Source organism: Condylostylus longicornis, unplaced genomic scaffold, assembly GCF_029603195.1.
Source record: "Condylostylus longicornis isolate FDR11 unplaced genomic scaffold, ASM2960319v2 ptg000004l, whole genome shotgun sequence".
In the NCBI taxonomy this organism is placed as follows: domain Eukaryota; kingdom Metazoa; phylum Arthropoda; class Insecta; order Diptera; family Dolichopodidae; genus Condylostylus; species Condylostylus longicornis.
In genome coordinates, this window is record NW_026577973.1 from 9,381,471 (window position 1) to 9,525,649 (window position 144,179).

Here is a 144,179-nt window from a genome sequence, read left to right on the forward strand (position 1 = left end):
TTGTTATACGCGGAAAAAAAAACCAAATATTTCAAAAGCAATGGACCGAATATTGCTAAAATTCCGACCATTCATCACTTTATTCTTGTTTCGTTCATTTTTTCATTTTATTTTAAACATTGTTTTTTATTTTTATTAAACTTTTAAATTAACAAAATTTATAAACATTATATTCTTTTTATCAACTACAATTCATCACTTTTCCATTCATATACATATTATGTATTTATATATAGAGGGCATAAATTTGAAGCAGCCTTACACGGGTCACTATATTTATACTTGAACACGCAATAACTAACACAATATTATTATATTGAGAGAAGCAATATTCGTTTTTAATATATGTATTTCAATTGGTTACACAAAATATTATAAAAAAAATATAATAAATAAAATTACCTATATAGGTGTGTAACTTATATAATTGTATATAATATGATGTATAACAGAATTTTTAGTTATAAAATTTATTTATTAATCAACTGAACAACACGTCTTGTATACTATACTGGAATATTGAAGTCATAAAATTGACTATAACTCAAGAATTTTTATCAGGATTTTTACATTTTTTTTACTGTTATACAAGGACAAAATTTCGTAAAATCAAATTACAATTCTGTAAACAAAATAAGTTATTGAATTTTCAACAAAAACTTTTTAATATTACTGATTAATTGCTATGAGACATCGTTGGAAGCATTCCTTTTAAAGAAATATGACACTTCAAATGAAATACAGCCTTTTACTCCAGAATAATTGAGAATAGTTTATAAATGAATCGTTATTTTATATCGAAAATTCACTTCTAAGAGAATAAAATCTTACTAACCGATTAATATACGTTAAGTAATTGACTCTTATTTTCCATATTAAAATTTTAAGCTACAGCTGTTGGAATTGATATTCATAACTAATCCTTTCAGATATTCCAAAGCATAAGCTGTAGTATTTAGAAGTATTAAACGTAGTATAACATTTTTAAACGAAAAATTATGAGTTATACATCGAATTTTATAGAAATTATTAAAAAGTTGAATCAGTTTCAATTTAATCAATCGCCTTTACTACATAGATGTGTAACAGTGGTTAAACTGCAATGTACATACACTAATTGTAATCACAAATTATAATTATTCAAAATCACCTAGAATTATACAGAACAACTATAAATATTATTTAAAAAAAAAATATTTTAATCGCTCTTCTGTAATTTTAGATTGATGTTATTTCTATTTGTAATTTTTTTTCTACCTATATAGATAATAAAATATTCTCAAACTATGTGTAAGATTTGTTAAGTATAATTAATTTTTTCAATGAACTGTAAAATAATTTACCTTTCCGCATTTTCTTAACAAAATATTAGAATATTTTTAAAGAAATGACACAAAAATTAATTAAGAATCAAAGAAAAATTTAACAAAAAATTTCAATTTGTACTCGTTTAAAATGAATTGGAGACCTTAATAATTATTACCGGCAACATTACTAAATTTAAGAGATGTGATTTTATTTTTTTCCTAACAAAAAAACAGCAACACACTCAAAATTTAAACTAAAAGTTGAAGATTCATAAAAATTTTAAGGTCAACAACAATATTCTTTTGCTGTTGTAAAATAAAATATGGCTAACAGGGATTTTATTTATAAAATAGAAACTGAGAATGATTTTTTATATTTTCCGGAGTTTTTTTGGAAGGAACCTGATATATTACTACTCTCTTAAGCGTAATAATGTCAACGTCAACAACCACTTGATTTGTGAAACTATAAAGGTCCAAAATTGCCTGTGTAAAATTACTTTTATTGCGTTAAATTTTAAAAGCACTGTTTAAAATTACAAATTTTTTTTTGAAATACAAGAATCCTTTCAGAATATTTTTTATTTAAAACAAGAAACAAAAAACACAAAGTTCAATCAAAATTCAACAACCAAAAGGCAAAAATTTTAACAATTTGAGCAAAAAAAAAAAATAGGCACTCTGTTATAATTTGAATTGTGTTTTTGTTTTTTTTTTTGTTGATTTTAAATATAAATTAAAATATACAATTAAAAAATTAAAAGCTTTTCAAAAGGATTTTTTTATTAAAAATTCAAAAAGTTCAAATAAATTTCGATTTCATTTCTGATTTGAATATTCATGGATATTTTATTTAAATTTTATTTTTTTTTTTTTTTTTATTGCAATAACTTTAAATATTTTTGTAACAATATTTTAATTCTGAATTTATTTGGAAAAAAAATTTTAAAAAATTGCATTCATTCCTCCAAAAAAAAAAAATTTTAATATAAATAAGAAAATTTGAAGTATTTTTAAATTGGCATAATTAAAATGTCAGATAGATTATGTAAAATTCACAAACCACTATAGATTGGATAGTAAAATTAGTTATTCATTAATCATTATGAATACATATGCATATGCAAGTTGATTACAAGTAAAGTTGCTACGCGGTCTGATGCGATTTTATAAGCTTTATTATATTATGGCCTTAATTTTCTATCGCTAATTAATTTACTTAAAATTTATGTTGGCAAGAGATGAGCTGAAGTGAAAACTAACACAAAATTTATAAGAAATTGCACAGGTACATTGTGTTCTAAAAATAACAGACATTTATTTTAATTTTACTACTATTTTTGGCTTTATATCACGAAATGAGCTAAATTAAAGTAAGAGTAGAATAGCAAGCATACCCTTCCAAAGCAGTAGCTCAGTAAATCTGTATTGCCTAGTTAACTTAGTGTATTGCAACATTTATTTTATTGTATTTGCATTTTAAGTTGCAGCATGAAAAAACAAAATTACAAAAGCAAAAGCTTTTTAAAAACTACTCTTTTTTTAACAACTCCTCCTTCTCGTTCTCTTTTGCTCTTTTGCTGTTTCCGTTTTTTTGTTTTGTCTAATGTAGTACACACATATACAACAATAATTTTAAAAGAACTTTTCAAAGCAGCTACATTTTCTCATTATAAAAACTGAGAACATAAAATTTTTTCTTAGATTGTATTCCTAAATCAACGATCGACTACATTAAATGTGTGTTATGAAGTTTTACAAATGAGAATTAATTAAGATCAAATTTATTTTCAAATGTATAGCGCTTGCTTCTTTACTGTGCGAATTAACTTAATTTTTAAATAATTGACTTAATTTTATTCCTTCTATTTTATAACAGAAAACACTGTCGTACGAAACTTTCAAATTACTTTGGAATTATAATTGAAAATGTGGAATTTATTTTTGCTTTCGGTATGCATTATAAGTATTTTGAAATGCACGTTTTCGACCTGAGATTCGTAGTGTTCTGTTTATTTCCTTTGCAGCTATAAAAATTCTTAAATTTAAGTCTACTATCTGACATTGATTTCAGCATTCAAAAACATAATTTAATGTTAATTGACGATATTTCGGGAAAAATGTGCGGAAAATTGTTCGAAATCTTAAGCGTGGAAATTGTGACCTTTAAACAAGCAAACATGAAAATTATATTTAAAATGTAGATGACAACGGTTGATTTATATCTTTTAAAAAATATTAAGCTACTTAACAATTTCGAATTTTCCTAATTTTTTTTGTTATTCTAAATAAAATGTTAATATTTACACGAATGTTTTAATGGATAAGTGCCCCTATAAGCATGCAATATTTTTTAATGATTATCTATACTTTCTTTTTAATGATTACCCCGAATGATATGCAATTTATACTTATTAGTGCAAAAAAAATTATGTTCGACCATTATGATTCTATTCATTCTAAAACCACTGCAATTAATTATCTATTTACTGTACTAGAAATAAGAGAAAATTTTTGGCTTTGGTTTTTTCGAAGATTTTGATTGAAAAATAGCTACAATAAAAATAACTACGAAACCAATATTAGACAATACGAAACAGTACTCCAACATGAACATCTAAAGTCTTCTAAGAGAATCCAATTAAAAATCCCATATCGATTTGAGCAGTCAAATATGTTGCAACCCAACTAAGAATACAAATAAAAATCCTGTAATTTACAAATTTACCTAGCTCCAATTTCACTCCAGTACTCTCAATACTCATTTCCATACACATTGGGCCAATTACATATATTCTCAATAAACTAAAATTTTCCCAATATTTTTTAATTTTAATAACAATTAATTATATAGTTAGAATTAAGAACAATAGCGATTTGTTTTAACGAAATCCTAATATTGAATTTTGTGAAGAGTATTAATTCATTTAGGATTGTAAGTATGGGTAATAAATTAAAATTAGTACAAGATGTTAAAAAGTTGTGAGCTCAATATAAGTTTATCTCAAGATTTACATTATGTATCATTCCGACAATTGTTACTCGTATTTTGTAAACGTGCGATGTTTCATAAAAATATTGCCATTAAATCGGTTTTACAACGCATATCTTTCTGTGAATTTATTTACTTTTTTAAAATTTGTTTAAATTTTGGGAAATTGCACTAAAAATTTTTGCATTAAAAAATTTTTTACAATATTTTATACACAGGCCCATATTATTTTATTTTACAACAAAATAAAGATTATTTATAATACTATGCTGTTAGAATCAACTTAAAAAACTCAACATAATGACATTTATATAGTAAGTAAAATATAAAAAAAAAGAAGTTGTTATAATTTTATTGTTCCCAAATAAAACGCAAAATTAAATTCTATAGAAAATAACGTTACTCCCGTGTGCCATATAATTACCGTAAATAGATAATTTTATTTTCAGTTCAGTTTTGTTTTTTTCTTGTTTGTTTCGTGTTCTATAATACAGTTATTTTAATCCGTGAAACCTTAAATAAAAATTGCTCTTAAGTACATAACCTTTTTTTCTCCTGAAATCTTTATTATATTTCCGATGTTATACAAATGTAAAACAACATTAGAACACGATTTTATTGTGGTTCAAATTTTAGATGAGATCCTTATGTTTTTGAGTTGTTAAGTTGATTTCATTTTATTTTTATTTTTTTTCCTTTTTTTGTTTATTTTTAATGTTGTACCATTTTTTATCATCCTCCATTAAAATGTTTTCAAGTACAAAATTATATGGTGGGCATTTCTCTCCATATATTGCGAAAACATATCAATTTATTTAAAGCAACGTTTCTAATGTCAGAAATTGTATATAGAAATTTTTGAGTTTCAATTTTAATATTCTTAATTTTGATTAATATTAATATTAAATTGAGATTTGATATTAAGATATCTAGAATAACTAAGAGAAACTAAAACTATTTGTAATTTAATTTTTTTATATATTTCTATTTAACTTCTATTAAACCCACAATTTAAATAAATTCTTTTTCAAATTTCCAGCAATTGTTTCATAAAACTCTTATACATTTTTTTAATTTCAGATGCTCAACTAAAAATTAAATTAAAATTATTTGAAAAATTAACCCTCATTCCATTTTCACTCTTGGTGATTTTATTTACACTAGGTATGTGAATTTTTCATATTCATAAATTTTCAGAATATTAAAACAAAACAATTCCTATCGAATGTCGTTAACGTCGCGAAAAAAGCACATTCATGTTCAAGCTAAAATAAAAAAAAAATACTCATACTCACACTAATTTCCCTTCCAACTATAAGCAATTTATTAATTTCACACATTCACAATTTTCGATTTCATGAAAAATTTTTCGACTCAAATACCAAATTATTGGCAAATGTGAAGCAAGGGTTTAAAAACAAAGGAAAAACCCACCACAGTCATAGTATAGTAAATGTAAAAATTTAAAATAATATTGCTGAATGAGTCAGGTTGATATTAGACAACGTATACTTTTTGTTATTTGCCTATCAAGATCCTTATTTATTGTTTTCTGATTTATATAAATGGTTTTATTTTTAAATAATCCTACAATTTACAAATTTAAATATCCTCCAACTTAAATAATTTCATATTAAATATCTATTCATACATAAATACTTTGAGAAACCCTCCATTTTTAAGCAACATCAATATGAGGAAAATACTAGGCAATTTTTAAATATGAGGTAAGCGCAAATAGTAAACAAAATATTATTTCTTAAATTTAAAATTGGCGTAAACAAATATCAGGGTGTTAAATTAAACTTCCAAATTAATAGCTATTCTAAACTGTGTCTTTAGAAAAATTCGGACATAATTTCAAAAAAATGGCTCTATTATATACTAAAATTGAAAGTTAATAAAAGTGATCTTATGGGATATTGTTGAAAATGTTTGATTCCATATAAACCTTTAAGGTACTCCAACAATCTTAAGTATAAACAAGTGTAATCATGTAGAATATCAAAGAAAAAATCTTAATTCCTTCAAGAAGTTTGCTAAAGTTCTAGAATAAATAAATAAAAAAAATGCCATTTTCTAATTTTTGAAGTTGCAGCCATGCTTGACGGCTTATCTATATTATAGTAATTACATAACTATTCTGAGCTTAAACTTAAATTTTTAAATAGAAATCGGCTATTTTAAAAATCTTATAGTACACTCATCCCTCGCTTAAAACAAGAGGTCGATATTACGGAATTTCGGTTTACGGACAACATTTCCGGAATATATTAGTTCTGTAAAGCGAGGAATGAGTGTATAGGATTTAGTCGAATATAAAACTTTTTATTTTTTTTTTAATTTATTCCTCAAATATTTTTTTACAAGAAAAGCTGTTATTCCAAAATTTTCAAGATGTTTCGCACTTTCAATTCACCTGATACATATTAATAAAATAAAATTTTTATTTTTTTTTCCTGATTCAATAATTAGTTAGCTAGGCCATAAGTGTACTCAAATTTATACGGATAATTGCATATATTTGTTAGGTTGTTTAAATGTATTGAACTATGTTTCGTTTATTAATAAGCTAGGCTAATTGAACGACCTAAATAACCTCAACTTGTTAAAAAACACCGGTTCTTCTTAAAAAAAAACCCCAAAAGTTTTTATACCCCTTTTTTGAAATCAAGGAATTATTTTAACACTGAGCGATTATGTTATTCACAAATAGAATCTAGTGGAATTATTTCAAATACCGTTATGAATAAAATGCAAAATCTATAATGTTTATAAAAATTTTTTTTTTTGTATTTGTTGGAGAATTAAAAGATTTGAGTGTTGGAATTTGCGTGACTCTATTCAACCATAAAAAGGATTTGAAGAATATTTTTTATTTTTATGAAAAAAAAAAAACTTCTTTTATTATTTTCTTATTATGCCATTTTGTATGCTTCCAGATAAAAAATATAATCGGAATAGTAAGAAAGTAAAAAAAAAATTAAATTTTTTTTATTTTGAAACTTTTTTCACATTTATGGAGTATAAAAGAACTCAATATTCATTGAATGCTTTTTTTTCTCATTTTTTTTTAAGTATTCTTCGTATCTTAATTACGTGGGTAGTTTTTCTTTTTATTTTTTTTCGTTGTTTTTTGTTTGGGATGTGATCTAATAAATTTTATGCTGAGAATAACAATGGATACAGTAACCTTGTTTATTGAGTTGTTTTCATTTTCAAATCGAAAGGAGCATCCTTAAAAAAGCAAAAAAGAAATAAGGTAGGTAACTTTTATGTGAAAGGTAAAAACGAAAATTTTTTTTTTATGAAAATCGTTCTTCATTATTATTAATGAAATAAAAATTATAAGATCTCTATAATTCCCATAAGACCATATTCATTGTTCATTCAAAAAACAGAAAAAAAAATTTGGTTTAAATTAGAATCCCAGAAGTGATCAATTAAATCAAGTTAATTTGGAAAGATATACATACCTACATACATACCTTTACCAAATTATTTAAGTTTAAAACAAGGTACAAAAAACAAATTGGTTTCATTATTTTAAAGAAAAAATGGCACATCACAGTCCCCAATTTAGGTAGAAAATGTCTATTCAAAGGATTTAATGAGTTCCACTCGGATTTAGATCTAAAAATTAATTTTTTGTCCTGAATTTTATTAACTGTTTTAAATAATTAAAAAATTGTTCACGCAGTAGTTTTTTAAATATTTTATAATTTGAAAGGGTCAATGTTTAAAAGAAAAAATTTTTTAGAAAAAAAATGTTACTAAATTATTTTAGAAATGTAGAGCTAAGGAACCTAATCTATTTGAGCAAAACTTATTGTACCAAACATATTTTAATTAATGACACACATATTAAGATTTGTTCTTGATTAAAAGTTCAGGTTGAATTCAAGCATCTGTAACTATAATATTTTCTGGGATTTGATTAAATTTTGACTGAAGGAAAGGCAAATATTACAGAATGGAAAGCACTTCCATAGCACCTTACACTTGTTCCCCTTATTTCAGTACTCGCCTTCTTGGAATTTCAATATTTTTAATATATTTGAAAAATGGTCAAATAACTTCGGAAGTTGTATGGTGTGGTCACTCGAGGTATGGTCCGATTGCAGCCAAATTTTATATGATTTTGAAACAAGTCTCGTTATTTACAAAAATGATGTTTGAGTTACCGTTGTCTTAGACAGACAAACAGACAATCTTATCTAGGTAGACTTAGAACACGACATTTAATACGAAAATTTGTATATTAATTTTCCAAAAAATTTATTTTCCAAAAATTTCTTCGGATCAAAAAATTAATGTACTCAAAATGATAACAAGTCATCAATATTAATATAAGTAAATTGATTTTTAATTTTATTTGAAAATATTTTTATATATTTATGAAACTTTGCCGAAGTTAAGTTATAACAAAAAAAACGAGAATAGCTACTCTATAATACTCCTGACAATGAATGATTCATGCGAGTGGCATGATGCCAACTATTGGTTTTAAAAAATGCTCTTACTACTTACCTAATTCCTATTAAATTTCAGGACTCTAGCTTGAGTATCTTGAAAAAACAAGATTTAAATTAATAAAGTAACGAAAATAATGAGCATGCTACTATTCTCGCTTATAGACGAGATTTAAATATTCTACTTAAAACAACTGTAGTCTGTTTACGAAACTTCTAAACCATTCAAAATAAAAAGATTAAATTTTTTACACAAAAACTCTTGATAAAAACATTATTTCTTTAGAATTTAATTTATTCGAATCACAGCCCCCCCCCCCCCTTCCCGCCGAAATCGTGGAAATTCAACTTTTTGAAAAAAAATATTCTGTCCAAACTAAAAGCTACTTACATATATATTCTGTAAAAGTAAAACGGTCATACTTCTTCACCAAAAAAATTTATGGGCAAATATCAGTAGTTCGGATTAATGTCAACCTTATGAACCATCCTTATTTTTATTTTATTTTTCAGTTTTCTATATTTATTAGTTTTAAACCCTTATGTGAAAAATAATGAAATTAAATAAATATTAATTAAATAAAAAAAAATAAATTTCCAAGTTAGTTATAGGTTGCAAAACATCAATTATCACAATGTGCTTCAAAACTGTTGCAACACTATTAGCTCTATAACAATATCACCGTAAAAAACCTAACAGGAATCTTCCTCTTACCCAAAAGTACAGCATTATACTCTTCGTAAAATAATTAGCTATTAAGTTCAAACTTAATACTCGTATTTGCAAAAAAATTTTCTAAAATTGTTACTGTAAGAATTTCTCCTAAATTTCTGCAAAACTACATTTTGGTGGCAGAATTATTCCACTAAAATCTTTATCATTTTAGGCCTAAAAATGTGCCATTTTACAAATGTGCCATTTTACAAACTATATATGTTTGATCTCCTGTACATTTTTTTTAAATTCCTTTTTTATTTACATATGAAACGTATGCGAATATTTTATCTTTTACGTACTCATTAACATAATGTAAAGGATATTTTAAATAAAATTCAAAACACTTGTTTGTGCTTTCAAAATTAATATTTAAAAATAAAATCAAAATTGCCTACAGATGTTCCCATTAAAGTTTTCTTATATTATTCAGGATTAGAAATAAGTGGAGCTTAGATTTCTGTTGTATTTTATCAAAAATTATAATTAAAATCCTTTATTTTTTTGTGTAGCAAAATAATATGAAAAATAAAACAGGCAAAACTAAAAATATTCGATTTGATTGATTTGAAAAATTTATTTTTTGACTGAACTAGCACTTATATTTAATCTAAAAAGGACAATTTTAGGAAAAAAAAATTTTTTATTTCTTTTGTTTTTGTGTTTATTTTCAAATATAAGAATAAATTTAAAAGTTTCAAAATAACAAAAAAAAAAAAGTTTCCATGTTGAGAACAAAAGAGAAATTATTTTTAATAGTTGTCTACACTAGTTATTGTCAATTACTTGGTTATTTCGACCAATATAAAACAAGTAAATTTAGTTTTTCTCTTCTAAAACGTTCCATTTTTTAAAAATAATTTTCTGGTTTACACCCATATAAGGTAAAATTCAAACGGGTCAAATATGACCCATTCTTCTTCAAAATTATTTAAAATTATTTATGTTTTTCGTATAATAAATATTTTTTATAGAAAATTTGGTTTCAAAAATGTGATAAGACCTTAAAATTATATTATAAGGCTAATGCTCTAAGTCTTCAGATTTTAATATCGCTATATAATAGGCCATTTCCATTTAAGATTATGGTTTTCCTTGTAAAATATGGATAATATTGCAGAACTTTTCACATCAACATTGTGTTTTACGTTTATAACTTGTATTTTTTGCTAAAGATTTCACTTTAAATTTTATACATGCCCTGAAAATTTTTCAGACAGATCAACAACGTAACAAATAAGTATTCTTTCTATTTCTAAAATTAAGCATATTATCAGTTTTAGCCCTTTTTGCTTAAATTTAGCCCACATTTTTTTTAAATTTGATCCATTAATTTTTTTTATGAGTTGCAACCTTGTATTCAAATTAATTTAAAATTACCAGAAAAAATTCAGTGTATATTTTTAAAGCGATATGCCATTATAAATTCCTGATATTTTTCTTAAAAAATACTTCAAATTCGTAAAATTTTGTATTTAAATATAAATTCGTAAAATTAAATTTATATTTAAATGGCATTTACTATTTTATTATCCCATTACATAATTCATATATGATTCATATGATTTACATACTAACAAAGTCAAATGATAAGAATTAATATGGCGTTAAACTGTCAGAAATCTATCATTGAAACTCAAGTCCTTTTCTGTTGAAAAAATTTTTGGGATAGTCTAAGACTTTTATATGTATATTTTTTTAAAGAAATTCCAAAAGAAAATTAGTATTAAGACCATAACACCTTTGCGATTAAAAGAAGCTGCCCTTCTGGTACCAAAAATATTTTTTTTTTTTATAATACAATTTGAGAAAAACAATTAATGTCAATTTACTGTAAAGCAACCAAGTTTTATTCCAAAATTTTACTAATACCTAATTATTTGTTGTTCTAGACTTTTATATTCAAAATAATTCAAAATAATAAAGAAAATATTTCCACCTTCTTTGTAAAAAAAAACGGGTTAGTCACTAACTTTTTCACTTTAAATATATTTTTTTATAAAAAAAACTTATAATTATGGCCAAGGCCTATTTAAATAAATTCATTCCAGAGAATGGTTTATGAAATAATTTCTCTTGAACAAGTAAAAACACTAAAAAAAAAGCCAATTTTCTTTCTAGAAAAATAAATTACTTAGAGAGATCAACCTGCATATAAAATTCTAGCTTTATATCTTAAAAATCGTACAAATTTAGGGAAAAATAGACAAACTGAAACTGATATGCCGATTTTCTATTTCGTTAGAATAGAAAATATTTAATAAAAATTTCTCAAAAATTTCTCAAAAATTTCCAAACATTTCACAAATATTTCAAATTTTTTTATTAATTTTTTTTGTTAATTTCATAGAGTTTAATTCCTCACCCTTACAAATTTACTCAAATATAAAATTAATTTCAAGGTACTTACGTAATTGTATTTTTTTTTTTGAAAATCCTCCCCATAACCAAATTACCCAAGTACTTTTCAAATTATTTCAGTTATCAATAGAATTATTACAAAAATAATAAAAATAAAAATTCAAAATATTAAAATTGTTTTTAAAGGATCACTTTTAATTAAATTTAAAATTTCCATAACTTTTTAAACCCAATTTTTAAAATGAATAATCTTTCATAATTCAGAAAACAATTTTAGTCTTAGAAAAAAAACTTTTAATTTATTTATTATTTTTTTTTAATTTAATTCATAAAAGACGTCATAACTTTTTTAGTTTCACCTGGGTTTTATTTCAAGGACAACAAGCACCCTATAGCTTATATTCATTATATATACTCGTAACAATATGTATGAATATTAATGTGAGTATACAAAGTATTAAGAAGTTAAAATAGAATTTTGAAAAAGGTAACCTGACAGTTCTAAATTGTTAACAAAATCCACATTGATTTAGCAAACAATTTGGATTTTGTTAAAAATATAAGAAATTATCGTATTAGAACACACAGTGTTCTAGCTCACAGTTAATAGTTCAAATATAACTTAAAATTTTATATACAATCGAATTTTCTGATAAGTTAATATAAGAACATCAAGAAAATATTTAGGACCTATATGCACCTATAAATAATTTAGTGAATTAAGTGTAAAAGGTATTAGATCACTTATAGTAAAAATTATTTTATTAATTAGGAAAATTTGAATTTCATTTGGAAAAACAATGTGATATGGAATACAATTCATAACAGATGTTTATATGTGCTCGTCTCGTAGCAGCTGTATACCTATAATGACTAGTGATCAAATGATAGAAGAAAAAACAATGGAGGGTTTATCGTAATTCACAATTATCGCAATAACATCTTTCTTACTTACTTAATATATCTAAAATACTCACCACGACCTTCTACTTATTCGAGTTCAGGGATCTATTGCATCAACTACTTTTACTTTTGATACTACTACCCTTGCTTCTACTTCTTTACTTGCCTATTAAAAAACAAGTACTTTTTTTAGTATAGATAGTTCATTAGTGTTTTGACTTTTGGTGTAACAGAAAATTTGCAAATTTTTTGATTAATTGTTTAAAAAAAATTGAAAAAGTTGTTTGTGCAATAGGGCCTTTTTTGAAACCCTTCCCACTGGTCAAATCATTCGTAACATAAAGAAATTTGTTTTTTCTTTTTTTGTATTTCAAAAGATAGTTTTAGACAATTTTCTAGTATAATGAAAAATAAAGTTGAGTCAAACCAATGGTTTATAAAGTAGCACTTTCCTTTCATGAAATGAAAATTTTGCTTTTAAAAACAATCTAGCTATGAACTACATTACATATTAAAATTACTTTCACAATTATGGGTCTTCCATTGATATTTCAAATGCTTGCATACATTTAGGATGAGAAAAAAAAGATGGATAGGTAAAAATATTCTTTTACGGAAGTAAGTTTCAAGTAAAAATCTATTTATGAAATTTAAGCTTTTTATCAAAACAGATGGCTTGTAAAGGGACACACGGACTGACAGAGTGAAAATAATAAGGATTTTTTTTCAAATTTTTTTTTGGAAAACTGCTTAGAAACTTTACTTTAGAGTTTGTACCATAAAACTCTTAGAAATAAAAAAATAATAATATCTTGACTAACATTTTGTAAATTTTGGTCAAGAACAAGTTAAAAAGAAATATGTAAGAATAAAGTTTAAAAGTATGCATGCATACATACACGCAAAAGATTGTTCGAATTAAAAAAGACAATGGAATAGAGATAAGAAAAAGTAACTGATTACAATTGGATTAATTTGTGTTAAATGTTTACGAATCTAAGAGACTTGTAGAATTCACATGTGCGAGAGACAAATTATTTAAGTATTAAAAGAGAATCGCACAAGAGAAACAAATTGACATAGAAGTCAATCGCGAATAGCAATTTCATTCATACTTATTTTGTTGTTCCTCATGCGTTTACCATTTACTGACGTAATAGTTAACGGAAATTAATTTACAATATAGGTGCCTATAGGTGCCTGAATCTTTTATTAATTCTTTATATATATCACGCGATCAGAACAAAAAAAAAGAAAAATAATTTAGTTCAATGTTGCCGAAATTTCAAACTCATCTTAAAAATACTTGAGTAGCAATATTATTATGGTTATACAAATATATTACAAAAATATTCTCATCATGAAAGTGAGATATTGGCACATAATATTTCCAACTTTTATATTATACAATTTCAATAAATTCGAAAAGAGCGATAATCAAAAATATATAAGATAGTTTTGTTAGTTTTGAAAAAATATGTATATAGAAAGATAAGTACATAAATATAAATTATTGACCATGACGTAATTCAATAGTACCTACATAATTATGCACATATAATAAATATGTAGAAATAACCTTAAAATATGAAATATAAAATTTATTATTGCTTCTCCAATATTTTTCATATTACCCTTTCAGGAAAAGAGAAACAAAATTGAGAATGAACAGTATAATAATAAATACGAACATCAAAAGTATTCAAAAAAAAAAAAAGATCTTAAGGCGATTTCAATAATATAAAAATTTCTGCTTCTGATCACGAGAAAACAAGAAATCAACCGAAATTTTTTTCTTTTACTTTGAATATTAATTCCGCTTAAGGATATTATGGAATATTTTTTTTTTTTAATTTAATAAAAGTTTCCTAATTTATTGTTATCCTTTTTTATTTTTTGTTTTCGTTTTTGTGTTTCTTTTTTATATTATACTCGTATATCTTTATTGAAATTCTTTTAAAAATTATAAAAATTTATTTAACTACTATGTACGAGTACATACATAACTATATATTGTGTATGTTTTACATATTTACATTTTAAGGATCACTTTTTTATTTACTCATTTTTTTTTTTTTATTTTTTTGTTTCAGAAATCAATGGAAAAGAAAATTGAAAATCTTAAAAAATTGCAACATTATTGTGATCGCCAAACAGGAAATTATATTTTGATATAAAAATAATTAAAAAATTTTTTAAGGTGTAGGGAATCAGACATCTAGAGTCCAAGAATGCAAAATATCAAATTAATAACTTTATATAAGATGAAAAATCCTAATAGCTGCTTACAAAATGTTGATAAAGAATAATCAAAGAATATTTAAAAGATTATCAAAGAATTGTTTTCAGTTTTTGTCACTATTTTCTTAAGCCAAAGGGCCGCGATGTTAGTTTTCCAAAAAAAAAAGAAATTCCTCTTCCTATAGTTTCTTTTATATTATACAAAAAATGTGAATAGTTTAAGAAAACTTTAAAAATTTCATGAAAATTTTTTATTACTTTTAATTCTCTTTTATTATTTTTCTGAAACTACAAAGAGTTGGAAATTTGCTATTGAATATGTGAACAATATTAATAATAATAATAATTAAATAAATTTCAAATTATGATGTGAAAGTAACAGTACACAAAAGGATATAAAGTACCAACCAACATGCTTTTTGAAAAAAAAAAAAAATTCATATTTTCTAATATTAAACAATTTAATTTTGCGATACAAAATATTTCGGTGAAATGACCTGATACTCAAATAGAATTTTTGCTTTATAGTAATAAATTTTATTTTCTGTTTTTGACCAGAAAAGCCCTTAAGACTCCTTAAAAAAAATATTTTCAATATTTTTTTTTTAAATCCCATATTTTCTTTTTTTCTTTTTTTTGTTTTATAAGTTTTGTTAAATAATAATATCAGTTAACAGAGAATTAATATTGATTGCTAATAACCAATAAAATTTTGTGCTCAGGATAAAATATTAATAAAATAAAAAAAAAAATGGGATAAAAGGATTTGGTTTTAAAAATTTATTGTTCTTTTGGTTATTTTACTTTTTGTTTTTGTCTAAAAGCAACAGGAAAATTATTTTTTAAGTTATTTTTAGGGAAAAATAAAAATTTGAAAATAGCTATGCACATATTTCGTTCAAAAAAAAAAAAAATATAAAATTTTTCTTTTACTAATTTTTTTATAATGTCATATAAAAAAAATAAAACTAATTTTTAATAAAGAATTTAGACCTTATTATAATAAATTGTAATATTTCATATTTAAGATGAAATTTTATTATTTTTGTGATCAAATATCTGTTCAATCCTATAAATGTAAATATGTAGGTAATACGACATATTTCTAACTAAAAATATATTATAGAGCGAAAGTTGATAGTGCTAAGTCTACTTAATTTACTAAACCAACTTAGTATTTACCTCTACTTCCATGTATAACTATATACATATATATATGTATATAGTTATACATGGAACGTTATATAACATACGTTATATAATGAAGTAACCAATAAATTAGCCAAAGAAAAAAAAATGAGAATACCCATATGAGCTTAGCTCCTTATTAAGATTACTTTAATTCACATACGAAAAAAAATCAAAGATTGCATAAATTTAGGAGGAGACAAACAAATATTGTAAGATATAATTATATTTTCTACTGTCATGGCACAGATATTTAGTTTGAAATTTGAAAAAGCCTGCAGTTTCGGAAATAGGTGCCAAAAATCAAAACTTACAAATTTCGGACGACAAAAGCTTGAGAGAGAGTACAGGAGGAAAAAAATTTTCTTCTAATGTAATGAACATGTATTTATTAATATTTAAAAGCTGCTTAAAATTTCAAACTCCGGCAACCTATAGTTTAGAAGAAAAACAATATCAAAAATTTTGGAAAAACGGATTTTAGATAACAGTAAATTTTAACGACCATTTTGTGCTTTTAAAGTTCAAAATGCAAAATTTTCAAAATGCTTATGGCTTCGCTACAATAAATAGTTAAAAAATGGCATTTTTATTGTTTTGGAAGATATAAATTTTAGAGGGGAGAAGATAAGTGAAAATTTTCTTTTACAGAAATAAGTTTCTAGTAATAATCTATGTACAATTTCAGCTTTCTATCTTTAAGGGTATAGAAGTTTTGTAAACATGTTCACGGACGGTTGCACGGACTATGAGTGAAACTAAAAAGCACTTTTTTTCAAAATTTTTCAAAATTGCCAAAAAGAGAATCTTAATTAAAGATATATGTGTTTGTATGTATGTACCTATGTCAAAATTAATATATGTACTTCTCAATATATACTATTACAAATTAATATGCCTACTATTAATCTACATATAAATAAAAATAGGTTTTTCGACTGTTTTAAGCTTAGAAGTGAAAATTGATGATCTGTAATGCGGTTATATTGGCTTCGTTGTTTTTCATTTATGAATTTATCAACAATTATGCTTGTTAATTAAAATTTTATAAATGTATTGCAAACTTTCACAAGAAATGCGTATGAGTAATGGCATTCTTGTGATTATAGCCAAAAACATATTTTATATTATTATAAGAATAATAAAATAATAATAATACGTGCAGTATTATATTATTGCCATAAGTAGGCACATACATATGTATATATGTAAATAACGCTAAACCTAAAAATTGTACCAATAAGGATGGTTCTTAAATTGAATGTCAAATTGAATAGTGAGTTTTTTATTGTTGCAATTGTTTATAATTATTTTAGTACTTCGGGAAAGAGCTTGTCTTTTCGAATTTTAAAATAAAATTACCCGTCTTGAAGAAAGTTTTGAAGCAATTTAAAAATTCTTAATTGATTCTTATTAAACAAAGATGATTGTACAAAGAGATAAATATATACATATAAACATACATATATTATACACAAGGCCATTTTTCATTAAAATGCTATGACGGGCAGCCGTTATGAAGTGGTTCCGGTTCACAGCCCGTAAATTGTGAAAACAAATAATAATTTATCAAAAGCAAAACACATAATATGTATGTACATATGTATGAATAAGGAAAAAAAATAACAGTTATGAAATTCTGCTACAAAAATTTCATTTTTATGGAATTACATGCGTATACATATATGCAACCTTTTAAAATTTTAAACTATCATAGCAGAAACATGTACTAATATTTATGGAAAAACAATAATTTTTGTATTTTACCGCCTAAAACATTTACAAATTGCAATATGTATAACACATTTCTAATGAACTTTAGAACTAAAAGTATAAAGTAATTTACAAACTTATATAAGGTTTTGATACATTTTATTGTAACAAAGGTTTTTTAGTGGATAACATGCGCAGAACTCAATTTCCTCTAAAATTTTCTTACAACAAACAATTCTTTGAATTTATAAATATTTTTTCCCCTATTTTAATTTCTGTAAAAGGCGTGGTCTCACTATATATATTAAATTACCTTAATCAATTGAATACCATAACAAATCATGGAAATTCAATTAGTTTTACTTTCCTATAGGAAGGTCATTGGAAAAACATCTGTTGAATTCTTTCTTCAAACTATCTGAAAACTAACTAAACTATTGTTTTTGAAATAGTTAATTATTAAAATCAGTTGCATAAACAGTTTAAAAAGCTCAATCCATTGATTCATCAATAAATCTTATAACATATTTTTTTTAAATACCTACATCGCTATTTATTTACACTTATATATCGTTACGAAATCAAATCCTCGTCAAAAGGCTATTACTAAGAAATTTATATAGTTAACGTTTGGTTGGTAGAATTTGCACAAATTATATATCTAAGAGAGCCTTAGTTTTATCGCAAAAATTTCGGTTAGTTTCACTCAAGAAGGAAAAACAGAAATGCAAATTTAAAATGTAAACAGTCTAACAGGTTGGTTTAAGTTCTTCTAATTCATATACTCAATAACTTAATTTAATAACTTAAAAACTTAATGATCCCGTTATTGTTATCCGTAAATTGTATATAAAGGCTCTTATTATGAAGAAAATATATAGCACGGCACACGATATTACAGATAGCAAACTGTACTATCAAAAATATCGTGTATCGTACGACATTTTTTCATAATAAGGGCTAATTACATATAATATCTTTAAAAGCTACTGCAACAGAAAGAAGTACTTAGAAAAAATCTAAAAATATACTTGTCAATATGCACAATCAAGGTTTAATTAATAATGCATTTATTCTCTAATTCATATTAAACTTAATAAGTACAGTCAAATATTTATTTTGTTATAGCTAATATTTACTTAGAAATTGTCTGTCAACCATTTAAAATTAATTCAATTATGAAAAAATCATTAAATACGACAAAATATCTTTATTAACTTTAACAAATAAAAGAAAAAATAAAAACGAACCATAAAATTTGAATTATCTAAATTTATTTCACTTTTAGAATCTCAGAATTACTATTAAAAAGTATGTTGGAGGATTGGGTACAAAAACATTTCCTGAATGTGATTTAAATATAAAATTTACAGTGCTTTTTTTAAATGTTTAAAATCCCCACAAATTGAATTTTGTTCTTACAAATTATATATTTAAATTAAGTTCTACAATTTTTTCTTATATTTGAATTAATTTAAAGTAATTACGAAATTTTCTGTCATGCTCACACCAGGACGACGTATTATTACAGCTGAATTTTCGATTAATATTTCTAAATTTTCAGTTTTGTGATCAGATTTAATTGTTGCAGTTTTAGGAATACTTTTTAAACCGGCAATAACAATTTTTTCTAGCCATGATTTGGTCTTATAATTTGGTTTATCAATAAAACGATTAGTTATAAGATTTTGTTTAAATTCAAATTCAATATAGTTATATTGTCCATCTCTATATTTATAGCTCTTTTCATCATCAATATATAACGTACCCTTAGCACTTTGTATTTCATCAAGGCAAATAACTAACGTGTACGGATCGTTTTTCATAAGAGTTGATGCTCTTCGTATACGTCCTTTTTTAGGAATAATAGTTCCTCCCCGTTGAAATACTGGAATTTTATTACTATTTACTTCTATAGAAACAAATCCACTCACATCATACTTTTGGTATGTGTCGATGTCATACCATATATCAGGCTTTTTATTTTCTTTTACTGGGAAATATACATCCACTTTAGATACTCCCGCTGACATTACCGGGCGGACTAATAAACGATCTTGTAATAAATGTTGCGAATCAATTGCAAAGCCGTCAACATCTTTGGGATAATGGGCAAGAAGAGGACGCATAACAGGCAAACCAAATCTTTCGTGCTCATAAAACATTGTGTACCACAAAGGTAAATAACTATAACGTTTCCTGATGGCTTCTCGAATTATTTGCTTTGTTGCTTCGCCGAACAACCACGGTTCTCTACGTTTTGTGTCGATATGCGCATGAGATCTAAAGAATGGTTGAAATGCTGCAGCTTGATACCAACGTTCTAGTAATTCTACATCTGGATTACCAAAAAATCCACCAACATCTGCTCCACAAAATGAATGTCCTGCTACTGCTTCGGCTAAACACATTTTTATTGATGCTTCCAAATGACCCCATTGAGCTGCATTATCCCCCATCCAAATTGTAGCATAACGTTGAGTACCAGCAAAATGTGAGCGACTAAGGATAAAAGGTCTCTGGTTTGGATCTCTACGATGCATACCTTCAAATGTTCCCATTACGTTCATATGACCATAAAGATTATGAACATTACGGTGCTCCCATCCACCATAATGTACGTTATCTTTGAGCATTGTTACTTCAGGTCCATTAAAGACAGAAGGCTCATTCATATCATTCCAAGTCATTACATCAGCAGTTACTATAATAACATTTTTATGACTAAAAAAGCTACCATAACTTGAAATTATAATTACCTGTTTTAAAATTCTCTAACTGATAAAGATCGGCCCAATATTTTCGAACTTCAGGATTAAAGTAATCAGGATAGCTTGCAGAACCTGGCCAACACCAACCTTCATAGTCGCTGCCATCTTTGTTTTTAACATAATAACCTCGATCAGTGCATTCATTATGCACAAAGTAACCTGCATCTCGTTTAATATGTGGATCTAAAATAATTGTGAGATGACGTCCCAAATCAGTCAAATTTTTAATCATTTTCAAAGGATTTGGAAATTTATGTGCATCCCATGTGAAATATTTTTTTCCGTCAGTATATTCTATATCAAGCCACATTGTATCCATTGGAATATCATGTTCATCAAATTTAGCTGAAACTGTTTCAACATCTTGCTCATCATTATAGTTCCATCTACACTGATGATATGCCAGTGCGAAAAGTTGTGGTAAATTTGCAACACCTGTTAAATCTGTATATTGCTTAAAGGCATCTAAAGGTGAAGGTCCGAGTAAAATAAAAGCATCAATTATACCACTTTCAGACATAAAGTGTCCAGATAATGGATCATTTTGTTTTGACCCTGAAAGCAATTGGAAAACACATAAGTTAAATTAATTATTAGTTCAAATGAATTCAAAAAAAGAATAATATTATAAGTTACGAAAAGCAAGCTTAAAAATATCGAAAATCTTAGTGAAATACACAAAATCAGTAAATTTAAGTTTAAAACAAAACAGTTGTTATAAATAATTAAGTTGAAAGAAATAATTATACTTTAACATTCTAATTTGATATAGAAATACATCCCCTTTTACACAAAAGAAATTTTTAGTTCATTATTTTTTCCTACATCAGTTATTGAACTTTGTTTTAATTCATTTCTGAGAAGAATGTTTTACAAACATTCTTCTCTAATCTTATTTTTTTTCGTGCATTTTTATATAAGAAATTTTAAAAAACTTTCCCTTGAATTTAAAACTCTAAATGACACAAACTCCATCAAATGTATTGCGACTTTCTTAAAAATTATAATGAAAAAAAAAGTCTTAAATATATTTACTTGAAACAAAATTCACTATGGAAGACATAACATTTTTCTCTGCATTTGAATTGTATATATCAACCCAAGTTTCCGCAGAATTCTGCCAAAAAACTCCAGCTGTTTTTTCAGGGCTAAAAAAAATTATTTGTTATTACTGAATTTGATATCTTATATATTTTAGAGTTACCCATGACCGTAAAGTACTGGAATTGAGCCATAAAGAGCCATTCTGCTATCCAGCTCAAATTCAAATACATCTAAGTTATACAAGCGATACGGATCTCCGTTATTGGCAGTATGCTTTAAGGCAAATGAGTCTGCATGTTGCGGAATTCCAAACAAAATTAATGCTTGAGGAAATGAAAAATCCATAGAAATGGCTTCTGGTCCATTTGGTTTAGAATCATGGTGTGATTTAAAGTTTTCTTCCCAAGCACCAGGATCTTCATTTGTTAAATCTTTGACATTTGCATCATTTTGAGATTGTTCCTGTTGTCCATTTTCATTACCTTGCTCTTCATTTTCATTTACTTGTGGTGGAATCACTTTTCTTCTTAGTTCTTCAAATCTCATCAACCCTTTAGCATTAGCTTGCACGGTAAGAACATCATTTTGATAAAAATCAATTCGAAAAGGATCAGCGTATATTATAGCTTTATTTGGTCCCGATGTAATGACGAATTCACCTTTATTTTGTTCTTTGGCTTTAATTCTAAAAGTAAAAGTAAGAGATATACGTTTCTATATCGATCAAGTATAACGAACAACTCACACATCAGGCAACGGGTTTCCTTTCAAGGCATCAGTAACTTTATAGCGAGGTTTAAGAGGAGTCTTTTCATCAATTAGTAAACGAAAAGTGTTACTCTAAAATCAAATGGCAATTGCACGAATAAAATTTTGTATTGAATATAAATAACACAATACATACCTTAATAGCCTCCAATTTAAAAGTAAACAAATGGTTTGTTTCTTTATTTATCAAATCCGCTACAACAGAGTCTGAATATGTGTTAAGAGATCCTGCAACAAGAGCATAAGGAGAACTTCCAGGCGTTACTCCCCGTAGCCGCCTATTATGCCATGAGTTAAAAAAAATATAATATTAAGGTCCAAAAGAAATATTGAAGAAAAAATCCATACTATCTACCTGCAGAAACTGCTTTTTTCACATGTTTTGAAATTTCCATGGTCGACTGCCACAACTAGACAAAACGCTAGAAACGAGCACAAAAACGCAATATGCAAACGCATTTCGAATCTAAAATTTGAACAATAAGTTTATTTATATTTTTTCTCTCAATATTTTTTTGAACTAATTTTAAAACAAAATTGTAAAATGTTTGCTTTCATTTATAAATAAAAGAAAAGAAATTGTAATTCCAGCTACAATCTAATCTCACTTATGCAACCTAAAATTGATTTTGGAAAATTATTACAATGTAGATAGATATACAGGTTTCAGCTTGTAAACCTACATACTTATATGTATTACGTATTAGATATGCAATTTTATTCTTGTATTTTCTTTTTTAAGTCCATCTTTAATTTTTATTCAATTTTTACATACATAAATAGTTCGTTACATGAACATTTAAACAAAGAACAATAATTATTACATAAATGAAAATTTTGAATAAAACATGTACAGAAAAACTTACGAAAAACTATCTGATTTTGGTGAAAATTATGCCTAATTTAATAATTTACGTGGTAAGTTATCCAATAAAATTTTGATATCCGTTTTTATTAATAGCCATATAAGTTTTACAAATTTGTAAATATTTAAAAGACTTCCAAATCAGTTAATAATTTGATCGATTTTTTTGAAAAACGGAAATAAAATTAATTTTGTGATTTAATCACCACCGGTAAAATAAAACTGGATAAATCACAAATGCAAATTTAAATTGAAAATGACAATTATTAAGCACACGTCATTGCGACATTTACGTATGTTTTAAAATATGACCTTGACCAGTGCAGGTAACAAAATTACAAAGTACTAAAATTTGATTTAAAAACAAATTTTGACAAATACTTGTACATTTTTCAAGTTGAAAGAATTCAGTTTGAAAAGAAAAATTAATATTTTAAATTTAATTGAATCATGAACGCATTAGCCTAAAAAAATTGAGTGCCCGTCTAGCATTCATTTTGGCTTTTGATAGAGCTTCAGATAAAGAAACATTTACTTCGTTTATGTATGTACTTAACTTAAGAATAAAATTTCTTGATGTCTACTTGAGTTTCATGCTTTTTATCCACTATTTAACTTGATTCCTCAGCACGTTGAAAACATAATAAATTTTCTACACTTTGAATCGTTAGTAGACTACTTGGCTTTAATTTGAAGTCAAGTAGCGTTTATATGAACGCGAAATCCGAGAAAAGGTACAAATTGGAACACATGTATAGTTCCAATTTGTGATCCCGATTTTGAAAAACAAATGGATGTTTTCCACCGTACGTATGTGGATATTATTTATTTTAATAATTAAAAGAAACGTTTATTCAATAGTCTTACTTTTAATTACATAAAAAAAAAATATGTTCAGTTCAAGAGCAGTAAAATATTGTAATATAAAAATATGTATTTTTTATTTCATTTTATAAATGAACTGGTTTTTTTGAAAGTGGTATAAGTCCATTTTTTAAAAAGACTAAGTTAATGATAATTTTAGTGAGTTGTAGACACCTTCTCTCCACTATTTACAATTACAATTTGAACAGAGTTCTGTGTAGACATAAAAGAAACAAATTATGTTATTATGACCAATATTTTTAAATGGATTCAAACGCAAGCCTCTAAATATATGAATATATAATGAAATTGACTTATAACACTTTCAAAAAAACCAGCTCAAATATTTCAAAGAAAAAGATATCCCAAAACATTTTTTAAGTTTTTACTTTCAAAAAAAAATTTTAACGTAATTTTCTTGTAAAATATAAATAAATTAAATACGCTCCTGAATCGTCTTTGACAATACTTGGAACAAAGAAAGAGAGAACAAGAAAGAATTTGAATTCATTGTTTTTTAAAAATGCTCCGTTTTTAGTATTTCTAATTCGTTGCTACGTACAATGTAGCAAAAAAATTACAATAGATTCAACCCTTATAGCAAGGCTATATATTTGACGTAAAAAAATTTAATAAATAAAGAAAACCAAGCAATGTGAAAAATAAATAATTATTCAAATAAATAAAAGCGTTTTAAAATGGGTATAGAAAGCAACACGAAGGAGTTGGAAGAATCAAAGGCCGAGGAGTCACTTGAAAATGAAAAGGAAATTGAAAAAAAGGAAATCGAAGAAATTGAAAATTTTATAAAAGATTTGGAAACGAAGATACAATTTAAAGAAAATTTAAGGTCGGAAAATATAAAATGTGTTCTTCCATCCGAAAATTCTTTCAGCCGTTTAGATTCCAGTTTAAAAAAGAATACAGCATTTGTGAAAAAGTTGAAACAATTCACTGCCCTGCAACTAGATGGTTTACTAAAAGATATGGCTGGCTTAAACCTTAGTAAATATATATCGGAGATCTGCGTTTCATTATCAGAAGCTAAACTTAAGATGACAGATGTTCAAGCTGTAGTGTCTTTAACTTCTAAATTACATCAGACTTATTCAGATTTTGACCAGCAGTTCTTAGAAAGTTGGCAAAAAATTTTAGCTATAAAAAGTGGAGAGAAAATAACGAACCCAAGCAAATTAAGGGTTGATTTAAGATTGTTTGCTGAGCTTGTCAGTTCTGGTGTTATTAACGGTAAGCAAGGTCTATCTTTACTAGGAAATGCATTGACCAACATTATATCACAAACAAAAGACGACCACAGCAATCTATCAATAATATTATCCTTCTGTCGCCATTGTGGCGAAGAATATGCTGGACTTATTCCGAAACATATATTGGATATATCAAAAAAGCATGACAAAACAATACCGAAATCGAATTTCTTAACACCTGAGAAGCAAACTAATTTAAAAAATCTTTTAAAAGATTACTACAAGACTTTAATAAATCACTTATTATGCGAACATAAAGAACTTATGGCGATTACCAAATCTTTTCGCAATGTAATGAAATCAAAAGGAGAAATATCTAACGAGGGAAAAGAAAAGTGCGAGCTGATGCAGGCAAACTTCGATAAATTGTATAATTCTGCAGTAACCTTGTCAGATTTATTAAATGAAAATATGCCTGAGCTACCAAAAGATAGAGAAACTGGATCTTCCGAAATAGTTTTGGACACATTAATAGAAGATCAGTTCTCTGGCGAATTAGATCCTTGGGGTGACGAGGATACAAAAATTTTTTATTGTGATTTACCAGATTTGCGACAGTTTCTTCCAAATTTTTGCGCTCCCAAACAAGATTTGATAGCTGTTGAGGAAGAGAATGCTTTATCCGAAGAAGCTTTAGACATGGATATTGAACCAGAGCAACTAGAAGTAGATGACCCCCCATCAAATTCTTCTGATTTACCAGCAGAAAAAGAGGAAACATCTGAAACATGTGAAGAAGAAAATAAAAATCCCCCTTCAGCTCCTGCAGTTACTAACCATACTGAAAGAATAAATACAAAAGCAAATTTTGACAATTTTCTTAATAATTTAAATAATTGTGTCAATACCGAACTTATTGATTCAGCTGCAATCGAATTTTTGCTTAACTTCAATACAAAAAACAATCGAAAAAAACTTACCAAAGCACTTTTTGGAGTTCAACGAACACGTTTAGATTTACTACCATTTTTATCTCGTTTTACGGCTATCATAAACATGGTAAATCGCGACGTAGCGGTTGATTTGGCTCATATGCTTAAATCCGAATTCAAATGGCATATACAAAAGAAAAATCAAATGAATATTGAGTCTAAAATAAAAATTATAAGATTCATTGGAGAGATGACAAAATTTGGTTTATATTCTAAAATTGAATCATTATTTTGTTTAAAAGTTTTGTTGCACGATTTTCAGCACCATCAAATTGAAATGGCTTGCGCTTTTATAGAAGTGGCTGGTATATATTTGTATAATTGCAGAGATACACGTTTAAGGATGAATGTGTACTTGGAGCAGATGAATAGGCTCAAAACTAATACAGCTCTAGATTCTAGACATGCAGCGCAAGTGGAAAGTGTTTACTACTTGGTGAAACCCCCGGAATCAATCGAAAAGGAAAAAGTTCAAAGACCAATACTGCATGAATATATTCGGTAATTCTACAAGTATGGTTTAAAAAGCTATATTAATTTTATATTCTCATGTTTAAGGCATTTAATTTTTGAAGAGCTATGCTCATCAAATGTAGATAAAAGTATAAAGCTTATGAGACGTCTAAATTGGGATAATCCAGAAGTAAGCTCATATGCAATCAAGTGCTTGTCAAAAGCTTACTTATTGAGATTTCCATTAATAAGGTGTTTGGCAGATTTAGTTTCTGGTCTGAGTTCTTATCAAGAAAAAGCAGTAACAAAAGTTATTGACAATGTTTTCGAAGACATTCGAGCTGGTTTGGAAATTCATGCTCCAAAATTAGCGCAAAGACGTATCGCCATGGCAAAATACTTAGGCGAATTGTACAATTATAAATTAGTGGATTCAACTAATATATTAAATACATTGTATTCTATTATCTCATTAGGAGTTTCAACAGAAGAAGGTGTCATATCGCCCTTGGATCCACCCGATAGTTTATTCCGCTTAAAATTAGCTTGCGTTCTTTTAGACACAAGTGGACAATATTTCACAAGTAGTGTTAGCCGAAAAAGGTAACTTTTATTGATTGAATTAAGCAATATACTTATTTTGTTTTATTTAACAGACTTGATTATTTTTTGGTATTTTTCCAACATTATTACTGGTACAAAAAATCAAATCCAATCTTTAGCCAAGAAAATAATTCGAGCGACTTATTTCCAATTTTAATTGATCATATGTACAGAGACTGTTTACTAAATGTTAAACCAAAACTGAAATTAATCAAAAGTTTTGATCAAGCTAAAGAGGAAGTTGATAAATTAAAAGCTGAAGTGTATCCACAATTATTGGCAAATAATCAAGATGGTGCAGGTGACAACGAAGTTAATAATAGTCTACCTCCAATAAAGGAGGATGGCGAACTGGATGAGGTTTGTTTGCAATATTTATTGCTATTAATTTTCAGTTTTTATGTCTATTCATCATATATAGATGACTGAAGATAACACATCCGATGCCTATGCAGAATCTGATGATGATATTCGTAATACTAACCTAGATGAAGATGAAGGAGGCGACGAAGGCCTAAGAGAGGTACGTTATTTAATTTAACATATGTTTACTATATTATTTCAAGTCACTTCAATTATCAAATTAATTTGACTGAAGCGACTTATGCGTTTTTTGAATTAAGAACTTTGAAAATGGATTTTTAGGCGTCTCCAATCGAAGATTTATTAGAAGACAACACTTCTCGTCAACCAACAGCAGAAGATTTGGAATTTGAAGAAATGTTTGAAAAGATGACAGCCGAAAGTTATCAAGAGCGATTACGAGATTCCATTAAACCAACAACAAAAGATATACCAGTTCCAATGATGGCAAAAAGTAGTAAAAAGACATACGAACAATTGCAATCGGGTAACAAATTAGGAGGTTCGAGTAACAGTTCATCTGATATTAATAAGGATCAAAAAGCAAAAGATGGAGTTTCTTTTGTGCTAATGATGCGAAGTGCTAAAGGTGGCAAACAGCAATTTAAAACATTTAATGCCCCAGTTGATAGTGATTTGGCTGTAAACTTAAAACTTCAAGAACAAAAGATACGGGAAGAAAATGAGAAGGTTAAACGTTTAACCTTGAATATAACCGAACGTATAGAAGAAGAGGATTATCAAGAATCTCTTCTTCAACAGAAGAATCAACTTCAAAATAGATTTCAAAAAAATAGACAAGCAAAGTTTAAACATCAAAAAGGTGCACCTGATGCTGATCTGATTTTCAATTAGGAATTAAATTAAATTAACTGATGAACTCATGATAAAATGGATTGATATTTAAATATGATGATTATGAAGAAGAAATTAGTCAAAATCAAAATAAAAGGAAGTCGCCAAACAATGTAGGAGCAAATAAGTCTTTCGAGAAATTCGACATTAAGAAAGATTGCATTGAAATACAGATGTTCGAAGTTTTTGCAAGAAAGTATATATTAAAAGTTGATCCGAAAATTGTTTTTTTTTTGCATTATTGTAATAAATTAATTTTAATAAAATCTGTTTACTTTAAATTTTGAAAATGTTAAAGTCAACAAAAAGTAAAAAAGTCCATAAAGTAATGTCCGAACTTAATTTTAAATGTGTTTTTCTTTTTGCTCATCGTTTTCATAAAACTATCACAACTATATCAGCAAATTTAAGCCAAAAGAGATGCTTCCTCCATTATGAGGGGGTAATGTAAAAAAAACGAATATAATTCCAAAAAGCAAAATTTTGAAAAGGATAAGTTACTTTTGAAATTAATTTCATATTAAGTAGCAAAATAAATAGTTATTTGCATGAAAAAAAGTGAAACAAACTAAACAGAAATTTTAACGATTATAAAAATCTATCTAAATGAAAAAATAAATTATTTTGATTGATAAGCGTGTTGAATTATTGTAAATTATATTTATTCATGATAAAATTTTTCCCTTTTATAAATAAAATTGTTTTTATTTTTTATTTTCTGTTTCAATGCTATTTTTCTTCGGATTAATTTTCGCATAATTTCTATTAACTTAAAAATTATTCAATCTTAAAATATGCATCAAATTTATATTTATAAGCATTATATAAGGAGCACTTATAGCACTTTATAATATCCAAGAGCTTTTAAAAGAAACCCACCGAACCAGCATTGCCTTCCCTACATCAGACTAAGCCACTCATCAAAAATCATTGAAAAGAAATTTAAAAAAAACATAATAAGGAACAATTACAAAAGTTATAATGAAAAGAAAACCTGTATCTACATATATGATTACAATTATTATTAGCTAGGTACAACTAAATTTGAGCGTGTAATAGTAAAATTATATTTAATTTTAAGTTAATCAGCAATTGAGACCATTTAGCAAACTTTAATAGAAAATTAATTTAATTTGTTTAATGGAAATGTAAAATATTGTAAATGCTAAGGAATTTCCGAGAACAGTATTTGGCTAAAGATTTTCAAAATATTTTAAAACAGAAACATAATAGAACAAATATAGAAAGTAAACGCAGTGTTTTAATATTCGTTTGAACGTTTCATAATTAAGGGATAGAAAAAGTGGTTGAAATCAAAACAAAATCAAAAAATTTTTTAAAATATTTTTGAAATTTTTTTTTAGGTTTAAAGTCTGTCGAACTACCACAATTATTAAATTCTTATTTGCCAATTTAAAATTTTTAATACTAATGAGATGTTTTAAATTTGTTAATTAAAAGTTTATAATTGATTGTACAAACCCTGCATGCTTTGTAAGGTAAAGTAAATTTTCTTTAAAATATAGAACGTGATGTGAAAGACTTTTAAATAAAAATTATTGAAGATTGCGTTTACAACTAAAACATTTTTTCCCAGATTATATCCTGTGAAATATATTTCGGCAAATAAAGAGACACTCTTGGGCAAATAAACTTTTTAACAATAATATTTTACTTTGAATTCTTAAAGTAGAGTAGTAGAACATTTAAAATGAAAATGAACATTTTTGTTCTTTAAGTTTTAATTTTTAATAATTTACTAAAATAAAACAATATTTTCTATATAATTTAATGAAAATAATATATTTATATACACATAAAAAAAAATATTAATTTATCATTTCATTTTGGTGATATTCTTAATATTTTGTTTTGTTAAATTAACATTATAATTTCATAAACACAATAACATTGTTTTTTTTTTGTTTGTTTCAATTTATTAATTATTTAATAAAATAACAAAATGTTTGTCATTCATATTTTATATTTATTTCTGATTTCTTTTTTCTTTTAATTTTATTTATACTTAGCACTGTTTTACTTTAAATTATAAAAATATTTTTACTCTTAAACTCAGCTTGAAAAAAAAGAGAAATAGTAAAAGTTACTATAAAATATTGTTTTATATAAAAAATTTTATAAACGAGTTTTATTCCCAATTTATAATTAAATATAAGCTTATTATATTTTATAGGAATAATATTGATTTTTTTTTTCGTATTTATGAATGCCCTATTTAATATTTCCCAATTTTTCTACATTTTTATGAAATATATACAAACTTAATATTTTAATTAGCAAAATTAAAGAAAAATTTATTTTAAAAACATAAGTTATAAAAAATATATTATTTTAAAAAAATGTATTATGGTTTGAAATATTCATTATTAAATATAAACTACAAAAATACTTTAATATTTTCATTAATTTTACTAATCAAATAACTTTCTTCCTACATTAAAATTTTTAAAGGTTTTTACTTCCTGCTACACGAAAAATTTATAAATTATTAATTGAATTGGTAAAAGTTTTATTCCTGAATATCAAAATTAATTATTTCAATTAAAAATTTTTTTGTTAAGATTTTAGAAGTTTTCTAAAAATATTAAATAGAAGCATTCAACGGCATTCCAATTATTTAACTAATGAGTTTTTTCTTAAGAGGGTTTATTAATTCGAAAATGAATTTAGTTTTTATTATCTAAACGTTTTATCTTTAAACTCCAAAATTTTCAATTATTGAATTTTTAATACGAATCGAAAAGCAACTCTTAAATATATTTTAATGAGATTAATTCTTATATACATAATGTATACTGATATCAAATAAAAATGAAAATATAGAAATTATTTAAAATAATTTTAAAAGAAATTCAAAAATTTAGAAATATTTTAATGGTAAATATTAAAATCAGATAATAACAATAAAAAAAAACTCAATATTATGTTAAATTTTTTAAATTTTTATAAAAAAATTCTTCGTGGACGGCAACTTACAACATTTAGACTTGGCCGTCTTTAAAAGAAAAATATAATATATAAAATTCCCAAAAATTTAAATCGTTTCATAAGAAATCATCACTTATTTATTAAAACAAAAATTTTGTTTTTCATCAATTTTTTTATCGATTTCGCGCTCTAATACTGAAAAAAATGTTTCTTAATCACATATTTACATAAAATTTAAATGAAAAATTTGCAAATGTATATTATTTCCTTTTTTTTCTTTCAATGATTTATATATTTACTATGTATAATTAAATATTTATTTAAATGTAATATTACTTAAATTAAATATAATGTATGTATATTATAATTTTATTTAATAGAAGTCATAAAAATATTTACACTTTCAAAATTGGCGTTTTTGTACCTCACATATAAAAGAATTTTTGTTGCACATAATATATGCAAAAAAATCTAAAATTAAATAGTTCTAATTGAAATTAAATACTGCTTATTATTCAAAATATGTGTATGAATGTAAAGGAAAAGTTGTTATTTAAATTTTACAACATTATGTGTTACAAAATTTTTGATTTTACGTAAATCTCTTTTGTTATCAATTCCTCTTATATTTTGTCATTTTTTAGCAGCATTTGTGTGCAAATGGGATTATGTACCCTTAAATATTATAATCTTTTATATTTCTTATATAAAAACAAAAAATTACGTATAATGATATTTATGTGTTGTCTATATAAAAAGTAAGATTCGTTCGTATTTTTAATATTTAGCAAAATGAAATTTTTTCTTAAAAAATAAAATCAAATAATGCATTCTAAATTGATTAATGTAAACATTTAGTTTTAAATATGCATAATATTTGTGCTGAAATATTCAAATTATATTATTTGAAAGCTTAATGAAAAGAAGAATTTATTTAATATATTGAAAAAAAAACTGCTTATATTAAAAACTATTTAATTATGTCTTAGGAAAATTTAAAGAAAAAATTATAAGTATGTATGGTAAAATTATTTCTGTATAGTATAATATACAATTAATTTAAATTCCAAATTTATATATGTAACTATAACTGATAAGACTAACATTTCTTAATATTTATCAATCTTTTGCATTTATTTTATAAATCTATATATATCATAGTATAATATTTATTATGTAATAATTATTTATACAATATTATGTGAAGTATAAATGTGGGATAAAAACCATTACTGCCTTAAAAATAATACATAATTATATAAAATGTGATACAAGGAAAAAGTTGGAATATCGTACAAGGTCGCAACTTTAATAATAATATTGATACTATAATTAGCTAATTACTAATAACAATATTTAATATTAGCTAATTACTTAAAAGAAAGCAATACCTTTTTTCAGCTTTATTGTATTTGCCTTCAATACCTTCATTATATTTTCTTTGTTGTAATTAGATACATATATTGAAAGCTTAATATGCTTATTTTAACTTTTGCAGCGACTTGGGTACTGTGATAATAAAGTTTAGAAGCATAAAAATTAACATATTTTTTTCAATTTAGTTTTAATTTGTAAGAAAGCTTGAAAATATTTTTTAAGCTCTGACATAAGTATAATAATTTTAGCCTTTAACGAAACATTTTGCTATTGCTTTATTCTGGCTGGTTTGATTGGAATGTACAACATATATTTTCTAGATCTTATAAATTAATTTTGTTTTTTTATTAAAGTTTTTCTACTGTATAATTAATTGTACATTTTAGCAATGATTTGTTGTGGCTAAGTTATTTTAAAATTAAAAAAAAAATTATATTCAATTTCTTCTATTAACATTTTTAATACGTATTCCAACTTCTAAAATATGGTTTTCATTTGAATTCAAATTCCTTCTTGTGATTGTCGTCGCTGAATAGTCATGAGGACCACCAACGGTATGACGACGTTTTATTGAACGATTCTGTTTATTTTGAATTTGCCGTTTTTTTGTTAAATTCATATCAGTCTTTTCGTCTTTTGTCAAACTATTCGACATATTAGAATTGTTTCCTCCATTAACGCTGCCATTTCCAGAACCACCACGTGAAGAATAATTTCGGCAATTAAATGAAGCGGAACGAAATAAACGATAGTCACGACGTTTTTTGTATCGTTCCAAAAATAAAGGAGACATAATTATAGCTTCTTTTGGATCACTAGTTGTAGATACTTCTGAATCATCTGAACAAGATTCATAAACCGATGAAAATCGTTGATTGTTGATTCCCGAAACATTTTTTTGAATATCACGAATAAAATTTGCACTACGCGCTGATATTGGTAAGCTTTTCAGAGGTGTCGAGATTTTTTCGTTTGAATTTGATTTAATAACGTTTTTTGATGATATCAAGTGACGTTCGGGTGACTCATCTGCAAAAGGTATATTTTCATGTAAAATTAAAGGTTGAGGAAATGTCCTACGTGTTTTATTTGGACTATTTTCCGATGTGTCGTCAGTTGATTCAGAACCACTGCGTAGACTACGAAGTTTACTGTCTAATGCATCAGTTATTGTTGTTAACGACATCGATCCTAAAACGAAATTATTTAATAAAACAACCTCAAATTAAGTCTTTTTCGTAAGAAAACATTTCTAAATAAATAATGTAAAAATATTATAGTATTTTATTCAATATTATATTCTAATACAATCTAAATTTTTGATTCTCACCGGTGTCACTTAGTCTGCTATTGCTTGAATCTTCGTCTGTTAAAAGAATAGATATTTCTACACTACTTCTTTCTGCTTTTCTACTAGTGTTGCTACTACTACTACTGTGCACGATATTCTCTTTCATTGATGTTTCAGAAAATTTTTTATACTCAAGTGACTGCAATGAAAATTTTTATGAATATTTTGAATAGATAACAACGAATTAGTTATAAAATTCTATTTTAAATTTCCCATACCAGTACACTTTCTCCAGAATATGTATCAGATCCCACTGCGTTACGTTTACTATGTGTGCGTCTTCTTAAATGTGGAATAAGTCTTGATGTTAAAGATTCTTTATCATGTAAACGTTGCTCGATTTTCGAAACATTATCCAGCAGTAAGTTAGTTTGGTCGGAATATGTAGATGTTGTAATAATTGGTGGCGAATTCGCTTCGGGCAGGTCACCATTTTCAAAAAAATAGTCATACTGTAAACATATGTTTGAAAATTAAAAATGATGAAATTTTGTAAAAATTTCGGTCACCTGTGAAACAAGTAATTCAACGATACGACACTGATGTTTCATATCTTTAACAGCCATATCTAGAGTTTCGTTGGGTATACGAATAATTGAAGGTCCGAAAATTATTGCCAAATTTTTTGGCTCCATTAAATTAATCTCACAGTTTTTGCTAACGCGACTTAAATGCCTTATTATATGTTTCATTGTTTCATACGAATGCGGTGGTAATGTAGTTAACAAATAACATAATTCCTTAAGGCGTCTCTCACCACATTTTTTATCAGCCTCTATGAAATTGATATATGATGTTCCCGGTAATAAAGCATCTGGCAAACTTCTGATGAATAACTTCAACAAACTGGATACGACATTAACATCGTCCCAACGTAAATCTGTATCGACTGAATCCCATTGGAAATCGCTTTTATTTACCTGTTCTTTCAATTCTGATATAGCTGCTTTATTACCTGGTATACGGTAAATACCAACAACTTGAAGGCCTTTCTTTTCAACGATTTTTGCGCATATGTCAACAATCATTGGAACGAATTCGTTATCTTTCGACTAGAAAAAAAATAAAATCATTTTCAATCTTAATTTTAGTATTGAACAAATTATATTCGCCACTGCAAGTTTATTTTCGCAATAAATAATTTTAGAGTACTCAAAAACTTAAATGATAACTGCAAACTAATAACAAAAACAAATTAAATTTAATTGCCTTTTACGTTCTTTTATATTTTTTTATTTTATGGCAAAATAAAAAAATATAAAACTTTTATGTATACCGTTAAAACAAAATTTTAACCGAAATGAAAATTAATTTATTCGTTAAATATCAAAAAATTATCTTAGGAATTTAATAACACCAATAACATAATGTTTACGGCAGTTTTTAAAAATAATTTCTTACCATTGGACATAATTTGAGTGGAACTCCAATAGAACCAACATACTTCGGCGGTTCTACAACCACAGATGTCGAAGCTTCAGTATTTCCTGAATTATGTGTTCTTCGAAATAATAAATCTTTCCAATTTTTTGATTTTGGTGACCCTAACTCTTTCTCAGGTAAAATTTTTGAATGCGGTTTACGAGATTTCATAACTGGTGAAATCGAATCCACAGTTACATCTGAGTTTAGAACTCCATTACTTAAATTAGCTGATTTTACGTTTGACAATGGGGAGTATTGTTTAATCGATGTTTGCTTTACGACATTCGTTGTTGTTTCTTCAAAATATGTGGATGTACTAGAGACTCCTGCAACTTTATTTGCCTCTAGTGGATTTGTTGTTGTAAAATGTTGAATATTCTTAAATTCAAAAATAAAATAAATAAGTTTTATTAATATTATTATTCCAAAATACCTCCTCATTTTCACATTTTTCTTGTAATAAACCAAACAGCTTTTTCATATCACTTGAATTCTTCGTTTTAAATATAATTTCAGTATATTCGTTGTTTGCCGATATCGCAACATCTGTGTTACTAGAAGCCAATGTTGCATCTGAATGTTCTTGTTGACGTTTTACATCTATTTCACTGTTCAACAGTGGTTTCGATTGCAAGCGGAATACAAATTTTTTCTTATCCACCGTTTCATCTATTACACTAAATCCCTTCACATTTAAATCTATCACCTGAAATGGAATAAAAATTATTTTATTTTATTATGAATGAATTTCAGTTTATTTCTAATATAACTTTTTATAAAATGATTTTTTTAGATCAACATCAAAATGAATTCTTACTTACATTGTTATCAGATTTTGAACTTCGAATTAAATAAATTTTTAAATGATCACCATTTAACTCAATTTTGACATGCCTCCACGATCGATACTCGGTTATCCTCTTAAAACAAAAATATATGGATAAATTTTATTTATTCAAAATATTAAGTTCAACGCTACCTTGCCATAAATACTTGACGATTTCATCTCCATTTCCGTTTCATAATAATCAGTCATACATTTTGTGTCATTTTTATAAGTTACTGTAGCTAAATCTTTTTCCATGACATCGCTAAAATTGTTTCAACCAAATTTAAAATAATATCTAGTCATTTAATTTTAATATAACTTTTTTACCATTTTTGAAGTTTTTCTGTTTGTACTGGTGCCACTTCGTCTTCTTTTTGAATTTGATTGTCGAACTGCTTTTCAATATGCTGCTTGAGTTTCATTTCTTTTTCTGGTTGCTCACTACAAATATCACTTGCAAGCTCAATCTGAAAATCTCCTGTTTCATTATTTGTTGCACGCAAATACGATATTCGTCGCATTGGTTTGTTCTCTTCATAAAAATTCTTAGCCTTTACTCGCCTTATTACATCTGTATACGGTTCTAAAAAGCATGTAATTTGCAATATAGGATTTTTAATACATTTATTTTTGTGAAATAAATCATTACTCGACAATGGCTGAAATTCATCATTTGACTCATAGTTTTCTGTCACGATAAGATATTGTTTTTCATTTTCTGTCAAAGGTTTTATCGCATTTTCAGAGCTATTTCGATTTTTTTCCTGTTCTTCTATTTTGTTTTGCTGTGAAGGCATAATCAAATCGTAATTTTGAATTTTTGTTCCTTCAACTTTTATTATAGTTTTTTGCTCAGTTAAAATATCATTGATATTACTAGAGCTAGTATTGACAGACAATTGTTTAAAAGGATCAAAAGTTTTAGCTAGATTTGAAACTAATTTTCTCTCAAAACTGCAAAATAATAATGACCAAATTATTTACATTAATAAAACGAAAAAAAATTAACATACACTTGGTTTGTAACGCCCATTTCAGGCAAAGATTCTAAAAAAGCCAACTCCTTTTGAAATTTATCTTTTATCGATGTGTCTGTTCCTACATTTAGGTTAGTAATGTGATTATTATAACTTCGTTGGTTTTTATTTAAATGATTGGTTGATGTAGAATGGTTCAATATATCTTCATTGTTTACTGTATTTCCTAATTCAAAATGTGTCGGGGAATTTGTCGTTCTTATATGGATTACTTTAGAGCCTGGTGTAGTTGAAGTAAACTGATTACTATTTCTATAGAACCCACTTAAACCACTGTTGCAAGAAGCACCAAAAGTTCCTACATTATTTCTACCCATTAGAGTACTACTATTATTACCAAATGCACTCAAAAATTCTTTTTCACTTTTTGTAAACTTATTTGAAGCCGAATTTGTATTTTTCGTTTGGGATGGTACCAAAATTTTGTTTTGAGTAGCTGTTGGAATAGACGCCGTTGATGAAGGATGTAACTCTTGAAGTTCGTGCTGATAACTCAATGTTTTATTGTTAATGACAGGTTTTAAAAATTCTTCCTTTTGTTCAATACTTTTACGCAAACGTACCATAAATTCATCATTATTTGGTTTTTGTAATACTGGTAAATTCTGTGGTTTTGGCCTTAAGAAAATATATTTAATAAAGATTTTATATTCTTGAAAATGTTTTATAAGTGTTTGATAGAGAACATTCAAAATTTAAAAACAATCAATATTGTTACTTACCGTAACTGACATTCTTCTAAAATATACTCTTCACTTCCAAATGAGTGCGTAGATTTTTGTAAATTTGAAATTGGCTGATGTATTGTAGTTGCAATTGTTGGACAGCCTTCAGGTGAATATGAGATTAATCTTGAATGAAAGTTATTGTGCGTAGTTGATGTTATGGGCATTAATGGGCGATCAATGTCAATTGTGGACCGATTTGTCTCAGGATTATGAGCTATGTCTGTATAATACTATAGAAAATGTAAAAAGTATAATAAATAATATCATAATTTATTTATATAAAAACGCTTGAATAATTTTTTTATTTACCATTTGTAAAATATCACATTCTTTCGGTACTACTTGTAATTTTAAAACTGTGAGCGTTTGTTTTATCATAGATACAATGGTATTATATGATATACCGGCAACCGATATATTATTAACCATCAAAATCCGATCGCCTGTTTTTAATCCAGCCGTATAAGCTGGGCCATCTGGATGAACCTCTTTTATAAAAATAGTTTCCATCGCTTTTCTTTGGTATGATTCCGCGGTGTCCTAAAATTATAGTTTACATTACCAAATTTCAATTCTACAAGAAAAAAATTTCTAGATTTTTTTAAATAGATTTTGTACAAACCGTCCATGGCTCTGGTGGATACGCTATAAAGTGACGCAAAGTGAAACCAAATCCTTGATTTTGTCGTCTTTTTATTGTAATAACTTTAGGTTGAATAACTTGACTTAGTATCATATTTTATAAATAAACGCCTTACTAAACTTTCGGTTTTATTTGTTTCTTTATCGTTTTTATTTCGTACGTAAATCATTGATATATGTAAGTTATTTTAAATTTAATTTTTTATTTTTTCTTACAATACATTTATGATTACTATGACTTTTTATCAAATATTTTCATATTTATTTTATAAATTTGAAATTTTTGTTATTCCTCTTTCCAAGTTTAACTTGGTATTTATGTAGAGTGTTGTAATTCTTCTATTGCATAGACATATCATAAACATTGAAGATAAAATTAAAATGTGAATTATTATTAATTTGTGTGATTATAACTATTTTTTAAATTTTCTTTATTATTAGCTATCACAATTTCCAATAAAAAATTTTTATCTCGTATTTGTAAAAGACCATAAAAGTTAGCCTGAAATATTAAAATATTTTTATATTATTTAAAATTCAATAAGTAGGTAAATATATCTATATAATATTGAATTTGAACAAACTAAGGCTCAGTTTAACAAAATTTTATTAAAATTTCCCACAGTACAGAATTTTATTTTTATATATATGCATAATATGTAAATAAAGATAATTCATTTAATATTGAAAAAGAAAGAAAGCAACTTAAGAAACTATTTGTAACAATAAAAAATATATTTGCTTTATTAAAAACACAAAAGAATATTAAAATTTTTTAGCAAATAAATACAAAGATAAATTATATAAAAACACAGAGAATGTACATATGCATATATGTATCTATATATTTTAAAGCAAAAATACTAAATATTCAAAAAATATTAATACTTATATTGTTTTGATTAATGCATTTTCTAAATAAAAAGATGACTCTTTCCAAACTTAAACTAAGATAATAACAGAATTATGGTGCATTATTTACAAAATAAAGATCCTATCTTACAACTATTTTGTATGTATAGACCTTTTATTCCAGTATTAAATCACTAAAATGTTTTTGTTCATACTTTTCAGTACATACTAAATTTATTTCTTAAAAATAATGTAACAATTATCAAATTTTTTATAATTGTATAATTTCAATATATGTAATAAATAGGTTTTATTGAAATACTAATTAGTATTCACTAAACATTAATTCCATTAAGTAACCCAAGAAATATTTGGAATCGTAAATGGAAAAAGTATAAATCCATATTTTTTTATTAACAATATTAATTAAGTAGGAAAAGGTGTCATCGTTATAAGTTCGAATTCATTTAAGGTCGAATCAAAGCAAAACTTATGAAACATTATCAAGAAGGATCATTTTGATACATATTTAGTAGGCACGTTGGTAGATACCTGACTTACAAAACACCTAATTTAATGTTTAAAAAAAATTATAAACTAAAATTATTTAAGCATTATTAGGCACTGTATCATATTCAATTTAAATAAATTTCTTTTATTTATTATTAAAATATCTTTCAATTAAATTTTATTGCTAATAGTAGCACAACTCATCAAATTGTAGGAATAAATTCAAAGTGGGTAGAAGTAGGTATACCTCATACCTATTTACTTCATGCTTTATTTAACTTCATTTCGTGTTAAATTGCAATCTATGTGTAGATAGTAATATTAGGAATAAATGATTATGAAAAAAAGATTCATAATTTTGCTTATTTTTCTTATACATACGTTACATATTATAAATTATATGCTGTACTGATTACACAAAAGAAAGTCGGGTAGGTATTTTTTTACGTAGATTATGTAGGTACATATGTATATCTAGTTAAGTGTATGCCTACATATTCAAGAAATTTTTAGAAATACAAGTAGGTTTCCGAGTTGTTCAAAGAATTTACATAGACCAATTGAAGTTGAATTGTTAAACAAATTTAAATTAATCAAGTGTTCAAAGGACTTAGAGAAACAATTGATTTGTTTTTCTATCATTTATCTAATTATGCAGGTATATCTACATAATATAGAAATAATTCTCAAATCACATGCTAAAATCAAAAATTGATTCTATATAAAACATGCGATTACTCATTGAAATGTATTTTTTATATACATACTTGTATGCATATAATGCAAATATTTTTAATTTTTATGTAGTCAGAAAAGATGCACGACGTAATTTGACTAATTTTAATTTTTCATAAATTTTCAAACATAAAAAAACCAAAATATTAACAAAATACTTTTATTCCTTTAAATTTGTATGAATTAAATGGCATTTTATATTTTCTTTTAATAAAATAGAATGAGGTTTGATAAAGGACAATTTTCTTATCTAATTTTAATGAAAATCTTTAAGAAAAAAAAATGTATAGTTACCCCACAAAAATATACTCGTTCCTACATAAAATATGGGTAGCAAAAAAAAAAAATAAAAAAAAAATTTTCGCAACTTATCAAAATTCGCCTCGAACACAATGATAAATTGATTTATAAATATTACAATTTAAATTCACTACATTTACTTTCCTAATAAATTGACTAAAATACAATTTAATTATGTTAATTAAAGAACGAACTTTTACTCAAAATTATCAATTGGTTTTTCTTTTTTCATAACTTACACAGCTTTTTGGGATCAGTAAAAAAAAAACTCCCAATACCAAACATGGGTTCATTTAATTTTTTTTCCTTTTCTTTTATGTAAAAACACAAAATTTACAATTCCCAAAACATTAAACACAGCTTTTATCAAAAATTCTTACAAATATTGTTAATATTTTATTTAAAAAACGATATATTTTCCTTTTTATCAAATATAATTTAAAAACATTTTTATCAGCAAAAAAATATTTTAATAAAATTTATGCGCGAATGTAAAAATGACAACTAAACTATTACTCGATTCAAATGTCATTGTGACAGTTATGAATAAATAAGCGCGACATCTTGTAAGAATTTATATAACAAATTTTATTTTGATAATCTCGATTTTAGTAGGGTTGTCAGGGACGTTAATGTTCTTAAATATAATTCCGCATTGTCAATGTTATCATTAGAACTAAATTTTAGGTCTGGCATAAGAAAGTTTTAAAAACTTTAGAAAATTTATAAAGTTTTTGCATGCAAGGCGTCTGGGATAATACTTTTTTAACAAAAATGAGAGAAAATTATAACATTCTCATTTTCTTAATGTTTAAAGTTTTCTCAAGCTTTGTAAAGTAAAATTTAGTGTTTCAAAAACTTTTCAAATCTTACAGCTGTCGAAACATATGTTTTTCTTAGTTATGTCAGAAGGTTATATTTTAAAAAAAAATTTTTTCATCTACAATTACATTTTTTCAAAACTTTTTCAATTAAAAATAAAATAAAATAACCAAAATGGTTTCACAAATGGTTTTTTCTAAGTTCCACACCTTTATAAACCAAAATCAAAATTTTCGGTTTTTGGTATAACAAAAAAATATTTGTTTATGATTGACAAAAACCTTGAAATTCGACATTTATCACATATTTATATAGTTTTTAAAAGTTTTTCCAAGTTTTCTGTCTGGTTTATTTTTTTTTTTTTGAATGAGAATTTTTTTTTCTTTTTGAGAAAAATTTCCTTATTGTTTAACTTTTTAAAAAGTTTTTTCAGTTTTATCCCAGACAGATCTTATTTTTGTTACAGTTTAGAATGTCATTTTGTGGTATTTTTCAATTCAAATTGGTGCAGCTGTCTAATTCTTTTTATACTTATCCTTTCCAAAAAATAATATGTATAGGTATTAAAGACATTTTGTAGGAACCTACAATATAAGGAAATTGTACGATAGATTCAATACGCATTTATTTGTAAACATATTGCCATTTTCTAAAAAGGGATCTGATAATTTCTTGGTTCATTAATCTATTAAAGGAATTTACCAAACCAGTCTTGCTTTTCACATTTTTCCTTAGAAACCTTTGTAAGTTTTTACAAACTAATTTCAATTTTTAGCTAGCGTACTCTATTTAAATTGATGCAATAGTTTAGTTGCGTAGATGTCCTTACAACGATTTTACAATCAAACAGTAATTACAAAATTGAAAATTGTATGTCTTTCTGAGCCCTTACAGAATAAAATGATTAGTAATTTCACAAATTACTTTATTACGCAAAACACTAATGCTTTTGAATATAACACACAAGTCGTATTAATTTTTACATGTCTTTTTCATAAATTTTACATTTCTTAATATAATACTCGTCATTATTTTAAAATATATTTGACGTTGTCAAAGGAAATTTCTTTTAATTTGTAATTAAATCATTTTAAAACTAGGGTTTTTTATTTTAATTAATCTTTTACAGTTATTTTTTAATTTTTGTTTAATTGTTAACTGTTATACTTTAATATTTCGATAAATATCGATATTATCGACATACCGATATATCAAAATGTTAAATATTGGGCAGGTATTCTTAAAACCTTATCGATATATTATGTTCATGTAGTCTGACACCCAGATCACAGATGTGTAATATAAAACATAGATCCAAAAAAACTATTAAACCCTTTCCAAAAATTCCAAGGTAATTCAGAAGCACCATTATTTTTAATCTAAATGTAAGTGAAAAAATCATTCCAAATTAATGAAATGTTGCAAAATTTATTGGAATAAAATAGTAATTGCAAAAAATAGCAAAAACTTGTCAAAATTCTAAAACCAAATGGGTGAAAAAGGTAGTTTTTAAAAAATTATTTAACAAAAATAATTAATTAAGAAAAAAATTAAAAAAAAAAAAACATTTGCAGTTTACAGTTATCATGTATAAAAATCCCCGTACGCATTTAATATTTGAAAATATCAAAAAGTTTTAATAATTATTTTTTAAAATATCCAACAGTTTATATTAGTGACTTTACAAATAAGTTTTTTTAAAAATAATAAGGAGTTACTACGGGTAAGAAAATGTTTTCTTTATCGTCAGTTTATTTTAAAAAATTGTAATTAGTGTACATTAATTCAGACATCCTGCTATAAGTCCGCAGCCCATAAAGCTATTTCTTTAAAACTTTCAGCACAAATTTCCTCTATTATTCGTACATTTACGGTATTGTTTCCTAGTTTAAGGTGATCTAAAATCATTTGCCCCCTTGTGTATGATCCATTCAATTCAACTGTTGCGCGCCAAATTGATTTTTGTTTTATAATTCGTTCGGGAAACAAGAACACAGCCGTCAATAAAGCATCACATGGATACCAATATTTGAAATTTTTTCTCACATATAATTTAATTTCACACTCATTTAATATTCGAATTGCATCATTTTTATATACTTGAAATTTTTCTATTCTCCAATCCTAAAAAAGTTAAAAGAAATTAAGAATATTTTTGCATTTAATAAAATTGAATTACCATTGGAATTTGAAATTTATTTTCCAAGCAAGCTTCTAATGGCAAAATTGTAATAGGACATTTTGATTTCTCTAAAACTATATGTGCAGCTTCTGGATCCATATAAAAGTTGAACTCAGCTGATGAAGTAGCATTTCCTACAGCTTTAAAATAATTTGAATATTTAAAATAATGTGATAGTGTGAATAAAAAAATTTAGATTTTTAATTAAAATTGAATACCTTGTATATTACCCCCCATAATGAAAATACTTTTCACTTTGTCAGTAAAATCTGGATACATATTGATGCATAAAGCAAAATTTGTTAGGGGGCCAACCAAAATAAATGTAACTTTCTTTGGGTGCTAGTGAATAAATATTACAAAGTACAAGTAATAAGTAAATAATTTGGTAAGCATAACTATTATTAATTTTATTTATTACCTTGCAAACGAAATCAAACATTGCATTTACAGCATGTGGTTTTTGTATTATGTCTAAGTTTACTGATTTTTCATGTTTTAGATCGCCTAAACCATCTTTGCCATGAAAATATTTATTATCTGGTTTCTCTTCCTTATTTTCCCGTTTTGGTAAAATTGCTTCATGGCACCCTTTATAAACCGGAATCTATAAAAATTTACATGATACATGCATTTTCGTAATTATATTATATTTGTATTATATAATATATATATAATTATGTTATATTTTTTATTTTTTACATTTTTTACAAAACGTAATATTATTTTTTAAATTTTAATTCATATAATTATGTACAAAATTTTAAATAAAACAAACAATGTTTACATAAAGTAAGGAAAGAATTTAAAAAAATAATGTAGAAAAATAAACAAAGTTTATAATATTCTCTAATCCGTTCCAATCTAAGCTAAGATGAATCACTTAAATATTCATGCCATTTTCTATCTGAAAATCTTATTGTTTAAGTAAAATTTTAGAACTACATAGAGAAGACTCATAGGGCACATTTAACATGACAACACATTTCAACCCTCCGCTAATTATCTATTTTAAAATACTAGCACTCATAAAATACAAATATACTACATAATATATAGTATGTTAACATTTACCTAAAACATTCATTTGATTATTTTTATAACTTTTAAATTGTACGACCTCTTAGCCTCTAGTTACACATATAAATGCGATAGCATAGTGTATGTTTTCCATACATTTTAATTTTAATAATTACATACAGAGTTTTGTAATTAAATTTAATAAAATAACGGTATATATGTATGATAAAACTTGCATACATTTTTTAAAGCTCTATAACTAAATAATGTCAAAATAAATTGAATTTCTGGCAAAGAAGAAAAATTCTAAAATATATATATTATAATTTATTTAATTTCTTTAATTTTAGGGATTGCACCTGTATATACATGTGAGACTCAACCTAAGTTTTTTTTAAGGCGAGTATAGGACTCAAAATTCAAAAAATGTGAGCACACTATATACTTACATCAAGTCTATTGACAGAATCTAATATTCTTAAAGTATTGATGGCAATGTTATCAATAGTACTATTTCCTGCAATACATGTTACACCTAAAATTTTATATTTGTCCGGCATTTCCTGTTCTGCTTTAATAAGAGTTAATAATGCCCATGCATCATCAGTTCCAATATCACAATCTAATACAATATATTCTTTTTCAGAATCGCCCATATTTCTTAATTAAATTCAAAAAGTACCTGCAAAGTGAATAAACATAAAATTTTTATTGTACTTAAATATATTGTAATATTTAATTTAAATATGTACCTATAGATATATATAGTATTAATTTATGTACAATATTCTTATATATACATACATATATACATATATGTACATATAATTATGTATATAACAGATTTATATTCTTTTAATCTTTCTTGAGATATCTTTTTAATAATTGATAGCTTGATTTTATGTTGTACCTATTATTTAATATTTATAAATTTTTTATTTTGATGTATTTATTTATTTGTAATTTCAATGAGCTGTTGAGCTCGTATAGAATTTATAATATGTACATATTTAGTTACATTTATGTTTTATCCAACATAAGAAAAATTTTAAATTATTTTGCATTTAATAGGAAAAGCCTATACCAAATTCATATTATTAGTAATTTTACTGCTATATAAGTATTTTTCTTTTAATTTACAGAATATCGAGGGTTCGTTACAGAATTTATAATATCGAGGATTTATTAATGAAACGATATGTTTAACAAGTAATTAATTTTCTGAAAGAAATTGTATTCATAAGAATATTTTACTTTTATCTATTTAAAGTTGATAACAAAGATAATAATAATTTTTTTGTAATAACTTTGATTAAAACTAAATCAAATTGCATTATTATAACAATAATCAAACTTTTTTATTTTGCAATTTAAATTTTCTCATATATACATATACATATAATTAAAAATATAACAATATTTGAATTACTTAATTTAAAAAAATTAATTAGAATAATGATTATTATGGGTTATAAAATAAATATAAAAATTATTAATCTTTAATACAAATGCATTTTTAAATTGCATTAAAATTTCAAATACATACAATTTCTTGTCACAAATATATGTATAGTTCGTCAATAGTTGTTTTTAAATTAATATTCAATATATTTGTGTATCTCCGAAAAATTTAAATCTTATAAGTACTTATGTAAAAAATGTAATAATTTTTCTTAATATCTTATCATTCAATAAGATTACATATGTGTGTACAATAAGTAGTATATACAAATTATTTATGTAAATATGTACATATATGTATGTATTTATGTAAAATTTTAATAAAATATTTTATGAGACAGTAGAATAGAACGGAAGTAATCACTTTACTACCGTACAATACTTACACAAATTTATTAAATAATTATTTTAGTCAGCTTTTTTATAAGTTTGATGTTTTTGTTTTTCCTTAAATTTTTAAAAATTAACAAAAAAAAAAATCGGCTTTAAAACACACAGTACTTACTGACACTAGACTAAATTTAAACGTATAAGAAAATCAAATGCTAACTAACTACTGAAATTAGAAATGAAAAAGCTTGTACAAGTTTTTATTCCCGTTTTTTTCTCTTTTTCATTTTTATTATTTCTATATTTTTTTTGTTAAAATTATATTTCAAGAGAAGTACTAAAACTGAAATACAATTGAACTTCTGATATAATGAACACAATATTTTTGTTTAAAAAATTTTCCTGTGGTATTTTAAAAATACAATATTATAATTCATAATAGACTTCTAAAATAAGTAATAATATATACAAAGTCTATATTATGAATGTAGACTATATGTACCTAAGCTAAATTTGTATTATCGTATTCGAGAGATTCGAGAAATTTAAAATTTTTAGAATTCTCTAGCGATATAATAAAATAAATCATACAGCCATATTCTGTTAGACGTCCCATATCTAATGGGATATTATTCAAAAGTATTTTGCTTTTCAATAAAGAATTTCAAATTTTGGAATTGTCTTGATTCAGAAAATTATATAAATTTTTGAATAACAACCTATTATGGATGTGTGTATACAAGTTAATCATCAATTACTGATAAAACTATATAATTTCCCAAGTATCGCCCCATTTTTTCACTGCTAAATGCATTAGTATAAATTTTTATTTTTATTTTATTGTTTTTAATTTTTCAAACAGTAGTCCAACTTATTGGTGTGTTACTGTGTATTAAATACATAATTATAGAAAACAACATATTATTATTAATTTAATAATATGTTTAAAAACATATATGTTATCATTTTGATTATTTACTCTGAGAAGGAAAAATTGAGAATTTTAATAGATACATACATAATAATGTATTTTACTTTACTGCAAAATATTTGAGATTATTATGATTAATTTCTGTATGATAACAAAACAACTATTGTTATCTGTAAGAGCGAGTACCTATCATAATTTTCTTTACTCAAAAAATATCAAGTAATTATATTTAATCAAAAAAATCTTTGCTGAATTTGCTGCCAATAATGAAAAATATTGGCAGGAATATTTTTTGATTTGAAAAAAAAAAGTATATACTGCTCTCTAGCTAGAAAAATTAAAAATTTTAATGTTTGTAAAGTAAATACGTATTTTTTTTTTAATTTTCGTGCTAAAAATTGAGAAAATTTTATATTGGAGAGAAAATTATTAATAATTATAAAAACTATTTATAAATGGCGAAGTTAAAATGATGCCAAAATAATATGTAAAATTACTTCAACATAAATATTAGAATAAAATGCATGTATATACAATATTATTATTGTATATAGCTATATATACATAATATAACACAATATAATATATGTATATATGTACAAAAATGTTTTTTTTTCATTTGTATTGCCTCTATAAATGGGGTTTCAATTAATTTAGATAATTACTTCGATTTTTTTCTTCTGATTAAAAACATCACAAGTAATTTCTTAAGGCAAAAATTTAAATAACGAGATGGTGGGTATAGTGCAGGTAATCAAAACCAAGCACGCGAGATATACGCATAATTTTATCCAGGAAGAAGGTTTCCAGAGTTTTTCACGTACTCAGATTTTCTCAAGTAGATTGCGTGAGACCGCAAAGCGTTGCTTTTCAAATATATGTAATAAGAAGGAAAAATCAAGTAAGATGATATTACTGAAGATGCAGTATCGTCGTTGATTCAACGTAATCTCAGGATAAGCATCCGAAGAAATCCAAATATTTTTGGTATTCAATAATTTATGTCCCTATCAGATACCACCAGTGCAAAAACTTTTGCAGTTAAGACCATATAAATATAGGTTGTAATTTTGCAGATGGTTGCAAGAAAAGAAATTTGATGCATCGGATTTTATGGACCGATGATTCAACATTTACATGTAGGTATATGTTTAAGTATCACAAACAAGGTCACTTGTGTGAAGGAAATTCTTATGCTACAAGAACTTATTCATTTCAAAATCGCTTTTCAACTATAATATATGGATGGGTATTTTAGGCAATATTATTTTGGGACCATATTTTTTCATAATTCTCTAAACGACCCAAGTTATTTAGAGTTTCTAAACCATTCGCTGCAAGAATTATTCGAAGATTCTCCCTTGGTAATGAGATATTTCATGTTGTACCAACACGATGGTTTTCCAACTTATTGCCACAGAGACGTCAAAAGGTGTTTTGATTTACATTATCGCAACAGATGGATGATCGGTAAAAATTGCGCAATTGAGAACCGCTCAAAACTATTTGTACTCTGAGTATATTTTTATTCCTCAATATTTCTCTACAAATTCGAGATTTAAATGAAATAAAAGGGACAGGGTATAAAGTATTTAAAAATAACTGTAGTTAATCGAAACTAGTTACTGGATTAAACTGCTGTATTATGATTATTTTACAAAATAATTTATTAATTTTTAAAATTGTACATATGGAATTTATAAAACAAATTTAACATTTTTACTTTTACAAAACTACATAATTTTCCGAAAATAAAAAAAAACATTTCTATTGGTTGTTATTATTGTAAAGATAACTTTGATATCGTTGATTTTTTAAAAACGAATTCGTATTTTGTCTTCTAACGAATGGATTGTCAATATTTTGTGTTTGAGTTGAATAATCTGGTGCTGGAGAATGTTGATTATTCAAATGACTATTATCTGGTGGATATTGTTCATAATTCGCAAATCTACTCTTTCTACTCATCAAAACAGCATTTGATAGCTTAGATGCTCTCTCTAAATGAAAATATTAAAAACCAAGTATTTGTAAAAATTATTTTTAATAACATTTTTGATTTTACCAATTGCAGCAGCATCTAATGATGAAATTGGTGATGGAGCACGATTTTCAATTGATCTTACAGCTACAACAGCTTCATTTCTACTAATAATAAAAAAATTTATTTATTTTTTTTATACACGATTACCAAAAAAAAAAAATTTTTAATGGTATTTTTTTGAATATTTGTTTCACACAATTGTGTATGTTTTAAAATTATTATATATTTACAAATCATATAATTTTCATAATTTTTACATTATGAAAGCTTCTTAACATGCATTTAATGTAAATTTCGAAATAAAGTTTCTTATATTAATTTTTCCCTACCTCGTATCATAAGCTCTAACGGCTGGTCTTGTATGAATTGAATGTGCTATGCTTAAATTTTCTTCTTCAACAGGCTTGATCTAAAATATATTTTAGAATAATATTTCAATACAACATATGGTTAATATAATTTGTATATATGTACATATAAATAGGATACACACCTGCTGTGCCTTTTTAATAATAAAAGTTTCCTTATATAAAACTAAAATCATGGCAATATTTACTATCCACAGTATGAAACCTCTTAAAGCAACAAACATCATACTTAAAGCAGCTATTTCTTGTGTTAAAAATATTATTCCAGTTGTATTGTTTCCAGGATCTTTTGGGAATTGTAGTGCAGATGTCTTTGAATGAAATATATTGAAATCTAATCCAAATATTATTCCTAATCCAAGATCCATTAGTGATAATGATAAAACAATAAATATCCAAATGAATAGTAGTGAATTCGTCCTTTTCAAATGTTTAATATCGATGTCTGGAGTTATAAGAGAAACTATTTTTTTTTAAATAAAATTCCCTTTATACTTATTACGAAAATAATAAATTTATATTTCGTAAATGAACATACACAAATACGTACGTATGTACGAGTAAATAAATGAAATTATGTAAATTATTTGAGAAACTTTACATTGTAAGATGATTCTGCTTTTTTATTGTATAAGAGATGGAAGAAGTATGGAATGATTTTCCGATTCGCAATAGTTGCGAGAACAAAAATACGAGGAAGAGAATTAAGAAGCGACATCACGCAAACAACATTATAGTACTACCATTTAAATTTTTTTTATACTTACGTGTTATTAATGACAAAGAACTAAAAAACCAAAAAACAGACACTGCCAAATAAACCTAAAAAAATGTAAGTTATTGTATTAGATATTTTTTTGTTTACTTTTTTATTTAAGATTTACTTTAAGAATATAGTAATATGAAATAAATTAATTTTGTTTTAATTCACGCACTTAAACAGGACAATAAAAAATTTATTGTCCTATTTTCTACACATAATGGTCTTTACGTTTCATATATTATTTCACATTGATTTTAAGTCGTTTCTAAAAATTTCTTTCAGTTTTGGATCAGTTTCATTTCGCATTATACGAGTAGAAAATATATAAATACATGCATATGTATGTATGGTTATATAAATGTTAGATTTTTTTCATATTAACTAGTTTTATAAAGTCATAGAGTGAAGCAATTTCCATGCTAAAATTTTTAATTATATAGCTCAAGTCCAGATTATATTAAAAATTTCGAAAAATGAAAAAATAAAATTTAAAGTTTGTAAAAAAAAGTTGTGAATAAATAATTCAATTAAAACTTAGGCCTTCATACAAAGCACATTCGATAAATCTGCAAACTCTACAAAGATCGTGCCACTCATAAAAAGCGTATTTGAAAATGACAGTTATGCTGAAAGAAAGGGAATTTTTTATAACTACCGTAAAAAATTTATAAATTAGAAGAATAGCATTATTGGAAAATTGTTGAAGAACTACTCGACTATGTTACAAATTTTGTAAAAACAAAATATTCAGTTTCTGAAGATTTGTAAATATGTGTAAGATTTAAAGTTTCAGTGCATGAATGAATTATCAAAAACCGCCTATACGCAAAATATTGAAATATTTTAAGTTCAGTTTGTGTACAAAAAATCTATGTATGTATATTAAGTAATTAATCGATGTATAAAAATAATTATTTTTATTTCTCATTCAAATATGTAAATCATTTTCATACAAAAAATATGAAAAAATCTCCTAAAAAATTTGAAATTAATTGATTTTCTCTATTTGTATATATATTTATATACCTACTTACCCAAATCCAAATATTAATTTGTGACGGTGTTAAATTCAATTCAGTTTTGAAGTCAATATTTCTTTATATTATATTTAAAAGTAAGGAAACAAAAATTTTATAGATTAATAATAAATTACTAAAAAAATCATGAAAATTTAACTTACGGAAAATTTGAACATTCTGATGAATAAAAATAAAGTCGATGAATTGTTAAACCAATTATATTACCAAAATTTACAATTAATCCTTTTTCATATTGTAAAACGCACATGTAATATAAAATCCCTGTTATTGCAAAACCAATCCAAATAACTGATTGAATCTAAAAAAGGACATTTAAAAATAAAATTTAGAAATGATTTTATTTTCAAATATTCGCCTAATATTAATTAAACACTCATAAAATATAAGATACATGTAAAGATGTTAAAATATAAGATTGCCGTTCTATTTTGCAACAAGAATAATCGTTTAAATTTGCCATTGCCATATAAATTTAGAAAAATCGAGATTTGTACATATTTTATATATCATTATTTCTTGGAATAATTAAAACACAACGCAGCAATTTTGAACGCAAAGATTTTTACATGTTTTTCATTTGATTTTAAAATGGGTGCAACATCGGAGCAATATTGTAAAAAAAGCGTCCACACGGTACACGTTTTAAATGTACAATATTGTTACAATATCGGTCAAATATTGTCGGTTTTTCGAACCAATATAAATGAATAACCCTGACCGAATGCTATACAATGCTCTAACAACAATACAAAATTCGGAAAGAAAAAAAAATTAAATGGATTTAAGACAGGTTTATGGAAAGAAATTTGTGTTCAGATATAAAATTTTACTGAAACAATCAAAATTGACTGAACATAATGATTTTAAACATTATTTACGTATGTCAGACAAGCAACTTAACTTCGCTCTTGAATTCATCAAATTGAAAATTCCAGACAATTTAATGCTATTGGCAATAACACCAGAAGAACGCTTGATATTAAACTCTCTAAATTTCGCATTCCCAAAACAAAAAAAAAACAAATAATCTGTATAACACCCACTTCATCTTATGATATATAAATCTTCCGTGTTACAACCTGTTTTTTTTTAAATTTAAATTTTAATTAATTTGCATTCTCGACCAAATTTTTTGTATTCGCGCAGTAATTCGAATATTATGCGTTTTTAAGGTTAACTTTTTGTTTTATACATTCTTCTTGCATTGCTTTATATTTTTTAAAATTTTTGTTAAAACTTTATTACAATGTATCTATATTCTTTAAGGAGTATATGATTCGTATAAGAGAACTTCCATATACAAAACAAAATTATTTGAGTGCATCTACACCCTACGATATTCGTTTACAGTATCGTAAAACTTTTAGTTGAGTTCATACAATATTTTTACAATATGTGGGTAGTTTTGTATGAAAATCTTTAACACATAAATTAATTAAGATTAAAAATGAACGTGAATGAATTTATTGCACAAGTTTATGCAAAATTTAAATATGAATTTCATATATTTCAGACGCCGAATTCGGTATTCTATAATTAAAAATTTGAGAGTTTTATTACTTTAATTAAATTACGGTAATCTTTCTATTCATATTTTCTCCATTTTTATATTTCTTAATTAAATTTTTAATTATTATAAATTTTAAATTTTGTTGCAAATAATAAAATAATTTTCAAATCAATTTCAAATGTGTTATTGTAAATTGTTAATATTGTTTAATTAATTTATATGTAAATGTTATCACTTTACTGTTAACAACAAAGTTATGTTAAATATTTATAATCAGAATGATAAAAAAATATATATATACATTTTAATAAATAGTTGTTAAAAAATTTTTTAATAAATTTTTATGAAATCACTATACTCTAAATATACAAAAATTACTGGATTAGTCATATAAGAATTGATTAAAATTTATAAGGTAAACAGTTAAACATATATTTAATCAAAATATAAAATTATCAAAAAACAGCTTATAACTGATTATGTTTCAGTGTCATAGAGCCTATGTATTCTTAATGCATACTTTTAAAAATAATAATTCTATAACATATAATGTGCTAACAGAGGGATACGTAAACTCGCATACGCATAATATGTATATTATAGTTTACACATTAATTTGAATTTAACAAAAAATTCTTTAATAAAATATTATTTTTGTTTCACAAAAACAAAACAATTAAACTATATGTATGAACGTTATTTACTAACCACTCCAATAATACCAGCCCATCTTGCAATAATTTGAAATACTCTAAATCTTGATTCGATATCTTTTTTAATAACATTCTGTTGCATTCTATAAAATTTTAGAATTCACGAATTTTAATATATGAAGAAAAACTATTTTTTTTTTTTATTTACAAAATATCAGAAAATTTCATTAAGACTAATTTTATTATATACGAATTTAACCTATACTTGACTAAAACTGAAAATAATTTTTGCTATAAAAATTCTTTTCAAAATTGCGGTAATGAGGATTTTCACCTGTATTGAAAATCAAAAGCTTTTTGGAACTTTTGTTATAGTCGCGTTTTATAATTATGAAATGATAATAGAAGATAAGTAGCGATAAAATTCACCTTTATTGATCTATTATCAAAATATATTTACGTACATTCATAAAAATAACGTATTTATGTATGTACACATATTGGTAGGTTACTATTATAAAACAGGTGAATAATATATTAGTATATACAACAAAAAAAAAAGTATATCGTAATATAGTAAAAAATAATTCATAATAATTTAATTTTTCAGTAACCATATAAATTCAAGGGGCTAAAAGTTTTATACGACCATGTAGATTTCATATAGGTACATATTTTATAACTGAAATAAATGTTGATAATTAATTTTATATAGACTTCATTTAAAAAATTTCAAATTACTGTTTCGTTTATAATAAATCTACTGTATTTATATATGTATTTCAAGAGCTATACAAATATGTTAAAATATATATTTTAATATACGTATGAGTTATTTCACATAATTCAGTTACACTAAAATTCTGGAACGATTATACTATATACATACATATATACTTTTCTTATGTAGGTAGACTCATTAAACTATACGTTTAATACAATTGAGGAGCGTGTAGCTAAATTCATGTATGTATTTTCACTTATTCCGTGCACAAGTTCATAAGGGTACTTAAAGATAATTAATAACAAAAAATTGGGTTTTAGTTCTTATTTTTTAGCAAAAGAGAAAGAGGAAACATCTCATGCCAACCAATCTTTCCATTTTTGAATTTTAAGTACACTATATTATTCTACAATACTTCGCTTTTTACAATATACATACATACATATAAACACTTTTTAATTTTTCTTTTTCAATTGACTTGATATATATGTATATGTACATACGTATGTTTATACGTACTAGTTTCCTTCTATTCTGAATTATCAAATTATATACTTTTTCTCCAGAACTCAACTTTTGATTTTTGCAATACACAAAATTTCTTTTTAAAACCCATAAAATCATAAATATTGAAAAAATTAAATTTGACTTCGAAACTTTCAGAAATTTTCCAAAGCAAAAGAGATAGGTAGTAATCAAAAATGTTTTTAAGTAAATATGTATATGTAATTAGTGAATCAATGCCAAAAAAAAATTTTATAGTTTATTCAAGAATTTTTGAATAATCCAAAAGGCGTTTATGAGAACAAATGGCGCTGATCTTGTTCAACTTTACATGAATTACAATTAAGTTTTGTTAACTTGTTAGCATGATGTTTCGGATTATAAAAATTATTTTTATGCAAAGTCAATGATACAGATAACACATATACCAACAAATACAAAGTCGACCGCTATAATTTAGTAAAAACAAAACTAATATTCTGTCATGAAACCAAAATGAACTCAAAAATACATACACAATTTATTGTAAGTTTTTAATTTTTCAGATTTAATTTTTTAAAACTTAAAATGATTATAAATTTAGCATAGCCGATTAATAAATTATTGATAAATTTGATAATATACATATTTATGTAGATAATGCGTATCGATATATGTATATATGTACGTACATAATAATTTTAAAACGAACATAATATAATATTGGTAATTGATTAATGGTTAACTTTCTTATTGAATGGTTAGTTTCAAACGTTGCATACATTTAGGAGAAGCTAAATAAATCAATTTAATATTAGAAATTAAATCGTGATTAATTTTGCAGCAGAAAAAAAAATCCTTTGAAATAAAAGTTGAATTTATGTTATCATTCTTTCAAAATAATACACATAAATATAAATATGCATATTACAATACATAAATAATAATAGACATGGCTAAACAGTTAAAATTGCAAGGACTTAAATTATTATAAGAACATTCAAAAATAAAAAATTTTTGAATGCATATATCTCTTAATCCAATGGAGGAGCTCTCAAGGTTAACAAAGATTGTTTTTTAACAAAAATAAGTTTTTCGTTAACTATATTCGTTCTATGTTAGATAATTAAAAAATTTTATGGGAAAATGTTTCAAATAATAAATTTTCCACGTATTTCGTGGATTTCGTGATATTTAATGTAAATAAAATTTCAAAAAAATTTTTATTTACAGTAGCGGCAAATTATTAATGCAAGATGGACTGGACTCAAAGATTATTAATGCTCATTACGTTTTTTATTATTATTAATAGCCTTTATAGTTTATTACAATTATAGTTGACCATAATATTGAAGATTCTGAATTGGCATTTAGTTCTATTTTTCATTTATCTATTTATAAAATATTGGCAACTAGACTTTATTAATCTCTCTTGGCAACGAAGAACGTATTGATCACTATGTACAACCAAAAACTAAACAATTTTATTATTAGTATACTACGACTACTTTAAATGAAATAATTTACATTTGTACATATACATATACCTACATATATAATTTTTGGTATAGTACAACTCTGATAATAAAACGTAAATTGACAGCTTTTACATCATATAGGTATGTATGCATGTATTGATTATAAAATAATAAAAAATTGTCGCTATTCAGTTTTCAGAGTGATTTGCTAATGGATTGAGTTCATTAAAGCTCTCTACACCCAAGTAATCCGGATGCTAGCTGATTTTGACTGAAAATCTTCATTTTCCTTTCGAAAAATCTGGCAAAATATTAAAGTCAATATTTTAAGTACATTGTTATCCATTTCTCGACTTGTATCTAATTAGAATTATTCGAAATAGAAAACTAAAAAAAAAACAGACTATATCGTCGGCTGAGAAAGAAAACAGCGTATAACATTTATACGTCGTTATCCGATTTTATCACCATTGGATTCTCCATAGTCGATTCTATAAGTTGAGTTACTTTATATTTCTCTATCTTTTCATTCTAACATACTTTTTAAATAAAAACGAAAATATTGTATAAAGCATTTTTAGAAACTAATTAATAACAAAATAGCGTAAAATGCGTTTACTTTGTTTTATTGCCAAACCGTAACTTTTTACAAAATTTAAAATAACGTAATGAATTCTTACACTATTTTGGTAGAAAATTTATCATTCAGTTGTTAATTTCAATACCAAATAAAAAAGTGTATGTTACTTTTACACGCTTTTTAAATTTTAATAAAAAAAATTTTTGCAATAAACTGAAAAGTAAAACGGTGTAAGAATTTGATACACTGTTTCATATTGTCTTATACACTACTTTAATTTTGAATTTTGAATCGTCTTCCCTGGCAAACAATACAATAAAACAGCGTACAAAACAAACGTACATATGTACATTATACTTTTACATTTGTTTAATTCTATATGCATCTTCATGTATAAGACAAATATTTTTAACAAATAAGTGTTCTGTTGGATTTTGTTGATCAGTACAGAACTTAAAGTTATAACTTTTTTAATAAGTGAAGCAAATAATTAATAATTTAAGGCAAAATTTTATACTCACAACAATTAAAATAATTTTGTTGTGTTACTCAAAAAGAAAAGGAATAAAAATTTTAATGATGTGAAATTTTAATGAAGAAGTGGTGACATTTTTCGAAAAGTCACCAGAAAATTCTATTACAGACTTTTCTTCTGGTTCTGATGACAATTATGAACCTAGCAAGAGTTCAGCATCTGAAACGGGTGAAGCGGAACCAGAAAAACTTACAGAATGTTTTATAGACTAAACGTTTGATAATGAAACCATTACACCTACATCACCGGAAACACTACTCGAAAAAATTTTAGAAAGTGCTAATCTAAGTGAAAATGTAAAAAAGCAATAAAAAAAATTAAAAAAAAAGAATTCAAAGCAAAAGAACGTTACAACGGAATTTGTAACTACCAACACAATTGCGTTGAAAAATTTCCTTAAGATGCAAGAATTAATAGTAATAATTCGTATTGAAAGCTGGGTGATTATGGAAAGAAAAGATTATTTCTAAATCATACTTTCACACACAAAGTATATACAAGAAAACGACCGCGAATGTCTCGAAAAAATTTTACGCCTTGTTATACATTTTATGGTAAAACCGTTTCCAAAAAAACTTAACTTAAGCATTATAAAATACACATAAAAGTTGGCTAGCATACTTATAAAAGAATCTTTAATACAAAATTTAGTTACTCGTTTCATGTGCACAATATGAAAACATGATCAATCAATCTTAGTTAGAAACATTCAGTAACATTTTATCAAAACTTGGCAGAAAAAGCCTCATCTAAAAATAATTTATCTAAATTAAACGAACCAAGCTATTCAGAAGACGAGATTGAAGAGCTATAATTAATTTTTAAAACTAAGTTTCAAAATTTCAAGTAGAAATAATGTACATTTGAATTATCTTTTATGTTAATATTATTTATTTTTGTTTACGACTTTTCATGTTACATTAATATCGATAAAAATACCTGTTTATATTTTCATACGTTGAGTTAAAGTATGTAATGTTAATTTTGTTTCTCAAATTATACTAATTTTTTACAAAATAAAATAACGTATAAATAAAAATGAAATGGTGTATACCATACAAAAAAATTAAAATGAAACAGTGTATAACTTTCTTCATACAATTTCTACCAAAAATAAAATAGTGTAAGAAGTACCAAGAAATTTCAAACCTCTAATTTTCTAAGATCTACAAAAATTTATTTAATCAAATTTATGCAAATAAACTATTTATTCCCCCAAAAATGTTTAACATAACTTTTCAGGATAGTCAAAGATGACGACCGGAAAATTTTAGATTCGAAACTTCATTTTCATTTTGCAAAAAACTTCAAACGCGATTTACTCAAAACTATACCTTTTTTTATACGCTGTTTTATTTCTCAGCCGACGATATCGTCTGTTGAGAAATGAAACAGTGTATAACGTATGTGACGTATGTATACCGATCACACACTTTTATTCAAATTAAATAAAAAGAACATTTAATCAAAAATAACATAAAATATTTCCATTATTTTAATTATGATAAATACAGTATGTATAATGTATCTGCATAATGTACTGTACATATATAACTTAAACAAAGTGGGAACTTTAAAATAATAAAGTAGCAAATGAAATATTAAAAAAACAAAAACCTTACATTTCAGAAGCAGTAACTATTTTTTTTTTATTATTTAAACCAATTAATTTTGCCTTTTTTCAATTGAGTTGACCCACATGTAAGTATACATTAAGATGACATCTAGTATTGTCAAAATTTGGAAAAAAATTACACTAATTTTTAATTTTTTTTCTTGCAATAGAAATTAATTATTTTGGAAATTCACAATTCAAGTAAAAAAATGTGGCAAGAACCTTCCTAAAAGGCTAAAAATCTAGAAATCACAGATAAATCTTGCAATCTAGCATTACTGCAGCCTATGTATATCAAATTACGAGTATATATCAGCGATTCTTAAATAGGGGATCGCGACCAAAAATGTGATCGATGGCAGTATAAATATGATTGTGTGATAATGAAAAATTAAAATTTAACAAGTTTGTCTTATTCGATAGAAGCAAGAGTGGACAAGTTGGTTAGGAAGCATAAACGAAAAAAAAACCATTAAGGCTTAAAATCTTAATATAACATATATGTAAACGCATTACAAGTATATTATAACATGAATTTGAAGTATGTAACTATATTAGTTTTAATGCTTAATATTTTATTTTTAAAGTGTGTAAAATATATTTTTAAATATTAATGCAATAATTTTAAAATCAAAAGAGCGGGGGTCACGAAAGCATTGATCGTTAATTTTTGTGCTCGCGTTGTAATGAATTTTGAGAAACGCTGGTATAGATCATAAGAATAGTTACGAAAATTAGATAGAGTTTCATATTTCGATATAAAAAATAAATATTAAATCTTCAATACGTGCGTAACTATACACTTTTTCGTTAAAATGAAAGTTCGAAATGGCTAGAAATATGATGTCGGTCCCATAAAAGATTTTCCGTACGAATTCGGTAAAAGATTAATTGCCGAACAACTGCGATATACATATGTATGTATGCATGTACATATGTATCTATGTATGTTCATATAATAATGCACAAAAACTTAGCATTTAGAAATTAAAAAGAATGGATAAAATATTTTTTTTTCTATTCAATTCAATTAAAATAAAAGTTTTTTTATTAAATAATTTCGTTAATTCCGTTATAAATCGAAAACCCGTAAATAACTTATTATACTTATATATGTATCTACATAGATGTATAAAAAATAACTAATAAAACAAAACAAAAAGATCTGAATTAGGTATACAATGTGTAAAACAATTTATAATATTGTATATACCTATACTTATCTCAATAATGTGTTTTAATAAGCATATAACTATAAGTAGGTGTGCAATCATTATAAAAAGCAAAAATAATTTTTAAAAATACTCAAAACTTATATATAATAGCTGACAAAAATGCTGACAAGAAAAAGAAAATTTTGTAAAAGTGGCGTATTCGAAATTAATTTTCGAAAAATATACACTAATACTGATACATACAATGGTATACTTAACAAAAATAAAAAAAATAAACATACTAGTTGCTGATAAAGCATTTTAATTTTGCTTTTTGATAGCTATACTCAAATAAAAGACAATAAAATATAAATAAATAGATTATTATATATGATTACTATTAATGCTATGTATATACAAAGCAAATAACACAATATATATATACAGAAGTACATGCATGCATACAAACAACAGTATGTAATAATATAAGCATATACAAAATGTGTTCAACGATATAATATCTAAAAAAAAAACTCATGTACATGTATAAACGTATGTTAAAGTTATATACGGAAAAATAATATTAATACGGCTTTACACATTTTCTTGTTTTCTCAACTTGAAGTAGGTACCTATCATCTTTCTCAGATATTTGCCCTCTTTAATCGGGTATAGAGAAAAATGTTTTTGTAGGTAGATGACAGTACTGCTGACTAACCAAACATGATGAATTTTTTGTACTTTTTAATTTTTAAAAATTTTTGTAATAAATGTTGTGTATATACGAAAGAAGCTTAAATTTTTTAGGAAATGGAAGAAAGAAAAAAAATTTTATTGAAGCCAACAATCCAAAGCAAAACCAGTTTTTTTATATGTACATATGTATGTAATTTACTCGGCTTAAACTGCTTTGGGTAATGGTACAGAAATGGAATAAAAAACAGTGCGATGATTTGAATCTACCTAACCTAAGCCGTGGGTAAATTATGTACTAGGTAATGTATATCTGGTGTACATTGTTGTATTTTTAAATCAACAAATATGTACATATATATGTACGTATGTATGTATGTAATAATAAATTATCATGTTGTCATACTTAATACATACTTATATGTTTCGTATGTTGCAAATAGGCACTATACAATAGTAACTCATTGATTCATTGTACGAGGTTCAGCAAGCAATATGCACATATTTTGATAGCTAGAATAATTTGTTTTTATAATTTCTCGCCCGGTTGATTTTTTTTTTCAAAGTTTATTCAGGAATTATGTATGTTTGTTAAGTTCCTCCCTCCGAAACTGGTTCTCTTATTTCGTAACTCATTCAATAATAATCATAGACCAGAAGAACATTTATAAGGTTTAGTGAAAAATACTGTTGAGCTTTTATAACTTGCGTCAATGATAACTACTAACTTCCATTATACACTTCATTTTTATTTTGAAAATTATTTAAAGAAAAAAATCGAAAGAATAAAACTGTATTTCCTTAAGTTTAAAATCAGAATCAAAGCTGTAAACGGCAACGGCTGATGATTTTCTTTGTTAACACAGAAAAACAGTTGTTTTGTGTTAATTTTTGTTAACACAAAAAACATAAGTATGTATGTGAATTCCATATGAACTTTTACCGAGGGATTTTCGTTTTCACATCTAGGAATATTCGGTATTTATCACAAATATATTTAGTTAATCTTTTCTAGTTGTTTAATTTATTTTCAGCCATACACAAATTCTTCCTGACTTTCTTTGCAAAAATTGTAAAGAATTGGTAGATAGGCCATAAATTTGAAGAAATTTTAAAATTATATGTAAAAAGGTCGAAATATACTTACAATTTCGACAATTCAAATTTTTTCGAGAATATAAGCCAAATACATACTATATACATACATATGTACATGCATATGTAAAAATGTGTACTTTTTACAATGCTTACATTAAAATAAAAATAATAAAATTTAAAAGTGAATAAAAAAACTGCTTACATACCTACTTACATAATATTTATAATTTGGAAGCCAATGCATTTAAATTATTTTAGTTGTACACACATTCATATTAAATTTAGAATTAGCACTAATTAATCAATAACAAAAATCTGCAAATTAAAAAAATATTTTCGATAAACCTAAACAAATTCTTGTGCCTCACTACTACAGAAATTTTGTTTCTATTCTTTTCTTTGCCATTATTATAAATCTTTATATTCTTTTCTCCTTTTATATTTCGCTATTAAAATATTTGTTGAATTAATAAAAATTCGAACATAGCTTTCTGAAAAAATTGTTTATTTTTCCGCAAAACGTTATATTATAAGTATATGTATGTACATGCAAAAGTATTATAATAATTTTAGGTGTAATTGTATTAATAAATATCTAATATGTAAAGTGTGTATAAACACGAGTGTTTAATATAAATTTGTATGTATGTATATATGTGATATACATAATATGTGCGCTACAAATTTTTACGATATTTCGAAACATTATTTAAATAAAAACGTTATAACTAATTAGGAACTGTCATAATTTATAAGTACAGTTTTGATTATACATACATACATTCATTCATATGCACATACAGCATATGTTTAGCACATTAGTTTATAACATTTAATAAGCTATATTATCGATGAAAATAAATAATAAATATGGAAACAATAATTATTTCAAGTAATAAAATATCAAATATTACCGTATATAGAACATTTTGCTAATAGTGATAATAATAAATCACAACATAATGGTAAAACGTTAGGTTATACATACTTATGTAGGTACATACAAGCTGAAAGAGTATTCAAATAATTAATCTACATATGTATGTATGTACATAAAAACATACATATGCATGTATATTTTTATATCAGCACATACAAAAATACTTAAATATTTGCATATAAAAAAATCTAGATAGTACTCAAAATAACACTAACTTGACGTATCATAACGGAAATTTGAATTAAATATACATATAGCAGGATATACTTCGCATACCACCCATATTTAGATACTATGGATATAGATAAACAAGTACATAATAATATTATATACATAAGCCAATGTGTTATATACCAGTGCGTATTTTGTATATTCGTTCAACTTATCTTAATGCTGTTCTTTCGTTTTCTATTTAGTGGTTCGTATTTCGAAAAATTTCGATCTTAAAAATACGCAAATTAAAAATAACCTTATGTTGTGCTATAAAGCATTATTATATTTACATGCTACATACAAACATACATATATATTTATCTAGGTATATACATACATATGTACTACATTTCAAAGCAAACCCAATTTTATTTTTTCCAAAACCACTTTTGAAATTAACAAAACCAAAAAATAAAATAAAGGGAAATGAAATAAAAATAATATTTAATATTTATTCAAAAGAAAGAGTATGACTAAATAATACGAAAATAAAAATTTTTTAAAGCATTAAATCTGAGTCCCCTGAAATATTTGAAGCGAACAAATTTGTATCGCAATAAGTAAAATAACAAATTCTCAACAGGGAAAATTGGTATAACAATAGGTTTCATAAATATACATATGCATATGCATTTTATGAATATGTAAGTATGTACTTATGTACATAATATAACAATAGTGCATCTGATATATTAATATACCTATAAGAATTACCATTCATACATACATAGACTATTTAGTGCTTTTCTAGTCTTAATAATAACCTTTTCGAAACAACAGAGAACGTATGTTTTTATTAATAAAAAAAAAATACTTAGATAAGCAGTATGTTCACTAAACAGTATGATTTTTTTGACACAGCGATTAGAAATGTGAGGATCTAAAAAAGTAGGGATGTGGAGAAAAAAACATACACATTTTTATATATGGAAATATATGTGTACATATGGTTGTAGGTTCTATACTTGATTCTGGATTCATAGATTTGGTCAACAAAAGTACCATTCAAATTAAGTCTTCCATAATGTTAAACGAATGCGACGTATAGGGGTCCAAAAAACATTTTCATCGAATATACATACATACATATATCTGGTTATGGACCTTTGAACAGACATATGTACATACACTTGTACATACATAATATATATATGTACAAATATATTGTATATAATCAATTGGTTGAATTTCTTTTAAAACGGCTTTTTACTTTTCGAATTAGTTTAGCTAACTTTGGAAAACCTGCATTTCGTTATTAAACTGCTGAATTTGATTATTTTTTATCTAAATATGTATGTACATATGTATGTATGTTTGAATATTCCTCAATTATTTTTTTCGAAATCACCACATTTTTCACCACTCGTTTCAAAATATGTATGTATGTACTTTTGTTTTGTAGCATATATATATACGTATGTATAAATGTACTTATTTATGTAAATACTCATGTATATATACCAACGTATTATTTATATACGTTCTTTTTTTTGTTTTTTTTTTACATTAAATTTGACTTGCCAACTATGTACAGATATAATTAGAGATAGCGTCACATTGTTGCCAAATTTCCACATTTTTAATTTTTATATATTCGTGCACGTACTTACTACATAAATCTATATCTTTTTTATAAACATACATACATATATTTTATTAAGCCGCTGAATTATTTTTGAAATATGTGTGGATCGGGTTTCGTTTATTTGTATGTACGTTTGCTTATATACTATATAAGTATATATGTACCTACATAAAATATTTACGTTTTAATATTCATATGTATGTATATATATGTAGTACAAACGATTATATTTCTTTCTAAATTAAAAATTTACAAACTGAAAAGCTCACTGGGAGTTGGGCTTGGAATCAAAATTAATGTATGTATGTATGTAGTTCCTAAATATGTGTATAGTGTGCAAAATGTTCTAAATGTTATTTATGTATATGTACATATGTAGATATTTTAAACAAATGTATGAAGGGTATTTTGAGAAGAAAGTTGTAATAATTGGTGTAGACAGAAAAAACCATTTAAAAATGGAACCTATTTGAAGCACACTTTAAACATGACCAATTTATGTACATACATACATAAGAATGGATTTATGTTTATATGCATACATATACGTAAGTACATACATATGTATATACACATTAATGTATAGTTGTCATTAATTGAGGTAATAATAATTGGCTTAGGCAAAAAAATCTTATTCAGCATTTTTCCATTTCGAAATTTAAATTCATAAAAACTCAAACACTGGCATACATACATATGTATGTACATATGTATGTACATACGTTTATACATAAATATGTCTGTACTAATAGTAAACATACTGACTTACGCAACACCATACATACATACATACATACATATTTGAAATTTTCAAGTTTATTAGATAATAAAATAAAAAAATTAGCAAACTCCATGTTTTTTTTTTCAAAATTTGCGTTCAAAAGATTCAGAAACTTTCCTTCAAATGTACAAAAAGAAATATCCAAAATTGATACGTTCACACATGCACACAAACGCTTAATGTGTATGTACATTGTAAATATTTTTATTTATGTATGTAGAAGATATTTTCATTTGAGACTGAAAAGCAAAGCAAGCAAGCGGTTACCTATTCAAAATTTTGCTTTCCTTTCTCTTATTATACCTAAATAAATAACTCTATTAATGACCCTAATTCTTGATTCCGCTGTTATAAGAAATAGCTGACAAAGTTATAATTTTTTTGTAAATAAAAAAACAAACACTACACAAAAGAAACAGACAAAATAAAAAACAAACAAAATAATAATAATAATGTATTTCATATACATATATAATAATGGTAGTACTTCATATACATTTACATGCAATATACATTTGCTATATTCGCAATTTTATATACAGAAATTATGGATGTGTGTAGTTGCAATTGTATATATACATATTTGATGCTTACGTTATGACTGGGTGATTCAATGCAATATCATTAAATTAGTAAATAAAAACAGTGTAAAATATTAAACTAAATCATAAATGCATACGAATATTATCTTATTATTATATTGGATTTATATTTTAGTTACATTTTTGGACGCAGCTGTCGGTGACAGGAATAGACGTGTCACGACACTTGTAGCAACTGAGACTACAATCGATTGTATCTAATAAGAACGTAAATTACACAGTGGTATAATGGTTTTGTGAAAACAGCTAAGTGAATAAAATTTTACCTAGAAAAATAGAGTTTTTTCAAATTTAGTATTACATTAGTTTTTTCAAGTTTAGTATTATTCATGTATATATATATACATTTTTATTATATGTATATATATACATGAATAAATTGTAATACTTATTGCCTTCAATTTAACGGTTCTTTGCTTTTTCCCAATCACACGTGTTTCAATTCACTTCCTTGATAGGAGCTACAATTTTTTCATCAGCATGCATAGTTTATACAAACATAGTTATATATGTTACTATACATAAATAATATTCGTATGTAAATATGTAAGTGTCCATAGTTTCAGGTCATCGCAGAATTTTACCCAAACGTTTTAACCTTTTTTTACCAACCAAAAAAACCAAGACCTATTCTGGTTTCTTTATATTTATTTATATAAATCTACACCTTTATATAAATGTGTGTATATGTATAATTTTATAGATACGTATAATTTGTACCGTCCCTGCTTGCCTTTCGTTTTTATTTCTGAAAATATTTCATTAATACCATTTACTCAAAGTGTTTTTAATAGGATTTATATAAAAATAAACATAGCATTCCGAAAACACGTTGTATTTTGTGTGATGACTTTTATTAATACGAAATATGTATACATTCAAACTTACATACTTCCATATCCTCAGATTAAATGAAAAAGCAAAAAAAAATCTACAAAAGAAAAGAAATACACAGAACATACTTACTTACATACAAATTTGCCGCTGAAAACTTTAATAATTCCTATTATCTTTATTTTCATAAACATCAATAATGAACGTATAATTTTGTATTTATTTATTATACATTTTGTATGTATGTATATGATTGTGTATTATAAAATGTAGGCAAAAACAATGATCAAATAGCTGAATAAAGAGCTTAATAACTGAATGATATTTTTATGATATTTCTTTTCTTATTTTTCTAAAACTTTATGTATAACAGTTTTTAAATATTTTATTGAAACCACATCATATTTTATTTCTTAAACTAATTTCAAATTCTACAAGCTGAACATTGAAATTTTAGCATTGTGTATGGCTGTTTAAATAAAAATATAAATGCATATAAACATACACACATATGTACGAATGTATGTAATTGTTTGTACTTCATATCAATGATATTTTATTTACCTGAAGTAATTCAGCTGAAAAAAGTTGTTTTTTTTGGATAGGATACCGAATACAGTACAGATGTATGTATTTATTTTTTAAAAAAATATTCACAGCGGTATTTACTTATGTGCATACATTCGTACTCTTTTATGTATATATGTATGTAGGTATGTAAGCATTTTGCTATATAAAAGTTTTAATAAAAAATAAAATTTTTGTTTATTTATTTTTTCTTTTCTTTCATTTTAATTGTCTATAGCTGAATACAGAATTCGAAAATTGAATTCGAAATTTTCTTTTTTTAATATTTTTGCTTTTGTCTGGCATTATGTACTGTATTGAATTCAACGATATTTATTTCTTCTAGTAGTATTCAAAGAGTCATAGCACAGTCACATATGGAATAAAGTGTACGCCAATATTTTAATATACAAATTGTGTTAGAAATGTACTGTAATTGTTTTTATCTTTGAAAAAAAAACAAACAAAAAAAAAAATAATAATTCATGCATGTAGTCTTGGATTAAATTTTAAAATTATAATTATTTTTTTTGTTATTAATTTAAATTAAGTGATTTATTTAAATAAAGTTATAAATAATTGAATTTTGTTAAATGTTTTGTACTTATTAATTTATATGATTTCATATAAAATGTATTTATGTATGAAAAACAATCAAATGTAATTTTTGGTAAGTGAGATTTTAATAAACTTTAAAAAAATTGTGATACGAAAAGTGATTGAAATAAGTTATAAAATTTGGAAAAAATACATGTGTTTCAGTATAACAGAAATATTTTATATATTTATAGTTTATTCAAATATGTATGCAATATAAAATTTACTAATTAGTTGTAATTGCTAATTACACCAGTGTTCGTATATTATATTATACGTTCTATGTATGTTTGTATGTATGTATCTATTTATTTTTGACTTTTTGTTTTGATTAACCGGCTTTGACTTTTTTACACAACGTGAGTAAAACAAGAGTAACAAAAATATAAATAAGTTTATAAATTACTATACATCTGTTATTATTATACATATTGTATGTATGTATGTATGTATATAAAAATCACAATATAATATGAATAAATGTACAATAAAAAAATGGTTAAGAATAGTGTGTTGACACTTTGTTTTATGTTTAGTAGAAAAGAACTATAATTTGAAGCTTGCGTATTATTCTTGCCGCGTTCATATTTTGCTGATAAATAATTTTAAAATATTTTGCACCCTTCAGCAAAATATTTTAAAATTATCTAGTTAATTAGAAAAAGAATATTTTTTTTTTTTATAATTAATAATTAAATAAATAAAATAAGTGTGAATACCTTTGTGATAAAATATTTTTAGTCTAAGCAAATTAGTTAAAATAATTTTTGACGTTTCCCCTTTTCTTTTTTGTTTGTTGTTTTGTATGCATACAATTTATGCAACAAATTGAATTTTTTTCTTATATTCTATTTGTTATCTTATTGTTTGTGAAGCAACAATTTTAAAATGCGGTTTTCGCCACATGACATTTTATTTATTTATATGCATGTATGTATGTATGTAAAGTATGGAAGCATATAAAAAAATATACAGCATGTCTCCCACACGAATGTAATTTTCAATTTATTTTGAGTATCGCATATCCTTACACATATGTAAGTCTTTTCAGGAAACAAAATAAAATTGAATCTCAGCTATGTACATACATACATATGTACCTATGTAAGTGAAAAATAATAAATTTTGTCTCGTTAGCTTGTTTTTTTTACCAAAAATTTATATCTACATATGTACATAATTTTTTGACAACTAGTATTAATTTTAAAATCAGCATTGTCAAAAATTGAAAACTTTTAGTTCTCTCGTGAAGAGACTTTATGTGTAAATAGCATGTAAATGTTAATTAATATTACTTATTGGTATTTTGTTTTATTCAAATATCTCTAATTATTATACATTTATACTCATTATCATTAGAACGTCTAAAATAATTCTAAACTTCTATATGCATAATATTGATATGTACATATAAATATAAAAATTTTGACATTATGTTTGTCATAAGAACACAAGGCACATGATTACAAATATATATGAAAATATATACATATGTACATATATAAGTATATGGTTTAGTTCTGATGTCAAAATAAATTTTGTTGATTTTCTTAGTTCTTGCTGAATTCTATTAATGGCATTTCTTTAGGCAGCGTTTACATGTTAATCAAAGATTGACAATCATGATTAAGATTGATGAGAATTTACATTGCACTCAATTTCTTCAACTTTTCTATATGTATGTACATTAAATTTAAACTGCCACCACCCTACTATGAAATGACAAAAAAAAAACAGCTGATCACAGCCCATGTTATTCAAAAACTTATGTCTACACCATTTTTTTTTAATTCTGTCAAAAATGATTGGACGAAAATAGAATAAATTTCTATTTTTTTGTGAATCAAAATCTGGATGAAAATGATTGATTGATGATGTTTTCCTGGTCAATCTTCAAGAATCTGTATAATGATTGTCATATGCATACGCCGATTTACCTTAAAATTGAATTCAACTTTGATTGTAAATTGAAATGTAATAAGTAATTTCAATTGTATACTTGAATTTTACTTTTCTAATGATATTTTCCAATTTCAAGTATACTTTAATTCTGGCATCGTATGATAGAAAAACAAGAAGACTATCCGATTATCAGAAGATTTTCTGTTAGATTTTTAAAAAATGTACGGCTTAAATTAATTTTTTTTAAACTTTTGCTGCGATTACTTGGTTCTTTTTTCTGGCTTTTAATTTCTAGATTGCAAACATATAAAACATTGCTGTCAAATGTTTGACATTTTGATATAACATAAATGTGATATACATATAAATTTCATCAGATTCTACCTTGGATCAAATGTCTTTACTTATCATTTCAACTAATTTTCTTTTATTAAATATACAAAAATTTTTTACAAAAAGTGTACCTAATGTTTTACAAAATATACCTATTTAATTTTTTATATCTCGCACCAGGCAAATGTACATAAATAAACTTCGCAAATTTACTAAAAGAAAAATTTCAAATTATGCACATATTTTTTGGTTAATTTCTACAGTACTTAAGTTGGTAGTGTTTTTAGTTCTGCTCCCTCAGACAAGTGTTAATGAATTCATTTTGATTAATTTATTAATAAAAAGAAAAGCAAATCAGCAGCTAAAACGTTAACTGGCAATTAAATAGTAATGTAAATTCCGTCATCGAAATGGTGGTGTTCTCACAATTTTGTTTTCACAAATTTGCTAAAATTATGTCAATTACGCTTCAAAGCGGATCCGAATTTAATTCACTAGATTTTTTAGAGATTTTCGAGTTATCATTTAAGAAATCTATTAAAAATTTATATGCATCCTTGTTTAAGAAAAGTTTTTTTTTACTCACAATTTTAAGAACAAAGGAACAGTTTGACATTTAAAGAAATTTTTCTACTAATGCTGAATTGTGTACGCTGGTGCATTGGTTTCCGGATGCTTATTTTTTCTATTCGAAATAGAAATATTGGTTCGAAAATAATTTCGACCACAACCGTGTTAATATTCTTTATATTTTCATCAAACTTAAAAATTTTTAACGTTTTGTAATAAAAATTATAACAATAATAAGGAAGTAAAATTTATAAAATTATTTATTTCTTATTGAGGAATTGTTTACTAAAATATACATATTATATCATTTTAATTACACTTAAGTTTTATACATGTTTTACTAAATTTTTTGAAATCAAATCTAACCGAATGAACTGAAAACATGTACGTAGTCACAAAAATTTTTAATCGACAATAAAATCTAAAATTCAGCTCAGCACTGCAAAAATGAAATATTGTTGTATGACAACGAGATTCTTTTTTTATTCCATTGAATGTGCCAGAGACAACATCTGTTTTAAATTATAAATCCGACACACTGGAAACATGAAAGTTATTTCCTATTAACAGAATATTTCTTGTACTTTTTTTTCAAGTTTGAGTTCGATGGATTTTATTTGATTCCATGCCATAGTCCAAAAAAATTCAAAAAATTCATGCTACATAAGGTGAATTTATATAATTATGTTCTACTTATATACTCGTACAGTAAAACATAACTTGTTTTTATAACTTGTTTTGTTTTTCAAGCTACTCAATATCATGATATTTTTCATATTTCGTTTATTTATACTTTTGCAAAATAAACACGAATGAAAGTTTTCCTCTTTTAGATATTAAGTTGGAGAAATAAAAAAGTTACCGTTTATCATAATATACAACATACCGTATACCAAACCTGAAGAATATGGAAATTGCACCAAAAAGAATGTAGTTCGTTCTCTTATATGTATATACTTGTATAAATGAGTTTATAAATTTAATTTAATTTTTGTACCTAATTATTTTTAATTGGAAGAACTCTAAGATGACAAAATTTCATCCTTATATAGAATGTCGGACGACTATTAAGTACAAGCTTTTAGTATAGCAACCGTATATATTCTGTATATAGTCATAGATTTGACTGTCAGTTACTGTATTCTAAATTACTATCGTTTATAAATAGGAAGAAGAAAAGATTTAAAAGAGTAAGCTATATTAGTTTTATATAGGTTATATACTAGAACTGTGCGATGACACTTCGTCTTCGTTTCTCCAAATATATCTAAAACTTGTGAATATAAGATACATAATTAAAAAAAAATTAAGATTGGTAAAGAGTTGGTCTTTGGGTACTTATTCACTGATATCAATGAAAAAAAAACGAAGTATAGGACGTACTTTCGCGCAATATGCATTGTTGGCTAGCACATATTATAAAATTAGAGCAAAAGCATTATATTTGATAGGGGTGAAAGTAGTATTAACAAAAAATAAAGTAATAAGTGTGTAAGCCTATTTTTATAACGAGTAAAACATAAGTGTATCGAAAAACTTTCTAATTTGACGTTCATACTGCGAAATCGGCCTCTTAAGAAAAATAAAAAAATATTAAGTATATATATATAGCTCCACTTATGAGGTGTGAAAAAGCATCCGTACTTCTAGAAGGACTAAATACATGGAACAAATAGCATTAAACAGGGTTTTGCGAGTAGAGTCCTAGCAAAATCTGGCATTGAATCTTTTTAGCCCCCAAATTGCCTTATTTTAAGATTTTCTGTAAAAATTTTTGCATAACAAAAACACGTCTTTCTTGTTATTCTTTTGAATATTATGTTTCGTCAGCAAGCTTTAAAAAAATATACAGACACTATTTATTTACTTTAAATTTCATTTGTTATTGTTTGACCAAAAAACTTCAAAATGCGAATTCAAATACATAGACGTACATACATATATTTGAATAAAATTATTATTTTGTTTTTGCCTAAACCTTTTTTTTATTTCAAAAAATTTATTTCTATATGTTCACAAACAGTTTTAAATATTGTGTTTCGCTAAGAGCCTTAAAAATAAGTATACATTCATAATAATGTATGTATGTACTTAAAAATTTACTTCTTATTATTCAAACGAAAAATTTTAAAATGTTCAATTCTAATATGTTCATATATATGTACATATATTTGAATAAAATTATTATTTTGTTCATGCCTAATTCTTTTCTTTATTTTTGTAAAATTTATTTCTATATGTTTAACTACAGTTTTAAATATTATTCAATTCATATAGGAAGCTTTAAGAAAAATGTACATACAAAGTTATGTATGCACATATGTACTTAAAATTTTTGCGAATTTTTTCAAACTATTATAACAATATTTTTTGAAAATTTTTCTTAAACTTTTATAACAGTATTCACGCTACCCACTAGGCCATGCAGTATCTTGAATTTACCTTTCTAATTCTTTATTTTGTTCGTATTTTGTATAACTCTTCAAAATTCATTCTTTTTTACATTATAATATATATATATATATATATATTTCTGAGGAGTAAAAAAGTAGTGGTGCATCTAGAAGGGCTAGAGACTTGGGACCAAAGTTTAGACAGAGTTTTGAGAGTAGGGTTTCAGAAAAAGCAATAACTTGAAGCGAGTTTCATACCGAATTTTTGTAAAAAGAAATTAACACTTCTAATTAGAGTTATTTCTAAAAAAAAATTACTCAAAAAATATTAGATCTTAAATATGAGGCTAATCATTTATTTAATTGTGAATTTTTTTGTAATTATTTTTATTTAAAGTTCTATTATTTATTAAAAAAAACATATCTATATGTATATTTTACTGGTGTAAAAAAAATAATTTTATAAGGTTAAACTTTTGCGAATAAATGATTTTGAAAATCCTGCAGAATGGGACATAATTTCAAAATTACAAACAATAATACTTGCAATACTAGCAATGCAAACACACGCGACTAGTTATGCATAAACGGGTTAGTAAATTCAAAATTTTTTTTAGAATCCTACTTAATGCGATTAAGATGACTCCTGTAGAGAAAGTTAGAGCCTTAAATTGATCATAAATACTTATTATCTATAAATATTATCAGAGCCTTAAATTGATCATAAATATTATCTATAAGCGCATATTTTATATAAAATGTTAGGTTTTTAATTATAATCATTGCAAATTATTAAAACTATTAAGACTACTTTATTTATTAGAAGCTTTTGAATTTCATGAAATTTTATAGAAGAGTCAAATATTTCCCTTTAAAGGGTCACGTTTCCCTTAAAGTTAAATCACATTACAAATATTACTACGTTAGAAACAAGGTTTTGTAACACTTGACGTGTTATATATGCACTTAACACATTATTATTATATATATATAGCTACTTCTCAGGTGGTAAAAAGTACGGGTACTTCTAGAAGGGCTAGAGACATGGGACAAAAGGCATTAGATAGAGTTTTGCCTCTAGGGTCCCAGAAAAATCTGACATTGGAACTTTTTAGCCCCGAAATAGCTCTATTTTAAGATTTTCTGAAAAAATTTTTGTATAACAAAAGCACGTTTTTCTTTTATACTTTTTATAATTAGAAACACAAACCAAGAAATAAATGATACGTTTTACGTTATTTTTATTATTAGAAACACAAACCGAGAAATAAATAATATTTGAAAATATAATGATCTCACATATTTTTGTTTCGGATAAACGAATTAATCTTAACGTAAATAAATGTCAGCTTTTATCAGACATCAGATGTTTTGTGACATCTGAATATTAATATTTCATTTGTTATTGTTTTTAACATTACGTTTCGTCAGCAAGCTTTAAAAAAATATATGTACATACAGAATATATGTATGTACGTATGTAGTTAGAATTTTATTTTTATTGTTCCAAACGGAAAACTGTAAAATGCTAAATTTTAATACATTTATATGTACATACATATATTTGAATAAAATCATTATTTTGTTTTTGCTTAAACCTTTTCTTTATTTGAAAAATTACATTCATATGTACATATATATATTTGAATACAATTATTATTTTATTTTAACCTAAACCTTTTCTTTATTTGAGAAATTTATTTCTATATATTCAGCCGCAGTTTTAAAAAAACTAGGTATACATTCATAATTATATATGTATGTTTGCATTTATAATTTTATTTATAATTTTTCCAACAGCAAAATTTCAAAATTTTCGATTTTAATACATTCATATGTACATACGTTCATATGTTGAAACGAAAAATTTTGAAATCTTCAATTCTAATCCATTCATATATGCATACATACATATATATGAATAAAATTATTATTTTGTTTTTGACTAAACCTTTTCTTTATTTGAAAAATTAATTTTTGTATGTTTACTCCCATGATTTAATAATTATGCGTTTAAAATTTATTTCTATATATTCTACAGTTTTGAATATTATTAAATTCATATAGAAAGCTTAAAAAAAATTACTCAGGAAGCTTTAAAAAAAAATATACATACATACATATTTATGTACTTAAAATTTTTGCGAATTTTTCCAAACTATTACAAGAATATTTTTTTGGAAATTTTCTTTAAACTTTTATAATAATATTTATCTGTTATATATTAAAAAAAAATAAAACACAAAATTTAAACAAAATAAAAAAAAAATTTTAAAATAATCCAAAAAAAATAAAAACACGACAACATCCAGGCAAGCATTGATCCAATAACCTTCTGGCACTTAAATTTTCCTTTACAATTCTATATTTTATTCATATTTCGTATAACTCTTCAAAAACCATCCTATTTTACATTATATATATATAGGTACTTCTCAGGTGGTAAAAAGTACGGGTACTTCTAGAAGGGCTAGAGACATGGGACAAAGGGCATTAGATAGAGTTTTGCCTCTAGGGTCCCAGAAAAATCTGATATTGGAACTTTTTAGCCCCGAAATAGCTCTATTTTAAGATTTTCAGAAAAAATTTTTGTATAACAAAAGCACGTTTTTCTTTTATACTTTTGTAATTAGAAACACAAACCAAGAAATAAATGATACGTTTTACGTTATTTTTATTATTAGAAACACAAACCGAGAAATAAATAATATTTGAAAATATAATGATCTCACATATTTTTGTTTCTGATAAACGAATTAATCTTAACGTAAATAAATGTCAGCTTTTATCAGACATCAGATGTTTTGTGACATCTGAATATTAATATTTCATTTGTTATTGTTTTTAACATTACGTTTCGTCAGCAAGCTTTAAGAAAATATATGTACATACAGAATATATGTATGTACGTATGTAGTTAGAATTTTATTTTTATTGTTCCAAACGGAAAACTGTAAAATGCTAAATTTTAATACATTTATATATACATACATATATTTGAATAAAATCATTATTTTGTTTTTGCTTAAACCTTTTCTTTATTTGAAAAATTACATTCATATATGTACATATACATATGTATATATTTGAATACAATTATTATTTTATTTTAACCTAAGCCTTTTCTTTATTTGAGAAATTTATTTCTATATGTTCACCCGCAGTTTTAAAAAAACTAGGTATACATTCATAATAACGTGTGTTTGTGTTAATAATTTTATTTCTAATTTTTCCAACAGCAAAATTTCAAAATTTTCGATTCTCATCCATTCATATGTACATATGTTCATTTGTTGGAACGAAAAATTTTAAAATCTTCAATTCTAATCCATTCATATATACATACACACATGTATTCATATATACATACATACATATATTTTTACATACTTAAATTATTATTTTGTTTTTGTTTCTTTTTTAATTTTCGATTCTAATACATTCATATGTACATACGTTCATATGTTGTAACGAAAAATTTTAAAATCTTCAATTCTAATCCATTCATATATACATACACACATATATTCATATATTCATACATACATATATTTTTACATACATAAATTATTATTTTGTTTTTGACTAAACCTTTTCTTTATTTGAAAAATTAATTTTTGTATGTTTACTCCCATGATTTAATAATTATGCGTTTAAAATTTATTTCCATATATTCTACAGTTTTGAATATTATTAAATTCATATAGAAAGTTTAAAAAAAATTACTCAGGAAGCTTTAAAAAAAAATATACATACATACATACATATTTATGTACTTAATACATACATATTTAAACAAAATAAAAAAAATTTTTTTAAAATAATCCAAAAAAATAAAAATACGACAACATCCAGGCAAGCATTGATCCAATAACTTTCTGGCTATGAGACTACCACACTAACCACTAGGCTACGCAGTACCTTGAATTTCCCTTAATAATTCTATATTTTATTCATATTTCGTATAACTCATCAAAAACCATCATATTTTACATTATATATATATAGCTACTTCTCAGGTACCAAAAAGTACGGGTACTTCTAGAAGGGCTAGAGACATGGGACAAAAGGCATTAGATAGAGTTTTGCCTCTAGGGTCCCAGAAAAAGCAAGAATTCCACCCACCCTCCCCCTTCACCCCCTTCATCCCCTCCCAAGATGTTTTGTAACCGTTTTTTACAAAATGGTTTTACATCCTGTAGGGGTAATTTTTTACTTACTTTTGGAAGTATTAATATTGTATATAAATTCATTTTTGTAAGTGTGAGTTATAACAAAAAGTGAAAACTTTCTTAAGAAAATTGTAATGTTTTAATAAAATCTACATTGTTTTATAATAAGTGTGTACATATGCATTTAGTTATGCATTCTTTTCGCGATCTGTTGCAATATGTATTAGAAAGCAAAACATAAGTTTACATTAAACTCCTTGACAATATATTTTTAGGGTAAAATTTTATAAGAAAATGTTATTATATTGCATTAAACTTTTTACAAGTAGAGTATTTTCAAAAAAAATATTTAGAACGGAAACTCGCTGATATTGATTTGGTAAGGGTGAAGGTTTTTTAATTTCATTTAAAAAAAATAAAATTATCAATAAAAAAAGTTCATCTGACAAATCGCATTTTTCAGGGTTCGAACCTGAGACTTTTCGCATAGAAATCGTATGCAATACGTATTACCCTATATACGTTAGTATTGGTGTTAACTCATTCTACAGTCACGCGTTTTATTCGCATGTATTATAAACTCCAAATACATACGTGCATGAATTGTAGTTTATAATTAACAATAATTTATGGTTTAAAGTGTTTATTGTAAAAGGTATTTTACGATTTTATGCGACATAACTCAAAGTGAAGTTTTAAAATAAATTACTCAAAAGGTATTAGATTTCAAAGGAACTAATTATTTGTTTAATTATGTATTTTTGGGTAATTATTTCTCAGAACTTTTTTATTTTAAGTTTTAAGTTTTATCTTATTATTTATCAGGAAAAAACATATCTATATGTATTATATGGGTGTGTTTTTGAAGAAATAAAGTAAACTTAAAATATCTCAGCCACAGAATGGAACACAATTTCAAAACTACAGGCATCATACTTGCAAGGCTTGCAATGCAAGCACACACGACTAGTTTTTTTATAAAAAGAAATAAAAAAATCTTCACAAAATTGAATGAAATGAATGTGAAAGGGGGTTTTTTCATAGCATCTTATTTTCATCAGACCTAGTCCTCAATTGTATTATGTATGTATGTAAGTTTATATTGAATAAAATTAATATACGGAATGCTTACATATTGAAATACCGTATCAAGTTTATATTTTGTAATATAATGTCATGTTGCTGTACCGTGTCCGTATTTGCATAAGGTAGAACCCACCAGCAATGAATCCCAATATCTTTCATTACTTGTTTGATACAAGTCATAAAACAAAATTTTTATTTGATTTGGAAATTTTCGTTTCAGAAGTGAAATAATTGAAGCAAAATCTTCATACCATCATACATAGTATATATGAATGTATACATATTCCAAACTTTTTGAATATAACTGTACTTTAATATAATTCAGGCGAAAAATAAAACCATAAAAGAAATTTATGTTCAGTTAAAACAAAATTTACGTTTTTTTTAAAGTTAGGCTGTTCTGCAGAGAAAATTTTTGAATTAAAATTAAAGTAGGAATAAACAAGTAGCTGTACGTTTTTGTATGGCAAATTTCGTAATTGTTATAAAAGTTTTTATTCTACATGTTTGCTTAAAAGAATGTAAATGTATGTATATACATTTAGTATTACAAGATCTTATTCAGTAATGTTAAACTTACTCCACGATTTAAATTTCAACCTTATTTGAAAACAGTCAGATCTCTAAGCAGGCGATGTTCAAATGTATACAAAATTAAAAGTTGGGTCCGCATGAGCTCAGAAATTTGCTGAATAGTGTGTCTAACGTTTAGAACTCCTTAAGCTTCCTGGGGTAAGTACTTATTGAAAATATCTTTTGGTGATGCACTTTTTTAACTACAATTCTCTATATTTAAATTCTTTTTATTACTAATATCAATTAAATACTAGTATTTCTTTCGTACCCACCTTTCTTTCTTTAATAATCAGACTTTTGGTTTTGTATTAGTTTCCCAAATAGAAAATTTTAATAATGTCAAGTAGCAATATGTATTTTAAATTTCCTCCTATGACAATTTTAGGCTTAATAGATCTGCGCCAAATTTTATTTTCTGCTATTTGCAAATAAATTTACATGTGTATTAACAAAAATATTTAAGGCTTACGAAATCCTAAATTTATATTTCCTAAATTTATAGATTAAAAATAATTTTATTCATATTTCATGAAAATCAAGAAAAAAGTTGCTCGTTGACCTAAAATTTTTAATTTAACTGTATTTCTTTCATTGCTTACGCTACAATAAATTTTTAATTCTGAAAGTAGCAATTTTTAAGGCACAATGAAATCTTTCAAAAAATAAATTACGATATTTCAATTTGCCTCAAACTAAAAGATATAATATAATATGTACGTTAAGTAAACCTGAAAGATTTATGAGACATAAAATATTTTGCTAATTTCAAACTGAATAAACTGAAATTGGATGATTTGTTTTAAGTCAATGAATCAGAAGGGCGTATATTTTCTAAATATTTTAAACGACTTTTTGTTAATGGTTTACAAGTTAATATAAAGTGTGTATATTTTCCCATTATGCACACTTTGTAGTATTATAATGTGAGTTATACTTTAATTATAAGTGAGCTAACATGTTATACGGGTACATACGTACATTGCTCACTTGAACATATGTATATATATTTCAACCATAATGTGCGGGTTGTTAAATGTGTTTAACTCAGATATAAAATAGAAAAAGAATAACTTATTTTAAAGTAATAAGATTTTAAAAATTCACATGAATGTTATGCATGGATGAATTGCATACATAAGTTAGTGCCAAAACCGGTTATACCTGTACGAACGTATTTTCGAAAGGTATAAAAAATTTGCTTTAGAATTTGTAACGCTAACAAGTAATGATCTGAGATATAGAAACAAGTATATGTTTTTGATTCGTCCGTTCCAATAATAATTCAAAACTAACTGCATAGTTTTGAAAATTTGAAATATATTCTAAAATATATTTTTAGGGTTCCAAAAATGGGTTACAAAAATATAGATAACAAAACTGAAATTTCAATAAAGCTCTTGTAAATTGTATGGGTTTATATGGAAGCTACTATGTATGTATACCAATGCATAAAATATGGTACTATGTCTAAAGCAAGAGATGGTATGTGTGTCAATTATCACCGACATTTAAAATCATTTATGCTCGTTACCGACCGTATTGTGTATACAATAGGTAGGTTATTTGATGGCAACAAATTTTGAATATCGAGTTTTCGGTGGGAATGTACTTACACTTCCATGGTAGGGAATTGTAAATAAACTAATTTTAGTTTTATTTTAGTCTATTTCTATTACCGACCGCATTGTGTAAACCTGTTGCTCTGTCGGTCTATCTGTCTGTGTGTGTACGCGTATATCTCAAGTTTGGTTGAACCGATTTTGATGAAATTTTATATGTAAGTTTATTTCGACTATGGCACGGATTGATCAACTTTTGGGGTATATCAGGCCTCGAGTACTGGACTTTTTAGCGGACCTGTTTTACATTTTTGAACATTTTGAAGGAAGTATTCAACCGCTTTACTTGAAATTTCATATATAAGCTTCGCTCGAGCGTCCGCGAAACCTCCTAATTTTTAAAAGAAATCAGATGTCAGCAACTGGACGTTTACTACGGGCAGATATACATTTTTGCGTATATAAAGAGAAACAATCAACCGATTTCATTGAAATTTAATATTAAAATTCTTCCTGCATGCAATTAAGGATTAAGAAAATTAAAAAAAAATTCGAACTAAATACTTACATGTATTTTCTTTTATTATTTCGAATAATTTAAGCTGTATAATAGATTTCCTAACGAAAGTATTAACTACGTTTCTTTGATGAAAATGATGAAAATTTACAATATACTAAATATTCAAATTCTCCCTTTTTAGCACTTTTCCAAAAATTTTTTGAAAAAAAGTGCTTATTAGTTTCACTCTGTCCGTTGTCCGTCCGTCTGTCTGTCGTGTGTCTGTTTACAAAACTTCTACACCCTTGAAGATAGAAAGCTGAAATTTTATATGTACATAGATCTTTACTAAAAACTTATTTTCGTAAAACAAAATTTTTACCTATCTTAACTCACGCAATTAAACCTTAAAAACGAGCATTATGTTAACCCCACTTTATATTAATTTTTGCTTTATTTCAAAGACTGCATAAATCGTTCATCCTAAATATATGCAATCCTAGAAATAGTGGTGGATATAGATAGACTGTATTTAAAAGCAGAATTTTCACTTGCTATGAAGGGAAAAGTGCTACAATACGAACCATTGGTTTAACCCAACTTTATTTTATTCTATCGTAAGTTTTTCGCCGAGTGAAATGAAATTAATGGGAAAATTCATTTTGAAAATTTGCATTTTTAATTATTTTTTTGTATATAAAATTTTTTGTTTGTATCATACCTTTTAAGGATGCAAGTGCAATATTTGTTTTCAAAGTAACAATATCAAAAACGGTAGATGATCAAACCTGTGATTTATAAAATGGCACATTTTTTAACTCTAGAACTTTTATTTATTCAATTTGTGGTCAAAAACCTAAAAAAGATGTTCGATTAATATATTTTTAATATTAGTTCGATGAATATTGAAGAAAAAAATGTTGTCAGAAATTGTTTCATAATGATTAAATTAAATTATTTTAGTTAAGGAATTGGAGGATTTTTTTGGATTTGGGATGAGTTATAATTTTATTTTTGTATAGAAATTTGACAGAGTTTACCAATATACAGAGTCCCCGAAAATCAACAAAAATTTTTCCACACATATGTATCGAACAGAAGGACACACAGAAAGTTGGACATAACGACGGACAACTTAAAATTAAAACACACACTTTTTGAAAATGGTCTAAAAATAATTTAAAATTTCAGTCACAGATATGTTTAAATTCATACGGCAGATATTAAACATCAAATGTAAAAGTTTTAAGAATATTTTTAATTAATAATTTTTACCAATTTTTTTTTATATTACTGGAAGCAATATATTTACTTTTTATTTACTTCAAAATAACTGAATAAAATCCATACTTATACCGTAGGGCAAACTCTGTAAAAATAAGGATATTTTTTTTTTGTCAAAGATTTGAAATGTAAAGGGTTGAAATTGCATTTGGGATTTATTTATTTGGAATGATTTTGAACTTTCCAATACTACAAAAATGTGTATGTATATTGAAAAAGTAATAAAATCAATTATCTATATAATTTTTTACAGTTAAATTTTTTATATGCAAGACAGCTTGTGAAGCATTTTAGCAGAACTTGAAAAATGTAGTAAATGTAGTTGAGAGTCAATAACAAAAATATACGATTTTCCCGCAGAGTATGCCAGTTAATTTCCTGAAGAACGAGAAATTAAATATTAAAATATGAAAATTCTTAGTAATATGAAATTCCAAGAAAATCTGTTTAATTTTTTATTCTTAATGATTAAAAATGTAAATTCAGCGAATAGATCCAATTTCTGGTACATATTTCAAAATTTAATTCAGATAACAATTTTCGTCAGAATTGGTTCAGTTAACTTGATATGCAAGAATGCAGGAAATATTTTTTAAATTTGTGAACAAACATTTTTTTGTGTTGCATCTGACTTCTTTTATTGGGAAATATTTGAGAATAAATTTGTTTTTGCTAGTGAATAATAATTTTTATACAAGATCAAATTATAAATTTACTTACTTTATTCATGTAAAAATATTTTTGTAGCACAAATTTTTTTGTTATATAAATGGTGAACCCCATTTGAACTTCATATACTTTATAAGCACATATGTACATCGTACAAGTATAATTTAAGCTATGTTGAAACTTTTACGTTACCTTTTTCGCGCACTTAATTCCAATTATACGAGTTCAATCAAGCAAATCCCAATTTGTCATTTAATAACTATAATATATCTATATATGATTGTATACTTGTACATAATTACATATTAAACTTATTTCATGGAACTGTCATATATGGAATATTTCTGTCCAATTTTTTTTTTTTCAAAATTTCAACTAACATAGGTTTGATAGGTTTTGGAGATATTCCTTATTAAGTGCTTGAACGTAACTAAAATAACCACTTAAAAAATTTTTGATCAATTAATTTTATATGGTATATATTGCGGATTTAATTTTAATTTATTGTATGAGTAATACATTAGGATGAATAACTTTAGTAAATAACAGTTATCATTATTTTCTATGTATTAGAAAAAGTGTAAAAATAAACGTGTGTATGTCAGAAAAAATTCACTTAGTCAGTTCTCTCATTTGCAGAAAAATGTGACTTCATTTGTGGCTTAGCTCGAATAATCCGACTTCTGAGTTATTTATACAGGAATAAGCACTTAAAAACACTATTTCCTTAACTTGAAAATTGTAACTAAAAAAATATTAACTCCAAAACTTAAATTTCGATTTTCAAAAATGCCCAAATTTTGAGTTATGTTTGCGTTGTAATAAAAAAGCAAATTTGAAATTTCATAAGATGCACAAATTGAATGTTTAATAAAGTTGGGTCAAACCAATGGTTTGTACTGTAGCACTTTTCCCTTCAACAAGTGAAAATTTTGCTTTTAAATACAGTCTATGTATAGCTATCACACTATTAAAATTATTTTCATTCATATACAAAACTATTTCTAGGATTGCATATATTTAGGATGATGCATATATGCAGTCTTTGAAATAAAGCAAAAATTAATATAAAAAGGGGTTAACATAATGCTCGATTTTAAGGGTTAATTGTGTGAGTTAAGAAAAATAATTATATTTTTTAATTTCACGGAATTTACCGTTAGCTTTTTGCGTTTATAAAAATTTGGAAAAGCTTGCGGTTTCGGAAATATAAGGTGTCAAAAATTCAAATTTTACGAATTTCAAGAGGTGATAACTTGAGAGGGGGTGGAGATGGAAAAAAATTTTCTTCTAACAAAATGAACTATTTATTAATATCTAAAAGCTGCTAAAATTTCAAGCTTCTACAGTCTGGGGTCTAGAAGAAAAACGACATCAAAAACTTGGAAAAAAAGGACTTTAAATAACGGTAAATTTGAATGGCCATTTTGTTTTTCTTAAGTTGAGCTATAGTATACCGCGCAAGGGGAAGCAAGCCACTGCCTTTATGCGTTTGCAAAATTTCAAAAATGCTTATGGTTTCATTGCAACGGACGGACGGACAGACGGACGGACGGACGGACGGACGGATGGACGGACGGACAGAGTGAAACTAATAAGCAATTTTTTCAAAAATTTTTTTGGAAAAGTGCTAAAAATAAATTTAAGTATACTATAACTCGAATTTTTCTTGTAATAAACAATATTTGCGTTCCATTTACGTGTTCAAACTACTCACGAGTATCCAAAACAGTTACGTTATTTTTTTCCATTAGGTAGATATAGTATTTCTAATTTACAACAAATGGATCGTGTGTTTTCAAAGTTATTTTGGCATTTAATTGCAATAATATGTGAAATGTCTCTTTTATAAAATTGTTATTTGAATATTAAATAAAAAAAAGGCTAGGTAAACAAATGGCTATGACAAGAAAATTAAGGTTATGTTTTACTCATATAACGAAATAGGCCGTTCCATTTACAAACTACACTTATAAACTCATGAGGCGTTTGAATATGCAAATGGAACGCAAATATTAATGTAGAAAGTCTTTTAAAATAAAATTATTTACTTACTTTTATTAAGTCGCTGGAAAAAATGGGAAAATTTACGGTCTTTGGTAATTGAATACTAAGTACATATTTCTGTTTTCGGTAAACTCAATTTAATTTTACTTCTTTAAATGTTCGTAAACGATATGCTTTCCGAATGTTCGAATTTTTATGAATAAGATATTTTTATTAAAATAATTAATTTCTCTATATTGACAATTAAATTTTTGCATTATAATTTATAAAAAAATATATGAAAATTTCAATAAAAAAATTTTTTATTTTCAGAAATCCGAAAGTGGGTTCTTATATAATGTCAAATATATCACCACGTCATTTAGATTTAGATTTTGAAAAAGGTAATTATTATTTTTGTATTTACTATACCGTAATTAAATAAATTATATATATATACCCAAATATATATGTACCTGCATAATATACCATATAAATATAATATATGTATGAACATTACGTATTACTGTTATATTAAGAATTTCAGTAATGTTCTACTACTACTTTTAGTAATGTTCTTATTATTATTAAGGGGAGGAAAGAAATTGACGTTGTGGTGAAAAAATTTTCAAATTCTAATTAAGTTTATGATACTTTTGATTTTAGTGTAAAATAAATTATATTTCGACTTACATACCTACATAAAATAATATAAAATACAATTGCTGATTATTAGTTTTTTGAAAAAAAAACTTTGGAGGTGTAGCTGAATTGAGATAAAGTTTAATTGAAATTTTTTAACTTTGACAGTGTTGCTTACTAACATATAGTATAGAAAAGTATCAAATGACTATCAATATGTAGTCCAGACCACACAGCTAGGCGGTTTAAAAGAAAAAAAAAAACAAAAAAAAGCAATTATGCAGTTTTGCTAATTTTGTTTTATTTGTTTCCCATCCGGCGTGAAATTCTATTCTGAAAAACTTTCAAAAAAAACAAAAAAAAAATATAAATAACAGCATAGTTTACGTTTCACTTTAATCACGACACGGCACATCTCGCTTTCCAAATAGGCTTTCACATTTTTTAACATTTTCTGTTTAAATTGCGTTCCAAACAGAGAGGCTTTTGATTAAATATAATGCCATATATATCTATCAGGCCTCCAAGTTGAAAATATTTTCCGAAATTTTGAATCGGAAAAAAATACAAAAACAATTCTTAATGTTTTATGTTTTCGAAGTATGCCGATTGAAATATTTTTTTTATTTTTTATGAAATTTTTGAGTATTCTTTATGAATCTCATTTTATTTAGTATAAGTAGTTTTAAAGGCCATCTAGATTATAATTAATATTTTTTTGCTTTTTTTTCCAATTTCTTTTAAATTCTATTATTCAAAAATTTTATTCTGTGTTTCAGTACCCTTCCATTTGGAAGACAAGAAAGGTTGTCTGCGCTAAAAATTGCAATTTTTTTTTTAAATGCATTTTTCAGATGGAATTAACCAACCGATTTTTTGGAAATTTAGATTTTGAGTTTAAAAAAATATGTAGAATCAGTAGAGCTAAAAATATTGATCAATTTCCTTTACACAAATAAATTCCGACACCACTTCTATTTAAAGTCCATATAAATTTGGAATTTATTTTTGATTTGCTCTCTGAGCTTGATGGCCTGATAAATATATATGGCATTATATACATATTTATATGTATATAATATTGATCTGCCTGGTATAAGAAGTTTTTAGAAATTTACTTTTAAAAAACTTTATAAAGTTTTTGTATGCAGCGTCTGGTTATACTTTTTAAACAAAAATCAGAGAAAATGATGAGGATTTCATTTTCTCAATGTTTAAAGTTTTTTTCAAGTTTTGTAAAGTAAAATTTAGTGTTGTGAAAACTTTTGAAACCTGTCGAAACATATGTTTTTCTTGGTTCTTGGTTTCTGACATAGAAGGTTTTATTTTTCAAAAAAATTTTTTCGTCAATAATAATTTTTTTTTTTTTCAAAACTTTTTAATTAAAAATAAAATAAACAAAATGGTTTCACTAATTTTTTTTTTTAAGTTTCACAGATTTATAATCCAAAATCCAAATTTTCGGTGTTTTGTTTATGTTTCATATATGTACTCGTATATATATTTTAAAATTTGACATTTACCACCTATTTACATATGTATAAGGATTCTAAAAGTATTTTCAATTCTTTCGTCTGGTACATTTTTTTCGAAATCAGAATTGCTTTTCTTTTTGCCAGAAATCACATGTTTTCTCTTTTTAAAGTTTTTTCAAGTTTTATACCAGACAGACAGACTTAATGTATGTATGTATGTATGTATGTATGTATGTATGTAAATTTAACAGTTTTTTAAATATGTTCCTTAAAACTTTTTTTGCATATTTAGAAAACATATAATTTTTAATCTTTAATCTACTATTATACATAATAACCTTTCTTCGATATTTGAATAGAATTGCATAGGAAAAATTTCATGCAGTTACATTTCTATTGCGAGCACATACAAGTTTTTTTGTCATTTTGATTTTGCCTTAAGAGCTTGTCAGATGCATAGTTGTCACACAAATTCTAAAATATTTAAACGCCCAAAATGTAATCGCATCCCCTTGGTCATTTGAAATCAAATACTTTGGTATTTATATATTATAATTTGCTTGGGAATACTTACATATAATTGAAATTTAATTAAGTAATTTTCAAAAATCCTTATAAGTTCAACATTGTGGCGTTAAAATTATTTTTTTTGTATAAGTCTGTATAAGCGTGTGTATATTTACAAGATACACACATAAATATTTTTTAAAATTTCTATATTTTTTGTTTTTTTTGGAAATTACATTGTGCGTAAGCATACCTATAAGTGCGTACATAATTGTTACTGTAATAATCAAAATATGTACTTGATTACATATATTTTGTCCCTTTGTAGATGAAGATAATTTTTTTGTATATATATACATACATATACCTATATATACATATATATATATAAACAAAACAATAAATATTTTATTAAGATATATTAAGATATATAAACTGTTTTATTCTGATTTTGAAAGAAAATAACTCACAAATTTCGTTGTCGAAAAAATAATTATGAATTCGAACACTTTGGATTCGAACATTTGGGAAATTGTTTCATCATTTCATTTTTATATTTACAAGAGCGTCGAACAGTTGCATATAAACTGCTTGTGTTCCATTTTAACTTATGTACTCAACACTCATTTCAATTGTATAAAACTTATAATTACATAAGTCTATACAAAAGAGTATACTTACCCTCACTTATTCTAGTTAAGATTGTAGTTTGAATAGAAATACATAAAAATTAAATTCTTAACACCAATTTGAATTTTGTAGATAAGTTTTAATTTCTTAATAATATCAATTCTATACAAAAGAGCGTCCAATTTAGAAAATCCATAGATACTAAAGTACTATCAACTATTCCGTAGTAGTTTTGAGTATTTTATACCCTTAAATGTGACATACGTATAAGTATTTATTGTGTTTGTATTTGTACATAAATAAGTAAATGGAATTGTTTCGTAAAAACTAATTTTTATAAAAATGCTTTTATCCTTAAAAAGTCTATAATTTTTTATATAACACAATATAACATTTCCTTATGCGTTTTAAAAAAATAAAAATCGTAATAAAAATAGGATAATTATTAATTCCATTAAAATACATAGAGGTAGGTATGTATAATACAATATACTTTGTACAATTGTATTACACATTTACGATATAATAAATTTAATGGATATAGTGACAAATTACATGTAATATATATTTTACATACATATGTATAGCATTTTTGAGAACGGTATATTCACAACAGTCGTATTATACGAGTATTTCTGAATATATTATGCACATATGGATGTAATATGTATGTATGTCACAATATTAATGTTTGTTTATTTGCCATAATAACGTAAACAGCTTACATTAATATTATTTTTTTTCTTGTTTTTTTTTTTTAATATCGATTATTTTTCTCGTTTTATTTCATTAATAGTTAGTTGTTGTTGTGCTTTTTATTTATTTATACATTAATAAATATTTTTATAATATAAATTATTATTTTCTGTTACATAAACATGTATGTACGTACATACATATATTTGAGCATGCATTAATATTATTTTTTCAACTTTAGCTTATTTTTCGAGAATTTTAGTAGTCATATGTATGTATGTATATATTTTTCGAGAAAACTAATATTAAGTGTAGAATAATTAAAATCTTTTAAATGCATATTTATTTTTTATTTATACTAACATTTCGAGTATGAGTATACGAAATTAATACTATTTACTTATGTAAAGATTAACTCCAACTTTTCAAATTAATTATTTTTCTAAATAAAATTGGCTGAATTTCTTTGAGTCATGCGAATGCTTCAATTTCTGTAAATCATTTATTAGTTCATTTCATACTCTTCCAAATCGAACACAACAGGCAAATTATTGATGATTTTGAATAAACAAAATTTTCAACTCACAGAATGATTTCAATTAGAATATTCAAAATATTTTATATTAATAAATATAATAACTGACTTCAACGACCCAATTGCGTGTAGCAATTAAAAATTTCGAGCATATAAAAATAGGAAGAATAAAAGGAAACGCATTAATGAATTTGAAAATTTCCCACTCTTCTACGAGTATAACAAAATATTGTTGTTTAATTTTTTCCAACTATATGTACATTGTATATGTATGTATAGTTTTGGTCGTTTTATTTGTTACTTATATTAAATTAAAACTTTTTTAGATTTCATGTGTCGCTGTTGGCACGCAATCTATTTTGCCGACACAATAAAAAATTTATTTGAAATTGAGCTTCGTTTTTGTAAGAGCTCTCGATTATCAACAAAATGTTTTTAAACTTCGATTTTACACTGTGAAAGAGTGACTCATTTATATTTTTCAAAAATATTTCGTTGACACTTTAAACATGAAGTTTAATTAGTCTGTCATTTATTTTACATAAAATTCATCATAATATAATAAGTACAAATTGCTCTATTCTCATCTGATTTACTGTTAGATTTTTTAAAAATAAAATGGCAAAAATTAAATTTTTGTGAAAGTTTTAAACAGCGATCAGTTGATTTTTATTTCGGTTGTGATTTCGAAGCCGTTAACTTTTAACGTAAAGTTTGAGCTACATCAGATCATTTAAGTCCGATATGTAAACAGTTACAAAAGTTTATCGTACATTTAATATTAGATTTTGCCGTATATGTAAAGAGTATCTCAGAGAAATAAATACAATAATTTTGAGAATTTTGTTCGGTTGACGCCAAATTCTCATTTGTTCTTTGAGGGCCATTAACCTTGATTGTTTAAATCCTGGTAATCAAATTTAATACATAATCTAAATTAAATCAAAAAATATTTTTTTCCTAAGTATTTAAGTACTATAATATTAAAAATTCTATATTATTCGTTTTTTAATATGTCATAGTAATAAACTCATAAATTTAAATTCACTACTGTAAGTTAATGAATAAAGTCAATTTATAAAATTAATGAATAGATTATTAAATAAAAAAAAAAATACGAATTTATTTGAATTAATTAAAATTTTTATTAAAACTTTTAACATTTTTGTAAAATTCTGCAATTTATAAAAAAATTAAATTAACTTAAGAAATTTTAAACATTAAAATTTTTACATTAATTGTACCCTTATTTTTATTAATTTTACTGAAAGAACGGATAATTTGCAAGTATACATTTAGGATACAAATTGTGTTCCTTCGTTATGTCTGTGTTCATGAATAATCTACAAATGGAAGTTTATATCTCGAATTCATTTCAAATTATAATAAAAAGTTATTTAATATTCTTTAGACGTACATACACCTATATTTCTGCATAATATAATGTTGATAATATTCAGCTATATAAAATCATTCAAGAGAAACATGCTGACTTATTAAATTACTCTTGCCAAGTTTAATCGAAACCAGAATGTTGTTGTCAGTGTGTATGTAAAAATAATGCAGAATTGATTTTTATATAAAACTGTGGAATAAAATAATTATTATAACCATTTTGTTTTTACTTTTTATTTACGTTCTCTATAACTGAAGAAAAGAGCGTCAATGAAAAAAATTTCAATTGGAATTAATTAAAATGGTAAATTGGTAAATTTAGAACGCGTGCATGTTTTTTCATTTACATATATACAAGCTGAAGTCATTAATTGAAGTCATTTTATATGTATATAAGAAATAGAATTGTTTTATATACTTGATGTTAATATTTTTTGCAGGTTGTCTAATTTTGGTTTTTGGTTTGAGAAATTTGGTCATGCAAATCTAGTTTTTATTACAAGTTTTGTTAAAAGTTCATTTTGTATATTAGAATATTTACTTGTACAGAATATGTAAGTGTGGTTTATTTTTTGCATTGTGGATAACTTGAAATTATCAAATAATTTTCTCACAATACTTTTCTCTAGTTATTTGACTATGAAGTAGGCATTTTAATTAATGTTTGAAGAAAAGAATTTTTAAAATACTCTCATAAATACTAAATATTTTCCATTTTTTAATTTCAAATTTTGAAGTCAAATTAATGAAAATATATGTATGTATAATTTTTTACAAAATGTCTAAGTTTAATTGCATTTACATATATTAAAAAATTTGATATCACAAATTCTTCGCTTTGGCTCTGGTAAACGAATTCAATTGTAAAACTTAATTTTCTAAATTATTATTGTTTTGACAATAATTATAAAATTGATTAGTTTTAAAATGCGTTGTAAACAAAGCTGAATTCCCAAAAAACAGTCAATTGAGTCAATCTTTTATCACTAAAGACCAATAACGTACGATGTGTATATAAACATTTTATTTAGCATTTATTAAAAAGAAAAACTCATGGTTTAAAAAGAGAGAAAAGAAAAAGACTTTCAAAAAAATTTTTAATTTTCTCATGTCTTTTTATTTGAAAATAATTTTATTACAACCCTTGTATTAATTCGCACCGGAAATTTCGGATTTTCTACCCGATTTGTAAGCTATTTCTGCAAGTCCGATTGATTTCAAATTTTGTATCGAGTTTAATATCCAACGGCAATGCAATATTTTAGTTTTTTTTTTACGAGCGACTCGGTTCGAAGACCTTCCAAACAACTCCCCCCTATAAAAAACCGACATCTTAAAGTCTATCCCTGCTACATATGTATGTACATGAAATTAGAGGAAAAGTTGTCGAATGTTGTCGAATGTTGCAAAGCTCGATTTGATGAGCCGTCGAACAATTAATTTTCGGTTCACGCTAATCTGTTATAACTATGTTATTGAAATTAGAAGACTCGGTTTATTGAGCTTCCGAACAATTCCCACCTCGTCTGCGTTCAAAACTGTAAACTTGGAATTTCATATGATATCATCGAATGTTGTTCCCAGAAATATGTTTCAATTTGTAGGTTTAAAACAAATTATTAAATAAAAAATTTCATTTAATATTACATATATAAATATGTACATACATTTGCTTTTACGTAAATAAATTGGTTTAGGTCGATATTAAATTCGAAAAAACTATAGATAGCAAAATATGTTTTCGGTAAGAAAATAGATAGGCAATTTTCACTAAAAGAGAGAAAAATATGAAGATCTTTGGAAAGACATTCAGGGTAAAAATATATTTAATACACAAATACTAAAAAACATAAAATAAAATAAATTTGGAATATAAAAACAAATTTAAGAAATTTGATTAAAAAGTGAAAAAAGTTGAAGCCAAAAGTTTTAGTTGAATCCTCAACCCCTTCTCACCTAATTTCTCACAACCCTTTTTTGTAAAAATCTTCAAACAAAACTTTTGACACAACTTTTCAATAAAATTTTTTAACTTTCTTTTTATTGGACGCTAATTCAAAATTTATTTTTTTACTTCTTAATAAATTTGATACAAAGGTCGTTTTTTGAATTTTTTTTGTATTATTTTATTGTTTATTTAATTATTTTCACGTTAAAAAATGCCATTCTAATCAACAACCGGATCACATGCATGGTATATATTGGTTCATGTACATGAACAATTTCATCAATCTGGTATCATATTTTTAAACTTTCTATTAGTCCATTCAAAAGTCTATTGCAAAGGAAATTATAAGCAAAACAACTTCGGCTTGTTAAAATATTCTGAAATTTTCTTAAAATTTTTGTATCTCGGAAACCATTGAGAATTGACATACAAAAATTTTACCCATTTTTTATTCTCTAAGCCAAAGCAATGATACATATTGTTTTATATCTTTCTGTATATACATATATGTTTGTACGATTAAGGAGAGCGGTCCAGAGTCGACCATTGAAACAATTGTCCGGGCCTTTCTCACTCCAAAAAATTTATATTGCTCTTGTTACCGAAAAGGCGGGGATTTGTTGTCCAAATTTGAGGCTATTAATGGTTGTATTCACTGGACGTTGCCCTCGGTGGTCTATCTGAAAAGGATGGGCAAAAGCAAGATCTGTCATCTCTGTCTGGAAGAGGACGAAGCTTTAATGCACTCATAGTTAATTTTAATATTTTGTTTTAAATTTTTAGAGTCAAATTTGAGTATAATTTTAGTATATATCTATGTAAGTATTTTTTATATTGCGTTTGTTATTTTTGATTGTTACTTTATAAAACCAAAAAAACAATATATATAAAAAAATTACATTAACCACAATTCACCAACAGAATTTATAAGTTTCTGTCAATCTTATAAATGAAAAAAATAAATTGGAAATTATTGACTTACGTTACTATTACAGTCTTTGTGTATAAATGTTCTAAAAAAACATCTGTATGGATATGACCATAAAATTTATAAAAATTGGTATGTATTACTGTACATGTATAAATATTAATGTATACACATAAATTATGTTATATTGTATGTGCATATACAAGTACATATTATATTTCGTATAAGTTGAGTGTAGTGCTTTTCATTATTTTTTTCAGTATAAATAATGAATTTCGAATTTACATTAAATATTTTTATATATTTTTCATTTTGCCATTAATTTTATTGAAATTTTATAATTATTTTTTTTTTTTGAAAAATACAAAATAATGGTCTTTTATATAAACTCAGCTTTTATAATATAATTTATTTTAATCAAATATAAATTTGCATAGTTATTAAATTTGTTTTTCCTACATTCAAAAGTATAAAGGGTAAAAATCAAACAAAAAATACTTTGTATTCATATTTTTTTTTTTTAAAAACAAATTATTTAAAATTCAAATTTATTCGCATAAAATTGTAAAAGAAGAAGAAATAATAAAAATAATTTTTTTTTAACAATTTGAGAAAACATTCTTTAATGTTTTAGGAAACTTAAATGAACTTTTTATAAACTTTTCTATATATGAGTAAAAAAATAATTTTTTTTTAAAATAGAAATTAAAAATAAATTAAATTCGATTATTTAAAATATAACTTTAAATTTAATTTTTAAATTTTATTATATAACTTTTGCATTTTGAATATTATACGAGTATACATTCATTTATATTATACATATTAATTTGTTTGCATATAAGCGATTTCTACAACTGTTATATTATTTATTTTTATTTATTTGTTGTTATACATATACAAGTTAAGACATTATGATACACGCGCATAACATCAGACGCTGAGGTCAGCATAATTTTCATGAGAATATTGTTTAGCAATTTACCTGTGAAAACTCTATTTTTATAATTCCCACAATAAATGCCTAATAAGCATTTTTAACTTTATAATTTAGCTTTAACTTTATAAATGTAATATTTTGCTTAATAATCAATTATTTACTATAAATATGTTCAAAATTAGTAATTAAGGCCAGTTAAGTTTTGTTATTACAATTAAACACATTAACTCAATAAAACGGACATTAGTCCACGAAAATATTTTTTTACAAGAAATTGAACGATAATTTCTTAACTGGCGCCCGAGCAGGGACCTGGAACTACAAGAACGTTATCACCGTGGGAACATAACGAGTTAGTTGCAGACCATATAAAAGTGATACCAATCGTACCGCAGTAGGCTTACCGCAATTATCAACGCTCTAAGCTAAAAAGGACCACTACGAAGTATCCAAAGAACCCAATGCGAAGCATTCTACTCATAACGTGAGTACAACAAAACACAAGAATAAGAATTCTTCATTAAACCTTTACGAGTGACAAACATTTTTTAAGCTAAAAAGTAGCGAAGCATTATTTACAAAAATAAAAAAAATAATAAAATAAAATAAATAAAATACAATAATATTAAATATGGAGGAAAAAATCGAAGAAATACAAAATGCAATGAGAGAGATGACTGGGGCTATTAACGCTCAACTCAACATGATCAAAGCATTGCAAATAAAAATAGAATCATTAGAAAATTCGAGCAAATCAACGCCACAACCCTCCTCGTCAGGACCAGTAGGGCCAAAGACAGAGCAGGACCTAAAAGACATTTGTAAATTGCCAGACGCAGTAAAGGAACTGCAAGTGTTCGATGGAAACCCGACGCAGTACGTATCATGGGTTCATAGCGTCGAGAGCATACTGGCAGATTACGCAATCGTAAAGCACAAACCCATATATAGAGCAATACTACAAAACATTCGCCAGAAGATTCGAGGCAATGCGAATGGTGCTCTAATATCGCACAATATTTTCGACAACAGTTGGGATGAAATAAAGGCATGTTTATCCCTTCATTATGCTGATAAACGAGATGTCAGGACACTGGTACACCAACTGTCCAATCTAACTCAGAAGAACCTCACAATTGACGAATTCTACGCCAACGTCAATCATCAGCTGTCGCTAATAATCAATAAAATTAAAACCGAAAATTATACTATCGACACATTACAAGCACTAAGCGAAACGTATCGGAACACTGCCCTAGATGTGTTCATAAGAGGGCTAAACGGAGATCTATCAAGAATGCTCATCATTCAGCGACCTCAATCCTTACCAGAGGCGTATTCTTCTTGCCTCGAAATCCAGAATGCCAGCGTACGTAGCATACCAATACACAATAAGGGCTCAACCAATAGAGTGGTAGCTCCAATCAATGCTCTTTCAAGGAAAAAACCGTCATTTAACCAACCACAGCCAATAAGCACTTACTACCAGCAGCCATACAACGGTAATAGATACGCATTCAGGGGAACGAACGAAGAGGCACCAGCCAGACCAAGCCAACCGAAACCGCCTGTCCCGATGGAAGTGGATCATTCGGTACAAACCAAACAGGTGGACTATACAAACCGGCCCAGTCAAAATTTCAAAAGACCAAGCGACACAAGTTACCTGAATCGCAAGCAGCAGAGATTTTATAACTTGGAAACTTCTGAAGACGCAGAACAATACGAAGAACAATTAAGAGCAAATTACGAGCACGAATCAGAGGGATCAGAATGCGAAGAAGAAGACGAATTAAATTTTATACTCCCAGCCTCTCGAGCATTCCATACATAGTATACAACACAGCCGACAATAAAATGCTCAAGTTTCTTGTAGACACGGGGGCAAACAAAAACTTCATAAAGCCAGAACACGCCAAGAGACCAAGGCCGACAGTACGCCCATTTACAATACGATCAGCTGGAGGAGATATTACTATTACACAAAAAGTCAGTGCGAGACTTTTTAAACCGTACGGTAACAACACAAAATTAGACTTCTTCCTACTACCAGGACTAAAGTCCTTCGATGGGATCATCGGCGACGATACTTTAAAACAACTGGAGGCAATCATCGATCGCAAAGAAAACACGCTGAAAATATCGCCGAACATCACGATACCGCTAAGAGGCAAAAAATCGATCCAAGTAAACAATATCGAAACAAGGATGGATCATCTAAACCAAGAATCCAGGAACAAGGTCATCAGTCTTCTTAGCAAGTACCAGAAACTCTTCGGTCCTCTCAACGATCAAGAAACTATCGACACTCAAGTTCGAGCAGAAATTAAAACGTCGACTAGCGAACCAATCTATTCAAAAATTTACCCATACCCAGTAAACATGAGGAACGAGGTGAACAACCAAATCCAGAGTCTTTTAGAGAACGGAATCATCAGGCCTTCAAAAAGTCCATACAACGCACCAATTTGGGTCGTCGAAAAGAAAAGGGACTCCACAGGAACAAGAAAGTACAGAATGGTCGTAGATTTCAAAAGACTCAACGCTGTTACCATATCCGACGCATATCCAATACCGGATATTACTCAAACAATAGCGAGTTTAGGAAGCTCTAAATATTACACCACGATAGACCTAACTTCCGGCTTCCACCAGATCAAGATGAAGGACGAAGATATAATGAAAACCGCCTTCTCCACATTGAACGGTAAATTTGAATTTTTGCGCCTACCCTTTGGGCTCAAAAATGCACCCTCGATCTTCCAGAGAATGATCGATGACGTATTAAAAGAATATATTGGGAAAATATGCTACGTTTACATCGATGATATAATAATATTCGGAGGAAAGACTGAGGACGAACATCTGAGAAACGTTGAGAAAATTTTCGACACACTAGAGAAGGCCAATTTGAAAGTGAATTTAGATAAAACTGAATTTATGAGGGCAGAAACGAAATTTTTAGGCTTCATTATCACAAGTGAAGGCATAAAAACAGATCCTGAAAAAATCGCAGCAATACAAAAAATGAAGATTCCAGAAAATTTGAAGGAGTTAAAAGGCTTCCTGGGGTTAGCATCATATTACAGAAGGTTTATCAGGGATTTCTCACAATTAGCTAAACCACTTACCAACCTTACTCGAGGTAAAAATGCCCAAGTAAGGGCTAATCAATCAAGGAAAATAGCCATCACATTCAACGAAGAAGAACTCAGAGCATTCAAGGAGTTGAAACAGGCCTTATCATCAACAGAGTTATTAGTATTCCCCGATTTTGAACAACCTTTTATCCTAACGACCGACGCTTCGAATATAGCACTTGGTGCAGTGCTGTCGCAAGGCGACATAGGCAAAGATCGTCCGATATCATATGCGTCACGAGCGCTCAACAAGACAGAAGAAGCATACGCAACCAACGAGCGAGAACTATTAGCAATAGTCTGGGCTCTAGACAAGTTCAGGTGTTACCTCTATGGAGCAAAAAAGGTAAAGATTTTAACAGACCACCAACCTTTAACGTTCAGCCTAGGCAACAGAAACAACAACGCCAAGCTTAAGAGATGGAAATCACGAATAGAGGAATACAACTACGAGTTAATATACAAACCGGGGGTCACTAACAAGGTTGCCGATGCACTTTCAAGACTAAAACAAGAACTCAACAACACAGAAACTACAGTAACAGTGCACAGCGCGGAAGAGGACAGCAGCGACTTAATACCACATTGCGAAGCTCCGCTTAACGTGTTCAAAAATCAGATCATCGTTTCACAAGGACCAATACCTTCTGCTTATGAAAATCCTCATCCAAATTACCACCGCCATTATATTGGTCTTCAAGATATCAACAATACGAGTCTATTAGAAGCATTAAAGAGAACACTATCACCTTCAATCATCAATGGCATTAAAATACCCGAAAATCGAATTCAGTTGCTGCAGGACTTATATAAGAACCATCTGCAAGGATACAAAATTCGCATAACACAACGAATCGTGCAGGATATCAACAATGAGGAGAATAAGTACCAAATCATCAGCCATGAACACAAACGAGCACACAGGAACTGGAAGGAAAATAAGGAACAAATAATGGAGAAATACTACTTTCCGCAAATGGCTAGCCTCATTAAGAAATACACATCCGAATGTGAAACATGTAACACCAGTAAATATGACCGCCATCCCAACAATCCATGGCTATCAGAAACACCTGTACCCACCTATCCATCTGAAATCCTTCACATAGATCTCATACAAATAAATAAGGAAAAATTCATCACTTGTATCGATAAATTCAGTAAATTTGCAAAATTCTTCAAAATAAGAAACAGATCAGCCTTGCACTTACGACAAAAATTGGTGAAAATTGTACATTACTACACAGTACCTCGAATGATAGTAATGGATAGAGAACCTAGCTTTTCAAGCCCTGTTATAGTCGATTATTTGAGGACATTGGGAATCGAGGTATACCTCACTCCAACGCAAAGAAGCGAAGCAAATGGTGCTGTAGAGCGAGTCCACTCAACAATAGAGGAAATATCCAGATGCCTACAACAGGAACATCGGAATTTACCATTTAAAGAAATAATTAACATTGCCGTCGATCGCTACAACAACAGCATTCACTCCGTTACAGGAAAGAAACCATCAGACATTTTTTATGGAAGAACGCAACGAATCAATTACCAAAATCTAACCAACTTTCAAGACAAGGTTCATGAAGATCTCGCTGAAAGAATTCGTAAAAGCCAAAAGGACAAAATAAATAGAGAAAAGAATAAAAGGAAACAACCGAAATCATATGAGCCTGGAAAAGCTATCTTCGTTGCCGATAAACAAATAAAGAGCAAGAACAAACCTCTTTATAAAAAGGAAATAATAGCTAGGAATAACAATGTTACAGTCACAACCGAAAGCGGAAGAAGAATTCACAAGGCACACATAAAGAATTCTCCCAACTAACAAAACATTTTTTTCTTTTCAGCCTATTATTTAGGGTTTCAACAGCTTTACAAATATATGAGTTCAAGTCACCTATCATGACTATAAAGGAAGGCGTGGGACGAATATTAAATGGAAATCTAAAATTAGTTCACAGGATCGACCTCACCAATTACGAGGACGTGCTACAGAGATCAAAAGTAGAAGCAAACCAGTTAAATTTCAGCAAGTTCACCAAAACGCAACTCACCTTCCAAATTCAACAAGCCGAAGATTTGATTAAAGAGCTGACGGAACACTCCGCCATAAGAAAACGATCGATAAATTGGATTGGCAGCGCCTGGAAATGGTTAGCAGGTAACCCTGATGCAACCGATTGGGATGAAATACTTAGAAGCAATAACAATTTGATCCGGAACAATAATGAGCAATATCATATAAATCAAGTTCTAACAAATACAACAAAGCATATTCTGATGCAATATAATAGAATTATTCAAAGGTTCGATGAAAATTCAAAAGAAGCTAATTACCAAACGCTTTTCAACCAAATTAATACGATAAAGGAAGAAATAAAAGAAATCGTAAGAGCAGTCCAATTAGCCAAAGGGAAAATAGTGAACACCAACTTATTAAATAAAGAGGAAATCAACCAATTGATTTCTGAAATGCAAACATTACCATATTTCAATGTTATTGATGCAATTGAGTACGCTACACCAACAGTAGTAGTCAAAAACATGACTCTACTCTACATATTATCACTACCCAAAACCAGCGGTGTCGAATATAACTATATTAAAATCAGAGCCACCACTAAAAATAATAAGCAGTTGCATCTAACCTACAAAAGTCTACTAACAAACCTCAAACAAATTTTTGGCATTAGCAACGAGTGTAATAAGTATAAAAACACCTTTATCTGCAAAATGGATCAAATAGAAGAATTACATGATGACCACTGCATCACCCAAATTCTGAGAAACAGCAACAATACTTGCGAGTACGAGTTCAACAGAAGGGAATCAGTCGAAGTAATCAATGAAAATACGATATTTCTCAATAATTTCAACGGAGCAGTCAAAGCTAACAACAAAACAAAAAACCTAAACGGTAACTTCGTCATAGAATTTTACAATGAAACAATCCAAATTAAAAACGAGACCTATACCAACAAAGAATTCCAATCGTCTCAAATCATTTTGCCACCTATAATGAGCGACAACCATTCCTCAGGAAAAATGAAACTCAACCTCGATTATCTGCATAATTTGCACTTGGGTAACGTCAAACAACTGAGCGAGCTCACTACAACTTCAGCAGTTAGCATAACATTCAATGCCGCATTTACCTTAATTATCATCGCCATTTTACTAGCAGCAGCTATCTACAAATACCAAAACCGGAAAAAAATTAACATCTCTCTAAAAACGTCAGAACTAGGAGAACTGGAATCAAAACTCCAACCAGTAAAATTGAGCTTCTGATCCACGTGGACGCGGATCTTAAAGGAGGGAAGAGTTAAGACATTATGATACACGCGCATAACATCAGACGCTGAGGTCAGCATAATTTTCATGAGAATATTGTTTAGCAATTTACCTGTGAAAACTCTATTTTTATAATTCCCACAATAAATGCCTAATAAGCATTTTTAACTTTATAATTTAGCTTTAACTTTATAAATGTAATATTTTGCTTAATAATCAATTATTTACTATAAATATGTTCAAAATTAGTAATTAAGGCCAGTTAAGTTTTGTTATTACAATTAAACACATTAACTCAATAAAACGGACATTAGTCCACGAAAATATTTTTTTACAAGAAATTGAACGATAATTTCTTAACTTACATATGTATTTAAATTTCCATTACTCAAACTTGCATATTAATAAAATTATTGTAGACCAAAATAATAACAATTTCGTATATATGTACTCTTTTAGATACTATATTATACATATGTCGATATGTTTGTATATATGAATATATTATAATAAATATGAAAAAAAATTAATATTCTATAAATATTAATATTAATTTTATAAAATTTTTACAATGATCCTCAGAGACACTTGAATATAAAATTTGTGATAATTTTTATTTGCTTTGTACGTATGTAAATGTATATAGAACATAATAACACTTTTATTGTTGCAATATGTGTATGTACACTTTACGTAAAACCTTGAGAATATAAAATATCGAATGAACTTTTGAATTTCACTGTACAATATTATTTAAAATAATTGAGTGAAAAAAATATTAAAGTTCATTTAAAAAACTTAAATATAAACTATACTAGTACTTATAACATTTAAAAAATAATATTAATTTACAAGTCGATATAATATTAGAATAAATTCATAAATGTTTATTAACAGTATATTATTTATTTTATCAATAATATATTCATTTATATATCAAATACATATTATGTATACACTATAATATATTATAGTGTATAATGTTATAATAATATTTTTTAACACAATAATTATTCTTTTGTTATAAAAATTATGTACATATATGTATGTATATGTATTACAAGTTAATTATGTACTTAACTATCTATTTTTATACTTAATTTCCAACTTTTATACTTAAATTCCAAAATTCCATGACGACGCCTTTTTCAATTTTATATTTTCTGAATAATAAACAATTTGGTATAAAATTTGCTTTTTAATATGGTAAATGTATAATTAAAAATACATAAAATGTATAATATATACAGATATGTATATAATATATACTTGGGTAGTCTCCTCGTTCTTTTATATAACATACGGGGTATATAAATACATATATAAGGACATATGTAAAGAATAATATACATATTATAATACGAGTATCATTTACTATAAATATAACAATATTATATAAAAAAATTCAACGTATGCAAACATACGTACATATATTTATAGAAACATATACATTTTTACAGCATGATATTTTTTTACTTCTTATCATTTATTTATATTATATTTTATAATACGTACATTCATTTATAAAATTATATATACAAAAGTATAATATTATATTTTTTAATATGCTCTGATCAATATACATATCTACACACATGTATGAAATTATAACACTTTTTATTTTCATATTTAGAACACAAAACGATAAGAATAATTAAGATTTATTTACCGACAAGTTTACATTATAAAATTTGTTTTATACATTTATTTATATACATAAGCATATTATATAAAATTGTTATATTTTTGTATAATATTAAAGTTTAAATACATATCTATAAAAATATATGTATATTTATAAAAATTTTTTATAAATCATGGATATTTTTATTAATAAAAATAATTGTTGATTTTCAAGTAATAATGTTGAAATGGAGTTTTTATATAATTTTTTTAGGATATTTTCAATATTTTTGAATGTTATTTAAAAAACATGTGTAAACCGGATAACTAAACGTCAATTAATTTAATTCTATATTAATAAATATTTTATTTATTCAGTAAATTTATTCAATAATTTTAATTATATTTATTTATTCAAAAAATATAAAAATATTTGTTGCTTGTTTTAACAAAATAATTTTCAAATCAAATTTTGTTCTTAAGATCTAAAAATTTAGTTGTTTTACTAAGTCATTGAACCTCTTAAACTTTGATTCAGAAAAGGTTTACGAAAAAAGTTATAGAATAAGAAAAAGAATTAACTTCAAACCAATATTTGCGGGGACAAATTTAAAATTTGACATACGAAAATTGACATCCTACAATTTGAACGTCAGTGTCAATTTCCATATTTACGTTTCATATAACGGTTTTTGGACATATTCAATTGCCTGTGCTGAAAAGTTTACAAAATACATACATTATGTATATACTATATTCACCAATCAGGGTACTTCCAAACACAAATATTTCAAATTTACGGTATTTGTTTAATTCAAAAGATTATTTTAAGGCTAAAGATAATATTTTAATATTTGAACTTATAAATGTATATGAAGATAATTAAAGTAAATTATTTTAAATTAAATAATTTTAATTAAATAAAGATATACTTATATAGAAATACTAAATTCTTTTATAAAATTTAAATATTATGTATATAAAGAAAGATATAAAAAGTTGAAAGAAATTTGTTGAGCATAAAATATAAATTTTGTTGTTGGCAAAGCTTTTAAAATCGTATTTTTTATTTTTTTATGACTTTATTTCTTATATAAAAATTTAACGTATCTAACTATGTATATAATGTGCATATACATAAATATGTATAAGTAAAAAATAAAATTGTATACAAAATTTTAAATGCTTTAAATACAAATGTATAGATTATACAAAACTGTCTTATTTTTGTATGTATATAATACATACATATATATACATATTTACATTTCAAGTCTTCATTTGTGATATAGCTGCTACAATTATTGTTTGCTGCCAATTTTATGTATTATGTACACATATATATTGTACATACTTATATATTTATGCAATACTATAAAAAGTATCTGGTGCCAGAATACTAAAATCTAAAAATATTAAAAATACAGAACTGAATCCAAATCAGACTTCGACCCACTTGATATGGGTAAAAAGAAAATTTGATGGGTGTATAAAGTACATCACTCTTGTGTACTACATACACCCATCATACTGCTATTAGTTATATTTTAACATATACGAGTATAACATATTTGTAGATATGGATATAAAGTGAAGTGATATTTGAACAATGTAATAAAAGTTGTTTTTAGTACAACTTTTAGTCGAATATCGATTTTCGAATTTATTAATTCTGTGAGGATAAAATTTCACGAGAACTTTTAATTTATGAAAAGTATTTTGTTATAGGGTGTGGTTCTCCGTAATGTTTTCCGTAAATGCAATGTAATATAAGTTCTTATGTACATTTAGGTATGTAAGTATGTATATGTAATTGTATTAAATTTTTATTTTTGTTTCTGCAAAAGATCATTAATTATAATGGCCTTTTTTAATTATTAAGTACGCATTTATTTTTTTTGTAGAGTTTTTTTAACGATTTCTATGGAAATTTTCTGCAAATTATTTTCTTTTTTAATTCGAGAAATTCCCGGGATTTAAAAATAAAAATAATTTATTCTTTAAGGTAAATTAACTTAAATATTTTTGTATTAATGTATATGTTTGTACATACATACATACATATACATTTAATTTTGTGTATTAAAAGCAGTTTAATAAGTCTCAAAATGATAATTAATTAGAATAAGTACTATGTATAGATAAAAAAATTTATTCAAGTATTTTTTAGATAAAATTTTGATAAAATGTAAAATGAAGATGCTATTAAATTTTAAAAGTTTTTTGGTCTTTAATTAAAACATTAAAAAACGGAAGCATTTTAAAAATTTATGAAATACTGATTTGGAATTATAAAAAATAATACTTTTAGAATCCAATATCAAAATTTGCAACTACTTAAGTATTATACTTAAGCTTTCATTTAGAAAGCTCATATTATGTGTGTTGCATTTACTGAATTTGTAAGCTCAACGCTAAGAAAACTGAACGAATTTCTCGAACTACGAAAAAAAAAATTGGAATAAATTTACTGTTAATGGTATTTATTAAATACGTGTTAGGCTTGCCTATATTCCATCCATTAAATCGAATTGATTTTCAAAGAAAACAAAAAATTAATTTAAAATTTTAGTTCTTTTAGTTACAAGTTACTTGTCCAAATAACTTTTTTTTATAAATTGGCATTTAAAACTACGATAATTCGTGTTTTATTGTATGTTGTTGCTGCGGCCTGCGGCCAGTTTTGAAGTGGGAACTTATTTTGTTTAGGGCATAAGTGCTTGTCTATTGCGCTTATAAATTTATACTTACTGTTTTTCAAGCTCTTTTGACAAATGTCAAGGTTTTCTAATTATTATTCTAAGAACTTGCATACATTTATTAACTTTCAAATCACATGCCGTGAAAAATTTAATATACATATATATGAACTTCGCTTAAAATTTCTAATAATATAAAATTCATTTTTGAAAATTAGGTTTATTTAAGAAAGTTTTTCTTATCAATAATTTATTCGTTTTGATATATTCGTAAATACCCAGTGACACAGGGAGACTGAATTGACACAAATAACAATTGCTTAAGTGTAGTGCAGTCATTCGAATTTGTGTTATTATTGTATTTGTTATAAATATTAATTTTCTCTTTTAAATTTAAAATTCAAATGCAGTTTACATAGCGTTGTAGTATTCATTTTACGGAATTATTTTTATTTAAATGCTAATAATTGTCATTGCAATAAAATGTACTCTGTATGGTGATTAATGCTTTTACGAACATTCATTTGAAAAGCTCTGAATATGTACATATAAAATGTATACATAATTGGTTGTATCATATTTTTAATATATGAAATTATGTTTTAATAATAAAATATAATTTTATTTAATATATAATAAGTATGCCATGATTTTTTAATAAAGCAGAACAAAAATTACACTGAAATTTAAAAATGTTGCAAGATATTTAACTGTGTTCAAAAATGTCTATTTGGCAAATATTAAACAATTACTAAAAGAATATTTAAAAGGTTACACAAAAGTAGTTTGATGGTTTTTTGTTCTTTTCTTTTTTGATATAAAATTTTTGTTATACGAAATATATTTCTAGGATAGAAGATTGCTGCTAATTGGTGTAAAATAAATTATAAGTTGCCCTTGACTCCAATTTTCATTTTTGTTTTTAGGAGAACAATAAAAGTGCAACGCAAGTTTTTCTTGTGTTTAAGCAAATCTTGTACATTTTAATTCCGAAGATTAGGTTTTTGAAAATACCTCTATTTTTCAATAGGTAAATAAAATTGTTGACACTTTTGCTTTTCGAATTAAAATACTGTATTAATTTTACTTTAGCCTCCTGGACTTTGTTATACACATTATATCTAAAATATTTACATAGTACTTTATTTTTGAAATTTATTTTTTATGACATGTTTTATGACAATATTTTACATGAATAGCTTAACTTTCATATATAAATTTTTTCATTATAAAATTTAGAATATTTTACTAATTCTATATTATATTTATTTTTTATTTTTAGATCTTCCTCCATTGAGCTATATTGATTTGTTTCCTAATTCCCCAAACTTTCAAGGTGAGGAAAGTATACGTACTGCAAGTACGGAAAGCGGTTATAAATCTTCGTCAGAATCAAATTTAGGAAATTTAAAAATAATGAATTCGAGATCATCTAAGAATAATAGCAATCAAAATAAAAATGTAGCAGTAAGTCCATCACCATCACCTAGTTTCGCATCAGAAACAGAAAGTTTTGAGGATAATCCAAGTGTAAAAAAGAGAAAAAGAAAACGTTTTTGCTATACATGTGATACCGAATTTAGAAGAAGTAAAGATTTTTTGTCACATTTGAGAGGTCATGTAACAATGCCATACTTGAATATCAAAAAGCTTCCCGATGACAATATTTATGTTAAAACATATTTAGAAAGTAAAAATAAATCAGCTGAACAACCCTCAAAATGTATAAAATTAAAAGTAAAAAAATTAGCTGGTATGTTAAATGATGAAAATCAATTTAAAATCATTGAAGAACCAACTGTAAAAATAAAAACTGAACGAATAGATGATTTTGAAAATTCAGAAAACGTCACAGAAAAACAAGCTGAGTCTGAAAAAGTAGGAAAACCAACAGTAAGAGTGTTGCGACCTGATGAAATAAAAAAAAGTAAAAGCCCACCAATAGAATCAGTATCCCAACCAATGAGAATGTTGGAAAATATGCAAATTCCAAACAATAACAATAAGGCCAGTGTGATCTCTAATCCCATAAGTGAAACGGGATCAGATGGATATTTCGAATGTCCAACACTGGACGGACTTGATCAATTTGTTCAAGAAGGAGGTGGGGAAAATGCTGATGTTCTGTTAAAGAAACTTTTAAATTCAAATCAATCAGATTTAAATATGAACTTACTTGAACCGGATCAATGGTCTGATAATCCTATTCCAAATGAATTTATTTCTCTCGATAGATTAGCTATTTTCTGTACAGTATGTAATGCAACATTTGAAAATGAAGTGCAGTTATATGAACACAAACGGGTCAGTGGTCACGATATGCCAATAAATTCATCAAGCTCGCTGTCACCTCATTTGCCAAATCAAATGCCAATGCATCGCGCTTTGCATCCCTCACATCCTTCATATCATCAACAACGCTTTAATTTTCAAAATCAACAAGAAATGAGGTATTCACCTAATAACCCACATGCTTCGCCAGATATGCGAACAAATGGCATGATGTATCCTCCTGGCCACCCTCACCAGCAAGGAAATGATCACCACTTGCAACCAGGATCTCCTTATTCAAATTCTTATATGTATGGTCCACAGGGGCAGCAACTAATGAATTACTCCTCGCAACAGCATCAAATGATGATGCGTCGGCAACCCCCTCCTTTATATAGGGTTCCACAACCTCAACCGATGAGGCCACCGAATCTAACACATGCATCGCATCCATGTATGCCATATAGCAACTATCATGAGTCCTATTCAATGAATTCGGAAATTGCCAGAGCTGGAGAGTTTATGAAAACTAGACTTCAAAAAGATCCAAATTCAATTACTCCCCCAATAACGGCTGACCAAATTAAACAAAGTAGTTCACCACCCGTAATCATGGGTACACCCACGCAAATAAGGCCAAGGTTTCTGACTCCACCAGTGAGACAAGAGTTGTTACGACAACATGTAGTAACTCAACATCAAGGAGCACAAACAACACGTCCAGCACATCCACAACATTCACAGCACTCTCAACATCCGCAACATCCTCAACTTGCTCAACAACGAATGCATCCACAAATGGCTGCTAGAATGGTGAACAGTCAGGGTCCTCCAAGTATGATACGACCTCCTGGACCAGGAATGAAAATGCCGGGCATAATAGTTCCTAAGCAACCGGGTTCTTCAATGCCTCCAAACATTCAAAGAGAAATACCACCCGGACCAGGTGTTCGAATAACTGGGGTAACAGCACCTCGGGACTTTAAGTTAGTTCCGAAACCGACCGCTCCTTCTCCAAAACCAGCAGAATCTTCGCAATTGGGTCCAGCAATCAAAAAAATAAAGTTAGATTTAAAGCAACCTAGGCACAATACAAGCTCGCCATCACAACAAAATCGTTCAGATGGCTTACCAATAATAAAAAGTGTAATTGGAAATGCGATTAAGTTTCATAATCCAAACAGTCCTAAATCAGCCACACCTCCTGCCACCGACAGAGAGTCTCCGATACAATTGAATGATCAAATTACTTTAAGTATGAAATCTGGTGAAAATAAAAAAGATCCAAAGGAAGTAGCCAATTTGTTAGCTACACGTGGTATCATCGTCACCCAAAAAGGTGGAACAAAATCAAAGGAATCAACTGAAAATAGTTCGCAAAATTCAAATACACCCCCAATAACTGCTGCTAAAGAAGCTGTCCAGAAACTTCAAATGAATAATGCAGTAAGTATAATATCAAAAAAGAAATCTGAAGAAGTGGAAAATACTGAAAGCAATTCAAATTTACCCGATTCAAATTCCGAAACCTCAATCGCTTGCAATAACGATAAATGTCAGGAAAAGTTTTCTTCAACAGAACAACTTAATAAACACATTAACCGAGCACATCCTTCCAAAAATAGTAATACCTCAATGAATACCTCAAGTAATCCTAATGTATTAAATATAAGAGCTTTCAAATGCAAAGTTTGCCCAGCGTTGTTTTCAAGTCAAGATGGTGTTCAAGATCATCAATGGAAACAACATAAGATAATGCATTCTAGTGCTGATGAACTTGGAGTACCGGTTATAGATTTAAGAAATGAATTGACAAAAAAGAAACTTGCCGCATTAGGAATAACAAATTATATACCGCTCTGCAATAAAACTTCTACTCATTGTTTTGGATTTCCAATTGTTTCTGTTCAAGGGGCCACTAATTCAAATATTTGTAATCTTTTAGGTTTAGGTGCATCATCCGTTCTTTCATTAGGCCCAGTAAAACCCATTCCAAAAGGTTAAAAATAATTTAAAAATTTTTAAATTATGTAAATAATTAATGTAATTAATTTATTTTAAAATATTATTAGGTTAAAAAATATTGTATATTTATATTATTTTCATGTTATTTTTTAAAATTTAATTATATGTATAACAAAATATAGTTTTAGTATATATGTAAAATCATAGAATTGTATATATTGAATTGTACAATTTAAGAGTAATTCTACAGTGACTGAATTCATATTGAATTGGCTGGTTTTTGTTAATACTGCTATGGAATATTACATAAGGTTGTGATTTGATTACTTTTCAAAAAAATATTACAGATTTATTTTTGATTTATGTATCAAAAAACGTTATTGTTTAAATAATATGTTTAACTTTATGGTTATTGTAACGCATATTTTTGGAAATAACGCTCTTTTCTGAATTGCATCTTAGATTATTTAGGTTATTTAAATTCCCACAGTAGAAGTAACTTTTATTTATTTAATTCATTGAATAAATTCCACCGTGGACACAGTGGACATTTTCAATTCCGTAACAGAATATTTTGTATGTTTATGACAATAAAATTAAGTACATATTGCTATATTATGGAACAAAAATAATGATTCCGTAATTTTATTGAAACCCAATTCTAAGAAGTAATTTAGAATACAGGCTATATAGTTAAATTTTGCAAATATGTATAAATTTAAATAAAAGTTGTTAAAGCCTTAACCTTTTTGTTCTAGAAATTGTATGTATCAAAATATTGTTAGGAATATTTTTTTGCAAAAACTTTTTATTAACCTTAAGAATTAATAAAATTTAAATTTTGTTTTAATATTTGTATATAAATTTTAATATATTAAATTTGTATAAAAATATTATATTATATTGAAAGACTTATTCAAAAACTGTACGACAATATTAAGTTAATTAAAACAAAAATATATTTGAATTGCTTTGGTGCTAGTTCCTAAGTATTGTTTAAAAAACGTTAACATCTTCAAAAAAGTCAATTTTATAATAACACTATTTCTTTGGTACATACTTAAAAGTATTTTTAATGATTTAAAACACAAATTGTATTTGAGAGAATAAATCTGCTTTAAAGAATTCGTATGCAGATAAAATGTAAGTGAAGGGATTACTGTAGAATGAAATTGTAAGTTAAAAGAAAAAAAGAAAATAATAATCTTAAAAAAAACAAGTGCACAAAATGTTATTAAATAGTAATATTAATTATTATCTAAAATAAAGTTTGAATTAAATTAAATTAAAAAAATAAGACTATAATTTATGTTCTAGAAATTTTAGTAGAAGTCCACATTTAATATTTATATAAATTAATTTATTTAATATAAATTAATTTATATAAATATTAAATAATTTTATATTAAAATTACATTTTTGAAATCATACGTGATTTTGCCTATTCAAAATGCATATTCAATTATTAAATTAAATAATATATTAGAGTTTTTCATAGTTGCAATACTGCGAAATAATAATCTGATACATATGTAATATACTTTTGAAAGATGCTCAAATAAGATAGATGCTCGGACAAAATTGCGTCTATTTTGAATTCAGTACTCGTATGTGTTTATGAACGAAAATTTTATTGTCCATATGTTTCGTTTTACATTTCATCATTTTCGCATCCTAGTAATTCTCTAAATAAATAAATTTTAATAAATCATATGAAAATCATATTTTCTTACCCTTTACTTTATATTAATTCACTTTTATGCTTAATTTACTTTGAAAATGTAAAACAAAATAAAAGCAGGTATGGTGTTTTAACTGCGACAGCCATGATAATTTAAATATGTATTTTTTGATAAGTTAGAAATGTTTATGAACACACTATTCCCCGGCCTTGGTATGAGTTGGGTTTAATTTATACAGCGTTTTTTGTGGTTATAATAAGTTGATATTAATATTAATAATTAATATATCTATTTTATATGAAAGACAAATAGGAAAATGAAAACACCAATGTACCTTGAATGATATACTTTAATTTAATTTTTAATTGAATAACAAATTTCTATTCACTTCCATTTTCATCATAAGTTTTTTTGAAGATCACAAATTTATCAATAAAATTGAATTAGCTCCCCTTATAATTAAATTAATATAGATGAGACTAATTTGATACAATTTTTCAGATGGGCATTACTAAAATTAAAAAATTATAATTTCTTAAAAATAACAAGCTTAAATATACAATGTTCAAATTGATATTTAATTTAAACATTTATTAATGTAATTATTATACGATTAATAGTTTCCTCTTATTAAATTAATATATTAATTTAAATGTTATATAATATGATAACAATTTTAATTGAAAAACTTAATTTTAAAAAATATGTAGTACTTATATAAAATATGATTTGAATTTTAAAAACTAAATTTTCCTCGACATTTAAAAAATCCAAAATTGTTTTTATTATGAATCACAGCACCAATTCCAACATAATTTTCCATTAAAATTGGACAATCTTCAAAGCAACAATTGAAATTTACACTATCTGGATTTGAGGCAGAAAATACTGCTATTAATTTATTATATAATGATTCAACTGAATAAATATTTCGTAATTTGTCTAATTCACTCGAAGGTTGAAGTGAAGACGCTTGTTCTAAAAAACAAAGAACGTAATTTTAAGAAAACAAAGTTATATTTTACAATATGTATTTATTTTACCTAAGGAATTATATAAAGGATGATCTTTAATTGTAACCCATGGAATATCATCGGCAAAAGGATTCCATGAACTTAATAGTGACAGTGGTTGCCCACGGTTCCATAACACTCGAACACCAAAATCTTTTCTTTCTCTAAAACATTTACATTTACATAAATATTTTTTGATTATACATAAATTATTTAATTTTACTAGTTGTTATGAAGTATTATATAATATAAATATAAATTTAAATGTAAAAACTGATAACTAGAACTTGATAACTAGAACTTTATTGCTGAAAATATATGCTAGTTTATTTTATCGGTTGTTTCTGGCAACATTTATATGACAAGGTATAAGAAAAGCGTGCTCGATTTTTTCGATGCAAGATTTACTCTTATTTTACGTCTCCCCTACGTATAAAACGCATTTAGGAAAAGTATACAATGTCAAGAGCTTTTACTAAACTTTTTGGAATTTGATACCTTGTAAAATTTACGTCGTAAGCGCATTATTGAAGTCACGGTTATTTAGTGACTGAAATTTGCATGTGGAGTTTTATCGAAATTTATGATAAGATGAAAAATTTATTTTCTTATTAAGTATTAATAAAAGTATTAAGATATTCGTGGGAGAAAATACGGAAAATTTGATACTATTAACATGCTTAGAATCTGTAAATACTATTGGAATGCTAAGAGACAAATTAATAAAAACTTACACTGGTCTGAAACCTGAAAAATCAAATCTATTTGCAATTGCTGTTTTTGGTTGATTTGGTCTCGTATCCATATAATTTCGGTCGGTTGCATTTTTTTTGAAACCAAAAATGCTTCCACTTATGAAAGATGCAACACCATTTGTGATACCTTCAATTCTTCTACAAAATTATAAATAATATTTATAGTTTATATTATTTTACTGCTTTTTTATGAATAAATAACTTACGGTACTAATGATTGTACTGGATATGCCAATTTGCCCTTAAGTACAGTATCAATTTGTTCTAAACGTACTTTATTGTGTTGAAGAATTTTCAATGCAATAAAATCATATTTAACTTGTAATAATGATTTCGACGTTAAAATGAAAACTCTCTCTTTTTCAGTATCCCAGTGACTAACTCTAAAATAATAAGGGGTTAAGTTTGAAATGTAATATGACATAATAACTCTTCTTTATCTTACTCTGTAAGTAACCAACTTCCTAAAACTTGAGTGTCATTAGTTGGTCTCAATAGTGTTTGAACACAATCATCGACGGTCTTCTGAAATTGACCATTGCGAAATGCGAAAAAAGTTTCAGGGGCTTGAGTGGCTGCATCTGGTTTCAATGGTGTTGATTCTTTCTTTTCATCTAAACAAGTAAATAAAGAATAGAATTTGTAATTTAAAGTAATTTAAAGTAAGTAGAAAATAATTTTACCTTCTGCACCAATGCTATCATAATAATCATCTTCAAGCATTGGAGGTGGTGACGAAATATCAGAACCACTTAAAATTGCGCTTTTTTCCATTATTCCATCATCTTTACGTGTATTATTTCGATACCGTAACGTTGATACATCTTGATTAGTGTCATCAGTGGAAATTTTTAATGTTGCACCCGTAAATTCATATGTTTCATCCTGATCAATATCGTTGTTGAGTTTATTTAATTCATTAGTCCGATACATTTTGGAATTTTTTGAACTAAAATTTGTTGTATAATTTTTTCTTGCTCTAATATTTTTTCTTTCAAAGTCAACCCTTTCCTCAAAAAATTTCAGACAAAAAATTTACTACTTCTCTTATAGTTTCTTCATCATAAAAGTTCTTTCAAATTAAAAGACTTTTTATATTTATAAAATCACATACTGATGTTGTTTTTAAATGGAAGCTTTTAAATTCTGCAATAATAATCGTTGAATTAATAAAAATATTATTTTTAACAAAATATCTTAGAAATTATAATTTCAATTAAAAATTAAAGAAAAACTAAAGTAGAGCAAAAAAACTTTTGGCACAAGGGAGTAGTAAATGTATATATGTATGTTCATTATGTAGCCTTGGAAAATTTTAAAAATTAGCAAAAAAAAAACAAATTTGTTCCTTAAGAAATTTTTTAGTTAATATACGAGTAATTTACAAATGAAAAATAAATAAAATCATAGTAAGTAAAATTAAAAATTTTCAGCTCTTTCACAATATTAATGGAAAACTTACCAATTTTTAAATAATAATGTTTATTTAACATGTTAGTGAATATTATTTACTAATAATTTCTATGCATTCTTCGCTGTATCCCTATAACCATCTCGATAATGATTGCCCTACTATTAATGCGCATGACTTCTTTAACTCAAAAAATTTCTGAGCGGTATTAATTCGTAAGCTGTTTCAACCAGTGGCTCCTGTCATCATTGTCACATAAAAGCGAATTAAAGGACGGACTGAATCTTTCCGTACAAAATTACAATGCACAATGCAACTATTTTTCTCCGTTTAATGATGACAGCAAATATTAATTAAAAAATTGTTCTGGCCATTATAGATAATTCATTATAATACATTAATTATAATGCATTATAATGAGACTTGTTCAAAATAGAAATGTGACAATATAAAATTGAAAGAAATACATGAGTTATCGATAATTTTTTTACAGGAGAAAATAATACCATGTAAAAAATTCATAGGAGAATTTTATTTTTGACAGACATGATGTGAATGATAAATAATGACAGCTTCCATTGTTTTTGTTTTTAAAATGTTGGTGTTTTAAATCAAAATTATGTTAAAATTTCTTCATACATATTACTGACATTATTACATACATATTAACTTGAACTATTTAATAGAAAACATTTGAATCGATTAATTTAAGTTTACTATAAATTTGGGAACTTCACTGTATTGCTGTTTTTTTTCTAATTTTATTAATATTGTAGTGTATTCCCCAATCGCCTTGATCGTTGCAGCTTCCCATGTTCTCATTTCAGATGAAACTTGTACTTATGATTACTTAATTATTTCTTAACTTGGTATTCTGGGATGTGACATCTTCTTCAACAGTTGGAAGTTTTAAATATTGGTGTCAGATGTGACTTTTTGGTGAATGAAACAACCACAATATTGTTTGTTTTTAACCATAACTGAATGACATAAAGCCATGCGGGTTTTATAATTAGACGATCAGATTCTGAAATTTTAATGAAAACTTCTCACTCCATAAACTAATATCCTAACGTACATACATACGTATTTGTACTTATATACAAATTTATTTATGAGTTTTTTGTACCTTAATTTGGCTTCTAGTAAAGATATTGTACACTTATGTATTAACAGAATTGCCTCAGAAAGTTTTATGAATTTGTTTTATTTTATTGGAATTCAACCAAAATAAATATTCAAGTGAAAAACAAGTTAGGCAAATATTTTTTGTTATTAACTTTTATCTTTTCTTATGTTACGTATACCTTAAGTATTTTAGGTAAAAAAGAATCTAGAAAAATGGTTCCAGAAACCGTATTTATTTACCAAAATAAATATGTGTATATTAATGTGTATAAATATGTGTATAAATATGGTTATACATATATTTTTGTATCTACGCGAGGTAGGTATATTGAGTTCGAATTCATGTTTAAAATTTTATTGATAAGCCAGTTTTATTGAAGTTATTTTGTTAGATAAGATTTCAAACATTTTGTATAAAATAAAAATGATGTTCTAACCGATTAAATACAATATGGTTTGTATTAGAGCACATTCTCCTCAACACTTTTAAAAGTTTATGCTTGTACGTATTATATTATAAGAATAGCTTTCGGGTTTAATAATCGCTTTCATTATTCTATTAAATTAATTTGTTTATTATCATTATTATGATTATACTGTGAGGAAATTTAAAGTAAAGAAATAGAAAATGGTTACTTTTGTTTTTTGCTTTTGCAAATGTTCGAAGAAACGTATAGTCTCGAACGATTAGTTTGTGACCAAAAGTAAATATTTTTTTTGAGGCATAATAATTTTATTATTTAATTGTATTAAATTGGGAAGGAATAAAGTTATAATAATACATAAAAAATAAAGAACTAGTAAAAAAAAAGTATATTTACCAATATATAACAAAAAACATAAAAACTTGAGACTCTTCGAATAGTGGAAACATAAGAGAAGTGTGAATTAAAAATTTATTAAAATTTCAGTTTTCTATAAGACCAACAGTCAGAATTAAGCTAATATACAATTTCTTTTAAAATTTTGAAAATATGCTAAAAATAAATTGTTCCTTTTTTAATATTATAATCAAGTTATTATGCACGTAATAACTTGTTTCCAATTCTATTTTGCAAAATTATCCTGTAAATTAATTTCTTACCTGTTGAGTTTATTATACTTTTAATATTATAAAATAAATGTACTTAACTGTTATATGGTAATTATATCTACATACAAATACACATACATAGATTATTATATTTTAGTTAACTATATATTATTTACTATACATTATTACAAGATTTTCATTTAATATAGTATGTGTATAACATTATGTGAACTTATACTCGTCTCAATTTAAGATTATTTCCACAAAAAAAAAATCGCTTCTCTTACAAATTCAAGAATTTCGTAAATGAAAACATATAAGAAATATTTAATATAATATAAACAGCGGCTGCCAAAGATTATAAAGATGCTTGGACTTGTACACTGACTGACATACCTACACATCATACAAAATTCAATTTGTTATCGTTTTTTATTTAAAGATTTTTTAAAATCATGTAGAAAATAATGTTTATTGATAATATTTTGTGGATTGTATTTATTAATGTATAATAAGTATGTACATACATGAAATTTATATTTTATTGATATTAAAAATAAAAACCATTTATACCACAAGTTCTCAATATTTTGAAATTTGGTCGCACGTAAAGCTTTTTAACTCTGAGAAAATATTTTCTTTTAAATTTTATTATTAGATCATATTAATTTTTAGAAAAAATTTAGAATTAAAAAAATGGTATATACTCGTATTACGTTGAATTCTAATTGATTTTGGGCAATATATTTTATGCGAATGTAGAGGAAGTATATTAAGATATTAATTACTGATTTAGCAACAAATTATTTTTAATTTAAATATTTCTAGAACTAAGTTTCGTTAAATAGAATTTCCTATCCTCTTCAAAATGTTTCATTTTGCACAAAAGAATAAAAACAGAAGTTAAAATTTATTTATTTCAAAAATGCCAAAAAAATTTTAACAATGCATATTATAATATGACTCACAACTGACATTAATTATGTGACGTTCGTTTCTTGCATTGTCGTTAAGATTACAAATGTAGACAGCCGTTGCCAACATTAAAAATTACATTGTTTTTGTTTACTACAATATCGATTAAGATTATCGATTATAGTTATTTTTAGTGATTTATATTTTTGTTTATGTTTGAGAATCTGTGACATATAATAAACAAAAGTTTATAAAATTATCTCATTTAAAATTTATTTAGTCAAAAATTTAATTTTTTTTTTTTATTTCATTCAATAAGTTGCAATTCTTCGCAAAGCATTAAATATTTTCAAACATTTTTTTTTCAGTTGTTTAATTTTATTAAATAAGAGATAAAATAGTTTTAAAAATAAAAAATAAACCTATAATATATATGTACATATTTACATATAACATTTGCATGCATACATGCCTGTGTTGTTTGTTTATTGAAAAATTTAAAAATGCAAGTTTTATGGATTGATCATCATTCATATTCTGAAGATGGCATTTTACAACAGAAACATAATTCTTTTATTCCCGAAACAGATTCCAAAAGTTATAGTTTACTTCAAAAACATAATTATTCATCAATTTCGAATATTAATTTTAATGAAAATATGGCAAAACTAGGAGGTAATTTTATTGTATATAAATAAATAATTGTTATTGTTATACACAGGTACAATGTGTATTTATTGTTATACATAGGTACTATTGCTTAATTTAATTATAAATAGTCTTTTGATATTTGTGAAAGGTACATTAAAAAGTTCAAAAAATTTATTCAGTGATTTTAATCAAAGTGTTGATTATATTGTTCATTTATTAATATATTATTTAAGATTGCTAAGACGGTGATATTTAAAATATCAGCCTGTCAGCATATAACAATTTTAAAGAATATATTATTTATATTTATGCATATGCATTGTTTTCATTATTATTTTAAAATTAAATCACAATAAAAAGATGTATAAATACATAAGTACATATATATAATGTACATATTATATACTAATATGTATTATGTATATTGTAAAAATAAATGCTTTTTGTTTATTTAATTTAGAATTGGAAGAAAATGATAAAAATGAGCATGAAAAAGATCATAGGCTTTAAAAATTTGTGATTTAATTATTATTTATTTGTATTATTATAATGATTTTAAAAATTAATAGTAAATAAAAGAAATTATGTGAAAATTATGTGTCGTTCTTGCCAAAAAAATACCATAGAATTTAAAAGAGGAACCTAACATTCAACTAATTGTTAAAAATTTGTTCAAATTAAACTGTGTACTTAATATTAAAAGAAAAATATAATTTTTTACATGTATTTTTAGGTGCTGCTTACTATGGATATACAAATATTTCAGTTAATCATGTTTTTGAATTAAGTCCCCTTTTACCATTTGGTATGTTACTTATTATATCACTTGTTATATGTGTTTTAATTTTATTTCGGAGATGGCCTGGTATTGTTGCTGGTATTATTGCTGGATGTTTAACAAGTTTATCAATTTATTTAATGTTAGTTACTTTAAGAAATCCTAAATTACTTTACGAATAGTATAGAACTGAGTTTACGTTAAATACTAAGAGAAAAATTTTAATTAACAAAAAAAATTAAGATAAGTTATGTTTTAAGGTTTTAATAAAATAAAAAAATATTTTTCAAAGATTTTACAAAAAAAAATATACTCAATTACGTTGTTAATGTAAAATGTACATATGTATATATGTAAATTTATGTACACATATGTGATTAGATCTACAACTATATTAGACTATAACTAAGAAAAATTGTTCTGAAAATTTTTTAAAAAACAATATTGTATGGAATTTTTACAAAGAACATTTTATTCAGATTTGGGTCTGTCATTAATGTTTACAAGAAGAAGAAGTAGATGTATAATTGATTTCTTATTGTGTATTATTAGGAGGACAACAACATTGTACAATTATTCTAAATTATAAAAAATCTGTACTATGTTATGTTTACGTTCACATTTGTCTCTCTATAATTATAGACCAAAAATTAATACAACTGTCGATGGGGACTCTTACTTAATTATTTCATAAATTAATAAAATTTTATATATATATAATTTTGAGAAATGATCTGGAAAGCCAATATATTTTTTACTATTATAAACAGATTTAAAAAAAAGAAGATTTAGGGCCTTTCCCATACGCATGTAGTTCTTGCAATGATATTAAAAACAAAATGTTAAAAAACTTGTTACTATTTAAAAAATGTAAAAAATCTGTAATCAAAAATGATACACAATATATTAAAAGTACACTCTGTATTCACAACAAATATTTTGCAAATTGTATCAAATTCGTATATGTTCGGATAAAATTTTCTTAATATAGAAAATATAAAATATTCAATAACTTAAAATGATCATTAATTAAAATTCCTATGGACCTACTTTTATATTATATTGTGGCAGATCAAACCGACGGATCAATCAACGGAATTTATTAACATTATTAGAAATTATTGGAAAATGCATTATTAGAATAAAATTCGATTATATGTTCAAATGCAACAGGTGGGCAGTTAACAGGGAAAGTAAATTTTATATTGCTATAATAAATATTGGAATTGATTTGAATTCAATAATATTAATTTTTTCTTTGCAATTAAAAGCTCTATGAGCATTATAACTCATGGCTTAAATAGTTTTCCATAGTGCAATAACCATGCTTGTTTCATTATTGTACGAGTACCATTAATATAGAAAATAAGGAAGAAAAAAATTCAGTTCAAATTAAATTTTTAGACTGGCTTTGTGTTGCATAGGTTTTTAAACTACAATTTCAGTAAAAAATTGTATTCCTTTTATTACAAAAAAAAGAAAAGAAAATAATAAAGAAAAACAAACGCTAATATCTAAAATAAAATAAATTATTAAATGTTTTCTAATTATTATGATTTAAAAGCAAAATTTACATTATTCAGTTTAATTTGTTATTTTAAAATTAATAATAATTTAACATTTGGCATTTTCTTTGGGAAAACTTAAAATAGAATTCTTAAACTATAATTATTATTCGATATTAACTTAAAAATAATATTTTTTTTTCTTTGTTTTCTTATATTAATATAAAATCGTATATCAGAACTTAAGCTATTATGGCATTTTCCGCTAAAGTCATTTATCGCTTCTTTTGTTAAATAATATAATAAAAAAAAAAATTCGAGATTAACAAATTGAATTAAAAAACTAAACAGAATAAGCATGTCCATTTACGATACCATTTTTTGAAACAGCATTAAAAATAGGTGTACTTTTAATAGCATTCGAAAAATCTTTTGAATTTCTACTAGGTTGAAAACTTTTACTAGCCATTGGTGATATTGGTTCTCCCCAAAACTTTAATATTGCAAATATTTTATGATATGCAACCCTAAAATTAAATAAAATTTGAAATTATTTTAATAAATTATAAAATTTTACTCTTATGTACATACCTATAATTTCTATTACTTGCAGCATAAATGAATGGATTTATTACACTTGAAGCCCATGCCATTACTGAAGCAATTATATGAAGCCATGGAACTGATGTATTTTGTTCATTATCTACAACATTTGCTAACATTAATGGTAAAAAACATAATAAAAATGCTAAAAATATTGTTAGCATCATAATTGTTAAACGATTATCTTCACGATTTCTATGCGCTTCACTTATACTGGTATTTAATGACCTTTAAGAAAAACGAAAACAAAAGAGAAAATTAATGGATTTATTAAATCTTTTTTTTTTGTATAATGAATTTGTATGTTACCGGTGTGCTTTTAATTTTTGTCTTTGCCTCCGAACTGTTAAATAAATACATGAATATGAAGAAATAATTACTAAACATGGCACTAAAAATCCAACTAAAAATAAAAATTTTTTGATCGATCTTCCATCTTTTTTTAATATTGTACAGGAGAATGTTATTTCGTCTAAACCTAATTCACCCCATATTCCGAGTAAAGGTGGTAACTAAAATATAAACATAAAATAATTCAAAAATTAAAAGAATATTAGTAAATTTGTTTTTAATTTCAAAAATTTAAAATTATTATTTTATTACCATCATTATAAAAGAAATTGCCCATACGAAAAATAGTTGTAAAGCAATATACTTTGGTTTATATATTGAAGGATATTTCGCGTGCCATGATATCAGAATATATCTGAAAAAAAAAATACTTATTATTCAAGTTATATTTGAAATCAGGAACAGTGCTACACAGTATTTTCACATATATTTTGTTATCCTAGATCCCATTAATTTCCTTCTAATCCGATTAAGTTGCTTCGAGAATTTAATTATTTTTAAGGAACTATTTTCCATATAAGAAATGTGTTTCATAGTTTGGGAAAAACATTACCCAAATTTTTAATAAAAATATTTAAGATGTATACTTCTCAATAATTGTTCAAAATTTGGAAAGGGCGTATTATACTTCGCATAATTATGTAGGAAATATACTACTCGTATAGTAATGTAATTGCACAAATTGAATTGAAAAATTCCTATAAGGTAAAAAAATAATAAATATTCTTTACAATTATACCATTAATTCAATTACAAGTGGAAGTGAACTTTACATTTTATATTGAACGGTAGCATAAGCCTTATTCAATTTATATAAATTAAAATAGATTTTAAAAGCTTGTGTACACCACGTAAAACTATAAGGAAATTGTTATGAATGCTATGAATGTCATTTGTTCAAAATACATATAAATGTAAGAATTGTAAATAATTCAACCATAGCATATAAAGATTTTAATTTGTTCTGCAATTTTAATATTTTACTGATAGAAAGTGCGTTTCAAATGATTAAATTGAAAATATAATATAGTTTCAAATAGTTCCAAAATAATTTCTTAAAAAAATATTAAATTCCAACAATAAAATTTTGAATAATCAAATTTAAAATTAAAAAGAAAAGCCATTAAAAATTGAAGCCGAATAATATTTTTTTCTTTTTATTTTTGTTTTAACATTAATAAATGCATGTATGTAAGTGTATACCTATTTAATGTGATTCCAACCATACTAAGTAGAGAGACAGCAACATTTCCATAAAAAATAACCGGAAATATTTTGCATAATGTTTCACCCAATGTCCAAGCCTATTTAAAAAAAATCCAAAAATTAATTGTTATGTTCAATAAAGAATAAAAAAAAAATTATAAAAAGTTTTTATTTTCAAAATAAATATTTTATATAATATTTTTGTGTAATGGAAAGATCACATGTACAACATTAGATTTAATGGATTTATACAAGAGATTAAATATGAACTGGTTGTTATCAAAATATTGTTATATCGCCATGGTATCGTTATGGTAAAGGAGGAGGTTTCTTACTCTTCTGCTGCTATAGACAGTTTTTTGCCTTAATTTTTTGATACGTTTGAAATTAAAGTACAATGAGCATATTCTACCAAATATTGGTAAAAAACATTAAAATATTTATGTAATTTTGAATTTGAATGAAAAGGTTTCCAGAAACTAAAAGATTTGTTTTTGTTTTTAATAATTTTGACAAAGTAGCCGATATGTAATTGCACCATCATACCATCATTCAAGCAAACAGTTTATAAAACAGTACATTTAGTTTTAACAATTAAAATTTTGAGCTTATCTTATTCGTATATCGATATATAGCCTTCGGAGATCTAAATAAAGTTGGGTCAAACCAATGGTTTGTATTGTAGCACTTTTCCCTTCAACAAGTGAAAATTCTGCTTTTAAATACAGTCTATGTACACCTATCACACTATAAAAATTATTTTCATTCATATACAAAACTATTTCTAGGATTGCATATATTTAGGATAACGCATATATGTAGTCTTTGAAATAAAGCAAAAATTAACATAAAAAGGGGTTAACATAATGCTCGATTTTAAGGGTTAATTGTGTAAGTTAAGAAAAATAATTATATTTTTTAGTGTCATGGAATTTATCGTTAGCTTTTTGAGTTTATAAAAATTTGGAAAAGCTTGCGGTTTCGGAAATATAGGGTGTCAAAAACTCAAATTTTACGAATTTCAAGAGGTGATAACTTGAGAGGGGGTGGAGATGGAAAAAAAATTTCTTCTAACGAAATGAACTATTTGTTAATGTCTAAAAGCCCCTAAAATTTCAAAGTTCTAGAATATAGGATCTAGAAGAAAAACGACATCAAAAATTTGGAAAAAAAGGACTTTAGATAACGGTAAATTTCAACGGCCATTTGTTTTACTAAAGTTTAACTATAGTATACTGCGATAGGGAAAGCAAGCCGCTGCCTTTCTGCGTTTGCAAAATTTCAAAAATGCTTATGGTTTCATTGCAACAAATATTTAAAAAAGGCCATTTTTAGGGTTTTGGGGGGGTATAACTTCTAGAGGGGGGGAGATAGGTAAAAATTTTGTTCTACGAAAATAAGTTTCTAGTAAAGATCTATGTATATATAAAATTTCAGCTTTCTATCTTCAAGGGTGTAGAAGTTTTGTAAACAGACACACGGACAGACGGACGGACGGACGGACGGACGGACAGACGGACGGACGGACGGACGGACGGACGGACGGACGGACTGACGGACGGACGGACGGACAGAGTGAAACTAATAAGCACTTTTTTCAAAAAATTTTTTGGAAAAGTGCTAAAAATGAAAGTCTTCTATTGAGATAATTTTCTTCTTACCAATTTTGTAGAAGAAAAACCTTATTATAATTTTATAAAAATTTAAACCAGTTAAAAGTTGTTTTTATGTATGAACGAATGTTCGAAATTTAGTCTAAATTTGGCACTCCGTTTATACTGCTATCAAATGGAAGTCTAAAATATAAGTACGTTATGTTTATGCTTTTGATCAATATCGAATTCTGTCGCAGCTATGATTTTATTATTCTAATAATTGATTATTCATTCAATTCTAAAATTAATTTAGTGAAAAATTAGAAATCGGAAAACAGAGAATTACTAAATTAGTTTGGTAATAAGGGCAATACCTGGGATAAATTTGGTTATGGTTGTATAAAATTTCATAAAAGCAGTATGGTAATGGAATATACACATTATATGCCTAAAAGAGTTTGGTGATAGAGCAATAAAATATGATTTTAACAAAATATAATGAAGGTTCCATAAGTTCTAATAACAGTGGTCATATAAACTTTAAAGCCTGCAACAAAATTTGTTAATAATATTTAAATTTTATAATAAAATTTTAACAGGAGCTATTTTGGAACACTTATCAAATTATATAACTGTTAGAAAATATTCGTACGGGTATCATAGAGTTACATTCGCAGGGCTCACACAGTGAACTTTCTCATTTTGGTATACTTTTTCATAAGAGGACAGATTTAAGAAGTAATAACTAAGGAGGGGAAGGAGATACAAAAGAATTTTTGCTTCTGTTAATATTCCTAAAAAAACATCAAACTTCATAAATTAGGCTGAGAGCAGTGTTAATGATAATTATATTAAAAAGTAATCATTGTATTTTGTTTTTCTAATTTCCTTTCATTTACATAATATATGTGTGTATGGTATGTACACCTACGTATATAGTAAAATTGAAAATATTTACCTCTTGAAAATAACGTATTGCTGTTAACGGTAAACTAAATGAACAAAATAATAAATCAGAAATGCATAATGATAAAACAAAGGCTGTAGTTGCATGACCTCTCATCTTAGGTGAATTTAAAAGTGCCCAAATTGTAATTAAATTTCCTTAAAACAAAAGAAACAAAAGGAAATATGCATGTATGTATGTATGTAATAACAATTTTGGAAAAATTTAATAAATATACAATGTATGTATATATGTACATAAGTATGTATATGCACAATGCAATCGTATAATAATCAATTTACCTAATACTCCAACAATAATAAAAATGCAAGCACAAATTGCAGCAAATAATGTCGCCTCGTGTGGATACACAGACACGCTCAAGTCGGATGTCATTGTACCTAATTTTTGTTTTTACTTTTTTTTTCTTATTATAATATTCCAGGGGGTCTGAAAATAAATAATTAATATTGTTGAATTTTTATTATTTTAAATTTCTTTTTTTTTTCCATAGGTAACTAAGTACATGTAAATCATGATAAGAAAATTTTAAAATAAATAAATTATAATGATAAATTATTTTTAATTTTTTATATTTTGTTTAAATAAACGCAACAAATAGGGGATACGCGCGCCGTGTTAATTATTATTATTAAAAATCGATTAGAATGTTTTCAAATGAATTATCGATATTATATTATCGTACAGTGTTGTTTTTGTTATTAAGTACACAAGATCTACCAAGAATAGTGTTTTGTGTTATGCCTTTTGTTGAAAAATTTTAACAAAACAATACTAAAAATTATTCTCATTAGTATTCTTAATAAAGAATCACGAGTTTTTTTTTCTTTATGACTATTTTTAGATCTACATACAAAACGTGTTGATTTTCGTTTTTACTTCATTTGTATATCACAACAATTAAAAATTCAACTCGGTTTCTTAGAGCCAATGAATTTAACAATTTGAGAATGCATATATGTATGTAAGTTATAACTGTATATAAGAATTAAATTTGAGGTTTTTTTTTTTTTGGAAATTCCTTAAGTGTACAATCGAAAATAATATTTTAAAAAATATAAAAATTGGTGAATCAATCTTATATTCAAAGCTCTTCTGAGAATTGTTATTTTAGGTTTTGTAAATTTGCTCATTTAGAACAGAAATGTTAAGGTGTCAATGATTTTGGTAAGAGCTTGGTGTACTTAGAACATTCTTAAATTTTTTTGACGAACGCTTGATTTTCAATATATTTCAAAATGTTCAAATAGCTTAGAATACCTACTTGTATAATATGTTGACGAACAGAAAAAGTTAGCCTATAATAAGCACTTATATTACGAATATTTTGAAATCATAATATGGATGGTTTATTGTGGCTTAAGTTCATTTGCAAGTGATTTAAGTTTTGAATTTCCAAAGCAGTGAAAATGTTAATTTGCTGGAATTGAAACACTAATTCGATAGAAAAGTAAACTTACCCTCATAAAAGTAAATAAGCATTCTACCAGATCTTTACTTATTTTTTACACCCAAACAGTGCAATGTGCCATTTTTATTTAAAATGTTCTTAAATCATTTTTGAAACAAACCGTCTGATGGCCTTAGTGCACTCAATTAATTTCTATTCATATAAGTTGAATTAAAAACACCAATATTTTATACAAAATAGCTTTTAATTTCGTTTACATTAAATTGTAAAGAAAAATAAGTGATCTCAAAAAATATCATGTTCTTGCAAAATAAATCTCAATGCGGAATGAATGCATTCTAATTTAAAACAATGAATGGTAAATAATTTATATTAATTTGTTGAAAATTTTTTAAGTATTTCGCACCTATAAGTATTTAACAATTAAAATTGAAGTTCATAATTTAAAACGGTTGAATGTCATCGTGTGAAAAATTCGAAAAAAAAAACATTTTATTGACTAATGATCTTGTGTTTAAAAAGTGGTTCTACATCGACTAACATAATTCCCAATATTCAAAATTATTAACATATTTTAAATTACATAATCAACTTAAATTATAAAAGTGGAGGAAATTTTTTCCCGAATAGTTGAATGAATAGAGTTCATCTCTTATATACGTATATAATATGTACATATACACATATACATAAATTTATTGTGGGTACATTTTTTATATGTTGGGAAATTAAAGGAAGTAGGTTGAATCTTCAAATATAATTATATAGATTACATTTTGGGTTTTTGATGTTATACTGAGAAACATTCAACTATTATGCATATAATATTAATCTCATCATGTTATATGCGTTCTCTCAACACACTATTCTACACATACATACATACTTATTAATATATAACAAATTTTTTTCTAAGGTATATTAAACTATCTACATGAATTTCTTAACAACGCAGGTGTTGAAGTGATCGTTAATTATAATGTTTGGAAAAATTTGGTTTTATTCTCAATTAAAGCAGGTATTTTTTAGGTTTTACTTTTAGGTATATGACGATTTCAACAATAATTATGTGGTTAAGAAAAAAAAATTTAAATTAACAAAATAACATTTGTTCCACAAAATTCATTTAATTCATAATTACGAATATTCGGAACATTCATGATAGAGCTGAATAACTTAAATCTTACGTTAGAAAAATGAATGAATTTTTCCAGTTGAATAAATGCATAATTTCTGCTTGTTAACTATTTTATTTTTTGCCTTTGTATAAATCAATGAACTATTACAATATTTACATATATGTATATACATATATTAGGAATGCACATTCCAGTACTTATGACTCAATACGTCGCATATTTTGCTAAGAAAAATAATTGAATAAGAATCAAAAGACAACATTGATAATCGCAGACAGACGACTTTAAAAGAATAAGATTTTTATCAAAAAAGTTAGTATTAATTGTAATAATTTGAAGAATTCAAATACAATCAATCTGCAGCAAAGATTTCAATGCTATGAAAGTGCAATAGAATAATAATTAAGTAATGAAATTTATTAAATAATTAACTATTAACAACTTTACCCATCTATTCTATTCGCAATATCCAAAAAATTTGAATAAATACAAAAACTTAAAATAGGAAAAATATACAGGAGGCGTCTAAATTTATTTTATAGTTTCTTTAATATGCACCAATTTACACAATACACGGCTATAATTAGTTATTTGTATGTTCGTCTAATATTTATTATATAGCATGCCTTGTTACATTCAGTCCAATTTGATTAATTTTCATTCTTCACCAGATCATTATGAATTTTTTTTTTGCCTGATTACGTACGAGTTCATTCAAAGTATACAATTTATTGTTAACAGAAACTTGTAGGGTTCAAGAAAATATGAAATTCATATTATACTTACATATGTAATATGTATGTAATGAAAATAAAACAAAAAACATTTTTACACTGAAAACATGTTAATAAATAAATAAATAAAAGAAAACGCGAGTCTAAAAAAAACAAATTTTTCTATTTTTAATTACAAAATATATATATACATGTATGTATATATATATTTATTTATACACATATACATTACATATAAACTAATTGAATAGTCGGGTCCACATGTTTGTTTTTTTTTTTTGCTGTGTTTTGGGTTCTCAAAAAGCAATAAACTTAAGTCAACCATTCAATTAAGATGGAACTGTCATTTCATATGGGATTAATTAATTTAAAAATACAAAAAATTACACAAGCTAAAATAAAAAACACACACTCGCACACACAAAATGTATTATGAAAACGTACTTGAAATATTTTATAAAAAGGCTAAAAAATATTTTAAAAACAATAATTTTCTTTTATAAAAAAAAATCATCCATAAGTATATCAATTTTTTTCACATACGTAATATGTATGTATGTATATATAACCCTTTCTAAGTATAACATATTTTGTAAGCATATTCACAAAGGTACATACATACATGCACAAAAATATTAATTTATTTTAAATACTATACGCAAATCAAATCCAAAAGAGTTCGATAGAAAACAAAAGATTTTTGTTATATTTTTTTTTATCTGAGTATTGTAGACAAGGAACATTAAGTAAGATCAAACGAAAAAGAGTTGCAAATACTTTTCAATAATTAAATATTTTTTTTATTATATAGAACTGGTATTGAAATATTCACTTAAGTATTAGGGACCATAAAATTTTGCATAGATCCACAAAGTAATAATTTTTAAAATCTGTTATATTGCATCAGAGAAAATTATATAACAATCTGATTTGTGCTGGAAATATATGTGAAATGGAATTGTATTGGAATTAAAATAAAAGTGTTATAATTGTTTTAATTACGGCATAAGAGTACACTATTGGGTAAGAGTACGATTTCTGTACTTTCATAACTTCCATAAAATTTAAATCATAATTTCACTAGCATATAACAATATTGAGAAATATCGCTCATTATCATGACTTTGAAGAAAAAAATCCATCCAAATTCAAAAAGATTAAATAATTAAGCTAATCAATTAAGTTTTTATCTAGTGTATTTGAAAGTTATCTTTGAAAATATTTAAATAAAAGCTCGTTTCTCGAAATAGAATCTATATCCCTGGATTATTAAAAAGTTACAGTAAATATGAAGATATTTAACAAAAACGAAAATCCCTGGTTTTGTTTTGTAATAAATAAATTTTCTGTTACAAAAAAAGGCTCATTGCAATTATGTGTATACGTTCTTTAAACTTTTAAAATTTGTTTGCTAAATTTTATACCTAGACTTTTCACTACAAATACTTTGAAACTCTAAAATAACTATGAACAATTTTAATACAGGAATACGAAAGTCATAATGAAATTTTTTAATATTCTAAATATGGTCTGGTTTACATCTCTAGATATTAAGAATATATTAATCCGCATATAAGAAACGCCATATGGAAGAATTTGTTTTTTAAAACCAAAAAAAAACACAAATCTTTTTTATTTATGGTTTTGTTTCGCGCCTTTTCTTTCATTTCACATAACGCAACACAAGATTGAATTGCATAAAAAGCCTCTTAGAAGATTACAAAAAGACATTAAAAAACAATGCATTTGCCTTTAACAAGAAAGTTGCCAGAATAAGTGAAAAGATTGTTTTGAGTTATTTTTTTTGAAAACATCAAATAAAATCTTATTTGTTTGCAATAAGTTCATAAATTTTGTATTCGATATTAAGGTATTTGACGATTTTTTCGATATTTAGGATCATAAGTACAATTTACGTTTTTCCTTCATAATCTTCGCGATTCCGTTCCTAAAACTGAAATCTAGGCCTATATATTGTTTTCATTTCAAAAATGAAAGTGAAATGTATAAGTGTTTGTATCTCTTGTTCATATCGAAGAAAGTAAAGCAGTATGATATCGGACATGAAGAATCGCTCCGACGCTAGCCTCATTTGTACTGTTATGCGAAGACCCTTATTATTTCAATGAAGAACCTTCATAGTAGAAAATGTTTTCTCGAAACCCTAGGCTCACTGTTCGACTTAAACAAAAAATTAAATACAGTTCCAATCTGTCACCGGTGTAATTCCTAAATGTATAAAGCAAAAATAAAATAAAGATTCTAAATATTTTTTGAAACTTTTACAATGTTCATTTCTTAGTTCAAAATTTTATATCTAATGGCAATTTTATCTGTTTTACTTACAATATAATTATTGTATGTAAGCAGAGGAAAACTATTTAAATTGAAAAAAATTTTTAAATTTCAATTTTTAATTAGGAAGGGATTTATTGAACTCGGACATAAAATATTTTACATTTGATTGATGAGCTATCAATTTATGTAATTCAACTTTTCTAAATTTGAATTTTTGTTTTAATTAATTTTTTGTTTTTGTCTTAAAAAATAATTAATATTAATGAACAAATAATATCCAAATAGATGATATCCTGAAAACAATTTCCTATTTTTGTCAACCACAATACAAAAGTAAAACAATATAGAAAATGTTAAAATTTCTTTATATAGAATTTAAATTTTAAAAACTAGCCCTAGTTTTGTCAAAATCTAATAAATATAAATTATGTATATGGACTATACATATGTACAGAGTGGTGCTAAAGCTGGAACTGATGTTGAAACATTGGGATTGTGATATCTTGGTCTTTCTCAGTAAAAAAATTGTTCTTGGGAGGGGGCAGACTACGGGGCTAAAGAAAAGTAGATCGAAAAAACTCTGTCTTACAATATCTATTAAAGCTTCAAAACTTTTGAAGTTAGAACAAGTTGTGCTCGCAACTTTTTAACATTTCATAAAATATAGTGCATAAATTATCATTTTATCTGACAAACGGTATATGGGCCATAAATATTGTGTACGAACAACTTGTAAACGACAGTTTAACAATATTAATATAGAACATAAATGAAAAATTTGAAATACATGTTTAAATATTAATACTTTTGCTCCTATTTGTGTATGATAAAAGGAATTGCGACGCACCATAAACCCACTTTTAAAAATTTCGAATTATATTAAACTATTGTACTTATACCGTTGAATGGAAACCAAGAAAATTCGTGAAATCATGAAAGGCTTATAAACTCAAAAGTGTAGGCACAAAAGCGAAAATGAAAAAGAAATTATTCTAAAAACCTGGCGACATTTTGAGAATAGCTTTAAAAATTAAAAGAAAAAATATAAAAATCAAGAAAATAAAAACTAAGTGTTATTGCAAAATTTAAAACCCTCGCTTTTTTTCACATTTTTTTTAAGCAACTTATAAATAAAGATAAACCGTACCTACCCTATTGAATGATGTAACGAATTCCATACTGATTCATCTACAAGTTTCTTCATTTTATTAACCGGATTCCAATATAAAATTTTTTTTTATTTATTTATTTATTTATGCTTTATTTCATTTTCATTTAAGGTTTTAGTTTTTTTTCTTCAATTCTTTGAAAACTTAAGTTTCTCTTCTTTGTCACTTTACTGTATAGTGTGTGAATCATAATATTTGCAGATATACTTATATTTAAGATCGATTTCGCAAAAGTTATACTCATGTTAATTATAAAATACACGTTTGTGTATAAATATGCAATGTACATACATAGGAACATAATGTAAAATGTACATAACATTGAAATTGTGTATTCGATGTACGATTTGCATGAAATTTAAACTAGCTGCGTAAAATTTTGTTCTCATCATAAAATATAATTATAGGGTGCATTGATCGTGAACTACATTATTATATATGTACGTTAAATGTATGGGGTAAAAATTCTACCTTTATTGCTGATAATTAACTAAAAGAGAACATAAACCTTAAGTTTTCCTACACGAATAAAGTATTTAAGTACATACTTAATACATGATATTGTTATAAAAGTATTTTAATGAGGATGTGTGTACTTGTATTTCAAATGTATGTATATATGTGTACGAATTTTAGAATATACACATATTATTGTTTTAGGATATCAACTTCCTTTGTTTGTGTTAAAAAAATGTTTGTTAAGGAATTTTGATCAATTCAATATTTACACATGTTCTTATCTATAAGATTTTATTATATTTCAAAAATAGTTTAATATTCGTAACAGAGTTTATTAAATTTTGCTTTATAGCGTGAGCTCAAGACAAGATTAGAATATTATTTTTTATAATATCTACATTTTACTAAATGTAATGTAAAATACTTAAATAGATGTAAGATTATCTTCACAAGTCAAGGCCTTGTGAGCAACAGCAATGTCAACTGACCTCAAAAATAAAAATTTCAATTAAATTTAACTCCTTATCAATTAGTAATATTTAATATGTTTATACAATAATTGCAATCAGCAGGGTTAAGTATTTTGTAAAGAAATTTTACAATTAAAAATATTAAGACACAAATCAGTTTTATCTCATAGAACTTAAGTTCACAAAAAGCATAAGAATTCGGCCGCATATAAGAAATAAAATTGAATTGGTCTCTTTTTAGAACTGAATTTTGAATAGGCGTGAATTGGTAACGTTGTTGCAAAATAAAGCGGAGACATCAACAAATAAATATTATTAGTTTTTATTGCGTATCACTATACTTAGATTTAATTTTATAGATTATTGACTTAATTTAAATGAGTAATATAAGTTTTCTGAATAAAAATCTGAATCAATTTTATTTCGTCTTTCAATATTTCACATAATAAATCGTTTAATAAAATTAATAATTCCGATAAAACCATATAATATGGCGTAAAGTTTAATGCCAACCGACTTGTATACTCTGAGACACAGAGATTTTGAAACAAAATTAAGCATTGTTCCGAACTATTACTCAAAAATAACTTAGTTTTTTTTTTAACATAATCTTAAAATAAATAATCTTATCACTATTATGTTTACATTTATTAAAAACTCGCTTGTCCAGGTGGGTTTATTTACATAATCATATGACATAAATATTTTAAGAATTTTGTTTAAGATAAAATTTTTAAATAAAATAATATTTTGTTTATTTTTCAATTGAAATTACAGAGCGTAAGGAATTTTGAGTACAAAGGTTATTATGACTACTTCTTATGACTTGATAAGAAATAGTTAAATTTTTTGTATAGTAAAGTTCAAAGAACTTATGCGCTTCAAATCAGCACAAAGAATTTAATATTTCGATTTGATGAATTAAAGCGAAAATTTCATAAATTTTAAGCAATTTGTATACCAATTGCATCTGATATACAAAGTAATAAGAAAGATAATCGCAATTTATAATTTTCAATTGAAATGCACTTTTCCCTGTTGGGAGAAAACAATGAATTATTTTTAACAGAGAAATAAAAATATTGAAATAGTCAGACCGGCATTAAATTTCTCTATGCACTTATGTTGTTTGTAAAATATAAAAAAAGTTCTCAGAATTCTGAAATATTTAATAAATTAATTTTCGTTATACCCAACTTTCCCAAATTTCCACTCAGGATCATATATTTTTATAGAGCTGTTGTAGAAATGCTCTACAGCGATACCTTAGAGTTTATTCGTATCCGAAAATTTTATTACCTTGAAGAATGGATGGTGAAGTTCGAGTTGTATGTTGAATTAAATCCATAAGTTTATAAAATATTAAATATTATAGATGACGCTGATATTTATATAATTAATGAGGTTCTTTTAATACACCTTAATGCCGTTCTTTTTATAAAAAATATGTGGTGTTATTTATAATTCTTCAACTGACAACGTAGTAATTTTAACAAAAAACAAAAACTTCTTTTTTGTTTTATCTTTTGATGGTCTGTTTTTTTTTATAAACACTTAACTTTTACGTCAACTCTTGTAAACGAGCTACTGACACATTTCCCCAGAAAAAACGATTTGTGCATTAATAGCAATTTAACCCAATTAAATGTAAAAATTATTATTAATGTCAATCATTTAAAAGCGTCACATCCCAATATAAATCGTCCGAAATTCAACAAATTTTAATTTGTATCAATTGAAATCAGTGTATAATAATGATTATTAATCACTTGTTTATATTTTTAAAGATGCTAATGTTATAAAAATCAATGATATAAAAATCTATTAAAAAAACCAACGAATTAAGAATATAAAAATTACAAAAAAAAATCTGGTCGGATCAATAATTTTACACGTTTTTTTAAAAATAAATTATTCTTAAATTTATAATTAAAAAAAAAATTTTTAATGTGCTTATATATAAAAGCTTATCATTCATATATTTTTGAAATTTACTCACACATTTAACATTTTATATTTAAATTACAATATACATACATACATACAAAGATCATCATCATACTTTCTTAATTAATATTGAAAAGTGTAAAAAAAAATTCTTTTACTTTCTCCCCGATCTCTTAGCTATTCCCTTCTCTATGTCTTTAAAAATACTTAAATCACGTAATTTATCATAAAAATAAAAAAAAATCAATATTATTAAGTCAATATTTATATAACACATTCACACACCAATAATTTTTTTTATTTTAATTTAATTACCTATAAAATATTAAAGAAAATTTTAATTATTCTCAATCATTTGGCTATTTATATAACAGTTAAAATAATTATAACATATGAGATTAATTTGCTTATACGTTAATTACAGCTGTAATATTATTTGAGAATATGAAGAACATACACTTCTGTTTTAAATTTAACATAACTAATTATACATATACATTAACGTATGTAGTTGTGTAAATAATTAATATACCGAGTGAATCATAATTTCGAGTAAATATACTAAGAGTAGCATTAAAGCCATTCTAAACAAGGAATAACAAGAGTAGAATTAATAGCTAATCTAAATTACTCAGCTGCAGTTTGAATTCGAATTTACTTTTAGGTTGAAAAAACCACAGCAGCTTGTACGATAGAATAATCAATCACAATATACATTATATAAATTAATATATAAATAATTAATATATAAACATTATATTATACAATATATAAATTAATTATATAACATACGAGTACAATAAGCTAGTAATCTTAAATATCTTAAAGGTAAATTAAACATACTTATGTTTATAATTTATACACATGAATGTGTTTTGTAACTAATTTGCAAACATTTCCATTATAAAATGAACTAAGACTTAAGAGTCGATCAGTGTCTAAGCATGTCAAGGTTTTACAAAATAATTTTAATCATACATTTTTTGTCACTGAAATAAATTTCAGAATAAATTTTATTTATTGTTTCATTTGCTTCAAAGATTATCTTCAATAAAAGTCAAACGTCATAATTAATTATTATTGATAAATTATTTGATTGCTTTAAAATTTTCATTGTGTTGCGTGAAAGCTTCAATGTAAGCATTAAGACTTTTGTCTAACAAACAAAAGTTAATAGAACGATTACTTATGCGGACAATATTACTTACATTATGTATATATTGCTTTTTCTTACTGAATCTTTTAAAAAATATTCAGTGACTCATATCAGAATTTATACCGTTAAGCACATTAAATTTTTATTATTTGTCATTTGATCGTATTTAATACTTGAAGTCGTACTATCTTAGTATACGAAATAAGAATTTAATTTTTTCAATATTCTTGAATTAAACATAAACTAATAAGTTTAGAAACAATAATTTTTTATATTGGTCCTCCAATTTCATTATTAGAAAAAGCAAAAATTAAAGTTGTGCTTATGAAAATTGTACGTAATTGAACTGTCTATGAAAAATAATATATTTGCATAAGGTGTCCCGAAATGATAAGTATTAATACGGTGCGATAAATCAAAGATACTAAGCCAAGATTTAAATAAATTTATTTTGAGCACTTTTTTACTCACTTGAGTAAAAATAAGTGCTTTTCTTTTATGACACGTAGGTATGTTTATGACACTTTATAATACATGGTTATATTAATGGCCTTCAAATAAAGAGTAGGAAAGTGGGTTATATTTTCATTATATTCGTATAGTGTAATTTTCCAGTGGGAAGAATTTTTTCGGATATCGTACATTTTTCCTAAAATCTTATTGGAAAAGCAATATGCTTGTGCATAATTCAATTAAAAAAATGAGAATTGTGATTTGAATTGATCAGCAAAGAGAGAGCTGTAAAAGTATAATGTATCTGTATAGAAAGAGACCCTTATTTACAAGAAAAAACAAGCTCATCTTAAATATTGAAATCAAATGAAATGTCAATAAACTTTCGCAATTTTTCATACATTTTCCTAATTTCATTTGAAAGAATCTTTTACAAATAGTCTTCATTGTATTTGGAACAACTTGTACATATTTTCGCATATAATTATATACATACATATGTATGTATACGAGTATGTATAGAAAAATGTGCAAAATGAATCAATAATATTATTAATTGAGTTGATCTCAATTTAAGGAAAAAAAGCAAAGAAAAATTAAATTTATAAAGTAATTAACCCAACTAACCCAACTAAATATTTTATTTTGTCATTTTACATTCATTACAAATATTACAATAGTATGTTTGTATATACATATGTAAGTATAGTATGTAAAGAATTGAATTTAAAGATGATCGTAATAGAAATATTGTAAATTTAAAAGCAAATAACATTTTGAAGCGAATCAGTTTTGCTATTCAATTCTTTTTTTCTTGGTTTTGTATTTATTTTGCAAAATCCCTAATTTATATTAGTTCAATTTGCTGCTATTCATGCATTGAAAACACGCTTTGTTTAAAATTTACTAAGCACTTATACATTGCAAATTGATTTATGGAGAAAACTTAAACGAAATTGTCGAGATATTTATTTATCTAAATGTGTTATGAATTAAAGAATGAAAGAGCTACGCAAAGTAGTATTTCCTGTATATGTGCAGGGCTACGATGTAGGGCTAAGATATTGTAAAAAATGTTAACATATTGATATTTTCTTTCAATTTATCCAAATCCAGCTTTTCCATGTTAATAAGGGTACAGTTATAGAAATTGCTTAGCTTTATAATTTTAATAATCTCAAGCCGAAAAGGAAATTTTTTATAAAATTTATCAATATCAACCTTGCAACTGTTGTTGCATTAATTATTGAAGATTTCATAAGGGAAATTTTTCGAATAATGGGAAAAATTTTGTCATTTTAGGCAACATTCAATTCTGTTTAATTTAAACAATAAAATATGCGGTGCAGCTGAGAAAAGTTTTTTTTGAAGTACCAAGATTATTTGAAGAATTCTTACGCACATACCTACAATAACTTCATAAATATGAACCAACCCTTGATACACTCATTCATTCATACTTATCGATTGATCTAAGCGATTGTGTTTTTTTCACTAAATCAAGTGAAAAAAACACAATCGCTTAAATACATTACCATAAGTACACCCTTGAAAGTAAGTAATTTAGATTAAAATGACATGTAAGATTTAGATAAAAGGTACCTAAGTATACTAAAAATAATTTATTTTTGAAATGGATTCTAACCTGTTGTTGATATAAGTAAGTGTGCCCTTATTGTTTTATTCTAACATACAGTCATTCCTGTATTAATCCGTCGCCTGATTTTTTGAAATTATTTTAAAATAATTAAACGGGAAACGATCTATTGAAATAGGTTTACGAATCAGGAATCAAAGTTCTTATATTAACAATGATTCTTGAATTGCCGAATTTGTAATTCCGGGTTTTTCCAGGTTTCCGAAAATAAGTATGTAGTTATATTTAAATGCATACGACAAAATTTTTATAAGTAACTATTTCTAAAATTGTAAGCTACTATTCTTAAAACCAGTAACTTTGATTTTAAAACAGTGATTGCGAAATTTTTGCAATATTTAAAAAGAAAAATTAAATAAAATATGCTTACAAATTCCACTCAATCCGTCCGTCTGCCCGATTTGAAAACTTTTACAATGTTTAATAATTAAAACAATCCTTTTCTAGAATAAAATCTGACGAACTTAAGGCAATTCTGCGAGATATAGAAATGTAGAAATTCTTTCATTAAAGGTAAGTGAAACTCGTTTTTTCATCATTTGCATACCTTTGTTTTTACTATCCTATAGCTATAAAGCTAAAGTTAAATTGTTAAAGGAAAGTGTGCTATTTTACAAACCACACTAATTAATGAGTTTGATCGATTACACATTTTTTATATTTTTCATACTTGTTATCATTAAAAAACTTAAAGTTGGACAATGAAACTTCGTATCAATTATTGTTGCTTTTGTTTTGCTACATTCACATACATACTTATACTAAATGTAAACTAAATGTTGCTAATTATTTGTATGAATAAATTACGCATATTTTTATGTCTCCTTTTTTTTTAATAAGTAATCAGAGAAAATTAATAAAGAACGAAAATGTATGAAGATTATTTTCCTTTTATAAATATTATTTGTGCATAAAATGCAGATAAAGTATATTTTTGCTCGAAGTATATGATTCCATTAACAATAATTCGCAATATTTGCTTTTTATTAGCAAAAACTAGTACAATGGACTTGTCACTCTATGCATAAAATATTTGCGTTTATTAATTAGTTTTTCAATTAATGCATATTATAGGCATTTATAGGCAAGTTTTTATTTTCTCAAATTAGAAATGAAGGGTGACCACTATAAATTAGGTTATCATAATTAATATATCTGTATTAAGCAAAAAATTCATTTAATATATGTACATATATATGTGAATAATACGCTTAGTATATGTGAATGATAAAATGTAATTGTTTAAATAATAATGTACTAAAAATAATATTAAATTGTAGGCGTATATTTATTTTAAAATTGAAAAAACATGCATAATATATAAGTATTATTTAACTATAAGTACATATACATGTAAGTATATAGTTTTAATTACTTATGTATCTATAGCTGGTTATCCAACAAAAAATACACTCATAAATGTGTCGAAGGTGATTTTGTGGATTTTAAATTTAAACTTAGTCTGTATGTACACGTAACTACAACTATGGGTTTAAAATTTAAGATGGTATAACAACTAAAACTTGAATACCTAAAACATTTTCTATTTGGTTTTACAACTAAATAATTTAATGTAACCGAACAACTTTTTAATGTACTGTTATTGTAAAAATGTACAAACGCGTATGAAACCTCTTGTTAGCATATTAAAATTTGTATTCTTTAAAGAAATTTCAAGTTAAGTAACAGCACAACTCCTACTACAAATGATTAAATCTGGATTTCCAACAAGGATATGGTTTGAATATTTTTGGAATATTTGCAAAATTTTTAATGATATTAAGAAATTAACGTAATAATTTTGTTCGAGTACAGATTTTGAAAAAGAGAATTTAAGTAATTATCAATTTAGAGTTATTCTGCGAAAATAATTATTTAAACATATTATTATATGTACATATATCCATACGTATGCATATGTCTTTAAATACAAGATGAAAAGGATTTGCTTAAAGGATATAAAATCAATTTCATTACGATTTCAATTTATTATAACAGCTGCAATATAAAATGCAGTTCAAATATTATAAAAACTAAATAAATTCCTACCCTATTTCTGTATATTTTATATTATATACAGTACGACGCACAATTATTTTGAACATTTGTAGATTTTCTCACGTTCAAAATTCAAATTTTAAATACATTTAACAAAGTTTTTTGTTAACACTGAACAAAAACATGTTAACAGAAATTTATGTGAGTATTTTGAACGCATATTTTTTAAGATTGGTAAGTGTTTTTAAATTACGTTATCTATTTCTCACAGAATATAATTAAAAATTTGTCAAAACAAAGCGAATAAATTAGCAACAACAAAATATTTATTCATATTAGAATTTTCTTCAAATTTTTTCCCACCATGTAAGTCAAGTTCCTTAGTTCAATAATTAAATATTCTACATTTGATGCAAATTAATATTTCAAAGAGTTTTTTCAATCAAATTGTATTCTAAATGTAATGTAAATTGTAATCTAATATTGAAATTATATGCGAAGTACGATTTTGGCGAAAATTTTTAAATATATAATTATGCATATACTATCATAAACATTTAAGGTTGCAGTTTTTTCAATGATTAATATAGTCCGGAGTTGATCCCTTTCCTAAATTTAAATTAACTCTAAGTTTAATCTCCATGTTATTTGCATATCGTCTTTATTTAATACTAAATTTAATATAATATATCTATTATAATAGCTGTATGTAGATTATTTAAATACGTTACTGTATATATCTATGAATCTTATTATTTAATAACAAAATATTTGATAGCACTCCCTAATAGTGTCGAAATTTTTAATCTCTTAAACTATTCACATATTATTGATTTTATATAGCGAATAAATTCAATCGCATAGCTACATTAAGAGGGTGACTTTTTTGCTTGTCAATTAATCTCATGCAATTTTGACACATTTTTATAAATATATATACAAGTATGTACACATAGATGTACACATGGAACATATTGTGTATTTTAAAACGGTTATCATACAATTACATTATCTACATGTGGTACTTGTATTTTTTTTGTAAGTATTTTGAGTGTATGGCGTTCAAATTACTCTTATGTTATTCTAAAAAAATTGAATAAAAATTCCAATGTAAGTGTAAAATTGTGGCAATTTTGTTATAAATTTTGTATTTTATACCTACTATTTTTTTTTATTACCTGAACCTTATTTATTTTAAAGATTTTTGTTTTTTTTTTTGGTAATATTTACCTGAGCAGATGCTTTCCGTTTGTTTCTTACTTCTTGTTATTCACCAAAATATTGAAATTTTTCTTTTTAATGTAAAATTATTTTGAATTATAAATTTGAATATCAGAGTAATAATAATATTTTTTTATATTCGATTAAATTTATTTTATTTTAAAAATTAATTAATTTATTTATTATTATTTTTATTTATTTTATTATTCAGTTTTTAATTCATTAAATTTTAAGTTGTTTATTCCATATCTGCATAGGTAATTAAATTTCTGAAATATTACTTTCTTAATAATATGAAAAACAGGAAGGACATATACAATGTAATCAAATTAAATTTGGAAATTTATGTGTATGTAAGTATATATATACTGTATACAAAAATGTGCATAATTTTCAGAAGGACACAAATTTAATTGCAATTATTCAAGAAATTTTTATTAATTTTAAAATTTAGTGGCGGCGATTTTTTCAATACGGTATTAATGATGATTTTTATTGCAATTTTGTTTTTTTTTTTTTCGTTCCAAATAATTTTCGTGCATTTATTTATTTACAAAATATGTATTTTTATTAGTGTGTATGTATGTATGTATTTTAATTACTTAAAATTGAATATTAAAACCATATGTTTAATTACATACATTTATTTACATTTTTTGTTTGTTTGTTTGTTTTTACTTGTTAGATTTTCTTATTATTTTTGCAAATTCAATACTTGATTTATTTTGATAGAAATTTATTTTTAAAAATTCACTTTTGTTATTTTTGTGCTTATGCCTCTTCGCCTTTCAAAAATTTTGTATGTATGTCATTAAAAAAATATTATAATGTACATATATATATGTATGTATGTGTTTAATAATTTAAAAAATTTCAATTCATCCTGTACGTATGTATGTATGTACCTACCTACGTAAACATTTTAATTTTTACCATAGGTATTATTGTTATAAATATTCTTATATATGTTTGTATATTTACACATTTATTATTATATTTTTGTATAATTAAATGTAATGAAATAACGGAATTTTTAAAGTATTTTTTTTTTCATATTTTCATAATAAATCAATTAAATATATTAAATTATGTATAATATGTATACCTAAGTAGGTAGGTATGTTGTGAGTGTGTAAAGTAACAATATTATTGTTTGTTTTCTATTCTTATCCAAAATGAGAAAAATAAACAAAAGAGAAAAAAAAAATTCAATTTTAAATCAAATTAAAATTTTTAAATGAAATAAAATTAATAACACTTTTAAAAATCAAATCAAAGCCGGCAAAAAAATTTAATTCTTCATTCTAAGAATGCGATCCAAAATATTTGTTTTTTTGTTTTTGAGTATTTGCTATATTGTATAACATTATTGTGAATTGTGTAATATTGTAAATGTTTTCAAAAAAAAATAATATTATTACATTTTTTTATTTAGTTCGAATTAATTTATTTTTATTATATTTTTTTTGCAATATTCACGTCTTTAACGTTTGCCATACAATCTTCAACTAAAATGTGAATCAAATGTTTCACACTATTTTTCTTGTTGAATATAATAAGAAAAAAAAAAATTGTACCAAACCAATTCGTCGGCCTACCAAAATATCTAAAAATGTGTGTGTGTTGTGTTTGATTATAATGTAAAATAAAATATCGTATGATTTAAATTGTGTTCATACAAAAAAAATTATAAATTTGAAACAGAAAACTGTTCCCAAAATGATCGGTTATAAATTGT

The 144,179-nt window shown here is 25.4% G+C and overlaps 9 protein-coding genes across 16 annotated transcripts; 3 read left to right on the plus strand and 6 right to left on the minus strand.

Annotated features, from left to right (window-relative positions):
- Positions 1-19,146: 19,146 nt before the first annotated feature.
- LOC129607809 (neutral alpha-glucosidase AB) lies at positions 19,147-23,567 on the minus strand. The gene is made up of 8 exons (XM_055518996.1): positions 23,342-23,567; positions 22,831-22,941; positions 22,612-22,753; positions 22,453-22,547; positions 21,868-22,392; positions 21,699-21,811; positions 20,652-21,218; positions 19,147-20,596 (listed from the first exon to the last, which is right to left on the minus strand). The coding sequence occupies exons 2-8, from the start codon at positions 22,932-22,934 to the stop codon at positions 19,362-19,364; spliced, it is 2,781 nt and encodes a 926-aa protein (XP_055374971.1). The 5' UTR covers positions 22,935-22,941; positions 23,342-23,567; the 3' UTR covers positions 19,147-19,361.
- Positions 23,568-24,793: 1,226 nt separating this feature from the next.
- LOC129608085 (regulator of nonsense transcripts 2) lies at positions 24,794-29,020 on the plus strand. The gene is made up of 5 exons (XM_055519412.1): positions 24,794-26,905; positions 26,963-27,460; positions 27,514-27,820; positions 27,882-27,983; positions 28,106-29,020. The coding sequence occupies exons 1-5, from the start codon at positions 24,903-24,905 to the stop codon at positions 28,676-28,678; spliced, it is 3,483 nt and encodes a 1,160-aa protein (XP_055375387.1). The 5' UTR covers positions 24,794-24,902; the 3' UTR covers positions 28,679-29,020.
- A 1,509-nt stretch (positions 29,021-30,529) lies between these two features.
- On the minus strand, positions 30,530-41,852 carry LOC129608919 (uncharacterized). Of its 2 annotated transcripts, XM_055520729.1 has the most exons (16): positions 41,653-41,852; positions 38,997-39,518; positions 38,684-38,914; positions 38,369-38,604; positions 37,623-38,264; positions 37,259-37,563; positions 36,937-37,192; positions 36,760-36,871; positions 36,602-36,700; positions 36,214-36,486; positions 35,757-36,158; positions 34,865-35,407; positions 34,574-34,807; positions 34,335-34,494; positions 34,085-34,195; positions 30,530-34,033 (listed from the first exon to the last, which is right to left on the minus strand). In XM_055520729.1, exons 2-16 carry the CDS (start codon positions 39,108-39,110, stop codon positions 33,441-33,443), a joined length of 4,311 nt encoding a protein of 1,436 aa, XP_055376704.1. In that variant the 5' UTR covers positions 39,111-39,518; positions 41,653-41,852; the 3' UTR covers positions 30,530-33,440. The 2 variants fall into 2 exon arrangements, with proteins under 2 accessions (XP_055376704.1, XP_055376696.1); XM_055520721.1 differs by having other exon boundaries at positions 30,530-34,195.
- A 1,963-nt stretch (positions 41,853-43,815) lies between these two features.
- Positions 43,816-47,439, minus strand: LOC129611480 (nucleoside hydrolase-like). 2 transcript variants are annotated; one of them, XM_055524668.1, is made up of 7 exons: positions 47,404-47,439; positions 47,285-47,345; positions 45,887-46,119; positions 44,839-45,024; positions 44,636-44,759; positions 44,415-44,557; positions 43,816-44,359 (listed from the first exon to the last, which is right to left on the minus strand). In XM_055524668.1, exons 3-7 carry the CDS (start codon positions 46,091-46,093, stop codon positions 44,033-44,035), a joined length of 987 nt encoding a protein of 328 aa, XP_055380643.1. In that variant the 5' UTR covers positions 46,094-46,119; positions 47,285-47,345; positions 47,404-47,439; the 3' UTR covers positions 43,816-44,032. The 2 variants fall into 2 exon arrangements, with proteins under 2 accessions (XP_055380643.1, XP_055380636.1); XM_055524661.1 differs by having other exon boundaries at positions 47,285-47,431.
- Positions 47,440-49,822: 2,383 nt separating this feature from the next.
- LOC129610756 (uncharacterized) lies at positions 49,823-63,243 on the minus strand. Of its 6 annotated transcripts, none has more exons than XM_055523477.1 (8): positions 63,104-63,243; positions 52,515-52,672; positions 52,369-52,429; positions 51,339-51,393; positions 50,697-51,034; positions 50,533-50,612; positions 50,225-50,307; positions 49,823-50,159 (listed from the first exon to the last, which is right to left on the minus strand). In XM_055523477.1, the coding sequence occupies exons 2-8, from the start codon at positions 52,619-52,621 to the stop codon at positions 49,927-49,929; spliced, it is 957 nt and encodes a 318-aa protein (XP_055379452.1). In that variant the 5' UTR covers positions 52,622-52,672; positions 63,104-63,243; the 3' UTR covers positions 49,823-49,926. The 6 variants fall into 6 exon arrangements, with proteins under 6 accessions (XP_055379452.1, XP_055379445.1, XP_055379459.1 ...); XM_055523470.1 differs by having other exon boundaries at positions 63,112-63,169; XM_055523484.1 differs by lacking the exon at positions 63,104-63,243 and adding an exon at positions 57,296-57,508.
- Positions 63,244-68,783: 5,540 nt separating this feature from the next.
- LOC129610042 (uncharacterized) lies at positions 68,784-112,021 on the plus strand. The gene is made up of 3 exons (XM_055522361.1): positions 68,784-69,089; positions 86,379-86,449; positions 107,783-112,021. The coding sequence occupies exons 2-3, from the start codon at positions 86,404-86,406 to the stop codon at positions 110,773-110,775; spliced, it is 3,039 nt and encodes a 1,012-aa protein (XP_055378336.1). The 5' UTR covers positions 68,784-69,089; positions 86,379-86,403; the 3' UTR covers positions 110,776-112,021.
- A 181-nt stretch (positions 112,022-112,202) lies between these two features.
- LOC129611549 (tumor protein p63-regulated gene 1-like protein) lies at positions 112,203-115,769 on the minus strand. The gene is made up of 7 exons (XM_055524750.1): positions 115,649-115,769; positions 114,870-115,332; positions 114,632-114,800; positions 114,393-114,569; positions 114,166-114,324; positions 113,462-113,595; positions 112,203-113,396 (listed from the first exon to the last, which is right to left on the minus strand). The coding sequence occupies exons 2-7, from the start codon at positions 115,117-115,119 to the stop codon at positions 113,155-113,157; spliced, it is 1,131 nt and encodes a 376-aa protein (XP_055380725.1). The 5' UTR covers positions 115,120-115,332; positions 115,649-115,769; the 3' UTR covers positions 112,203-113,154.
- Positions 115,770-119,076: 3,307 nt separating this feature from the next.
- LOC129608224 (uncharacterized) lies at positions 119,077-120,394 on the plus strand. The gene is made up of 2 exons (XM_055519587.1): positions 119,077-119,348; positions 120,058-120,394. The coding sequence occupies exons 1-2, from the start codon at positions 119,177-119,179 to the stop codon at positions 120,282-120,284; spliced, it is 399 nt and encodes a 132-aa protein (XP_055375562.1). The 5' UTR covers positions 119,077-119,176; the 3' UTR covers positions 120,285-120,394.
- A 1,338-nt stretch (positions 120,395-121,732) lies between these two features.
- LOC129608214 (protein trapped in endoderm-1) lies at positions 121,733-142,896 on the minus strand. Its single transcript, XM_055519576.1, has 8 exons — positions 142,451-142,896; positions 126,611-126,758; positions 126,321-126,466; positions 123,765-123,865; positions 122,814-122,916; positions 122,520-122,722; positions 122,199-122,438; positions 121,733-122,134 (listed from the first exon to the last, which is right to left on the minus strand). The coding sequence occupies exons 2-8, from the start codon at positions 126,702-126,704 to the stop codon at positions 121,951-121,953; spliced, it is 1,071 nt and encodes a 356-aa protein (XP_055375551.1). The 5' UTR covers positions 126,705-126,758; positions 142,451-142,896; the 3' UTR covers positions 121,733-121,950.
- Positions 142,897-144,179: the final 1,283 nt, after the last annotated feature.

Excerpts from the sequence above, each read along its gene's own strand:
- LOC129607809 (XM_055518996.1), bottom strand. The coding sequence starts at position 22,934 with ATGCGTTTGCATATTGCGTTTTTGTGCTCGTTTCTAGCGTTTTGTCTA. Across the intron at positions 22,754-22,830 it reads GAAAAAAGCAGTTTCTGCAG|GCGGCTACGGGGAGTAACGC; the intron begins GTAGATAGTATG and ends ATGGCATAATAG. Across the intron at positions 22,548-22,611 it reads TTAAATTGGAGGCTATTAAG|AGTAACACTTTTCGTTTACT; the intron begins GTATGTATTGTG and ends ATTTGATTTTAG.
- LOC129608085 (XM_055519412.1), top strand. The coding sequence starts at position 24,903 with ATGGGTATAGAAAGCAACACGAAGGAGTTGGAAGAATCAAAGGCCGAG. Across the intron at positions 27,821-27,881 it reads AGGATGGCGAACTGGATGAG|ATGACTGAAGATAACACATC; the intron begins GTTTGTTTGCAA and ends CATCATATATAG. Across the intron at positions 27,984-28,105 it reads GCGACGAAGGCCTAAGAGAG|GCGTCTCCAATCGAAGATTT; the intron begins GTACGTTATTTA and ends ATGGATTTTTAG.
- LOC129608919 (XM_055520721.1), bottom strand. The coding sequence starts at position 39,110 with ATGATACTAAGTCAAGTTATTCAACCTAAAGTTATTACAATAAAAAGA. Across the intron at positions 37,564-37,622 it reads ATGGGCGTTACAAACCAAGT|TTTTGAGAGAAAATTAGTTT; the intron begins GTATGTTAATTT and ends ATTATTTTGCAG. Across the intron at positions 34,808-34,864 it reads TTGAATTACTTGTTTCACAG|TATGACTATTTTTTTGAAAA; the intron begins GTGACCGAAATT and ends ATATGTTTACAG.
- LOC129611480 (XM_055524668.1), bottom strand. The coding sequence starts at position 46,093 with ATGGGCGATTCTGAAAAAGAATATATTGTATTAGATTGTGATATTGGA. Across the intron at positions 45,025-45,886 it reads ATTCTGTCAATAGACTTGAT|ATTCCGGTTTATAAAGGGTG; the intron begins GTAAGTATATAG and ends AAATTTTTATAG. Across the intron at positions 44,360-44,414 it reads ATAAATTTCAAATTCCAATG|GATTGGAGAATAGAAAAATT; the intron begins GTAATTCAATTT and ends TAACTTTTTTAG.
- LOC129610756 (XM_055523451.1), bottom strand. The coding sequence starts at position 54,679 with ATGCAACAGAATGTTATTAAAAAAGATATCGAATCAAGATTTAGAGTA. Across the intron at positions 52,430-52,514 it reads TCAGAATGTTCAAATTTTCC|AAATATTGACTTCAAAACTG; the intron begins GTAAGTTAAATT and ends TATAATATAAAG. Across the intron at positions 51,394-52,368 it reads AAATTAATATTTGGATTTGG|GTTTATTTGGCAGTGTCTGT; the intron begins GTAAGTAGGTAT and ends ACATTTTTTTAG.
- LOC129610042 (XM_055522361.1), top strand. The coding sequence starts at position 86,404 with ATGTCAAATATATCACCACGTCATTTAGATTTAGATTTTGAAAAAG. Across the intron at positions 86,450-107,782 it reads AGATTTAGATTTTGAAAAAG|ATCTTCCTCCATTGAGCTAT; the intron begins GTAATTATTATT and ends TTTTATTTTTAG.
- LOC129611549 (XM_055524750.1), bottom strand. The coding sequence starts at position 115,119 with ATGTATCGGACTAATGAATTAAATAAACTCAACAACGATATTGATCAG. Across the intron at positions 114,325-114,392 it reads CCAGTACAATCATTAGTACC|AAGAATTGAAGGTATCACAA; the intron begins GTAAGTTATTTA and ends ATAATTTTGTAG. Across the intron at positions 113,596-114,165 it reads TTTTCAGGTTTCAGACCAGT|AGAAAGAAAAGATTTTGGTG; the intron begins GTAAGTTTTTAT and ends TAAATGTTTTAG.
- LOC129608224 (XM_055519587.1), top strand. The coding sequence starts at position 119,177 with ATGCAAGTTTTATGGATTGATCATCATTCATATTCTGAAGATGGCATT. Across the intron at positions 119,349-120,057 it reads AAATATGGCAAAACTAGGAG|GTGCTGCTTACTATGGATAT; the intron begins GTAATTTTATTG and ends ATGTATTTTTAG.
- LOC129608214 (XM_055519576.1), bottom strand. The coding sequence starts at position 126,704 with ATGACATCCGACTTGAGCGTGTCTGTGTATCCACACGAGGCGACATTA. Across the intron at positions 122,917-123,764 it reads GTTGGAATCACATTAAATAG|ATATATTCTGATATCATGGC; the intron begins GTATACACTTAC and ends TTTTTTTTTCAG. Across the intron at positions 122,439-122,519 it reads CAAAAATTAAAAGCACACCG|GTCATTAAATACCAGTATAA; the intron begins GTAACATACAAA and ends TTTTTCTTAAAG.